At 40.5% G+C, this 113,290-nt stretch overlaps 11 protein-coding genes and 1 long non-coding RNA gene across 14 annotated transcripts; 7 read left to right on the forward strand and 5 right to left on the reverse strand.

The window, feature by feature from the left end:
* Window positions 1–5,787: 5,787 nt before the first annotated feature.
* cab39l1 (calcium binding protein 39, like 1) lies at window positions 5,788–11,669 on the reverse strand. The gene is made up of 9 exons (XM_049718732.2): window positions 11,305–11,669; window positions 10,810–10,949; window positions 10,566–10,730; window positions 10,331–10,449; window positions 9,575–9,743; window positions 9,424–9,483; window positions 9,284–9,349; window positions 9,058–9,201; window positions 5,788–8,409 (listed from the first exon to the last, which is right to left on the reverse strand). Exons 2-9 carry the CDS (start codon window positions 10,924–10,926, stop codon window positions 8,218–8,220), a joined length of 1,032 nt encoding a protein of 343 aa, XP_049574689.1. The 5' UTR covers window positions 10,927–10,949; window positions 11,305–11,669; the 3' UTR covers window positions 5,788–8,217.
* Window positions 11,670–13,753: 2,084 nt separating this feature from the next.
* Window positions 13,754–20,340, forward strand: phf6 (PHD finger protein 6). 2 transcript variants are annotated; one of them, XM_049718623.1, is made up of 11 exons: window positions 13,754–13,913; window positions 15,510–15,663; window positions 16,856–16,957; window positions 17,750–17,883; window positions 17,968–18,014; window positions 18,123–18,277; window positions 18,364–18,507; window positions 18,596–18,700; window positions 18,797–18,930; window positions 19,076–19,212; window positions 19,352–20,340. In XM_049718623.1, exons 2-10 carry the CDS (start codon window positions 15,532–15,534, stop codon window positions 19,203–19,205), a joined length of 1,083 nt encoding a protein of 360 aa, XP_049574580.1. In that variant the 5' UTR covers window positions 13,754–13,913; window positions 15,510–15,531; the 3' UTR covers window positions 19,206–19,212; window positions 19,352–20,340. The 2 variants fall into 2 exon arrangements, with proteins under 2 accessions (XP_049574580.1, XP_068506364.1); XM_068650263.1 differs by lacking the exon at window positions 13,754–13,913 and adding an exon at window positions 13,997–14,430.
* Window positions 20,341–21,741: 1,401 nt separating this feature from the next.
* Window positions 21,742–28,315, forward strand: hprt1 (hypoxanthine phosphoribosyltransferase 1). The gene is made up of 9 exons (XM_049718840.2): window positions 21,742–21,914; window positions 24,171–24,277; window positions 24,929–25,112; window positions 25,206–25,271; window positions 25,498–25,515; window positions 25,597–25,679; window positions 25,992–26,038; window positions 26,126–26,202; window positions 26,304–28,315. Exons 1-9 carry the CDS (start codon window positions 21,888–21,890, stop codon window positions 26,349–26,351), a joined length of 657 nt encoding a protein of 218 aa, XP_049574797.1. The 5' UTR covers window positions 21,742–21,887; the 3' UTR covers window positions 26,352–28,315.
* Window positions 28,316–29,847: 1,532 nt separating this feature from the next.
* pabir2 (PABIR family member 2) lies at window positions 29,848–38,620 on the forward strand. Of its 2 annotated transcripts, none has more exons than XM_049740496.2 (10): window positions 29,848–30,971; window positions 31,064–31,142; window positions 31,224–31,277; window positions 31,526–31,569; window positions 32,173–32,227; window positions 32,513–32,614; window positions 32,946–33,031; window positions 33,398–33,462; window positions 34,234–34,354; window positions 37,710–37,874. In XM_049740496.2, the coding sequence occupies exons 1-9, from the start codon at window positions 30,847–30,849 to the stop codon at window positions 34,332–34,334; spliced, it is 711 nt and encodes a 236-aa protein (XP_049596453.1). In that variant the 5' UTR covers window positions 29,848–30,846; the 3' UTR covers window positions 34,335–34,354; window positions 37,710–37,874. The 2 variants fall into 2 exon arrangements, with proteins under 2 accessions (XP_049596453.1, XP_049596373.1); XM_049740416.2 differs by having other exon boundaries at window positions 29,894–30,971; window positions 34,234–34,330; window positions 37,710–38,620.
* Window positions 38,621–39,207: 587 nt separating this feature from the next.
* mospd1 (motile sperm domain containing 1) lies at window positions 39,208–43,068 on the reverse strand. The gene is made up of 6 exons (XM_049740605.2): window positions 42,651–43,068; window positions 41,224–41,492; window positions 41,063–41,138; window positions 40,659–40,891; window positions 39,857–40,018; window positions 39,208–39,770 (listed from the first exon to the last, which is right to left on the reverse strand). Exons 2-6 carry the CDS (start codon window positions 41,375–41,377, stop codon window positions 39,739–39,741), a joined length of 657 nt encoding a protein of 218 aa, XP_049596562.1. The 5' UTR covers window positions 41,378–41,492; window positions 42,651–43,068; the 3' UTR covers window positions 39,208–39,738.
* A 189-nt stretch (window positions 43,069–43,257) lies between these two features.
* Window positions 43,258–56,187, forward strand: ints6l (integrator complex subunit 6 like). The gene is made up of 18 exons (XM_049740308.1): window positions 43,258–43,557; window positions 43,687–43,764; window positions 46,547–46,696; window positions 48,544–48,633; window positions 48,766–48,949; window positions 49,037–49,165; window positions 49,448–49,611; window positions 50,913–51,065; window positions 51,155–51,287; window positions 51,505–51,599; window positions 51,681–51,791; window positions 52,323–52,538; window positions 52,620–52,746; window positions 52,814–52,956; window positions 53,060–53,291; window positions 53,562–53,945; window positions 54,117–54,210; window positions 54,319–56,187. Exons 1-18 carry the CDS (start codon window positions 43,447–43,449, stop codon window positions 54,419–54,421), a joined length of 2,697 nt encoding a protein of 898 aa, XP_049596265.1. The 5' UTR covers window positions 43,258–43,446; the 3' UTR covers window positions 54,422–56,187.
* Window positions 56,188–57,573: 1,386 nt separating this feature from the next.
* Window positions 57,574–59,518, reverse strand: mmgt1 (membrane magnesium transporter 1). The gene is made up of 4 exons (XM_049740865.1): window positions 59,353–59,518; window positions 58,984–59,036; window positions 58,789–58,892; window positions 57,574–58,240 (listed from the first exon to the last, which is right to left on the reverse strand). The coding sequence occupies exons 1-4, from the start codon at window positions 59,513–59,515 to the stop codon at window positions 58,093–58,095; spliced, it is 468 nt and encodes a 155-aa protein (XP_049596822.1). The 5' UTR covers window positions 59,516–59,518; the 3' UTR covers window positions 57,574–58,092.
* Window positions 59,519–59,981: 463 nt separating this feature from the next.
* Window positions 59,982–62,239, forward strand: pfdn6 (prefoldin subunit 6). The gene is made up of 4 exons (XM_049740982.2): window positions 59,982–60,195; window positions 60,330–60,400; window positions 60,476–60,600; window positions 61,944–62,239. Exons 1-4 carry the CDS (start codon window positions 60,132–60,134, stop codon window positions 62,062–62,064), a joined length of 381 nt encoding a protein of 126 aa, XP_049596939.1. The 5' UTR covers window positions 59,982–60,131; the 3' UTR covers window positions 62,065–62,239.
* Window positions 62,240–63,075: 836 nt separating this feature from the next.
* On the forward strand, window positions 63,076–64,397 carry LOC125981172 (uncharacterized). The gene is made up of 2 exons (XR_007485856.2): window positions 63,076–63,851; window positions 64,070–64,397. It is a non-coding gene; the product is annotated as an uncharacterized lncRNA (long non-coding RNA).
* A 281-nt stretch (window positions 64,398–64,678) lies between these two features.
* Window positions 64,679–66,985, reverse strand: her5 (hairy-related 5). The gene is made up of 3 exons (XM_049740738.2): window positions 66,630–66,985; window positions 66,459–66,554; window positions 64,679–65,943 (listed from the first exon to the last, which is right to left on the reverse strand). Exons 1-3 carry the CDS (start codon window positions 66,675–66,677, stop codon window positions 65,500–65,502), a joined length of 588 nt encoding a protein of 195 aa, XP_049596695.1. The 5' UTR covers window positions 66,678–66,985; the 3' UTR covers window positions 64,679–65,499.
* Window positions 66,986–70,741: 3,756 nt separating this feature from the next.
* On the forward strand, window positions 70,742–75,917 carry LOC125979692 (transcription factor HES-7). The gene is made up of 5 exons (XM_049738188.2): window positions 70,742–70,867; window positions 72,567–72,662; window positions 72,752–72,845; window positions 73,112–74,656; window positions 74,795–75,917. Exons 1-4 carry the CDS (start codon window positions 70,775–70,777, stop codon window positions 73,729–73,731), a joined length of 903 nt encoding a protein of 300 aa, XP_049594145.1. The 5' UTR covers window positions 70,742–70,774; the 3' UTR covers window positions 73,732–74,656; window positions 74,795–75,917.
* Window positions 75,918–96,296: 20,379 nt separating this feature from the next.
* fgf20b (fibroblast growth factor 20b) lies at window positions 96,297–98,239 on the reverse strand. The gene is made up of 3 exons (XM_049749394.1): window positions 97,948–98,239; window positions 97,631–97,734; window positions 96,297–97,433 (listed from the first exon to the last, which is right to left on the reverse strand). Exons 1-3 carry the CDS (start codon window positions 98,237–98,239, stop codon window positions 97,188–97,190), a joined length of 642 nt encoding a protein of 213 aa, XP_049605351.1. The 3' UTR covers window positions 96,297–97,187.
* Window positions 98,240–113,290: the final 15,051 nt, after the last annotated feature.

Below are 113,290 nucleotides of genomic sequence, written 5' to 3' on the forward strand. Positions count from 1 at the left end.
GTTACAGCAATAATCTTCAGACTCGCGTGCATGTTTTAACATCAACAGGAGTGGACCTACAGTACATTCTGTGAAAGCCCATTTAGGCAAAGGGAGATCATGTACACAATAGAACTTCATTTATTGTACATAGCCCATTTCCCAACAGCTGCAGCAAAACACTTTACATATGACAACAAATAATGATAAGACACAGACAGTGAAACCAGTAAATGAAAAAGGAGAGTTGGAGCCTGTATTTGAACATTCTGCAATATTACCCATCTCTTCAGATAAATATTGCTGCAGCCTTATAAACATAGACATGATTTAATCATCTGGCGGATTACAGATGGATACTGTGCAATTCCTTTCAATTACTACGGTGTTGGAATTGCGAGGTCATCCACCCGAAAACCACGAGACAAAAGCGGCAGTGTTAAAAGTCTCAGTGCAACAGAGAGAATCAAATAGTTTGTCCTTGCCGCTGTGAACAATATTTAGAACTATAAAGGCCTGGGGACATCTTTAGTGGGTTTTGTGTGACAAACAGAGAGCTTTGCATGGATTTGCACAGCAGGAAGCGACAGAAGCTGGACGCAAACCAACAAAACTCGCCGTCAGCCCATAAGTCCACTCGTCCCTAACTGTATGATGATGTATGGTGGAAGGCCAAGTGACTGGCAACACCTGAAGTGCACAAATTGCAGTAGGTAAAGTAAACACTACCTGCACTGTGAGCACTTTGGAACAGCCAAGTCAATGACTGGAGATACACACAGCAATTATTACAAATAAACGTTTGTTTCTCATCTACAGTGGAACCTCTTAAGTCAATTTTAAAAAGCTTTGAGGTCATAAATGACGTCACCCAAATTGTTGAGGGGGGCGGGGGTAAATTGATGTCATGCATAAAGTCATGTGACGTTCGTCACTAAACCTCAATTAGCAAGCACTAAAAGGATTAACTGAGATCTAAGATCTGTGTTTACTTGAAAAAAAAAATTAAAACTAAACGTCAGCATCCTAAAATACACCTCTACATATTCACAAATCAGTGTTTTGTTTAAATTCACAGTTTGTACTTTAACACTTAAGATAAACATTACTTTTTTTTTCCATTTCAGTGGTTAACTTGTCACATATCAAAGTGACCTATTAAAATAAATTGGACAGTTAAAGTTTGTAACTGACATATTTTCAAATGTTGTGGTGTCCTTGAATTGCTTGTGAAGGTTCCACTGTAACTGTGCAAGTAATTTATTCGGATATCTGATTATGTGTGGCCCACTGAATGTCCGAATTACGACCTTAAGGTACGATTTGTTTGCCGGTAGAATCACGTGAACACTTTCTTTTCAAGTGTTTAACAGCATGCTATTTATGATTTTGCAGTTATTCAACGAATGTTAATGGTGTCAAAATGAGGTCATCCCTCCCGTGCGTTGCTTGCAAAGAACACCGCAGAAAGTGAGCTTGTAAAACCTCTCCAGCCAGAAGGAGCAACTAGGGCAGTAGATAATCAAGTGTTTCACTATACTACACTAGATGCACCTTAGCTGGAGGGCCTTGGGGTCAAGCGAATGATCGGAGGTGTGGCCAGAAGAGATTGTTGTGCTCTATCGCAGACATGTCAGATCAACCTGAAAAGGGAATAACAACAGTTGATTGCATCACAAAGATACAAACCAAAACTTCCTATAGGAATCATTGTTAAGTAACAAAAGCCATCGAGCTATTGTTTTTGTTCTGAAGGTGCAAATACAAATACAAAAAAAATACAACCTGTAATACTGCACTAATTTCTCAGTTTTAAAATGACCTAAAACCAAAAGTGTGTTTCTGCACTATCATCATTTTGGTTTGATGTTTCATTTTGTGGTCACTGTTCTGTGCTAAAGGCTGCACACTATCTGAGTCGTGTCCACACAAACATTCTCATCCAAGGTCTTGCCACAGATCTGCCCTGGAGTAAAAAATGACACGGGCTTCTTTCAAAATACTTAAGCGGGCTTCCAAGGAAGCCCACATGTGCAAATTAGGGCCCCTAATTGGTCCAAACCAACAACTTCTTCTGTGGATAGGGGTCACGACCTTTTTCCAGGTTGTTCTGGTGGTGGCCATGTTTTACAAGGAATTCATTCTTGTCCACCGCTCAGGAACTAATTTATTCTAGCTGGTGAAGCTTAGTTTTATTTCCGGTTTATCCTAGAGATGTTGATAGTCATTAGATCATTTGTGTTCATGTCATTTTTGTAATACTTAATTTGATGGCTTAGATTGATTGCTACTCTTTGGTTACATCTGATGTGGATATGAAGTCACATTCTAAGATCACGTGAGGCACATGGTGTAATAGTAACATTTGCTTTATTTTAATGTCTTTAATTTCTGTCAAATTGTAATGTCAAATTGAGCAACAGATGTTTCGTACACTGCAATGGGGTGCATTACGATCCATCGGTATCATATTATATCCTAGTCGATAAGATTACACTTTGTGCTAATCATACAAATATTACTTGAGCAAAAACGACATGTATTTATGACTTCCCAATTGCCATACACCCCCTTTTTCTACATTAATAAGTGTAAAGCGCTGTTTTTGTTTTATAAGATTATTAATGAACGTTTGTGTGAATTTTGCTGCTGTGTTCTCAACCTCTTTCTTTTTAATTCAACATAGCATTTAAAAGGCTTTATTCCGTGAGAGAAAATGCCTCCAATCTTTTTATTGGGGAGATATATGCCGGTAGCTACTGATTTTGTGCATTCACACAAAATAGGACAGACATTATTTGTTTCTTGTATGCATTCTGCAGGTTAATTGTCATAAAATACAGTATGTAATATGTTCAGAACTAGAATTAGGACCAATTTATGGCTGAAACAGTCTGGTTCACTGTGCATGTCAATCTAAAAATATTTCATTGGCCATAAAGGTACTTAATTATTCAAAATAATAAATTAAATAATTACATTTTGGTTGACTGCCTAATTCCTGATCCCACAAATCAGTGCAGTTCCAAAGCTCGGACAATAAATATAGTTTATTTAATTTACCGAATAAATACCTTAAATGCAGAATATTTGTATTTGGTTGTCAAACTGTGTATAAGGAAAGTATTCACAGCATTTCTTTCTTTTCCACATAATGTTACAACCTCATCCCAAAATGGAAGTTAAACACTCAATATTCCACACACAACATCAGTTAATGACATGGAAAAAGTAGCTGGGTTTTTTTTTGTTCAATTTTTTTTTTAAAAAGAAAACAAGAGACATCACACGTACATAAATATTCACAGCCCTTGCTCGATACTCAGAATTCCTTTCCACTTCATGATGCTACCAATACTCTGCTCCACTGTGGTAATGATATTGGTCAGGTGATGAGCCTGGTTTCCTTCAAACATGATGCCTAAGAGTTCAACCTTTGTCTCATCAGAGCAGATAGTTTTTCTTTCTTATGGTCTGAGAGCTATTCAGGTGCCTTTTGGCAGGCGAGCTGCTATGTGCCTTTGACTAAGGAGTGGCTTCCATTTGGCCACGCTACCATACAGGCCTGATTGGTTGAGTGCTGAAGGGATGGTTGTCTTTCTGGAATGTTCTCTCTTCACAGAGTGACTGAGTGACCATCGGTTTTTTAATCACCCCTTCTCCCCCGATTGCTCAGTTTAGACAGATGGCCAGCTCTAGGCAGAGTTTTGCTGATTCAGATCATTTTCCGTTTATGGATGAAGGAGACCACTGTGCTCATTGGAACGTTCAAAGCAGCAGAAATTTTCTGTGCCCCTCACGATATTTGGGCTTTTACACAATCCAGTCTCTGAGGTCTACAGACAATTTCTTTAACTTCTTGCTTGGTTTGTGCTCTGACCTGCACCGTCTGGGAACTGACTTTAGCACATGTGGAATCCAAATTGTAGCGACCTCAAAAGATTGATCAGTGGAAAGATGATGAGTCTTCAAAATTTAACATAGTAGCAAAAGCGGTTAATACTTATGTAGGTTTTGACTGAGCTTTTGATTTTTAATACATAGTACATTTTCAAAAACCCGTTTCTCCACATTTGTATAATGGGGGGGGGGGTAATTTTGTCTATCTTGCAGTGTGTCACTGTTTATTGTGACTGTTAATTTTGTATCGTTATTAACTTAATTAACTCAATAATTGTGAATGACTTGTCCAAAAGGACAGCGACAACAGAGACGGGAAAGAAATCATGTGTCCTCCTTTTACAAAGTGGCGCCAACTGCACCTCGTGATCAGCGCAGCGACGCTCAATTAATAAAATAAGTCCAAGTGACGCTCCCATCCGAGTTTATTCAATGATAGAACCAGCCAACACGTCATCTCTAACAAGATAAAGCATTTGTTTTGTCCACAAGCATTCCGAACTTAATATAGGGCTTCAACACATGCGTCACACCAATGAAGTTTTGTAATATAAATACTTTTTTTTTTTATTCTGTTAAACTTGAATGCAATCGCATGCCTTTGATGACGAGGTGGCTGTCGATTGTCCGGTGAAAGACAACATGGCTTCAATGAATGGGACACGCGTGAGAAAGAAAGAGCAAGCCTACCTTGAGTTAGTTGCACCGAGGGTGGAAAAGAAGGAAGGCAAGCCTGGTCATCCTTGGCCACAGATGTTGCATCCTTCACAGCCCTTTTTGGCACTAACAAAACGTTTTGTCATGCATGAAATCGTGAGAGCATCTTATAGTAGTTTTTCCTGTTTGTGGGGGTGGGGTGGACGCGTCGGGGACGCAATCTTCGAGGGTGTAAATCCCCACCGAAAGACTACTTCAAAACAAACTATGGTAATAAAGAGCATTTCTAAACAAGTATCCAACAGCAGGGCGAATTTGTTTTATTCCGCCAATGTGGCTGCATTGATTTGTGTGCCGGGTAAAGCAGCAGCCCAGGAGAGGCTTGTGACCTCTAACCCTTATAAACCCTGCCCCCACATACCCTTCTGCTTCATCTGCAGGAGCCCGCCTCATTTGCACACAAATGCCCCCCCCCCCCCCCCCCCCAAAAAAAAAAAAAAAAGTCTTCATTACTACTACTTCTTGTACCTCTATGAGCCGTTAGCAGCTCGATGCAACCCCCCCTTCCTTCCCCCTTCGCCCCTCTCATTATTGTGGGAACTAGCGTTGCCTAACTTGCCTTCTTTCCGGATCGAACTTTGACCTACATTCCCATCTTGTATGTTCCCTGCTTGTGCAGCGTGGAAGCGACGTAGCTTGTTGGACCGCTAGACTTCATATTTGTAATATTCAATGATTATGGTATTAGTCACGATTATTCAAGCCACGTGTTGAATTTACCTGCAGTTAGATCGGATGTGAGCATATGGTTCAATTAGCAGAGACTCTTTTAGTTGTAGAATCAATTACTCAAAATGAAGTTTTAAGTAGTCACAGCAACGATTTCACTTATGGTAAGTTATGTACTTATAAAACAACTTTTGTGTTGGTTCCCTCCTGGCAAAATAGAACAGGGCTGACACTAACTGAGGAGAAGGGTGTTACTTCCAACTCAAGTAAATACGCTGGCTAAACAAGCCGGACAGTTGATGCAAATGGCAGCACAGAACGAAATTCTGTTTAAAAAAAAAAATAATAAAAAACATCCCATAACACTTGAACCTACATTAGTTTTCCAAAAAGTGTTGATTTGGGCATTATTATATATATCATTAGGCATGCATCAAGTTAAAATTGAATCCACGGCAACATTGTTTCTCATTTGCAAATGTAACCCAGAAAGTTTGAAACAATCCAGAGATCACATGCCGCTAAATTGCCAGAAAGTTTATTTCATCAATGCTTTCACACTTTTCTTTATAAATGTATGTACAGAGAACTCCACCCAAAGTCAGCTCATGATCATGCATCAAATGCAACTAGATTAAAGGAAATATACAGTCAATTAGAAGACTATGTATACATTATTACTATTGCCTTGCTCTATAGTCTAAAAATTAAAGACTTTTTATCATTAGCTTGCCAGTGATGTACTGTCTATAGTTGCAATTAGAGGTAGGATTAAATAAACATGAAATATTTTTTTAGCACAATATAAACTAGGTGCCAAATAATACGAGGCGCTCCCTCTAGGTAAATAGCTGTAAAACACAGGGAGATACTAAGTGTGGATAGTACAGGTAAGTACTGTATAGTATATTGTGTCTTTGAAATTGTATATTGAAGCAGAAAATATATTCTGGTGAATTTGGGCAAATAGTTATGATTGATGTACATTAAACACAAATTAGTATGACAAGTATGTATATTACAAAGGCTTTGGCTTAAAATTGTAGGATTATTGAAATGAACATGACTGCTACAATCCATTTAACATGAGGCATCATTCATGCTAAGGTCCCACACTGTAATTCATTATGAAGTAACATCTATGTGGCATCACACCCAATAAAATAGTTTGAGAATGCTTTCCACAAAGAAAAACCCTGTTCAAGTTTGATCATGTAGAGAGATCCCATAATGCATGCATACAAACCACCAAAATTGAAATTTCAAGGAATAAAAAGGGGGGGGGGGTAATTTTTTGAGGTATTTTCTATAGGTAGAACTGTGCGCACAAAAAAAGCTCATCCCGAAATTTAAGATTTTCGTCCCAATGGCAAAAGTAAAGCCCATACACCAAATGAAATGATGACTGAGAGAAAAAGAATATATTCACCACTCATTATCGTAACATATGTGATGCTTCAAAAGTGCATCACAGTGAAACAAAAGCAATACTACAATCATACATTTAAAAAAAAAAAAAAGAATACCGCAGACATTTTGACCCTGTGAACATCGTGTGCCGTAGAATTTGCCCAAAGTTAAATATTTCCAACATAACATGATTTTATATTAAATTCACTAAAATCTCAGATTTTCTCAATCAAGTAAAATTTTTTAAAGCAAGGCAAGCCATCTTGGAAATGAAATCATAATGTTGACTGGTAAGAAAACAGACTTTGGTATGACTATTATGCGCGTATGTATAAATACGTACTTATGGGGCATCCTTGCAGACGCGTCGGATTAATGCCATCTTAACTTTACACAGTTGCCTGCCATTAGTCATGTCTGAAGCAATTGTCATCATTTGAATCATTATTTAAAACAGATTATAAAAGTATTAGGGCCACACGGTGAGAGAAAAAAAAGACATTGGTAAATTTCAAGGGAAAATGTAGCGAATTTTAAGATGGAATGTTACAGGAATAAAATTGGACAACTGAAATAATTTCAGGATTCAATCTGTAATTTCAACAAGTTGATGTAAAAATGTTCTCAAATTTAAGGTAGTAATGAGTACTGTAATTGTGAGAACATTTCTGGTTGATCAGAAATGATTTCCGAATGGATTCTCGAAATTCAATGGCTTTATTCTAAGAGCAATGGTATTTTTTCTGTTTCGTGCAGCCCTAATACTGTGTACATGACAATGCGAGGATGGAACAGGGTCCCTCCCAGTGAGATCAATTGGTACATTGTGTCGATGGCGCGGGAACGGCTGCTACCCCGCAGCACTATCCGATGCTTCAATTCTATTTCGGACTGCGAGCGGCGGCTAAAACCACCTCACAATCAATTCATTCCTCTGCCGTTTTGATTTGCTCTCGCTGTGCTTATAAATGCATTGCTAATCTTGTCGCTGACCTCTGTGAGTGCAAAATGCGGACAAAGGCCTAAACGTGACCTAGTAGGCACCAGGAATGACAACTTGGCTATTAAAATGATCCACGTAGGAAAGCTGTGCTACGACATTGTTTAAATACTCCAATGAAAGAGAAAATGAACAATAAGGCAACGAATCAGATTTGTCATGAAAGGGCTTGGATGAGGTCATATTGGAAAATGAACGACCCTCTCGGTTTTTCAGTCGATGCAGCCGGCACTCGAGCTTCCAAAAGAATGATGCTGTCATTCTAAGGTCTGTGCTGGCAAAAAAACGTGGAAAAGAAAACAAGTCCGACAATTCAAGAATGTACATTTCAATACATATCAAGCGCTATGGTTTGTGTAAGGAGGGTTCTTAGCCCCCTCAGGTTGCTGTCTGGAAATCCCATCACAACTAAAAATCAGACAAAGTCTTCTTTACTTTGTTCCTATATTTTGTACTGAATACTAAAGCCTATAGAAGCATGTCTTTAGACGCTGGCCGCCACTACTGCATCTACCACTCTTGGAGCTCTCCATTCCGTGGCCTTAAGCTTCCTCGGGGGCTGCGGGCTTCTTTAGGTCCCGGATCTGCTTGACCAGATAGTTTTTCTCGTCGCAAAACTGCTCATCCTCTGACCGGTCTGTCTGGAAGTGGCTCAGGAACTCGACCAGCTTGGTCTGGTTCTTCAGCAGGATGTCCAGGACTGGCTGAGTCTTGTTGGGGTTTGCAACAAATACCTGAGAGATCCAATGGGGAATGTTTCACATAGTGGAGCAGGTAATCAATTAGTTCAGAAGTGTAGGGGTGTTTGCGACTATACTATTCTAGGGATGGGCGATATGGGCATATATTTTTTAAGATTCTCACGATAACGATAGTTAGATAATATTTTCCCAAAAAAAGAACACTTTGTTTTACTACTGTATGTATCTCACCTTCATTCGTTCCGTGCTCCCGACAGACCTTGACTACATTGCCTCCGTGAGTGTGATTTGTAGAGACGACATATTTGTTTCAACACTTTTCACGTGTTTAGTACTCGTGAAAGGCTTGTCAATGGACGATTTTCTTTTAAACACTATTGTGTTGGATTTGTAACAAAAAGGATTAGGATTTTTTTTTTTTAAGGCTCGTGCTGTGGCGACTTACAACAAACTCAATATTGCATGCAAAATTACACATTGTCAAACAACACACTTTCACAAACGATACATATCGCCCACCCCTACAATATAGCGGATCACATATCACTAGCATTTTTTTTTCTCAGCACAAAACCAATAAACATCACTTCTCATCAGAATATGGAGAGAAATACCTACAAAGGAATTTCTCATACATGTTCAAAGATTGCACCAAACGACTATAAACAACCGCTCACTCACCTTGAAAACATGGAAGGCTTCAAACTGGATGTTACGACTGTTATCTCTTAGCATGTTCATCATCAGTTTCAAGTTCTCTGCTCGGCTGATGTACTTTGTCATCACTGTGAAGTTGTGTCGATCCAGCAAGAGTTCCCCCAGAAGCTGAAAATGCATTTGCAACCTTAATTGTGGATGGCAAATAGTGACATTACTTGAATTCACATTAAGGCTGCGAGGGCGATACCTTTAAAGACTGTCGTTTGGTGACGTAATTGTCCGAAAGCAGGAGCTTGTCATATTCTGTAAATACCTTACAGACATTTTTAAAGGGAATATTAGATTGAGTCACAACATGGTTTGTAGTCACGAAATGTGAGCATTTACCCGGTCATAATTGGTCTCCAAGAAATCAGCACACATAATCTTATGCCTTGTGAGGAGATCCTGCCAGAGCAAAATCAAGTTGTTTGAAAAAGTCCAACACAATGCTGAACTGACAGGATGAAACATTAAAGAAGAATTTGTCATAGCGTACCTTGAATGATGCAAAGGCATCTGATGCTATGTCAAAGGTGGAGAGCTCCACATATCGGAAGAAACAGTAGAACTCTTCAGAGAAAAGTACCGTCCTCGCTAACGGCTCATGGCGGAGACACTCTCTCAGCATCATCCCGCAGTTCAGAGCCACTTCAGCATTCTCATATCTGTACAGGTGAACACCATCCAAGTCAAGTTGGGTCTCTCTGTTACGGCAGCACAATTCCATACATGCACTCGCTTCGTTTATTCTGCAGTGTAACCTCTAAGATTGACTATCCCTGGACTTGTACAATTTCACTCTCAATTCCGATAAAACATCAGGGAATCAAACCGACGGAAGATGAATGACTGGATGGACAGCTGTCAATTTCATTTTACTATTGCATGACAGCACACAGCTTTTCTCTGTTCACAGGCATGCCAAGAGTGCACGGCAAAAATCTTTGAATTGCTGACTAACTCAAGCTAAACTGTACATCCACAATACACGACTGTTTTTACAAACAAGAAGGTCCCTTCTAAGAAGACTACAGAACTAACTTTCTGCAATAATTATTTTCATTTACATGTCAAACGCACAAGTAAATGCAACAAGTTCAAGCTCGCTCTCTGGGAGTTGTTGGAACATATTTCGGGTAGCTGTGAAATTTGCAAGGCACGTCAAGAGAAAGTCATCGTGTCAGAAACATTCTTAGGGTGTGAATATGAACATACTCTGGTTTCTGATGTGAATCAAACAAGCGGGCCTTACCCTTTTAACAACATGAAGAGGATCTGTTGGTGTGTAGAGATGTATTCTACCGTCGGAGTGCGTGTGCCAATCTGCCGTCTCACGATATTACTGAACAGATGAACCACATCCTTCTTCCCCTGTGTTAAAAAAAAAAAAAACTTGGTGGGTAAATGGCCTGGTTGTAATACCTAATACACTTCACAGAACAACACTTTTTGTGGCTACGGTAGAGCAATAGGGTGCATTATGCTACCTCAAAGTCAATCCTTTGCAAATTTGCAATGAGTGAAATGAGAAGGTTAGTGTTGTACAGTTCCTGTGCAAGCTGAGCCACCGCCTCGGTCTGAGGTTCCTTGTCACCTGTCCCACAAAGTACCTCCTTCAGGGAAGCTAGATTTTTTGAAGCTTCCTCTGCTACCTAAGAAGTGCACAGTTAAAGTAAGAAACATTCATTTCCAAGTTGAAAACAATTCTTTATGTTTCTTTCCAGTAGTTACCTTTTCACACTTTTTACTTTCCCCAGCGTCCAGCTTTTCCATATATGCCACATTCTCTTTCAAACTCCTCACTATTTCTGCCGGACTCTTCTGAGACTTTCCGAAAGGGAACGGCATGACTCAATGGGAGGATCCAGGCCCTGTTACAAAAGTAATACACGACTGTAATGTGCATCAGGAAATGGCTGCAAAACGCACACCTGAGGAAACAAGGCCACGGCTATAGTTGGGTTCTCTTATTCTAGTTGCAAATCGAAACTCAGCGCAACAAACTATACAAGGAAAAATCAACACACCGAGCAAACGACATCAACTTCCTATGGTAACTTTTCACTCAAGTTGTGTGACGATTCAAATGTCAGAGCTTCAGCAATGTTCATTGGCGAACTTTAGCTAGCTTGCGACCCAGTGACAAGAAAAGAGCAATCGCGGACATGGTACACGACGAACAACACACTAAACACGGATAGAAGATTCTCAAGTGTCAAAACTCACCGACTAAATGCGAGGATAAGTTTGAAATTTGTAGGAAGCTTGATGGCGAAAGCTTAGCTGGTAGGCTAGCAAGTTGTCTCTACTTTCCTTTTTTTTCCACTTGGTTAGGTTGCGTTTAAATGTAACCTTATCTCAGATCAGCAGTTTACACGCCCGACTCGTAACAAAATGTGGCTACAATATTCGCTGACGAACGACCATCGTAGCGGTGCTAAGTAATGTAAACCTCTCTACTCGCAAACGACTGTCATCTAACTAGCTAGCTGCCTCGTTTAAAGGAGACTGACAACTTCATTTCCCTGTTGTCTAGTGTGCCGTTGAAGCCTCCCTCTCTCGTCCTCTCTCCCCTTGCCTGGGACACCGGGTAGGCATGTTTTACCCCATGCGATGACTGACATCTATTTTAGCCAATCGTGTTGAGTGAAAGGCCCCTTCTTTTTCCTGTGACCGCCCGCTCTTAACGAAAGGTCGTTTATGGCTTTCTATGTTTTGCTTGGGAGGAGCAATTCATTCCGATGTATCTAGCAAGAACATTCTGTGTTTGCGTCGGAATATTTTTACTTCACCAAATGCACGAAATAGTCGACAGAAAACGAGGTCCTGTTCGGAAACTATCCGAATATTTTTTTTAAATCCCTTAATTCTATTTCATTTCATACAGTAATAACATACATAATTGTAATTAAACAGACTTCAAGAATTTTAGTTACGTTACATAAATCTTCTGTTGAATGGTATTCTTTTTGTTGTACCCGCTTTTGCCACACGAGGGCAGTTATAAGACGTCCCGCTGCACCATGCAGTAGCCAAGAATGACCGCTATGGCGCTACCAGGCAGCATTCAGCAGTTCAGTGAGGCATGTTTGCAAAACAACTAAAAATGGGTGCCTTGGAAGCATGGGATAATATCTTGATACTTCAAAACTTCCTCCAATTGTTTTTTTGATTAAGTCGATTTTTTACCCCCCCCCCCTCCTTATATCCTGTTTTCTATGGCCTTTTAATTGCTGCATTATGTACAAGTTTGAATGTGACAACAGACAGCACCAGCCAGTATGAAATACTACCCTGTTTAATTCAAAAGTGAGAATTTATCAAACAGTTGTAAATAATTTTCTGACTTGAGGTACATCTCGGGACAATTAGTTATCATGGGTGCCGCCACCAGTTCAGCAAGGGAGGTCCCGGTACACCACCTGGGCATTGAGGGAGGACAGTTAGACAGTGGTGAGGTTACTACAAGTCCCTCATGCAGCAGGTTGCTTCTGTTTAAAAAAACAACACTGCAATTTAATTTAATTTGGGACAGTTAACATGTAATCTGAAGCTATCTAGTCCTTTAATTTATTTGTGTAAACACGTTAAAAAAAGTTTAATATCACGTCATAATACAATGAATTTGGCTTCCTCCACACTCACAAGAAGTAGCAATTTCTACAGGTTCGATAAGTTGCAGAGACCTTTTCATGTCTTATAATTCAAATTTACAAATACAATCAAAAATAATGAGGTTAAATGTTTAAAATTATTTTGAAGGTTTAAAAAGAACACACACATAGTGTGCCCAAATTCAAAGGCTGCGTCCCTGAAGGCCACATTTTCGGCCGCATGACGTCGGTTCCAGCGTGACTTGCCCCGCAAGTGGTTTCCAAATTCTAGAAAGACAGTTGACAGAAGAAAGGTTCTCACAGCTCAACATGGCTGACTCCATCTACAGATGGATCACAGACTTCCTGAAGCAACATCTGTGGAAGACTGTCTCAGACACAAGGACCACCAGCACTAATGCCTCAAGGGCTGTGTACTTTCTCCCTGGCTCTTCTCCCTTAATGCCAACTGCTGCACCTCCAGGCATCAGCCAGTAAAACTGATAGCTCATGTCCTGGTACAACAACAACCTGGCCAGAAAACAGAAGAGGTGATCATGGACTTGAGGAAGTTCCCAACTCCATAGGCCACTCAACCGTACACACTCATCCTTCTCTATCATGGACTCTTTCAGCTTTCTGGGCACCATCGTCACCCACTACCTCAAGTCAGCTCCTTCATTAAAAAGCTCCAGCAGAAGATGTTCTTACTCAAACTTCCAGCCATTTTGGTACAGTTCTACACAGCGGACACCTGTTCAATCTTCTCTCTTTAGGAAGTAGGCTACGATTTATTCAGACCGCAGCCTTCCTGCTGCCACATGAACAGATGATTCATCTCAGCTATCACCAGGCTAAACAAACCGGTATCGCACGTGAAATCATTTTTTTCTTGGTAGAAGATTATGATTTCATCATGACGAACATAGACCTGCGTGAACCAGCAGCGACTCCGATTTCACGTACACACTATGTACTGTAAGATAGTTAAGTATCTTCCATCCGTGTGTACGAAATCTTATTTTCACATTTCCAATTGTCACATAGCAACTCGCCACTGATGCTTTTATTGTGAAAACCGCACCCGGAAGTAGCGAGTGGAAGGCCTCGGTAACTAGCTTAACTGTACTTGAGTGAGGGAAAGCACACGATCGCTTGTGAAGGACGGGGTGAAATTCAGTCGCCACTCGCCACACTTTCCCTGTTCTTAACCTCTTGGCGCCGTAAGATAGTAGTTAGCAGGTAAGACTTTTGTATCGGTGGATTGCGAGACAGCCAGCGTGTTCCGTGGCCTGCTGTGGTTCGAGGCCGTTGTGCTGGCGCTCAAGCCAAGCTGCTCTCTTCTCAGGGATACATCACGTATGGCGCTCTTTGCTTTCGAAGCGGTTTGCAAAGACCCGCGCCTGTCACGACTATATCCCTCATTTAAAGGGAAATATTCGCTGCTTTTCCGCTTCCCACAACCACCGAATCAAAAAGTGCTCTTATCAGACATTGGCCTTTTTGTTTCTTAAACCGGGGCCTTGTGAAACATTTCGAGGCGTGGAAGTGTACCCAGTTCCCCCCAAAATCACCAGTTTATAGCTAGTTTGTCCGAGAAAGAGATACACACCCCCTTTAATTCAAAACTTTGTGGGAAGAAACCTGGGGGAGTTTCCTCGTTGCATTTACAGCAGTCACATATTCCTCACATTGTTCGTCGTGCAATATGCCGAAATGTTCATTTGTGAGGATCGTTTGGCGAACACTTGACTTTGTAGTAAGACGCATTTTAAGTTTGCTTTACATGAGCTTATTGTGTGTTTGCACGCCGCTGTAGCCGCCGCAGTGAGGCGATGGTGGCTCTGCTATCATGGCAGTAATGGCTCGTTCTAGGCGTCGCAGTACATTGTTTGTTTTAAGTAGCAAAGAAAATTTCCACTTTGATGTTGACGTTAGCTGTTGAGTCTCATCTTGAAATGTTCCCGTGTATTTCATCCGTCCACACCACTTCGCAGCATTTTCAACGCACCAGCCCTGAAAAGAATGCACACATTTAGAGGTTGAACTGACCCCGGTTGACAGAACGCGTTTTAATTTTCACATAAATGTCTAATTAATATATATGTCAATTTCAAAATGTTATTTAATAAATCAGTATAATAAATTATTACACAATATTAGAAAGAAGATTCCAATGCATATCATAACAGACTCTGTGTTCTAAAATGGCTCATTTTTAATATAATTATGTTTTTTACTGGCAGAATGGATGCAGAAATGAGTCGGATTTGACACATACAGTAACACAGATACTGGACAACTAGTGTCAGGACATTGTATTGCATCAAGTATGTGCATGCAGTCATCGTGTACAATGTGTATTAGAATGATTAAAATAGAATTTGATTGGTCCTGATTTTGCCTAATCTAATTTAATTATACTTACAGTGACCGCTGGTGTTGCATCTACAGGCCTCTGCTGTGTTGATGTAATAAACTATCACCAGCATTATACAAAAACAATATGTCACGATTGGTCATTTCGGAAAACTTTAATTCAGACTTCATTTGTGTCACCACATCTGTTTCGCAAGAAGAGGTGATTCAGCATCTGAGTAGACCCCTCACAATTCTACAATCCATTTCTGTTGGATGTATTGGTCTTATTTTATGGTCAATAGTAGCTTTTTCGAAAATGGAAAGTTTGGTCTTCCGTTGTGCCTTTGGCTCTTTTCTTCTGACTTCAGTTCATCACTCATATTGTGGTTGAAGCAGTTCTACAGATGTGGATAAGGTTTGGTTCAACTTGTCTAATCCAGCTGGTCTTTTTCACTTTCACTCTTTGATTTTCATTAGGAAGTCATCAGCACTCCAGATCATGTCTGGGCAGAGGAAAGGTGCTGCAGCTCGCCTGCCTAAATGCGCCTTTTGTCGAACCAGCAGGGAAAAGGACTGCGGGCAGCTGCTTGTGTCTGACAGCCAGAAGGTGGCAGCCCACCACAAGTGCATGGTGAGCAGATCACTGTGGTCTTTTACTTGAAGCATGTGACTCAAGAAAACAAGTTAACCCTCTCTTGGCAACATTATTACATAATTCCTCCCAGAGGGAATCTTTTTTTTCTTTTTTGTATTTGAAGTTGCCGAGTTGTTTTAGGATGCCAAGGGTAAAACGGCTAAGGTAAACAATAAACATCAGAAACAATAATGGTAACGGATTCAAAGTTACATGGAGCTATTGTGCACCGACCATAGCTGAATGAGTTACCTACCAGTTACTAACTTACTAGTTATCTCTAGTAGCAAACACATGGCCTGTTTTCACTTGGAATTGAGAAAAATGTTGACCCTTTTCTACTCTGATTCGCACACCCATACACGCAAGAACTAGGCATATTGTTATTGTTTGAAACAATTAAAAAAAACATTAAAAAAAAAATCTTCCCATCCACACAATGTTTCAATGATGCGCGCACAGTTTTTGATGACGTTGGATGGAAAGAGGTCTGTCTGTAGTAGCAGATATAATTTTACGTTTCAATACGACTTGTAATGTAAATAAATACAATATTGTTACTGATGCTGCTATTTCTGATGGAATTTAAAACAAAACAAAAAAAGAAATGGACAATGTGCAAAGATACATCATTTAAGAAAAGGATAGGCTGGAACAATAAAGAGAGGAAATCGATAAGTGTTGGCAAGAATTCAATTATCAATTTGTTGTGTCACATGGTTATTACTTTAGTCACCCTGTGGTGTGCCTTGTTCACCTTGGGTGAGCCGTTCCCGTGTGTACCTTGCCCTCTTCAGGGCATCCTGCTGCACTTTGAACAAACAAAGTGGCAACAAGCAAGTATTCTGGATGCAAATTAAACTCAAACAAAACAACACCCACAGAACATTGGATCAAAACCAATTTATCAGTTTTATTATATATTTGTATTATTGATTAATATTATTCTCACTTGTCGTGTAGAATGTGGTTCAGCATTTATTGGTCTTCCTTGATCAGATGGAATCCTACTTTTGCATCTCCAGATTCCTTGATCACAAAACAAAAGTAATTGAGGGAAATGTCCCAATGTTGTCTTAACAACTTTTAATAATGTCACTGACAAGCTATGAAATGATAAATGTTTTACTTTTGTCAATGGATAAAGACTGCTCAAATGTTTTTTTGTTTTGTTTTGTTTATGGTATAGCTTTTCTCCTCTGCCCTGGTCTCATCGCACTCTGCTAATGAAAACATCGGAGGGTTTTCTGTTGAAGATGTAAAGAAGGAAATCAAAAGGGGGAACAAATTGGTGAGTTTTTTTTTTTTTTTAAACACCGCATAAACAAAAACAGTGGTAAAATCAGTACAGTCGACAAGCCAAATAAAGTGGAAAAGTCATAAGCAGAAAATAAATTAAGCCTGTTAAAATTCACTGGTCAGACCCTTACGAATACTGTTGGGTCCAAATGCAGCTTTACAGGTGATTGGTCCAAATGCAGCTTTACAGGTGATTGGTCCAAATGCAGCTTTACAGGTGATTGGCCCAAAGAAAAATAACATTGAGGGAAAATCCATTTATTTCAATAATGTGTTTAAAAAAATGAACGTTATAGTTAATGACAGACAAGGTGAAATATTTCAAGGCGGTGCTGACATATTCCCAATTAGAAACGATCTCAGCTGGAATATAGATGCTCCATTACAAAATCATAATGTGAATATTGTTTTAAATTGCTGTTGTTCTCACCTTCTCCATGTGGCCTGGTGGTTCTTAGAATTATGCTTGATGTTTTAACCACACTTTGCTAATATACAACGCAAAATGTCAGATCTGCTCTTTTTTTGTAGTAAGCCCCCAAGTTTCTTTCACTATGGCACTTTTTTATGTACATACTCATAAATTGAAGTTGAAATTCTGCAGCAATCTAGTCATGCCCACCGAGGGTGCTGTCCAGCCATTTCTACTTCCGGCAATTCATTCATTATCATGACTGTATGTCATTAAGCCCATGAGAATGACAATAATATCTCATTTGTGAAAATCAAAAACGTCTGTGGTTTTGTTTTGAAAATAACGAAAGTGCTCCACGTACCACTACAGATGTGCTCGTCATGTCACCGGCCGGGTGCTACCATTGGGTGTGATGTGAATACGTGCCGAAGGACTTATCACTATTACTGCGCTGTAAAGGACAAAGCCCAGGTTAAAGAGAATGCATCACAAGGAACTTACCTGTAAGTTACTTTCTTCCCCTTAGCCCTTCTGAAAAATACATGTTTTTAATTCATTGTTGAACCACGACTTGCTCTTAATTCTAGCGTTTACTGCCGCAAACATCGAGATGCTTCTCGAGATGGCATTGAAGGTAAATACACTTAAAATCTAATCCGTGCCCTCCCCCCCATACTTGTACGACATTCATAAGTAAAAAGATTGATGCTGTTTTTGAAAAGGTTGATGTTTTGTTTTTTAGATGAAGAGGAAAGTGTGGCCAATGACTCTGACTCCTCGCCACCGCAAAATAGGGGCAGAGGAAGATTTGAGAAGGGAAAAACCAAGGTTCGCGGCCAGGCAGAAGACGCACGCTCCACCTCCTCTCAGGCAGCAGATGAGGAGACTTCCTCACATGTAAGGCGACTTGCCATTCACAGTGTGCGAGACATTCACCTGCGTGCTGGGTTCATTTTATTTGGCCTCTCACTGATGTGTTATAGCGGGAGAGGTCGCCTCTTCGGGCCAGTCCGGCTGATAGCGGCCAGCGCTGCGGTTTTTGCCATGCCGGTGATGAAGAAAATGGAACAAGGGGCGTGCTTCACACCGATAATTCCAAAAAAGTGGCTGCTCACTACAAATGCATGGTAATATTAAGGGGGAAACCTGTTGCTGCAACAAACTTAAGCGTTGTGAATGTGCTGTGTTATGGCATCTACTGTTCCTACTTTTCAGCTTTTCTCATCTGGGACAGTTCAGCTGACCACCACATCACGGGCCGAGTTCGGGAACTTTGACGTGAAAACCGTAATCCAAGAGATTAAGAGAGGCAAAAGAATGGTTAAAAGATTTAGTCTTTATCCAATTTTTGATGAATTACTCCAAAATGTGCCTATTCTAATCTAATCAGAGTTTGTGGTTGTCTTGTATTTGAAGAAATGCACACTTTGCAGCCAGTTGGGTGCAACCATTGGGTGTGAGATCAAAGCTTGTGTGAAGACTTACCACTACCACTGCGGTTTGCAAGACAAAGCAAAGTACATTGAAAACATGGCACGCGGAATCTACAAGTGAGCACTCCTCTTACCAGCCTTATTTTAAGTCTAGTAAAATGCTTGTATAGTCAATCCTTTCCAGTGTTTTGAGACACAGCTTTGTGGGGTTTAGATAAAATCTTATTGCTCAGCGTTAGTTAACAAGTCCTCTTGATTTCAGGCTGTATTGTAAGAACCACAGTGGCAATGAGGAGCGAGATGAGGAAGATGAAGAACGAGAGAATCGCAGTAGAGAAAGAGCGGCAATCGACCACGGAGGAACACTGTCGATGCAAGTAAATGGCAACTAGCCACAATGTAAGTGTTTCAAGTCTATAAACAATATTTGTCAAATTCAGATAGTGGCTTTTTCTAGCCTCAACAATTCAACTGAAATAAATTCAGATTGAAAATGTTTTTTTATTTACCTGCTTGATTTATTTATTTTTTCAAACAGGTTTGGTGCCTGACAGCAAAATTTGTGGGGGAGCTATGCGTCTTTCTACAAAATCTCAGCCTACTCAACGTTGCGGTCTTTAGTTTCCCATGAGCTGTCTTCGACACGTCGCCTTCTCAAATAAATGGATGCACTGCATTGAGACTAGATGAGCTTTTCACGCATTGGTGATTCCTACAGAGCATGGACTCCTGCAGAATTGCGATGAAAAGCCAAAGATTAACTTTCAAAGGAAAGTTATGGACGTATCTTCAACTATTTGTGCTACTGTCATGCTCAAAAGCTGGATGGACTGAAGTTATACTCGTCACCTCGTAGACCACTTCACACGATGAAACAATATTTTTCCTTCACTGCAATATCTGTCGGCAGTCTCTACAAAGTTGTGCAGTTTTATCATTTTGTTGTGTCAATCATATCTTTCAAAATCTTTTTGTTAGCCTTTATTTCTTGCCATGTAATACATTTGCTACTGTGTAATCATCATGAGTAATTTTGAATGTGTGGATTTTTGAAGGTCACAAGTTTTACTGGCATGCACTTGCATTCAATGGTGGATTCTTGTTTTTCTCTTTAGCCGCTAAAGAGCTCAGTACACAGATTTTCAGGAAAGTTGGCTTGACTTTATTTGGTGTGATGTTACAACGTATCTCTACAAATGTATGCAATCATGTTTTTGCAAATAGATTTTTTTTTTGTATTTTACATGTTTACGGAATAATGTGGTCTTATTTGAGTGTTTAAAAAACAAAAAAAAATTAAGAATCTCTCGCATAGCCGGTAACTTGGTGTTCCGCGTCCATGAGAGGAATGTGACACCAGCCCAAGTATCATGAAGTCACTGTGTATCTTTGTGAATTTAGTTTTACATTCTTGAACCTGACTGAAGCTTATCATGCTCACCTGGAACATTCATTCTGCCTTTTTAGTATTTTCAATAAATTAATTTGTGCATTTAATTCATGTGAATGCACAGATTTCTCTTTTCATATTTGTTTCCATTATTTAGTTCAATACTTAAATGTTCTGTCAGTTCAATTCGATCTAGTGGTAGGTGAGTAAAGTTGTGAACCCCATCTAATACAGCAAGGGCATGTTCCCAAAACCTTCCTGCAATTCATAACCAAACAAAAAAAAAATTGCCAAACGGACTGTTGCTTTATCGATAAGAAATTATGCATGAAATAAAACCGATGAGAAATTTAACCATTTCCTAAATTAATGTTTACTGACTCTTATCTTGAACCTGCTTATTTTTAATCAGAGGAAAACTATCCCGTGGGTTGCTCATTATTCCTCACCTTGAGGGAATACTAAAAGTCGTTTGTGATGATGTTTTACATGCACCTTTGCTGAAGAAATTGATGTTTGGCTTGCAAAGGGTGATTTCTCTGAGGCACAGTCGTGGGTGTGTTTTGAAATTGCATATCGGTTCACCAATCACCACTAGATGGCATTGAAAAATGTATACACGCTGTGCCTTTAACGGAAACGACCAACCAAATTGATCTCCATATTTGTTAGTTATAATAGTTCTCCTAGATGGGTCGCCTACCGTGGCTGAGCCCCTCTGTCCACTATTTACCCATAGCTGGGACAATGGTTGAGAGGCGCCAGGGCATTGTCCATTGGGCATTGGTGGACCTGCACGTCTTCTCTCTGGGGCCCACTGTTGCTCCAAGATCCCCTACAGCACGGGTGTCAAACTCAAGGTCCGGGGGCCAGATACGGCCTGCCACATCATATTATGTGGCCGGTGAAGACAAATTGTGCATGAAATTTGTGTCATTACTAGAATTGCAAATTGTCTTCACTTTTAATATCTTTTTTATTTAAAAAATATTTGACCAGTGTTGTGTAGCTTTTACTGGATATAATATGAGGTGCTCATACAATTATTTGGGTTTACAGTCATAATGGCCCTCTGAAAGAAGCTATGACTACAATCCAGCCCACGAAAAAAATGAGTTTGACAAATCTGTAGGGCCTACAGATTTCGCCTGGAACCACAAAGAAAGAAAGAAAGAAAGAAAGAAAGAAAGAAAGAAAGAAAGAAAGAAAGAAAGAAAGAAAGAAAGAAAGAAAGAAAGAAAGAAAGAAAGAAAGAAAGAAAGAAAGGGGAGGGCATCTGGCGTAAAAAATGTGTCAAACAATTTCTGCAAATGACTCACTGTGGTGACTCCTGTTGAGACAAGCAGAAAGTCGCAAGAACAGAATTTTTTTTGTTTGTTTTACCACATTGGCATAAAATATTAATAATAATACGCCTCACAAATGAGTCCGTTGTAAAAGGGGGCGGGGCTCCCAAATCTCGTTCTTTGATTGCTCGCCTCCTTCTCACGTCATAGACAACGTTCTTGTTCCACTCGGGTAGCGTGGTGCAACGTCCTGCGAGAGAGCCGGAAGGGTACATGTACAGCGACGCAGATAGCTTATCCATGTGAGCAGTGACGGTGGGCAGTAATATTAACAATTGTTCTTTTTTTTTTTTTTTCTACGCACGATATACTAAAAGGGACCCCCGGTGGGAACAGACATGGCGACATCCAGCCAGTGTGTTGTGGTAGGTCCCCCCTCACCTTACAGTAAGCATGTCGGCATGCTCATGGCCATATGGGTGCAGTCCCGCGGCTCACCGCGCAGCTCACCGCGCAGCTCGTACGTGGTCGCAACTGTGTTTTATTAGTCGGTGTCTGTCGTCAACGCTCTGTTTGTAATACGCATCATTTTAATGTGTTTAGTGTTTGTCCTGGTTTCAAGCGTTGCCAGCGGCAACGACGGCATGCATGCGCTCACCATGCTTTGTATGCGTGACTCAGACTATGGATGATGACCAAACACGAATACGGAAAAATACTGACAAATTAAATTTTATATATACAACTTTGGTCTTCCATATCAAATGTCTTCTTGTTGTATCGCTACTTCTTTGCCACACTACCGTTTTGTGATGTGTGTGTTTTTTTTTTTCATTATAAATTAACACTGACGTTTTCATACTCCCAATTGCAAGAGCCAAACAAGTGACAAGCAAGACCGTTACTTGTACAAATAATACATTATTTGAGTGTCATAATTCAAATATAATTTGTGTTTCATGCTTTACCTGAGTTTTACAAGCATGTTGTTATAATTGTGGCTAGATAAAACTGACAAAATCAATAATACATAAGAAATACAAAAAAAATGGCCAATTAGAATCCGATATTGCCTTTGACCAACAGAATCATTTTTAAAAACCAAATTTGTGAAACAGACTTTGACACAAATGATGGGACCCTTTATGTTTTGTTGCACCAACCTATGCAGCAATTACTGGATTGAAAAAGATTTGATGGCAAGGGTGACAACTCCACTGGGGTGGCTTCGAGCAGAGCAGAGGAGAAGCTCCTCATTGTCTGACAGAAAAAATGTTTGCATATTGCTGGTCAAGCTGGTGACCAACCTGTTTGTGTTGGTTGCTAACTATATATTGGTTCCCATTCTCCAAGCCTTTTAATTCTAAGGTCATCCCGGTTATACGGTTCAACTTGCTTTGAGATTAACTGGCTCTAGTTTTCAGCAGTGACCATCAAGGCAATGTTAGTCCAGTAATTGAAATCGTAATAAAAAAAAATAAAAAAAAGAACAGTTTTGCAGTCAAGCAATTTTTGATGTAGCTAATGACAAAGCTGCAGACAGGAACCCTAACCCTAAATTATACTATATTAGGAATGAGTAGTGTAGCTTTGTCCATTAAAACATGTATTTACTTGCAGTTTTACTGACAAGCCCCCACAGTAGGCTGGGAAATTGCAAATACACAATTTTTTTTTCTTTATCCAATATATTTGAGCACTGCTATATTTGTTTTTCCATGCAGTTATAAGTCAGCTTTAAATGTCAAAATGTATGTTGTTTTATGTAAAGGGAGGAGTAGAAAGAAAGTAAATCAACTTGTTAAAAAGAGTACCGATACAAGTAAAATGATCATTTGAATTCAAACATGGGATTTTCCTGTGCTGACTTCAATGTTGTCCCAGACAAGAGTTCACCTCACATTATGTAAGTGGAAAAGTACACTCTCACAGGTCATGTGGTCGTGAAGGACATCTGCTGTGTATGTCACCGTTATCTGGATTTGCGAGTGTGTAGCCCGACAGATGGCACGTTTTTGGTTTCGTTCACACATGCTTTAATTGTACCTCTCAACCAACCGCGTTTTCCGTTAGAATGCACATAAGGACGCTACACTACTCGAACTCACAGCTTACTGTCAAAAGTCCAAAACGTTTAGTCTTCTTGTGATTACTCAGTCTTCCCGAGGCACCTCAAGTTCTGCACCAGCTTCTCAGCTTTCACATGACACCAGTTAAGTCAGGCAAACGGTTGTGCAGTGCTGGTGGATATTTAACAAAATACAGAAAACATTCATGGGGGCTTTAGTAAAATCTATCTATTGTATAGCTTTTGAGGTGTATCCACTTCAGTGGTTGCAATTAGGGTGGATTTTTTTTTTCCATAATGTAATTGTAAATCCCTTTCTGGTTTTGACAGCCAACTACAACTTTGTTGCGTAGTGAAGTGTCCAATATTTTCACAGTGACTATGATTTATTTGTTACCAGGATTACATTGAACAATGTAACATGTGATCGTCTATACAATATTGTTCTTTTTCAAATCATAATCAATTGGACTTGGTAAAAGTTATGTATTACGGGATTGAACCGTTTCATGGCAAAGTAAGGATCCAATGACCTTGTAATCTGATTTTGTACTGTCCTTTCATCAGATCAATCTAATGTTAAGGAACAACCTTTTCTCTTGCGCCCTTTCAGATCACCGATGAGGAGCAGGGGTACGATTTGGACCTGTTCTGCATACCGAAGCACTACGCATGTGACCTGGAGAGTGTTTACATCCCACATGGACTCATTTTGGACAGGTGATCTATCACATTTTTTACGCGCTTGCAAAAATACAATAGCTGATGTCAACCTCTGTTGCTAAGATTTGGGTTTGTTTAAATCAGTGGTTATTTTGCTCATCTTTGTGGTTCAAAACTGAGCACTCATTATTAAACGGGGAGGTCAACCTAAAAAAATTATCTACGATATGTATGTGCCCCCACAAGTCGATGCACAGTGTTGTTATTAATGTTTTGTTAGTGGAACAAAATTCATCCGTTTTCATCCATCTCAGGGAGCGGCCATTTTGCTGAAAATGACATCACAGTTGCCAGGTCTCAGGTCACAACCAGTCACAGCTTAGCTTCAGAAAACTAATGAGCCATGTTATACGTAACGTTTTGGCCCTTTTTTTTACTGCCAGCCATGGCAAAATGGCAAAGCCCGTCAGTAAGGCTCATTTATAAAACTGTGGTAGTTCGAAGAGGGAACGTGTCCAATGTGGCCAAACACCTCGCAATGAACATTGATATAGCTTGCGCAGTTTTTGTTTTGTGGACCAGACTTTTGCTTAGGTTTGAAAATGACACAATAAGTGCTGACATACACAAAAAAAGGAACCTCCTGATGACTAAAGCAGAAAAGTGAGTTGTCTGCCCTCTCTGCCCCTCTCTCCCATGCAATCCCAGGACAGAGCGACTGGCCAGGGAGATTATGAAGGAAATGGGAGGGCACCACATTATCGCCCTCTGTGTGCTGAAAGGAGGCTACAAGTTCTTTGCAGACCTGCTGGACTACATCAAGACCCTGAACCGAAACAGCGACCGCTCCATCCCTATGACCGTGGACTTCATTCGCCTCAAGAGCTACTGTGTAATCATTGTTCTAAAATGTTTTGTTTGACACAAATTGTATTCGGTTACGGTTTTCATCTGCAATGGGCCGGCTTGATTCGTGTTCACGCAGAATGACCAGTCAACAGGAGAAATCAAAGTCATTGGAGGAGATGACTTGTCTACTCTGACAGGCAAGGTGAGTAATACATCACATCATCATATTATAAGCACCACTCATTGTCACGCACAGCTGGAGTGAGCCTCCCCATGTTACTATGCAACAAACGGGCACAGCAAAAGAGTGAAGTCGGTACATTAAGATAAAATGTCCATTCAACTCCGAATCGCTTATCCTCACTAGGGTTGCAGGAAGATAAATTGTTTCCAATCCAATCCAACTCAACTCAATTTCTTTTTCACAGAACGTGCTCATTGTGGAGGTATGTATATGCACTCAACACTTTTGTCCGGTTTCTACTTGAGTACTATTTGATCTGAGCTTCTCTTGCGATGTCTCTAAGGATATTATCGACACCGGGAAGACGATGAAGACCTTATTGGAACTCCTGAAACAGTACAATCCTAAAATGGTTAAAGTGGCAAGGTAATGTAAATCCAAACTCTTCTTTTTATCCAAACCAATAAAATCAAGTCAATAACTTGATTGCAGGGTTTAATTCTATTTCTAGTCATTTAAATGAGGAAAAAATACTTCTCTGAAGGAATTCTGTTTGTCAACCTTGTGACTGCCTTTCGAATCAATTGTTGCAGTGTATAAGGAAAAAAAATCATACAAACTCTTGTCGATATTCAATTAAAATGATTTTTTCACTACTTTTCAATATTTATTGAAATATCCATTTTTTAATATCCTTATTATTAATTGAGGTCATTTGAATTTGGTTTCCGTCTTTAGTTTGTTGGTGAAAAGGACACCAAGAAGTGTTGGGTACCGACCAGACTGTGAGTTGAAACTTTTTGTTCTATTAACAACAAGCATGTGTTTTCTGTGAATTGATCGATCGGATATGTTTGGTGTCTGTGTTTCAGTTGTAGGCTTTGAGGTTCCCGACAAATTTGTAGTGGGATATGCGCTCGACTACAACGAGTACTTTCGAGATCTTAATGTGAGTATGTGTTTTCTGTAAATAAAATCTCCCCACTGTCTGATGATAACTCATCCCTTAACTACTACATTTCTTAACTTTTGGCTTCTTTTGTGTTTCAGCATATCTGCGTCATTAGCGAAACAGGGAAGGAGAAGTATAAAGCGTGAAGAGCACCTTTATTTTTTTATGGCAGATTTTTTTTATGAAACCGTCATATTAAAAAAAATGCTGCCTGCTCAGATTATCCAGGGGGTGGAACAGTATAGTGACGCTTGCCCGTTTTTGTTCCCCTCACTCCAATACTTAGAAGTTTCAGCATTTGCGACAAATTCTCTTATTTAGCTCAGATAAAGGCATGTCAGCAGCAGTCACTATGATTGTCCGCATCTGCTCACAGCTTGATAGCTGCTCTATAAAGACCCAGCAGGTCCAGCCCTCTGTGTCAGTTCATTCTTTTGCCCTACCGGTATGCTACCTGTCTGTTGCCCGTTCTGTAGCCCTATCTGCAATCCTCCGTAGCACGGTCTGTTGCTCTGCCTGTTACTCTTCCTGTTACTCTGCCTGTGACTCTGCCTGTCTGTTGATATACTTGTCGCTTCCTGTCATCCTGATCTCAACTGACCCTTTCCCTCCAATAAACCCCTATTTGGTCCAAGCTGTATTTGGCCTCCATGACAAATACAGTATGGATGTAAGGTCAATAGTTAAGCATGGTTAAATTCAAGAAGCTGTTTTTCTCTCTTTTTCTTCTCTTCTTACACCACGTCAAATTTTTGTGCAAACTTTAGAAACACAATAGGGCAACAACGTGGCTTTCTGCTTTTGACTCTTGCACTGGTTTTACTATTTTTTTTAAAAAACAGATTTTAGTTGGTTGATAGATTATGATTATTAGTTATCTCAATAATGGGCCAAAGAAATTCTATAAGATAGTTCTACATTTTAGGACAAATCACACGCTATTAAGTCAAATCAAATTTATTTGTATAGCCCTATCAACCCACATTGAACCTAGTGTGTTAGGATTTTAGTGGCAGCAAGCCAGCCCTGCATTTTTAGTTCTTGCCAAAGAGTAAGGGATTCCTCTTTCATCAATAGTCTCATCAGCACCTATCGACACCGTGAATAATTCTAAAGTAGCATCTTATTGGACCCAATATCTGCTGATGTGCATGATAATGCTGCTAAAGTTTCTTAGAACAACACTGAGGTATTTATTTCTCTATCATCAAAATTGTTACTTAATGTAAATGTCAATCCTTCTAATAACATAATTGTCGGTCATTTATTAACATTTTCCAAAAACGGAAGAGAATGCAACTAATGTGTTGGATTTGTGACAGTAGATTAAAAAGCCCACCTCAGCATACTCGTGGCTCCGCACACATGGATTTGTATATTGATGGATTTTCTTTTTCTATTTATAAAAAAAAAAGAACTTTTAACATTTTTTGGGAGGGAGGGTCCTCCATTTTCCCCAATTTTTGATTTAAATAGAATATTGAATGTTTATCACCTTTTTTATTTGGACAAGGTTAATATTTATTTTTTGTTCTGTCCCCAAATGCATTTTATCATATGCTTATTTCTGCTTAGCTCCTTTTGACGGCAAATATTGGGGGTCAACTGTATATTATTAAAAATAGTCCGTATATACTCCTAATACAATCTGCTTAAGAATTGTGGCCATGTGCTTTTGCCCCATCACTGAGTGATGTTTCAGCATTTAGCTTGTATGATATTCAAAGCAATGCTGCCTATTGGTGTACGGTACAGTATCACTGCTTCTTTAAATATTTGACAAAAAATGACTTGTTAGTCTGCTTTTACATAGATACATACAGTTGACCCTTGCATACTCGCTGTTCGCCACCTGCTGATTTGCATATTCACAGATTTTTTTTTCTTTTGTTTCTTCTGTGTCCATATACTAGTATGTAACCTGTTTAGTCTTTATTTGCCAGTAAATCACAAGGACGCAAAAAATAATAATCAATTGAAGTTTTATATTGTCTAAGTCAGCAGACCTGGCCAATGTGTTCACAATGTGTTTTCAACTGGACACAACCAGTGGTGCCATCCTTACGAATTATCTTATGCTGTGCTGCTCAATAAATACACATGTACACCAGGACGTGTATTTTAATACTTTGCTCAAACCATATGTGAGAATGGAATCAATTATGTTGCTCTCTGATGGCACACTAATGTCTTGTATGTTTGTATAATGCCATCAGGGAATATGCATGTTGGTTTTGTGTCATGCGTTCCAACATTATCCAATATATTCAGGTAAGGCCTTATAACGTGTTTATTATGCACTTATCTTGTTCACATATACTAATTCTGTGCTTACATTTACAGTTAAACTCAAGTCATAGAATTTGACTACACAAAAAGTTCGGAATTGGTGATTGGAATGGTATATGGCTTTTAGATATAATTTCAGGAAGAAACTAAATTGCACCCAACCTGTATAGGTAGACTTAGTTTGACCTCTAAACTTTTGAATGCACATGTCTAACTGTTCCATGTTTTAGTACTTTTTGCACAACTTGCTGTTTTATTAGTTATTAACATGAAACAGCAAGTGTTTGATTCATTTAAGAGACTACCACATTTCTGGTTCAACTAAAATTGGTTTTGATAATTCGTAAACAGTCCTCTTCATTGTTCACATTTTGACATCATAAGACAACACGGAGGACCATGCCATTGCAGGGCATTAAACGGGATTTGCTCGGAATGACCACTGAGCTAAGAGCTTTGAGGAGTCACAAATGCCATACAAGTAGATGTCCCGAGAAATTTGCTCATTGTTAGTCAGACCACAACAAAGGAAGAAAAAAGTGGAGGTCCATTCAAAAGTTCCAAAGGTTATTTTTGGGTCACTCTAAAATCCCATCCAAAAGCCAGATATCCCAAACGAGAATAACGTTTAAAAGGATGATTATAGTGTACCAGTAGCTACATGACAAAAAAGCAGTAATAATTTAAAAAAAGCACTACATGTAGAAATAGAGAATAAAAACCACCAAGTAAAAGGGTCAAGAAGCTGCCTGTCAGTCCAATCATCAGTTTGTGAGAATAAGCTAGGGGAATAATTGCTTCGCCCAAAAACTACAAAAGTTTTTACAGATAGCAAATATTTTGATAGCATTTTGATTAAGAGAAGATTTTATGTATATCATGTACTGCTTGACTTCAACGTGGAAAGCAATGAAAGTTTCAGCCTCCACTTATCAGTATCTGTTACACTACATTAGGAGATATAAGACTACCAAGAGATGCCACCCTGGAAGTAAATGCATTATACTGATTTTTTTTTTAAATTAATTATTATTTTGAGGCATTACATCAGATCTTCATGAAAGTGCCATACATGGCATGCTAAGATTGTCTCGTATCTCACAGTGGCGACCAGGGGATTTTTTTAAAATAAACTTTTGAAATTAATATTAGGGTTGTAATTACAGACATAGAGTGGGCATATTTGAAACTACTTTTATTTTGAAAAGTAACAGCAGGTCTTCTGATTGGGTTGCATTTTTAAATTCTGGAAGTGGTTGTGCGAATTTTTTTACTTAACTGCCGTCACGCAAATACGTTTCAATTTGAAACATAACATTCGAATGATTGCGTAAAATTTCCAGAATGATTTCAAATCAACACCATCGATATTTTTTTATTTTGTGAACCTTTACTTTGATTTTATCCCTTGCGGCTCATTGATGGCGCGTTACCGTAATGCAGAATAGCAACATAAAGTGGAGACTGGCCTGATGGCGATTCTCAAATGGGTGTGAAGTTTGCTTATTATGCTAACAAGCTGCTGCTTTGATTCCATACTGTGAGAATCCAATATTTCTTTGGCGGGGAGCTGCACAAGTGGAATAACTTAACTCTATGTTGTATATTTATTCCACCACTTAGCGTGCTTCACTCGTCATCAACACAGAGTGTTACAGCTAATGATGAGTGACCCGGCTGTCTGGACATGGCATTACGGTTATTGGCGCTAATGCTAACGCGGCTAGCTAGTTCGCCCATTTGGCTAAACTGCCGAGCTACTTGCGGCCGTTGAACCGGCTAATGTTGGCGAGCAACAAGCTAAGCCCAGCATCTCTATTTTAGGAGAAGGATAACCGCGCGTTATCAAAACCGATTCACGTCAAACTGCAGTTGACTTAAACGTTCATTGTCTACTTGGTCTCCAGTTTGGTAATTGTAGCCGCTCCGAGCTACTTCATTTAACGCGCTAGCTTTCAGTGGAACAGTTGTAGTCAATAGTCACGCTCCTGCAACTACCAGTTCCAGTTCGTGGTCATTGTGCTGCGTTTAGCCATTGCATGCTAATCATCCATCTGGAAAGTTGGTGAGCACGCGGAACATTATGAATAGCGTTAACTCGGATGATCCGTGGATGTCCTGATAATTGCGTTGTGAGGACATATAGTGACAACGTTATTTGATTTGACGGCGTTAAGTTTTCTGCACGGTAGAGTTGTTCAGAAGACGGGCCTCGTTGATTGTGGTCGGTTCCCTCTGAAATATTTTTTTATTTCGCGCCGTGCGAAGTTGACGCGTTCCTGGAGCAAACATGTAACGGCTCAGACTTGGCCTTTTGGAAAGCAAAAAGAATCGCCGTATTAACTAGGCACGATGCACAATTCTGGAGTCCTGTCACAAGAAAAGATGGAGCTAGACCTGGACAGCCCATCTTCCTTAGGTCAGATCGAGGGGCAGCTGAGGAGATCCAACAGTGCACCCATGATTAATGGCCTAAGGTTCTTTTGTTATTTGTCTCAGTGAACATATTTTTTTATAGCATATTTGTCATTGTCGTCGGTACTGTGCTAAAACAAGTTTGCCATTGCAGTGATAACTCCCAAGTGTTCCAGAGAGAGGTCTTACGATGCCGCAGAAATAGCACAACAGTTGTCAACAGGCCTAATATGGTACAAAACATCATTTCAACTGAATTTTATTTTTTGGGGGCAATTGCAGTTCTTTGAAAATGCTCTCACCTTTCATGGTAGGTGCCGTCGTCGCCCATCCGTGTTCCCAGCACCAGACTTCATCAGATCAAACAAGTAAGAAAAAGAACCTTTGCGACCAGTCGTGTAACATATGCATGGCAGACCACCATCTTCCCTCTCAAGCCATAGGGATTAATGGTGCTTTATAAACATGCTAAAGTAATATTTTGGGGTTAACAAGACCGTCGGTTTTTAAATGATCGATCGGTAGTACCAGACTCCAACAGACGTTGACGTGAAGTCGGTAATTGTGTTGTTGTGGTTATGTCAATAAGAATGAACATTTTAACGTGCCGTCGCAGGAAGAAGGCGTCGATCTGATGAACAGAGAAACTGCACATGAGCGGTAAGATAATTTATAGAAGCATCGGGAGGATTTCCTGTACTTGGGACTTCTTACAGTCATTTCCCCATGAAAACCCTCAAGAATCAGGTGGATAGTGCCTTTACCTATACCATAGGGTGCCCAAAGCTCTTTACCAAGCCACAAATTGTTAGTGCCAAAACATGAAATAATCTCCCGTTTTTGAAAGGCTGCAATTTAAACCTTTTTGTCCCCCAATTCATTTATTGATTAGTCAAGTCCTCATTAATTGCAGCCCAAGAGCAGATTGTGTTCAACTTTGAAGGTCTGACAATTAGCTTTGATGCAATATCACTTTTGAAACTTCTTTTCCACCCAGTTGAGTCCAGTATTCAGTAGAACGGTTCCCAACCGGTTACAGTAGCACGTATAATATGCTAGTGTAGGGTGACGTGCCCCTGTTCTTTGCTTGACATGCTTGACTGACACTAAAAAACTACAATTGATTGACAGAATGGATTGAGAATAGTTAACACTTGCGATGACGCAAGTTCATTTTACCCTTCGGAACCAAACTAGCAAACAAAGCTCACCTGTCATTTTTTTTCATAAAATTAAACTTGTTTTCTTATTTTGTCCAAACAGGGAAGTTCAAGCTGCTATGCAAATAAGTCAGTCCTGGGAAGAAAGTCTTAGCCTGGTAAGGAAGCTTCAGTGGCACATCAATATCATTTTTTGGCTGTACTTCCTCATGGCATGTTTGGGCCTCTGGCCATCGCTGCTCTTTTTGTGGAGTTAGCGTCAACTAACATGCTAGATTAAAGAAAAAATACAATTACTGTATTTGGGAGTTAACAGGGCCACCAGTCTTTCAAGGTCTGGCTGAGTTGGTAGTATAATACTCCCACATTATTTGGATAATTTCTGTCAGTTTTGTGTGATGACCAATGTTCGTTTTCAGTTTTGGTTTCTTTTTTTGTTGTAGAGCGACAATGATTTGGAAAAGTCTGCGTCGTCATCTCCTAAGCGCATTGACTTTGTGCCCGTGTCGCCGGCACCGTCACCAACCAGAGGCATAGGAAAAAAGGTACGTCTGACCTTTTAGTGTGTTGAAATGCACATTAACCGATTGTTCGGCCACTAAGTAGAGGACTATTGTACCCTAAACTAACATTTTCCCCCATAACCTTATTAATTTTTAAATGCGCGCTTCCATTTTTTAAAAATTGTAATTTAATGATGGACGTGTTTAGTCTAGCTTTTTTTAGACCACACTTTCCCAGTAGTTTGTATTTACAGTGGATATCTAAAAAAGAATATGGTTGTTGACCTTTAAAATCCAGCCTGTGCAGGAGTCTGAGATTGATTTTGTTTGTCTCATCTGTTGCGTGTCAATCGGTGTTCCTTGCTGGGAGCAGCAGTGCTTTTCTCCTTCCCTTCAAATCCTTGTGAGCAGCAATGGCCTCACTCCCAGTCCTATACCAAGTCCAACAAGGCGTTTTGGGTGAGTTCATAGGGATGTCACATTTTCCAACAACATTTGTGTGCTGTTGACTTTCTGTAGTCTGTTTGCTGGCTTCAGTTTGATAATGAAGTCACAGTGGGGTGAGAGGGAGATCATTTCACAACTGGGGTAAATGTGTAAGCGCTGACGGAATAGCAGCCTCACTTTGCATGTCTCCTGTAAACATTTTGTTAAATTTAGACACCATTATGGTCTTAATAGACACACTTGTCCTATTGCGGGCATGCGGTTTCTTTGGGATATAATATTTTAGGTGATTCATTTTCAATTATTTATTCATTATGGTAATTGAAGAAGACCCAAGTATCCAGATTCATTTTGTGAAGTTCATGTTTTTACCTACAGCCGACGTAGCCAGAGCCCTATCAACTGCATCAGAGCCAGCATACTTGGGCCGATAAAACGCAAAGGTAAGAATTACAATATTATCAACAATTTTCAATAAAACCTTCCGTAGCTTGAAAAATAATTTGTATCACATCAAACTTATTTTTGTATCTTCCAATAACAAACGTGAGTGTGTTTTGAGATTTTGTGCCATAGACCAGCACAAAGTAGAACATAATTGTTAATTGAACTGGAAATGACATACAGTTTTCAAAGTTAGAAATATAAAATTGATGAATGTGATATGCCTCTGATAGCCATAAATACTCACCACTGTAATTTGATCTAAGTAAACATACATCTGGTCTTTGAAGGCCTCAGCAGTTTGTCAGACAACACAGCATTATGAAGACCAAGGAACTCACCAGACAGGATTGGAGATGAATCTTGAGCCCTGGTTCTAAATTGGCCCCAGCCTGAAATATTCAAAACCGGACTATGGATAATCTTCATTTGTTAGCGGACCTGGAGAAATTACTCAAATTAGTTTTCCAGTTATTTATCTTATATGAGCATTCATTTTCATATTTTACCCTTGTAATCTCATCCTAACCAGAAATGAAATTGATATATATTCGTATAAGTGGCAATTTTCAATCAGGGACGAGCCACCTCGACCCATGCGCGAGAGGCATTAGATAACTCGTGCTCACTACACAGGCACAGAACATTTGTGCCATCGCATCACAATGTGATTTGTGTATAAACATCCGTCATGCCATATAATGCAGTACTTTTTATGCTGATATTTTCATATATGTTTGTTAATTTCGTTGTTGTCTTCTACCGTGCAGGAGAGATGGAGACAGAGAGTCAGCCGAAAAGGCTCTTTCAAGGCACCACCACAATGTTGTCGGCTGAAGTCTCCAATTTGACAGATCTCGGCTCCTGGTAAGACATCATCAACCGTGACCGGTAAATGAAGCGGTTCAAATTTCACTAAAATGTAACTGATATATATGCTCATATCTTTGGTAAAGCTCTGAACAATGGTGTTTAGAAATTCATCAAAATTGGCGCAAGAGCCCCTAGAGCTGTTCTAATCCAACACAAGTGCAACAAAATGTAAAGTAATGAGCATCTGAACATGTTTTCCATGTGGAATCTCAATTTCTGACAAATCCGATGCGGGTGCCCATTTCAGCTGTAATTGCTGCTATAATGGGCGTGCTCTCAAATTTACAAATCTTGAATCATAGAAATGATAAAGACCAAACCCCAAATTGGTCCAGTTTACGACAACCAAGCAGAAATTAACATTGAGCTTTCAAAAAGCGGTGTTGTTCTGTGCAACCTGAAGGCAAAAGATACAAAACATTGACGAGTGAAAACTATAGATTAGAGCAGAAGCGAAAGTAAGAGTAGCAAAAAGCGCAACTTGAAAATGAATGTGTAAGTAATAAAAATTTATTTGTATACGTATATACAAGCCCAGCAAATGGTATAAAAATATTTTCCTTTATTTCTCCCACCCAGGGAAATTCCAGAAATGCAAATGACATAGTGTGGCTTGTTTCACACCTTACTCACTGTTTTATCTTTAAATCATAAACCAGCGGTATGGTGTCTGAAAGGGACAAAAAGACCTCAATACTTTACAGGCTCTCTGGTTAGGGGGCCACACAACTTGACTTGGTGCTGGCAGCTTCCGGTCCCTGACAGAATCCATACTGTAAATTGCATCATTGCATTTAACTGTAGGAATGTCCTGGTAGCTTTTTGCCAACATGAACTACAGTGAACCCCACACTGATGTGGTTCATTGTTCACGCCCGTCCTATATAGCATATTTTCATGTTTTTTTTTTTTTTTTTTTTTTTTCTCTGGTACAGACAAGTCTGAATTTAGACTTGCACGCCTTCACTGTACAGTAGTAACATGTTGTACCGCAACATGCCAGGGCTGCACAAATGGATATCGAAAGAGACACAGACAGTGACAGAGAGGTAAAAAAGAGAGTGCAAGCAGGGTGGAGTGGTTGGAGAAAGGTGGCAGGAGTGATTTGTGAGCCAAGAAAGAGTGAAGCGGAAAGTCTACATATAAGGCCATGGTGCGGCTTAGAGACCAAGGGTGTATTCAGACCAGAAAAGTCCTTTCGTTTGGTGCGGCTCCTATTCAGACTGTACATTTTGTAATTGAAGTACATATACATATCCACGCTTATGACCATCTGTGCTCCCATTGGACAGCAATGACCAGGGCAGCGCACAGACCCGGAAATGAAGGAAAATGTGAGAGTCCTACACGCTGCGTTCCTGCTCTGCATATTTGTGCTGTTGTTTCGGATCTACGCTGTTTCTATTCACACCTGAAGCGAACCGAGACCACTTGAAAAAGCGGGTCTCGGTCCGTTCCTTTAATCTGCACCAGGATTCGTTTGCCTGCACAAAAGGTCCGAACCAGCGTTACAATCGAACCCTGGTCCGTTTAAAGTGGACCAAACAGTCAGGTGTGAATACACCCTTAGAAAAAGATAGGAGGTGGCAGAGATGAAAACGATGCGATTCTTTGTCACCGCTCAGGTGGGACAGTTTGGATACAGTCAGAGAGGTGAGATTTAGAAGGCTTGGACACGTGGAGGAGGAATCTGGGGTTCATCGGGAGAAGGATGGTGAGGTTGGAGCCACCAGGCAGAAGGAGAAGAGGAGCAAATTTATGGATGTGGTGAGGGAGGAAATGCAGGTTGTTGGTGTGCCAGAGGAAGATACAGGTGACTGAATGAGATGGAAACGATTGATCTGCTGTTGCGACCCCTAACGGGAGCAGCTGAAAGAAGAAGGAAGAGACAGAGGCTGCGTTTACATGCAGTCAATAACCCGTTTAAAACCCGAATACAGTCGTACCTCTACTTAGCAACTTCATTAGTTCGGTGATCGAGTTTGTAAGTAGAAATGTTTGTATTGTACAAGCAACGTTTCCCATGGTAATCAATGTAAAAGCAAATAATGCATACTCTGTGAAGAGCACACAGAAAAACAAAACAACATTTTTATTTTTGCTTTTTCAAAACTTTAGAACAAAAAATAAATCTCACTTTATTCTTAACCCCCTAACTTTGCTTGGGTGGACTGTTCTAATTTTCTGCACTTGCTAAAAATACCCCCGAAAAGACAGACTAATAAATGATTGTATTCATGTTTTTATTGAAAACAAGTTGCCGCACGGCAACGGCTTCCGTCTTTCACTCAATGCGTGCGTGCTCCTGCAGCAGGGATATCTACTTTGGCTTAACAAAGGCTGTAGAGATATCAATTGAAACAAAGGAGAAGATTCTCAAACTTTTAAATGAGGCTAAATCATCACACACTGTTGCAAAAGATGTTGGTTGTTGCAACCATGACTCACTTAGGTTTCGCCATGCATGATGTAATTTTGAGGTTGGACACTGAATTGTTTGCCAAGGTAAGGCACACTTAGAATACAAATGCCTTCTAGCAGCCAACAAAAAACACTACATGTTGGAAATTTCAACACTGGTGTTTAAATTTCTGAATAATGTATGTTTATACTGTTTCTACTTCGTGGAATTTTGTTTTTCGTTGGCGATGCGATTCACAACCACCCAGGGATCACATTTTTTTTTTTTTTAAACCATGTATAAATGCATGCAAAAACACGAATATGCTCTCATTCGGGGTTTTAGAATTCCGAATACATTCACCTGGTTACGCCATTTCTAACCTGAATATTGGATCATGTATATGACAATCAGATTAATAAGAGCTATTTGTTTGTGTTGTGCGCATGCTTCTGCTCTAGCCGCAAGTAATCTCGGTCTTTGTAGCAATGGAAGTACGTACTTGTATGCGCAGCTTTCTCATCATAGCGTCGCTGTTTCACTTATGATATTTAAATGTGTAAGTCTGTCCCTTTATACCAAATGCTTCAGAAACATCATTTTGACAGTAACCAGACTATTGAATACATGAAAAGGTCCTCTACAGAGCTACAGTAACACTGTAGATGTTGGTCCTACATTTCCATTTCCTGCCCAATGTTGCTTTTGTATCAATGTGGATTCCCCAGACGGAAGGTTTTTTTTGGTGATGTCAACATTTTGTAATGCTCCCACTTTCAGTTCTCTTCAGAAACACTAGGTAACAGCAGCACAAAATGTTTTTTCGCCTGAGATTTCTGCATCTGTGGCCCTGAAGATGGTATAGTGCGTGTGGTGCTGTATTGAGATTGTCGTAGCACACCACACAGACAATGTCATTTTTTAAAAAATCTTTTTGGGTAGGGTCTCACCTAATTCTGTGTTTTCATATAGCCACTCGCCAGATGGTTTGTTGGACGGCAGCCTCAGCAGCGTCTGCTCTTCCACTGACTCCCCAAGCAAAATGGAGGGAGTGTCACCGTCGTCGTCCAGCAACTCGCCCTTTGCTTCCCTCCAGGATTTGTCTCCCAAGTGAGAGCACGATGTCAATGAGGAACAACCCAAAACCAGTCTTCTCTGGCCAGGGCACTATTTTCCCCAAAGACCTTTCAGCTCAGCAATCCCTAGATGATTGTGTGCTTTTTAGTGTCCGGATACGTCTGAAGACGAGTTGAAAGCCATGTTGTGTCGTTCGTGTGAAAGGTTTGAGGATGCTGAGCACAAGCTGCTAGTCTTTGGGATGGATGGTGCTCAGCTTCACTGGCATTAGTTATACAATTACAGTAGCTAGCATTCATGTGTTTTCCCTTAACGATAAGACACAAAGCACTGGACAAAACAAAAAAGATTTGGATTTGTGTATTTCCCCCGTTGTGCTGGACCTCATTTTGTCCTACAAGCCTTGTACGTAAAGACTTCAGATCAGATTTGTAAAAAAAAAAGTTATTCTGTATTGTTTGCTATTCTGTACATATAATAATCTCATGAATAGCTTGTATAGTTTAAAGTTTATATGATGAGGTTAATTGTGACGCCATGCATCTGCGAAAGGAATAGAAGGTAACTGTTACTGTTATACTGTAAACAACTGTTCCCTTGGTTCAAAGGTGTAAACTGTGGTGTTTTTTTGTTTAGTTTTTTTCTTTTCCGCCAAGTGGCTTGATGCCTGTCACATGGCACGTTACCAGGAGGGGCAACCTGGTCTTTGTAGTGTTAAACACTAAAGGCCTCTCTAGTTGTACAGATTTGCTTTTTCTTCAGAATTTTTTTTATTTATAGTAAAGAAAAAATATATAAATATTCAACAGGATGGTGATCGTCTTCTATCCCAAGTAAAAGTGAACATTTGTGTTATTTTATTTGTGAGTGCTATCCAATGCAGTTAACATCCAAATGGCACCAGTGCTTTGTTTTATGAGGCTGCTGTTCCTGCTGTGGTTCATGTTGCACAAGGTGTCTTGTTTTATTCTCGCCCTGTGTTGAAGTCTTAAGTGAGGGTGAAGTTTGACTGGACCTCCCATCATTGGAAAAATCTAACAGTACGTTAAGGCTGTACTGTGACTTTTGCACCTAGATTTGTGATTAACAGTTCCTCCTGCCCCGCCTTTATTTACAAACAAGGATATGATTGTAATCATCCTAAAGGAGTTATGCCCTTTTTGTTTGCAGTTACACAATTGAATGTCATTTTACTTTATCCAAAATTACAACATGAAAAAATGTGTGCCTGTTTTGTTTGTCAATGCATGAGGTTTTCTTAGACACAAATTTAGTGAGGTCAAACTGACCTTAGCTTTTTGTTTGCGTTCGTATCAAAGACTAAATAAATTATTAATGTCTGTTGTGTCCGATGTCATACATTCTGCTGTCAACAACCAAATAAAATGATCAGTTATAACAGGCTGACATACTTTATTAAATGTTCAGAATATTGTAAGAGTACAATTATTTTGAGCAAAAGGCCTTTGTTGACATGACTGCTGGGGGGGAAGAATATGCATTCAGATAGGTACTGATCCATGCAGAAAACTGCATTGTCTTTGTTTCTCTACACTTACATGACTTGAAACATCAATGTCGGTTACTAGTAAATACAATATGAAAATTGCTATGGCTTTATATACATGTAGGATGCATCTTCTTTGACACGGCTGCTCACTTCAGTTTCATAGCATTAGGAAGCTCGAGGCTATCATGCTTCTTCACAGGTCCTGCTTAGGGACGGAGTCCCCTGAGGACCCACCACAGGTCTGTTTACATCAATGTGCCACAAACACAAACCTGCATTCGAAAGAGAAAACACTCGAATGTTTCAGGAGCGAAGACATGTTGGGAGAGAACATCTCCTCCTTTAGCCAGCTAATGAAACAGTAGTGGTGTGTGGCAATGTCTGAATAATTTGGCCCCCTCCGCTTCATGCCTTTCATGTGCGTAGGATGACCATTGTGAGAAGTCCTGAATGAAACAATTACAAGGATGAATAAAACTTAACTCCTAATTCAATTGATCTTGTGCATGTAAAAAAACGGTATTCATCTTACCAAGAACATAAGCAGCTACAAGTTTCTTGTTAACACTTAAGTGGAGGTAGACAGGCACAGTGGATTCTTGCTCCCCCAGAGTTGGGAGCATCAGGGCGGCCACACACACCAGCCCCAGTAGCACCGTCAACAAACTGGGCCCTCCGGCGGCAGGACGACTTTCTGAGGGACACGCATCATTGCACAAAACAGTTTCTTTTGTTTTGTTTTGTTTTTTTTAACAAACAGACTGTAAGTGAACAATTATGACATGAGGATAAAAACTGAGTAAATGCTACAGCGGAAGATGCCATTTTGGGATCAACTACAAAAGATGTTGAGAAAGACAAAATACACGAATAACAAAAGGTTTGGGCACTTTTTTTGTCGTTTTGTAACAGCACGGTGAATGGAAAAATCCACAACAGGTTTTGGGATCTACGAATAGACTGATAGAGTTCCCGGTTCAATTAACAATTGGTATTTAAACAGTCCTCTTAATCGGTTTGCTCAGATCTTGACATCGTGTGAATAGATCAAACAATTGATCAACAATGTTTTCAAAGGGAAGTAGCATTTGGCCTTTTGAGTGTCACGTCGTCACATCAGCTGTTATAAAAAAAAGAAAGTCAGGCGTACTGCTGGAAGTATACCTTCTTGGGAATGTAATAAGATCGTGGATCAAACACTTGTGGATTAGGAAATTTGTGAAAATGTGCACCTGCTTCTTAATCAATTAACGCATGTTACCCATTGGCAAAGGCTGCTCGGAGGAAGAGTCCCCAAATGTGAGCAATTGGCTCTCTCTAGTGGTCACCCTTACCTGTTTGAAAAACAGTCTGTTCAAAAAACTCGCTGTCCGCCATCTGATCTTTGGCCCTGCGCTCATCATCCTGAGAACGGAGGCCGCCGGGCTCCTGGGAGGCAGAGGGACGGAGTGTTGCCGTGACCTCCTTGCGGCCCAGAGCTTTGCGCTGACTTTGCTCTGACACCTGCAGGCGGAACTTGTCGTACACGCCGTAGTGGCATGGTCGCACGTCTCGGAGTCGGATTACGCTGCAACACGTACGTAGATTAGATAGGAGAGTTAATTCCTGGGAATCAGTGGTGTGCCATCAGAGCAAGCAAAACCTTCTCTGGTGGCCTCGATGCAATCAGAAAGACTGAATTACCCCGACATTTGTGAGTAGAATATTTTGCTTGTTCAAACAAGAATAAGAGGCTCACATGTCAACACAACAGTGCGGCTTGACAGCTCCGGTGGCGTCCACCACCGTGTACTTGTTTGGCGCTGTACACAGCACTGGGAAGAAGAGAAATAAAAATATACATCAATGACCAGTGAGAAAACATCAGGTCCATGCGCTGTCTCGTGTGTGCCCACTGACCTTTGAACTTGAGAGCAAACTCATAGGGGTTGTAGAGGGTGAGCACCTGCTTGTGAGACGTCTGCTCATCGGCGTAGAAGACGAGCTCAGTGGGGAACACGAACACGGGAAGGTTTCCTTCCACCAGCTCAGGCTGTCGATGCTGCTGCTGCATTGGCCCCCACTGAGCTGTTTTCCGTCCCCCGTCTGCCCTGCCGCCCTCGCTCCGCAAACTCAAGCAGGCTGTCCGTGTAGAAGAAAACGGTACTCCTGGCTTCTATGGCATGGCACTGTGAGGGCGACAGAGGTGGACGCCGGTATTAACAAGGCCTCCCGTCAAAACATTCATTACGTGAACACTGACGTGAAATATTGCCTCAGAGTATGTTTTAGTGGGAAACTTTTTATAAATCTAGTCAGTCGTGTTGATGGAATGCAGGAAGAAGAATGTTTAACTAGTCAAATTTAAATATTTAATCTTTGATTACATATCTTAAAATAAACAAAAAACTATAACCCGACTCGTCAGTTTGTGTTTAACAAACAAAATACAAGTGTATGTGAACATATTAAACACACACATTTATTTCGTAAATGTAAAAAAGACATTGTTTATTAGATATTTTATTTCATACAAATACATAAATAGAGAGTTTCTTGTAATATTTGTGGCAGTGAGCTGGTTAGCGATCCTTAAAGTGTTCATTAATAAAGTCGCGTTAAGAAACTATACATCTACTAAATATGTGAATGATTGTAGAATAAGTCAAGTAACAAAAAAAGGAAAATATATAAAGAGACCATGTTACTTCACTGACTAGTCTATAAAGCGCAAATATCTTGTTAGTGATGTTAGTTACACCGTTGAGTAACAGAATTGTAACTATTTGTACAGTTGTTCGACGAGTGTCTGTAAAGTTCGAATCCAATCATACATGGCAAGAACTTGTTCCACGCGGTCATTTGTTTACATGTTTTCATGTTCAGAGTCTGAACACGAGGGCGCGACGTGATGTCGCAACACTCAAGGCTCCATAAAAACACTCTGAAAATGTCACTAATTTACTCTTCTTCATTGTGTGGCCACCACCCACGCTCCCATTTTACACTTGAGTTGTCATGTAGGAAATGTTATGTTGTGACTCTTCATCGTCTGAAAAGAAAGCTTATCTACAATGCACATTAAGCTTTCATGTTATCGTTGAGATGTTCATTTAAACAGGTTATTTTACGGTGATTACAAATAACAATCACCAATTGACCCCAACTGTTTTAAATTTGCTGACATTTCATCCGAAGAGTTATGTTCTTGTATTCCTGCAACTAGCATGCTACGACAACACTATGCTAACCCAAATGCTAATCGCCAGTAAATTGTCCTGCCGCTATTGCCATACTTGAGAATTGAACCGTTTTAAAGACAGCATCAAAATTAAGAGAGAAATTACCTTTAGTCTCAGGTTATGTCACCACCGGGATTTTCTTGTGCCGAACCCAATTTACTGCTATTCCTTTCTAGCCTCTTTCCCTCCCTCTCCCCCCCTTTTTGGTCAAAATAGGCTGCAGAGTTCGCGCTGCATTCTGGGAAGGCTTCCGAGAACGTGCAGAGACGTCAACAAAACGACTTGACAGCAACCAAGTGTGTTTGCTGCTTACTTTCGTTGGAGCACCATACACTCGTGCTGTTGCATTAAATACATGTAGATGTAATGTTTAACCAATATCTTTGCGCTAATCAAGGGCATATTAACCATGTTAACTGTCAGGGACAGCTTTCAGAATTGGATAGTAAAAACGTAATCAGTGTATATTTAATGTTAGAATCATTACGCATTCACGACACAGAAAAGGAACCACCGGTCATCGTGTAGTACACAGTTGGAGTTGACAGGACGAACAAACGAAGCACGATCACGTCAATCGCGTTGCTGGTCCTTGTTTATATAGGTCTGGCGCACAGGGGGCGTGTCCATAGCAAGCCCGCTGAGCCAATGACGTCGGGGCGGAGGCAGGGGGTGTTCCTTTCGTTTGGGAACAGAAGTTGAACAGCGCGAGCCGAGCCAGAACACTGGAAAGGCGGACAGAGGGAGGGCAGAGGCAGCGGCCCTCTTCTGGAGGGGGGGGGCTTATTATAACAAAATATATACGCACATGTGTGACCTGCTTGGCCGTACTATAGGTCATATGTGGATAACTGTTAATTAAAAAAAGAAAAGAACATACAACCGCGACTTTCCATTTAAAATGCCTATTTTAGTTTTCCTGTTAGACACGTCCGCCTCTATGAATCAGCGCACTTATTTGGGTACGACGTATCTGGACATTGCTAAAGGCGCGGTTGAGGTCTTTATGAAGGTAACGAACGCTTCTACCCCGACTTTATTTTCCCAGCAATTGTGGACGTTTCTTTGGCGAGCGTCGGCTTCCTTGAGCGAAATCGGTCGAAATTAATATATGTTGTTTTGGTTTTCCTTTTTTTGACAGCTGCGTGCCCGAGACCCGGCTAGTAGAGGCGACAGGTACATGCTAGTTACATTCGATGATCCACCATACGGAGTGAAGGTAATTAGCAACTGATACAATTGTTACATTTGCCAGTCCAACTTGTTTTTTCTGTTCGTGAGCTTTTATTGTCCGTCTTGTGTGTTGCCAGCATTCGGTGGCCTTCCGGTAGCAAAAGAGCGGCAATTTATTTGTTCGCGCTATCCGCAGAAGCAGAGCGGCGCTACCTCCTTACATCCAGCGGACATTTTGCTTTTGTGTAGAGAAACTCTCGGGCGTTGAGATGGAGGCGTAGAAATTTATTATCGACTGAGACGTCACTTTCCCTTCACAGTTCACTATCCTCATTTGCCAACGAACCCGTCAGTCATCATTAACCCCGCCCCCTGCCCTATTGGCGAATAACCATTGGCCAAACATGGGCTGAAAGTTGATAAACCTCCTTCACTGGATGTGAGTGCAATGGAACAATATAGGATGATTATTTTTCATACCGATACTGTGAGCACTGTTTCAGCACACAATCACACCCACTCTTCCCTCCTCACTCTCCTCTCTCTCACTGCCCCTGTGTGATGGATTATCCTAGAGACTCATCATTGTTTACATATTGCATTCAAATGAATGTCTGGCCATCTCCCTAAAAGGATTCTGCCATTTACGCTTGTTGTGTAGACAACAACAACAACAACAACAATAATAATAATGTAATAAAACTCCCCCATCTCCAAAATACACACCCACTGTCTGTGGGCAAAAATTGATGCAACCTGTGATACACTCCATTTACTCAGAGCCCCTCATCATGTCATCTATTTGACATGTTTTATAACCTGGCAGCGGACTGTGGGTTTTTATGCGGATGAATTTACGTACATCCTATCGGTGTGTAGCACCAACCCAAAGAGGTTTACAAGCAAAGGACAAAACATGTTAAAATTGCAATGTAATCCAGTTAATTCAATGCATATTCAAATCAGGACATACACAAATGCAACATTTTATATTTGTTTAATTCATCCCAAAGTTTGATCATATAATTTGTTGGAACTGCATGCCATTTGCACCCCATCCTTTGAAGTCTAACAACTGTGTTGATATCCAAGTTGAGTTTGAAAGTTTTAGAAATACCAGCCATTTAGTTGTTGGGTTGCTCTTCTGCTTGCCACAGGTTACATGCTGTAGACACTCAATGGTGTCGGTTTTTGTGACATGGAGTTCTGTAGTTGCAGCATCAGTGCCACTGCAAGACACAAAGTTGCATTCTCTTTATCAAATGATTTCAAATAATTGACATGTCACATACAATGTGAAATTTATAGATTGTATTTGATTGGTTGAGAAATGCTAGGTGTTATTTTTCATTGATTTTACCCTCTGCCCTCATTCTTCTCTAATCAAATTCAAAAGAAATAAATACTAATAACATAATGTTGGTGTGCATTCGGATCCACGTGATCTCTGCAATATTCTTAGATTAATGACATGGAGCTGTTACTCCATGATTATTAAATGCGCACTGGATAATCATTCCCTATTCATATTGCGGCACAAAGTTTTGATCTTGATTTTCAATCAGTCTTCTCTTTCAATCTCAAAGAATTCTGTACTACCGTCAAAGTGGCACGGTGGTGTGATAAGAGAATGTGTTGATTTTAAACAGCCTTATTTAGTTTTGATAGCATTATCGCTGTGAATAGAAAAACACCTTCTGTTTTGCTAATAAATCCAGTTTGAACAACTAATTTGTTTATTTCACGGTTATGTTTACATATTTTCTCAGGTCTTAAATTTGCTAAGACATTGTCTGTCCCTTGATCCTGCCTCTCTTTGTTTTTTGTCACCTTGCCCGTATGTTGTGTCTGCCTGATGAGTGCAACGGAGGATTGTGATGGAAGGACATGATTTTACTGCATGGGACTACTCAATTGTGCCGTTGCACAGGCAATAAATTGTTGATAGAGAGGGAGAGAGAGGCTGGTGGATGGGAAGAAAATAAAAAGATTCCATAATCTGAATTATTGAGTGCAAGCAAGGCCTTATATGTCTACCAGCCTACATGAGGGTGGATTTGCTTTACTGTATAGCCTGGTTCAGTAGCTCAGAGTTGTGGCTCAAATGACCTAATATCATAAGTACATGCAGCCTCAATGAGATTCCATCTACATTCTGCTTTTCCACTCTTACTCTATTCTCACCTACCTACCTACCTACCTACCTACCTACCTACCTACCTACCTACCTACCTACCTACCTACCTACCTACCTACCTACCTACCTACCTACCTACCTACCTACCTACCTACCTACCTACCTACCTACCTACACTTTAAGCAAACACATTGCTCGCTCTCTTCTGCTCTCTTCTGCCCCTCCCTTTTCAACATGCCATGGTGGTAATCTTGCAGGTCATCCTTAGATTAAGCATGAAGCTGCAGCACTGAAGTACTTGACCTCACTGGTGAAAAAGTCCAAGAGCAGCTCCACACTCTCATCCTCTCCCGTAGGACTCTGTGTCTTCTGACAGAGAACAGGCAGCAGTGGGAGGTGTATTTCTGGAGCCTTCTGTAGGAAATTAGATTCTTCTCTGTGGATCTGTCTACGCGTGTTACTGCATATTTGAAGAGTTTGTCTGACCTAATGGTTTTTTTTTTCACATCTTGATAACTGAAAAGTGCTTAGACACAGTCTGTGGAGAATGCACAGTATTTGCCATTTTCACAGTCTGCAGAGAATGCACAGAATGCACAAAATTTTTGCCATTTTTCAGAAATTTGGGAGGGTTTAAATCACATAGCTATTCCGTTCTACTGTGTTCAACTTCATAATGTTTGTATTTCAGGCAGGTTGGAAGGAGAACCATGCCACCTTCATGTGTGAGCTGAAGAACCTGCAAGCGTCTGGGTTGACGACATTAGGCCACGCTCTTCGCACAGCCTTTGACCTGCTTAACCTCAACCGCCTCGTCTCAGGCATCGACAATTATGGACAGGTACAGTATGTGATGTTGTCGTCCTCCTCTGTGGTGTTATTTGTTGCTTCCAAAAAAAAAAAATAGAAGATGTGCATAGTCAAATCACTCACCTATGGAGAGGGCTTTATGAAACAAATTATGCAGTATGCTTGTACACTCACTGGCTAAAACAGTAAATATATCTACCTAACCTCACAAGACACAACACAAGATCTCTTCCCGTAATGATCTTTTTTTGATGGATTTTGTCAATTAGGTTCATAATAAAATAAGTATTTTGGTTGCAGTGGCGTAAAACCGTACCGCGGCAGACTGACAGCTATTTTTTAAAACATTATAGTATATTTTTATTAGCATTTGTTAAATGATAAGATTAATGTATTCTGGTTCCAGTAGCTCACACGGAAATAGTACAAACATTGCACATGAGTAACAAACAAAGATGAGAGGAATAAATAAAGCGCATAGAAATGTATAATAAAGTCTTTGCTCCGCCTGTAGCAAGGCATTTTTAGTTTTTACATTTTGCAATTCCTTTGCTTTAAAGACCACCGAGGAGTTGAGCTTTACAGATGCCATGTCTGCTGTGCAGGCAATGTGTGTTGTGGGAATGCCTTCCATGTGACTCCTGCAGATATCAGATGTCATACTAAATGTTATTAACTCAAACTAGTGGAAACACCCAGTTTTCCATAAAGAGAGTGTCTATTTGAGGTGTAGTAATTCCCTGGGTGGATGCCACTACAGGGGAAAATACTGTATCCTAATTATTATCTTATTAAAGTTTAATGTTTTAGCTCTTTTATTGGCATTTGATGTTTTAGGTGTGCTTATGCTGCTCGGTGAGTCTACAATTACAGTTTTGACCATCATAATAGTGCTTAAACAGTGAATTGAGAAGTAAATTCTAACACATTCGCATGAACTTTGACTGCTTGAGTGAAGGATTAGCGTAAAAACTTCTAGTTAGTTGGACTTTATTCATAGGAGACATCTGATTCTAATCCACCCCATCTGGCTTCATATTCTTCACTTCTCTCTCACGTCTCTTCATGACAAGGCTGGGTGGATTACAATGGTGAAGTAGTGACCCCAGTTCAGGAGTGTGTAAATCTCTTTAAGCACTCTGTCTGCGTTGCAGTAAGACAAGGCTGGCCTCTACAGGGCAGTCGTGATGGCATCTGTTTCGTGCGCGGAACAGCCACTCAAGCTGTTAACAGTGGCGCAAAGCTACAACAACAATCTTTTATGACCAGCATTTGCTGTCTATATAATGGTCATATATTTGTAAATATTGTTTGAGTAGTCCGTGTTAAATACTGTGACCAAAAAAAAAAATCACTGTGGCAAAACCTATTGAAGTGTCATTGACTGCAGTATTAACTTTCCACCAATAGAGGGGGCTAACAGACGACAAGGTCACAAGTAGTTTGGAGTAAGGCTGGGAGAAAGATTCGATTAAAATCACAAAACAAATGTTTAGAATATTTTTTAGGTGATTACTAGATGTAAGAGATGTTATGATAATTGATTCTAAAATGATTTGATAGTGACAGCCCTAGTTAGTGGAAGTTTTGAAATACACTGCAGTTGTCTCACGTTTACCTCTTTTATTGTTTCAACCTTCTTTTGCTGGCCCTTATGTCAAGTTTACACATTCAAAAAACATCATGTAGGTTAGGTTCATTGAAAACATTAATTGCTCCTGGGTGTGAATGTGAATGTTGTTTCTCTCATCATGTGTTTGACTGGTTATCATTTTGGCCCTGTTGTGACCCTCAACGTAATAAGCAAATTGCAAATGCATGGATCGTTGACTACTTTGTCTAAATTTTTTTGATGAATGTTGGATGTTTCCTTCTTAGGGCCGTAACCCTTTCTTCCTTGAGCCTTCTGTAATCATCACCATCACTGATGGCAACAAACTCACACACAGTTCCGGGGTCCCAGAGGAGGTGAATGAAAAAAACACGCACACACTCACACAAGCAACACTGCTGTGTTGCCATGGTGTTTTCTGTGCCACTGAAAACGGCAGGTGATCTGAGATGTGCATATGTAATAACCTTCATTTTGCCCCTGTGCAGCTTCAACTGCCTCTTAACTCACCACTGGCTGGCAGTGAGCTCACCAAAGAGCCCTTCCGTTGGGACCAGAGGTTGTTTGCGCTGGTGCTTCGGCTCCCTGGAGCTGCTACTGCAGACAATGAGCAGCTTGGCAGCGTCCCCACCGATGAGTCTGCCATCACCCAAATGTGTGAAGTCACAGGAGGTTGACATGCTCACTCACTCACTTCCTGTGGTATTTATTTATTTATGCGCTCGACAAACCTATGCACATATTCTGTTTTTGTCTCAGGGCGATCATACTGCGTGCGAACACAAAGAATGCTGAACCAGTGTCTAGAGTCTCTTGTCCAAAAAGTCCAAAGTGGCGTTGTCATTAATTTTGAGAAAAGTGGGCCAGATCCACCTCTTATTGGAGAAGGTGAGTTATCCACGTCATCCTGAGTTAAAGCTGTTCTTGTCTTGAAAATTTGACATTTTACTTCAAAAGAAGAATTTATACACGTAAAATCCGTAGAAATTAATCTTGAGCAGTGATGCACAACTAAAAATGTAGCTTAAGTGCCATAAAGAAACTGGGATTTTTTTTCCATTCTCAACGTCAAGAAGATCTGTTGTTTCAAAAAAACTCCATGTAAAACATCTGTAACCACTGATTAACATGCCATATTTTGACCAAACAATGGCCTCTTCTATTCTGTAGACAACTCAGTGGAGTCAAGCCGCTCCACTGTGTCCTTCAGTCCACAGTTGTGGCACAGTTGCCACAAACTCATCTATGTGCGCCCCAACCCCAAAACAGGGGTGCCAGTTGGGCATTGGCCCATACCGGAATCGTTCTGGCCGGACCAGAACTCTCCGACACTGGTGAGCAGACACTTAGGTTCAAACCCCCCCTTTGTTGGAATTGGCCTGCTGATCTTGCATCTGTCATGAACTAACTGCTGCGTCGAATCAAATGTACAACTCTGCTATTATGTCACTGTAAGCTGTGTATGTTGTTGTGGTTGTAGATTGCACTGCACTTTACATACAAACAATTCTTAAAAGATTTTGCTCCTTTGTTATGATGTCCAATGCATTTGTACATTACCGCTAATTATCTACTCACTTGTTCAGGGTCATAGGTGAGCTGGGGTACACCCTGGACTAGTTGCCAGCCAAGTTGTTAATATTATTAAATTGATTTATAATTTGTGTACTCGGATGAGATGTTGTGAGGTCACCGTAAGTGCCGTTTTGTTGTCACCACTAGTCCTCTGACAGTTATAGACCAGCGTGTAGGGGAAATGGCAGCTGGGGCAGAAATCTGCTTCCTATTAAGAAATCCCACTTCCTAGTTCCTACTAATTTAGCAAGGAGGAGGGTGACAAAGTGGCCAGCGACAACGTACAGTTTACATTCTTTTTGAACTTTGTTACTTCAGACACTGTCGCTATGACTGTATGAAGTCTGGCTAGATAGTGTATGTCATTGCCTTTGTCTTAGTTATACTTTAATGCTAGCCTATCACACACTTACGACAGCAATCAGAGGGAGTTTGATCACTTGTTGGATGCTGCCGGAGCGAGCGGGGACACAAGCTCGATTCAGGCAGGCAGCTGCTGGCATAGACATTAATACATAGAGTACTGTGACGGTTTCTTTGTTAAAGCCCCAATTGTAAAATGACACGAATGGTTTGTAGCACAGCTGCATGTTTGATGTTTTTAACAACTCGATCCGTATCACTGTTTAGCAACATTAACGTGTCCAATAACTGACCCAGATTCTACCGTTGGGCACAATACAATGTTAGATTTGACTTAAGGTAATCCATTTGGAAAAACAAAACAAACAATTTTCGTGACAAATGGAAATTATAGGAGGCGTGTTCAGGCCCTATCTACAAAGTACAAACAACGATTCACTTGAGTCATTTACAGTCTTCAGATCCACAAGACGCAGACATGCTAACCACACCCACTGCAAACTACAACCACAATAATAATTCTATTGTTACACGACTACTTCTGTAACAGTGTAAGTCAACATAGAACTATACTATCTTTGGATCAGCAGATTTTTGTGTGAAAGTGTACCTAATGCGTACCTGTGAATGTTTATTGGGATTACCCATGCCCTGACAACAGAAACAATTTTACTGAAAGTGAATTTCTATCTCCCAGCCCCCTCGTACTGCCCACCCTGTGGTGCGTTTCTCCTGTGTTGACTGTGAGCCAATGGTGATAGAAAAACTTCCGTTTGATAAATACGAACTAGAGCCCTCACCTCTCACCCAATACATTCTGGAAAGGAAGTCTCCCCACATGTGCTGGCAGGTAGATGTTCACACTCAGATCATGCTCCCAAACAAGGTTGCTCTCGTGATTTGATGCACAAAACAAATTTGTTCACCCTCTCCCCGCAGGTGTTTGTGAACAGCAGCGGGAAGCAAAGCGACCTGGGCCAGCCTTTTGGTTACCTTAAAGCCAGCACCACTCTAACTTGTGTCAACCTCTTTGTCATGCCTTATAACTACCCAGTGCTCCTTCCACTCCTTGGTGAGACACACTGTAGAACTTTTTCACAGTATCCAATCCCCTGGGTCAGTCAGTCTGTGCTGGTTTTAATCGTGTAAAGCTTACTGATCAAATTTCACCATGCAGCCATCATTTGCAGTCAGAATTGGTCATAGAGACTTGTAGCGGAGAGACATTAGCAATATTTTATCAGCGTCTGGCTGTTAATAAGGGGTCAATTGGGGATTTCTTGTTTCAGATGACTTGTTCAAAGTGCACAAATTAAAACCAAACCTCAAATGGCGACAAGCCTTGGAGATGTACCTAAAGACGATGCCTCCATACTACCTCTTGGTAAGTTAATCAGCTCACCCCTGCAGCTTTTGTGACATTTTATTGCGTTTGTTCATGCAAAATTGAATGTCTTTTTAACAGCCTTTGAAAAAAGCCCTGAGGATGATGGGGGCACCAAATTTAATTGCCGACAGCATGGACTGTGGTCTGAGTTACAGTGTCATCTCTTATCTGAAGAAGCTCAGCCAGCAGGTAAACATAGGATTCCTAAGTCTCATCTCTCAGTTGTTTGAAAGTTTACTTTTGAGGGCATGAAATTAGAAGATTTGGACAATCCTTAGTTAATGTCTCTAAATGTTTATTAACATTTGAAGCGATGAAATTGATAATCGATTTGTTGTCGATTAATTCATCAATTCTAACACTTATAAATTCTACTAGCGAACTTTTTCTAGTGATCGGTGGCCACGTAGGGGAATTTCTTTGGGAATCAACTACACTGGATAAAAAAAGTTTCGACACTCCATCGTTCAAAGTTCTGACTTTTATGATGTAAAAAAAAAAAAAAAAAGAAAAAGATCACACATTGCACACATGTCGGACTTGGGAATTGATCAGCCCTGGAGGCTCTCCGTATTAAAGGATTCATTGTACACCGTGTAGCTGCAGTGAGATCCCCGTTTGCCTGAAAATGTTTTCATGAGCATTTATAATCAGTAAAGGAGCACATTTGGTTTCTGAACACAGACCTGTCGAATGAAGCTTTTTTTGTCCTTCATCAAGGCAAAGATCGAGTCTGAGCGCTTGATCGTATCTGTGGGGAAGAAGGCTCCCCAGGAAACTGGCATGAGGGTGAAGAACCACTCCAGTTCATTGTCTCTGGCCCACCGCCAAGATTTTAAGCAGCTACTACATGGAATCACTGGCGAGGGTCCACTTCGCATGGTGGACATCAACTTAAAGGAGTTTTCCGGATTTCAGATCGCCCTGCTCAACAAGGTAGGTGGAGGTTAACATGTGGCTGTATTAAATATTTGTTTTACTTGTGTGGAATAATCAAACATGTCTTTTTTTTCCCAGGATGTGAAGCCTCAAGCTTATCGAAATGCCTACGACATTCCAAGACGGAATCTTCTGGATCAGCTGACTCGAATGCGCTCTAACTTACTGCGGACTTCACAGAAACTAATCAGAGGGCAGGATGAAGGTATGTCGGATCCCATTTTTCAACCATTTCACATGTAAAAAGAATCTTAAGGAACTGTGTTTGTTAGATTACCTGCATAGTATCCCGGTGGCACAGATGGGCAACTACCAGGAGTACCTGAAGATGATGCCGTCTCCTCTGAGAGAAATCGACCCCGATCAACCGAAACGATTACACACCTTCGGGAATCCTTTCAAGCAAGATAAGAAGGTAGTAAGTAATCTGTCTCTCGCCTAAAGTCAGCAGATCTATATTTTGTTTGTAGTTAATCATCATCAAGATGATGCTTGTGTTTGTCTGATGTATTTCCCAGGGAATGATGATTGATGAGGCCGATGAGTTTGTCTTGGGCCCTCAAAACAAGAAAAGGGCCAACTCCAGTGACTCAAATGTGGGTGCCACACTGAAGAGAAGGCGGAGTATGTCACCGTTGCTACGGCGGCCCCAGACCCCACCGGTCGGCACCAACCACATTCTGATTGGAAAGAGTCCAGCTGGGGTTCCGGGGCAACCGAATCTCCTGAAAGTCATACCGCAGCACAAAGGTAGGACTGTAGGGTCGATGGTTGTCGAAAAGATCAGGCGGAATTCAGAACGACGTGCTTACAGGCACATTTTTGTAAACTGGAAGATAACAAAAGATTGACGTGGTTGTGCACTTTCACAATTGAAGGGTGGGCAGGTAGGTCAGAGACCCAACTGCAAACAACATTAAAAAGGGAGATGATGGCCGATTACCATCAGGAAGTCACCTGTCATACAGACTTCATGGACTTCAAGAGAAGCTAAACACATTGTATCATTATTGTCTTCAGGGCTGGATGGCAATGTGGTGGTTCCTGAGCGTAATGGTGATGTTGCTCCTGGCCCTGAGTCAGGGGAGACTTGGCCCAGTGAGGTGGACCTTGTCACAGGAAGCCAACCTTCGCTCAACTTGGAGGGAAAAGCTCCATTAGAAGCAGTGGATCGGGGGGAGGAGGAGGTTAATATAACCAAGGAGAAAGCAATGATTCAAGACACTCAAGAGGAGCAGTCACTCGATGAGAGATACAACTGCGAGCGGCTGAGTCCACAGAGCCAGTTCGAGAGCGCAGATACGGATCCAGCAGTGCTGGAGACCATATTCATACCACCGCTAGATGGCAGTCAAGCAGAACTGCGGACACGGGTCATCAAGGAGGTCCGTAAACCTGGCAGAAGTGAGTAAAAAGCCTGTGAGGCATGTTTCCTTCTCCTCAACACAATGTAACAATAGTGTTTTCCAAAACTGCTTTTGTGATCAATTGGCACGTTTTGACTGATCATCACTGTGGCTTGAGACATATACTGAATGACTCAGCTTTGTTTCTTGTCTTTATTCCTGTCCACAGACTTCGAGGCAATCCTAGGACTACTGCAGCAGGTGAAAGGACCGGTCAATGTCCAGCGCTACTTTATCCAACACGCCATCAAAGAGGCCTCCAGGTAAGGACTGTTGAGCATCACGTCTTACAACAAGACGCTTGTGAATTCAAACCTGCATGCAGTAGTAGAATTTCATCCGTCTCCCTCCTTCTCAACAATCTCTTCCAGGTTCAAGAAGCGAATGCTGATCCAGCAGTTAGAGCTTACCCTTGTCAAATTGGACGAAAAGCATGGGAAACCATCACAGCTACACAGCGATCCTGGCAGTTAAGGAACATCAGTTGAACTTTGCGTCGTCATGGACAAGACAAAAATGAGAGGCCAAAAAAAGACACACATAGGGACAAAGGCACTTCTATGAGAACAGTCCACATGCTGTCACGTCACATCCTGTTAGCGGCCGAGGGAAAGCTTATCTGCACGACACATTCATTGAGGATAAGCAGAGCGACTTTATGAATATGCCGTAATCCTCTTGATACTGACTGACGACATCCATAATCATTCGGTAGACAAACACACAGACAATAAGCCATAAAACATCCTGAAATGGCAGCACACATCCTTCTTCAGCTGGTCTGAAACCTGTTCCAGAAGCTTAAATCACTGTTTTGAAAACAATAAGGCGTGACCTCCCGTTTCAACTGCCATGACTTCTCTTTTTCCATCTAGAATTCTACGTTGTGGAAAGCAATATACCATATACCAGAGGTACTGTTGAGGTCAGGATTATTATTATTAAGATCAATGCAAATAAGCAGAATTTTTACAATTGGAAGATTTATAAAATGTAAAAGACATCTCAGTATAAATCTATTATATTCTATCTATTCCAACCTATAGACATAATGACTCAACACATACTGTAGCCGTCTAATATCCTGTGGCACCTGCATGCAGGGAGTGTCATTGGGCCTATTTTGGGCGCACTTTCTAGCATGGCTGAGTTGAACTCACTCTGAAGGTTTTTAATGTGATTTGGGTCAGACAGGTTTGAAATAGTCCATCCTACCTGTGAGGTGTCCTCTAAAAATCACTTACTATGGGGACTACTGCAATCTGGGAACATTCAGTGCCAAAAGTAGCAAGTAGAATTGCTATTAAAATAGACTCGCCACAATTCCATACTAAGAATGGTTTTATTTTAATCCCCGGTTTCATTTGGTTGCCAAAAAATAAAACCAGAATCTCAACTGATTCACTTTTTGGCTTTTTACCCCTTGTTTTGCAAATATAGTATTTTATCCATGTAAATCCGGTAATAGCAGTATTTGTGCAGAAAACTTACTCACAAATTTGGTTTTGCATAGGGGGGTCAATCACCCTGAGATGCCTCCAAAAGTTCAAAAATGTGTTCTAAAAATGATTGGAAAATGATATAGAAAATACTACATGTTGGGATGGTTTTTGTCCCGATTTGAGAGCTGTATTGACATGCTGCAAACAAAGAACATGCAATAGTGTTTGAAAGGGATGGACACAGATGTTCTTAAGTGATACAGTATCAGTGTTAGAGGATGTATGTATGTTGATGCAATGCAGAGAGGTCACCCTCCTTTACAGCAACAGAATGTTTTCTTACTTGTGCGCAGCTGTCCGTGTCCGTTGAGAACACACACCCATTTTACAATGTCACTCTTTTGGCGATGACACAGATTTCTAGCAAATTGACCATAACCATAACCACTGATCTAAAAATTCCATCTCTCATTTTAAGTCCCGAAACGTATGCCAAGTCATGCGTGCACATTTCTTACCCCAATAGTGTGTCTTCACTGACTGGCAGTGTGTCAATTTCATTTGAAGGAATTTGTGCATCTGTGTGGCCTCGGCTGACAGTTACATCTGTTACATTGATGACGTAACCGTTGTTTTCATGACCAATGTACACTACTGTTTCACGTTCATAAGGCAGACTGATTATTTTTGTGAATTTGTTTATTTCAGAGGAAGACAACTATTTTGAAAGTCAATTTTGTAAACTTGAAGTTTTATTCGATTTTTGTACAAAACAAATAAACCACCTCTAAAATGGTATCAACTGTTTTAAAGACGTGTGCTTGCAAGATGTCTAAATTAAAAAAAAAATGATTGTAGGAACAGTATTTTAGACACGTATTTAGTTTTACATATATAACAAGTAAGGTGCTGGGGGAGCTACTTTTTGCACTCTACGTTTTGCTGTTGGGGCAACTGGATGATTCTGCTCTCTCACGAATGGTTTAGGCTACTAGCTAAAAGTGAGTTAGTATCACTGCAAACATTCCTGGCAAAAAAAAAAAAAAACATTGTCAACTTGCTCTTTGTCTCTGTAGTTGAATTCTTTACTGAAAATGCTCCGCCCTGCTTCTGGGTTTTTTCTGTAGGGAAATTGTCAAGAATGAACAAAGGTTTACAACTATTACAATAGCTTTGAAAGTTTTTTTTTACACAAAGAAGCCTTTAAACCTCATTAGAACAGAAAAACGTGACTCAAAGTGCACCTGTCGGTTTGTCACTTAAAATGTACGGCCTTTAAAATAAAACCTGCAAGCTTCAAGCATTACAGTTAGGCATACATCTATGTAGAACTAGCTAGGCCTCTCATGCAAAACTGCTCGTCGTTTGGTAGCCTTGTTTTACGCATGCGCAGGCGGGGTCTGCAACTCGCTTATTCAGGAAGTTGTCCAGAGAGTGGAGCACATCACTGTACAAAATCAGCTGGGATGGGGCAGCCAGGCTTGGGCTCGAATAGCCCATCCTGAGGTAAATCGATATGTGGATGCATGATTTTTGTATGCGTGTACATATACAATACAGTACGTACAAAAGATCAGTACAACAATCATACTTTCGGTCAGTCCATTCCCAAATTGTCTAGAGTCACTATAGCTTTAAATGTTGCAATGAAGGCTTTCTCCTGATATCTAGTGGACAACACAAGAAACACCCCGGGGTTCTTTTAAATCATTAGATTTTTATGACGCAAGAGGAAGAAGCTAAAAGTGAGACACTAAACTGAGGAGACCAGAATACAGTGGGAAATGCCTAATGTGTTGACTTGTGAGTGAGTGAGTGAGTGAGGAACGAAGGTGAGAAGGAGCTGCATAGTGCCGTTGTAAAAAGTCTTAAACAAGGTACCCAATGCAGAGAGGAACTGTGGTACCACATGACGTGGAGAGTGGCAGAGGACTAGATTGTTTGGACGCATCAAATTTTAAAGATGATCAAACTTGTAGAAGGAGCTGCCAGGCAAGTGAACTAGAAGAACTAAGCGATGTAGTGAGGTAAAACATGAGGGCAGTTGGTATTCGAGGAAAGCAAAAGTCTAGATTAGAACAAAATTTTGGGGGGGATGCACCAATGAGCAGGTTACTGCGATAGATCTTATTTGAAACGATCTAAATCCAAATGTAAAACCAGATTAAGTTCAAACATCAAAAGTAAAATCTGATTGTGTTTATTAAATAATATAACAAAATGTCAATGAAAACAGATGCACCGTCATTTCTCTTCCAAGTCTTGTCAACATTTGCTCTTCACCCCATGTCTTCAGGGAGCTAAATTTAAAAAAAGTTCAAACTAAATGCTGTCCTGACATGATGAATGAAATGAGTTTTTTTCTACCCTTCATACAGAGAATATTAAGTGCAAAGGAGAGAAATATCCAAAGTAGTGTCGGAAGGGACACAATGGCTAGATGCCTTGGTACGCAAGACTCCAAAGCATTTTCATATAGTAAATACAAAATAACTGAAGGGTTGGCACACTGGTGGAGATGACTACTTTAGTGAACAGGGGTGCATGTTTGTACAGCATGAGTGAATGATTATGTACAAATACATATAAAAAAAAAGAAAAAAAGATGGATAGTGAATGGTGACTCTGGCTCCTCTGTCTAACGACAACAACAAAAAATCCTATCTGACATTAGTAATTTTACAGGCAGGGAAAAGGCCAGTCTCAGTGCAAATGCTCCAGCTTGCGAAGCCGTAGCGGGTTAGGAAGAGCTTGCTGAGAGGACGGCTCTTCCTCGGCGGTGCGGAACAGCACTCGTCCTCGGTGGTTGAAAAGGTAAAAAGACGGATGATTCCTCAGCGTGTCAAACGTTCTGTTGAGGGTGGAAATCATTCATTCACATTAAAACAGGGAATTCGCAATTACACTCCTCAGGATAGAAAATTTGGAAGTGGAGGTAAAACTGCACCTCACTCAAAACTTTGGGGGTCACAACCAGCAACATCTAAGACTTCAACTCAGTGAGCATGACAACATGACAAACTTTGCAGGCATATTGGTTTTTTTTGTAGTCCAGAATTTATAGTTAGCAACCCCTGCAAAATTCTAGCTAAAATACATCTCGTTATCTAGTATTCAAAGTTGGGTGACAAAAATTTGGGCACCATATTATTTTCGTCTGCTTCATACAAATTTGATGTAACTTTGTCTGCATGTCCTCAAATGCCTCCAAATGATCCAAAGTGGTCGATAGAAATGTTTCAGATAGCTTCCAGCACTTTTTGGGCGGTCAAAGGTGAGCTGTTTATGTGATTTATAATTGATTTATTGTTTGTCATAATACAGTGCATTTCACGATCTTCACACTACAACAATTAACAGTCAAATGTTAGTGACACAATGACTATTGATGGAACCTACTTGTTCTTGAGCTCCGAGGAGGCGTCCATGTCTTTAAACTCCCCAGCAATATGGACAATGCCATAGCAGGTCATGACGAACGAGAGTAATGTCTGGAGCACAATCTGCGACACGAAAAAAATAAAGCCGTCGTGTCAAAACATCTCCTTGTGAGCGACGCTGATCTTAAAGGTAGGAAAAATGCACAAGACTCACGTCGATTGGCAGGGTTTCGTTTTCTTTCTCTGTAAGTCGCATGTAAGATCGATCTGATGGAGGAAGATGAGTTGAAATCAAGTCAATTGAACATCTAAATGTATTTTTACATACAATGAACTGCACATCCAAGTGTCGTTTAAAAGATTGTGACTTTCAAGGCATACAAGATGAATTGCACCATTAAGTTAAGACGCCAAGGGTGTCATCCCTACGTGAGCTCATCTGAGCTGAGTTAGCATCATGCAAGCTAACCGTCGCAGCACAAGGCCTCGCCAGCCTTTAAAATGCATCCCTGCCATCCGAGCCCCTCTCCACGGTGACAACTGGACCGACAACCATGCGCCCCCTCCACGCAAAGAAACTCACGTTGTGCCGCTGAGAAAGCTGCGTGTGCTAAGGAAAATAGTCCAATGCTGACGACACCTTTCCAAAACGAAGAAGCCATTTTCCACGGGACAACCCTGTGCAGTGCCGTAAAGTCAAACGGTGTCGCAAAAAAGTCCGCAAAGGAAAAATCATCGCGTCCCATGAAATATGAATAGTTATGCACAGTTTGAACTTAAACACTGCGCTGAACAACAGTGCATTTAAGCTAAATCTTCACCCAGAAAAACAATGATGCGGTCAGAACAAAGGTGAACAATAAAATTTACCAACATAACTATTTAAAAGCCAGCTCTTAAAACTTAAAAGCAGATCTAATTATTAAAAATTGCTTTAAACTACTTAAAAAGTGATTCTATTACTGACCACTGGCGGGACAGTACGTGTACCACACTTAATATCTATATTTGATCTATAATTGAAATATTTTGTTGAAGGGCTTTTTAATATGAAATTATGTAAAGGTATTATGTATGATGATTATGTATACAATTATCTATCCAAAGTTGAGCAAAACAACGAAATCTAACGAATGTAATTGACTTTTGTGTGAGCATATTTTCCTGCTCTATATTCCAGGTCAGTAGACGGCGGTAATGCACCTACCAACTACCAAATACTATCAACGAAGAAGAGAAATATCCGGCTACAGCCATCACCTTTTCCGGTGCTTGGGTCCACATTTAGCTAGCCAAGACGTTGTTTTGTGAAATATTGGCTGAACGAACTTGTCATTTGTAGCTACATAAGAAAAGATCAACATGACAGAGGCCATTCAAAAGAAATTAAACACCGAGTTAGAAAAATATACTCAGATGCAAAAAGGTAAGCAGTGTTTTAGGCCGTTGTGACTTGCTAGCTTTCCAAATAAGGACATCTACTTGAATTCTGTCCATCGTTGTTTACGATTAAAACGTCCTTACTTAACTGACTCACTACCGATTGTCTGTGCTGCTTAGATGTTAGCAAGAGCATGTCAGCCCGACAGAAGCTGGAAACGCAGCTAGCAGAGAACAATATCGTAAAAGAGGTAATGTTTGTCATATAGTCCACGTGGGTTATAAATGAGAATAATAACCTGGCTGATTGTTTTTCTTTTTCATAGGAGCTTGATATATTAGACAGTGCAAATACGGTGTACAAATTGATTGGCCCTGTTTTGGTAAAACAAGATTTGGACGAGGCCAAAGCAACTGTGACAAAAAGGCTGGAATACATCAATGGAGAAATGTAAGTTACCCTTATTGATTTGTGGGTGGGAGGTGGGTACACCCTGGTCTGATCGCCAGGCAAGTGCAGGGCACATCAGATGAGCATGCAATCACATTCACACTTAAGGACAATTTTGTATATTCAGTTAACCGAGCATGTATGTTTTTGTAATGTGGGACGAAGCCGTAGTACCCGTATTACACACCACACAAATGCAGCAATGCAAGAGGAGACGTCCCCATCCTTACGCAGTTCAGTGCCTTGCTCAAAGGCACTTTGGCAGTAGGTTGAACGCAGATTAGCATCTCTCCAATAAAGTCTTGGGCGAGGGGGTTCAAAGGGTGGGACTTTAGTCTCTGGCTTCCACCTATATATTCCAAAAACTCAACTCTTGTCACAACTTGATTTCTAGAGAACCTTAAACTCATGCATGTAGGGATAAATTGTCCATAGGAGTGAATGTGTGCATACATTGTTATTTGACTTAAATGTGCCCTGCAATAGATAGATAGATACTTTATTGATCCCTGGGGGAAATTCAGGAGCCAGCCAGTTAGATACAGATAGACAATATAGCTTAATATTAATAAATAATAGATAGATAGATAGATAGATAGATAGATAGATAGATAGATAGATAGATAGATAGATAGATAAACAATAAACAGTGTCACGACCGTGATATTTTGTCCCAGTTCTTTATCTTTAATGCTCGCTATGCTAATAGTAATAACCAGGAGGCTGCCTTCTCAGTTTAACTGTTTGATGTATGCCAGAAAAACCGGTACACAGCTATGGAGCCTTCTCTGCGAGATTGTGGAAGAAGGTCTAACCCCCACCTCCAAGATCCCTACTCTTATGCTACTTTTGGCCGGCATCCTGCAAGGGGGTGACTCTGCCTAGTCTGTGTGATAATGTGTGACCTTGCAGTCATAACTGAGATCAACTCATATGTGTGTGCAAAGAGTGTCATAGAGAAGGGTCAAGGATAGCGGCATAGCTCAAGCTACCTAGCTAATCACATGTGCCAAAGAGGCCTATTCTAACAAGGGTGTACCCCAGCTCCAACTCAAAGTCAGCCAGGATAGATTCCAGCTCGGAGGCACTGAACTAAATGACTCTTAACTCGCTTCAACATACGTCACTGACACCAAGATTCCACCAGGTGGCATCAAAACAAAACCGTTATTGCTTTGTCCTGGCACATAAATATTTGTCCAAAACACGTTTGTGAAATGTAAAGTGCTCCACCACAAAAGTGAGCAAGGTCCTCCTCTTGAAAGGTCTTAGAAATGCTTTCAGTCTAACTGGAAATAGACTTGCGATGTTGTTTATTTTTTATTTCTCTGTTTCTGTTACAGTCAGCGGTATGATACGCTCCTGAAAGACTTGGAGAAGAAGTCCGACCAGCACCGACAGCTTTTGTCCAGTTTACAGCAAGAGTTTCAGAAAGCGCAAGGCCTCTCTGTTGGTAAAGTCTGACCAAGTGAAGAAATGCAAATCATCAGTATGCGTGCATGCCCTTCACATAGACACACTTGTAGCCCGACAGCTCAGAAGATGGGATCGAAATCCACCTGCATCTCTGTCATTCAAATGCAACTTTACCGTTGCAACGCTTCTGTTTGTAATTAATAATAAACTTTTTTTCATGAAACTGTTTCACATTTTGTGTAAATGATGATGCTAAGCCACATTACCAATGCAGTGTTTAAAAATGAAAATGGTTTATTGACATACAGGATGACTAGACAGTGTGCACTGTATAAAAGCCCTGGTATCACTGCCCTTAGAGGTTGATCATTTAGATGTGTAATTTAGCAGTAGAAAAAATGCATCACGCATGTTCCCAAGAACATTTATGTAATTAATACAACCATTCACAAATTGAAAGAAATCAAACAAAACTTTATTGGATCAAATAGAGGATAAGGAATCCCCAATTGTGTGTGAAAAAAATAATTTCTTTACTGTTTGCAGTCTGACACATGAATTTACCCAGTGACAAACGGTATTTGTCATCAATCAGTTTGCTGTCAGCAGGTTTTGCAGACTCATTTTCTTGAACCGTATTTGCTTGGTAACGCAGTTTCCATTTTCAAGACCTGCTTGAGATTTTCCGTGTTGACACTTTGAGGTCTTCCTCGGTCTACCAGGACACTGCCCTTTTCCACAATCTTCCCAGTCTGTTTGATATGGTCCAAATGTTAGACACTGCTGACTAGGAAGAGCCAACATCTTTTACAACATTCTGTGACATTTCAACAGACATCTGTAAATGTTATTCAGTTACTGGCAAGTTACCAGAGTATGTAATGCAAAAGTGTATTTTAACTGAAAATGACAGATGACCTAACCCATAATTTTGTTCCTCTACTTGCTCTCAGGGAGACTCTGGATTTTCTTTCCTGCTTTTCGTGTGTTTTGTAAGGAGATGAGTGGCACTTTGAATAGAAAGGTTTTGTGGAGATCCATAATTTGCCCCCCCCCCCCCCCCCCCTCCTTCCTTGTCATATGAAGAAATAACGGAGAAACGTGGTCAGAGAATGTCATGTTTAATAGGCACAGCTGCCGCAATAGTAGCACCCGTAACGTGGTGGTATTCCAGTAAAACAAACGTAGTTTGGTCTTTACGGTGTGAAGTTGACACTTTAACTACTGGTGCGCACGAGCCTGAGAGGTCCCTGGCGCGTGGGTGTGAGGGATCCCACGCTGCCATTTGACACAAACAGAATGTTATGAAGAGCGACCGCGAGTGTTCTCACCTATACAATAACTACTTGCACGCATATGGCTGAAAGATATTTGATCAAATGTAATGCTGATATAATAATCATTAGCAATGTATTCAAACACAATACTTTGGTTAGTTTACGCACAGGTCAAGAATTAGTTCAACCCTAAGGGTGTGATGACGTTGTGGCCAAATTGCTGCGTCGCTTTTCCCAATAGCGGCCTTGTGGTGGCGCTAAAACACATGTGTCTTCCTCGTGGAAGTATCCTTCAATGCTCCTGTTCAACAGGTGCCCTCAAAATGAGCCAACTAATCCTGCTTTGCTGTTTTACACGCAGACAATAAATGATGTTTAATCTGCTTTTTGGGAGGCAGATGCTCCTCAATGAAAGACTAATCTCATTCTTCCCATTGATCCTCCTTCCTGCGGGAGGTTTAATCTGGAACTGAAAGAAAATCCTGGCCATGCGATCAACCCAGCGGGACTAACACCTCCATTCAGAGAGGCAGGCTGCAAGGAAATTGTGCTTTACAAGTTAGTTCCCTGCTACATAAACACATCACGCGGTTTGGAGAGTTCCCATTACATAAATCCAAATATCATTGTAATTTAAATGTGTTTACTTTGCTTACTCGATTATTGTATCGCCTTGGTTTAATAAATGACACAAATTAGTTTTTGTACTAGATTGACCATGCAGTGAATTGTAATTTATTAACAATATCATGTTCTCCCCACATTTTGTTTTCCAGCAGCTGCCCTCCATTCCCGTCGGATGCTCGAAGTCGTGCACACATTTCTGCAAGGTTGTTGGCACTCTTTTGTTTTCTGATGGCCGGTATTGAAGACCCATTAAGGTGCGCATTCAGATGCTGATTTCACCTAACTTTCATCTTTCTAACAGTCATCCGCCCCATCCACTCTTAAGTCCTTAAACTCGATCGTCTTTGAAAAGGTTTTAAAAATGTGCCTTAAAAGTATAGTCCACTACAATAAGTATATACTATTTGGTTATCCGATGGATTTCCAAACAGTTCGAAATCATTGACTAAAGATGAACAACAACAACAAAAAAAAGAATATTTTAAATGATATATAAAATATACATGAAACGCAAATAATCAATACTATATTTTAAATAGACACAAGATGAAATGACAAAGATTTTTTGTTTAAAGCCACAGTTGTATCTCTTTAACACACTGACATCAGTACTGTGTTGGGCAGCATATGCTACAAGCATGGGTATTTGATTTAAAAAAATAATCAATTATTTAATGGTCCTTTTAGTTATTCAATAATGGCCCTTCTACCCTGGGACCCCAATGATTTGAGAAACAAGCCTTCTGATGACTGTAATGTTTAAAAAAAATGCTTTATTTTGTTGATGTTGACATTTTGAATTGATGAAGGAATTATGGTATGATAATGTGAAATGAACGGCATGTCGGTTTGTATTAAGTTGGAATCAATTATTTCACTTCATCTGATTTACAATACAACTCTTTGATGAAGATTTGACCATGTGGTGGCAAACACGTTTCAAACCAAACAAATTATCCAATTGTGTTGAAGCGTTTGTAGATTAGGTGCAGTCTGGATTGGTGCACATTGTGTGAATGGCCACTCTTGTGTCCTTCTACATGTGAAAACCAACCCAACCCTTCATTAGCATGTCAGTGGGGTGTCCAATGTGCATCAAGTATGTGTGAACTTCAATGTCCCTTCACACCCCTGGAAAAAATAGAGAAAAAAAAGCAAAAATCCAAGACTTTTTGCATCTTGTTTTGAAAAAAGAAAACCCCTGAAAAAATAGGTTGGACAAAACTATCCGTGATTGTATATTTAGGCAGTCTACTGCAGGAGACATCAACATGGCTGCAAAGAAGTCAGCTGCTCTGTATATTTGAAAATGTAAACACTTGCAGAGATTTATAGAAAAAAAGTGTTGTCTTGATATACTATGTTGTATCTCTCTTACTTTGTAAAATCGTTGTTATAGGATTAATATTAAAAAAGTATAAATGGAGATCATCTTAGCAAAAGTGTTATTTCCGAAGTGTGTATGAAACTGGTAGCCCTTTTGTCAGTACGTAAGAGTGGTTCGCATTCTCAAAAATGTTGGTCTATTGGCATGCCACGTATGAAAAATAGAATCTCGCACTACTATACGTGAGGGAATTCATGACTGGGGCCAGGGCCTCCACACAGGGTCTAGACTCTGGGCGCAGGTTGTGGGTGGGGGAAGCAACTTCCTGATGTCACAGAACTGATACTCAGGACCCTGGCTTGGATAAGGATGGGGGGTGGTGTCCTGGAGCTGGTGCTGGCTCAGATGCGCAGGATACACAGAGTGGACGTGTGGGGATGGACTCACTGAAGCGGGCTCTCGAGACACTCGGTTGGACCCTGGTTCATCACTGGCTATGAAACGTCTGATCCTTAGGAGACACGACCTCATGCCCTCCTGGTAATCGTGTTGCTGTTGTGGGCCACTGGGTCGCTGCCCTTGGGACGACAAGCCGGGTGTAATTGCACGTTGACCCCTCTCTTCCTTTTCTGATTTCAAGAATTGCACCACGCTCTCCAGGATCTCAGCCTTCTCCACTTTGGGGTTCGTTAACTTCTAAAATGAAGAGGAAAAGGTCCAAAAGTCAATGTCAGAATTATCTGGAGTGCATGGGTACTTTTATGCATCACCTAAAAACTATTTTCACACATATGTACATATATTTACAGGCCTAAGAGTCTGGCCGACTGATGACAAACGGTACACTGACGGAATAAGGGCCAGAAGAAGCGATTTTCGTAAGTCCCTCAGAAACCCGAAAAGCAAAGACAAGTGGCAGAAGCAGGAGGAGGAGCAGTAATAGTATAATAATTTATTTTCATATATAAAATGGTCCAAATGTGCAGTTACCCTTGTAAACATTTTTTATGCACCTGTCTTAAAATAATGAAATATAATTCATCTGCTTATTATTACAGCAGCGTACTGTACATTGATATCAAACTTAATGTATTTATTATTTGTTTTAAACAAATTTATGAACACTATACAACCCGAGTTTTATACAAGTATTTACTACATAGTTTACTGGCGGATTAGGCTATAGAACAGCCAAATAAGGCAGCACGTACCTCATTGTGTGTGTTCTCCAACATTAAAACTCTTAACGTCTCCAAACTGCGGTTGATGCGGTCCCGTCTGCGTTTCTCCATCACAGGTTTCGACACCTTTGAAAAATATGAATATTGCTAGCATCACAAACACTTTTTGTTGTTTTTATCAGTTCCAAATCCGCATCTTACCCTCCTCATCCTGTGCCTGTGAGGCAGTGGTGAAGTCAACGCTTTCATGCTGACCCACCCGAATGCGTGCAGATCAATCTACACAAATCCAAACAGAATGTGAATGTTTTGCACCTGGTTTGCAAATATATCGACGTCCCTGCCGCGCCCACAAGCACCCATGAAAAGAAGAGAGGCCAATTTAATTTACATGTAATCCGTTGACGCATGCGCCGCATGACATTTAATTCACATGTAAAATAACGTCTCCCACGGGAAAAAAAAAAAGAAAAAAGTTTGGCTACGTTTACGCAGATGTTCAACTACACGCGAAAGATGAGGTATAGGTAATATATAAAATACGTAAATGATAATGATGGATGGATGGATGGATGGATGGATGGATGGATGGATGGATGGATGGATGGATGGATGGATGGATGGATGGATGGATGGATGGATGGATGGATGGATGGATGGATGGATTAAACGAATAAATATCTATGTGCTAATGTGGCATATGTGTACATCATCTATGGCAGCACTTTGAACGGGCAAAATATTTTTTTTGTCGAAGTTTTTATAGAGGAAAAAAAAATATAGCCAGCCCTGCCTCCATACACGCACGCACGTACGCACACGGACAGACTTACGGCGCAGACCAGATTGCTCGCTTCACACCCGAACGTCCGTGCGTGTTGTTTTTTTAGCCTCTAGGAGTAGAGTTGGTAAACAGTAGCACGAGCACACTTGTTCACCACAACACGTCTCGTGTGTTTGGATACCGGTATGTCGTATATTTATAACATGCATTTTATTACGATAGCAACATACATGCATGGTTGCACTGTTGGCAGTCTGTGCACACTGCATTTGTTGCCGCCCTGATCCCCATAATAGGCTCAAGTGTGGCGATAACACTAGGATGATCGGATAATGGCTATCCCGCGGAGATTAAACACCCTTTAAGACTCGCTGATACTTCCGTTTCAAATCAAAGAGGGGCGATTAATAGAGGCCCGTAGACCATGCTGGGAACCGTGGCAACCACCCTAATCTAATAGATAGATTGATTTTGGGTCTATCTAATAGATCTATCTATCTATCTATCTATCTATCTATCTATCTATCTATCTATCTATCTATCTATCTATCTATCTATCTATCTATCTATCTATCTATCTATCTATCTATCTATCTCACTGGTTAATCATTGCAACCAATGAAACCAATGTTTCAGACATTTCTTTGAGAAAAAAAAACAACAATAAAGTGTAATGGAAATTGATAGAAATAATTTTGACTTATGTATTCAACGTTTGCAACTATATGATGTGGGTATGTGAGATTTTAATGGAGACCCATTATAACACATTTTGATCATATTTTGATGAAGCAACTGATAATGTCGGAAACAGCAGACAATTGTACATAATCATCTGCATGGAAGCGAGAGAAATGACAAAGAAATGACAAACTGCTTTTTTGACAATGATGTGGAGTTTTGATCATTAGTTTTAATAAATTCAATTATATTCTGAGAAATGTACCAAAGCAACTGGGATAAGATGTAATTCAATCTCATGTTATTCTTTTTTTAAAGGCACACATGAAATTCTCACACATTCACCAGTTATTAAAACGTACAATGTGTAGAATGTAGTGCCATCTAGTGGTAAACAAACAACCTAAATTGGAATTGGGTGCATTTTGAAGCACGCGCACTATGGGGCCTCAGAAAGACCACATCGCAAGAAGCTCTTTAGCAGAGTTGCAGGCAAAATGTAATCACAAAAGATGTTTATTATTTCGTCAAACCATGAAGTAAGCACATTGCATTTGTTACACGTTTGCGGCGGATCCAGCAAATTTATAATTGGAGGATTGTTTTTATTTACATTCTACATAATTTCCCAACTTCAACCAAATCCGGTTTGTACAATTATATAAAGAAAATGTGCATTGATGTGATAGAACATATCTATATTTCGCATGTTATTGAAATTAACCGTGGTATTTTAAAATGATTGAGCATTGAAGTCAAAATTGTACACACCATCTTTTTAAAAAAATATTTATAAAATGCTGAGTAACCGATTAGCACATCTGCCTCACAGATGTGAGGTTGTGGGTTTGAATCCAGGCTAATTCAGGTTTACTGTTTTATTTCCATCCATCCATCCATCCATCCATCCATCCATCCATCCATCCATCCATCCATCCATCCATCCATCCATCCATCCATCCATCCATCCATCCATCCATCCATCCATCCATTTTCTATACCGCTTGTCCCCACGGGGGTCACGGGCGTGCTGGAGCCTGTCCTAGCAGTCAAGGGACACCCTGAACTGGTTGCCAGCCAATCGCAGGGCACACAGAGACGAATAACCATCCGCACTCACACTCAACACCTACAGGCAATTTGGAGTGCTCAATCGGCCTACCAAGTATGTTTTTGGGATGTGGGAGGAAACCGGAGTGCCCAGAGAAAACCCACGCGGGCACGGGGAGAACATGCAAACTCTACACAGGGAGGAATCCAACCCACACCCTCCTAACTGTGAGGCCGACGTGCTAACCACTGTTCCACTGAGCCGCCCTACTGTTTTATTTATTAAAAATAATAAATTAATTAACCAATCATTTTTTTGTATATTCAAATGTTAATATTTATGCAAATAAAGACAAAGGGTATAGGAAAGGTCGAATCATTTATTTCACTAAAATATAATAATGGATGGATGAATTTAACAATTTCTAAATTAGATAAACAAAATACAACTACGTATACCAATTTTAAAACATACTTTGTAACTACGCAGGTATTTTTGGAATTGGGGGCTGAACTGATGCAACAAATACAACAGTACTTTTGACGATATAGGTGATATAGGCCGGATTAAAGAATGGTGTCAATTGCATGTTGCCCACAGGCCATACTTTGCCCACCCCTGCTGAATGCTATTTAATTCTTAGGCACTGAACGTTGGATGCAATCTGCATTTCCTTGCCTTGTACTTGGACACATCAAGACATTAAATATAATCTGTCTAATTTTAATATCATTTAATCAATTCTGTCCTGGGGAAGGCATTAAACTAAAATTAAGCAGTACACCCTTAAGACTGCTCGGTTAAAACTTGGACCAACCCAGGAAGTTGGCTCAATTTTTATCCAACTTTGTTTTGCAAAAAAAAAAAAAAAACAGCACCATCACCCTAATTTGTTGTTCATTGTGCCTGCGTGCGTGCGGGTGTGCGTGCCGTGAGTGTGGGAACGTGTAGTGAAGGCAACAAGTGGTCGGTCTGGCTTGTGAAGTGCAAACGCGAGGTATGAAGTTGACCCCCGAGCAGCACACTTGACACTCGGGTGTAATCATCATCCTCACACTTCTTCATCAGTAGACAAACGTGTCCACCCGTCCTCCGTTCCCATGGAAACTATCTCCCTATAGGTAGCGATCACGTTCAACATAACGTTTGTGTGTGCACGTTTCTGCAAATATAGAGGCATGTAAATCATAAAATTGCATTTCGACCTGGGTAAATGTTAATTGATGTACGTACATATGTCGAAGCTCACAGCGCTCGTTTGGTCGTGTTCATCGCTTAATGCGAAGTCTCACACATCATAAAAAGCTGAGCAGTTTCTCACTTCATTTCTGTTCCCACGAGAAAGAAAGCCCTTTCCCAGCCTCGCACTTCTTTGAGGGCACGCGAAGATGAATACCAAGCATGACTTTAAAGTCTTCATGTATATTCAATACGAAGGTGATAAATTTTTCGTTTTGCATGTTTTTCGGATCGCAAAAAAATGCAGTGCAGCAATTCCTTTTGAAATAAATACAACTAAACAGGCCTACATTTTACTGACATAAAATTTTCACTTTTATAAATGCGTGAATTCTATTGTTAATTTTATTGTATTATTATTATTATTATTCCATAGTTATATTATTATAAGATATATAGCCCAATTAAGCTTTACTTGTGTGACATGATTTGGAGTTTCCCGTGTGTAGTTTTACTTATTTTATTGATGAGTGTGAACTTAGTCTTAATAAAACCACGGACTGAGTATGGAGGTGTGGTCACAGACACCTGCCAGCCAATCAATGGCGTCCTGTGGGCGCCTATTTAATCACCCCTCTCACCATCATCGCAATGTTCTTCACTGCACCAGCTCTCGTTGTTGGGACCAACATGACCAGGAACTTTGCAAAGACGCTCGAGGAGGATCACAAGGGTAGAAAAAGGGTGAGACTTACATGTAACCATTTGGTAAAATACACTTTTGAACGGGATTTACGCAGAAAGTAGCTCTAATATTGGGCAGGTTGGAAAAAGCATGCACGTTCTAACTTTTGGATAATTTTGTCCTATTTTCTGTTATTTTTTGCATAAACAGTCATGTTTGAAGCCAATCATTTTGATTTTGTTTTAATTTATCCAACTTTCCCTCCCTCCTCGTGGCTGTAAATCCAACATGGCAAGCTCTCAACCTAAGCTTCTTGTATATCAGGTTATACATCAGCATTACAATTCTAATGATAAGGTATTTACAATTGTGTAGGAAGGCTCATCACCACTTGTACAATGTTTGTGTGTGTGTGTGTGTGGTGGGGGTGGGGGGTCACATCTCCACAGATTTGGGGCCCCAGTTCAGCGATGCTTGCCCCAGTTTAAGAAAAGATGAGATAACACAAAAGTGGGATGAAATCTGTTTGTGGCCATATGCGTGCGTGTCATACGTTTTAGTTCAGGGATGAGCGGTTTAAATGCTGTAGGAATCTACAATTTTTCATCAGGGCTACTAGGAGGTCAATAAGACTATGCACTTCCGACACGCTATTTCATCAAATATGGACAAAATACGTGCATACATCCTTTAAAATGCTGGGTTAAAAAAACAAACCAATTTGGTTTAAAAAATTAACCATCAAATTGATACGGGTTAGTTTTTATTTTTATTTATTTATTTATTTATTTATTTATTTATTTATTTATTCATTTATTTATTTATTTATTTTACAAAAGAACACAAAGTTGGGTGAAATTGATCAAACTTGCTGGGTCAGTCAAATTTTTAATCGAGCAAGGTTAAGACTGTACGGGCAAATTATATGCTCCTAATATATTTCACGTTATATTGCACCTTCAAGCAAAAACAAAATAACCACTTATGATAGTCTAATTGCTCTTTTTTTTTCAGTACAAAAGGCTTTCTTGTCAAAAACATTTAAGCACAACACAAAACGGCTGAAAAAACTCACTCAAAATATCATTCCAAAAATAATTAGGCCTATCCGTTGTTATGCAGAGCGGTCAGTACAAGACCCCGGGATAGCACAACTAATACATGTCTGCCCTCTTGTGGGAATTGGTGATATTACAACTTACATACATATTCACAGTTTGATCATAGTATCTCCCCTGACACCTACGGATTTTCATTTTTCTGGATTTTCATCTTTTTGCCATAGTTCCACATTTTGGATTTTTCTTTTTTTTTTTTTTTTTTTACAAATTATTTCCCCCATTACCCATAGACCACCAGTTTCCCATCCCTGTATTAGTTAACCCATAGACAAGTCAAAATATTAAACTGCTAGATTCAGCAAAAACAAATTGGTAACCTCAACAAATACAGAGTAAAATATCCCACTTTTGAATGAAGCCAAGGTGAGATCTTTGTACAGACTCACTCAGGTCAATATTGAATATCATTTGATTCAGTTGCTTGGTTTGCATTTACCTCGGGCAAGTCATGATTAGAGTGTAAAAATGGTGCTGGATACAGGGTTGGTGTGTACTAGTGATACTAAATGAAGGTGGCTAATATTTTGGCATATAGGGCTAATAGGTCTTAAAGCAACCTCACATTGTGTTGCAATATTTGGTCATCCCAGTCAAACTTACATCATCTACTTATGTTGCTGTTGATACTTGCCTATAGATTCTGAAACCGGCTGTGGAAAAGAAGAGAAGAGATCGGATAAACAAAAGTCTTGCAGAGCTCAGAAGCTTGTTGTTGACTAACACGGCGGATCCGGTGAGTTGTCATTATTCTAAAAAAATGCAAACAGATCACATTGATCAATCGACCGGTAGGAACTGTATTGAAAACATTATCACCAACAGCGCTTGCAGAATCCTAAAATTGAGAAAGCAGAAATTTTGGACTTGACTGTGGAATATCTTCACAAGTGGACAGATGGCAAGAAAATGAGCAATGGTTAGTCACACAATGCGCGTTATCAACTAGGCCAGTGTTTCCCAAACTTGAAGTGAGCTAAAGAGCGTGATTTGAAAATTCTGAAATCTCCAAGCATAATTGTGTAAACAAAATGTAATTGTTCTGCCTTTCACCATATGTCGCTGGTATGGATGGATAATAATTTACCACGGCACTCAGGTTGGGGATTACTGGTCTAGTCATGTTCACGTCACCCTTTGCACCCTCTAATGAGGGGAACCAATCCCTCTGCATGTATCCGCCAGATGCTCCCGGTTCTGTGGTAAGTCTCCACCCGAGCGGCCCTCCTTGCTTTACCGTTGAGGGTGCAGGTTTTCAGCAGTGTGTGTGGCAAATGGCCAACTACATGCACAAGATGCCAGCCATGCAGCGAGCCGGTTTGATGGAGTGGCTGAAGCACCACGTGGAGATGCAGCGGGTCACACAGCCGCCATCGTTAAACTCCCTAACGAGACTGACGGATGCAGCGTCAGTGGAGGCCATTTGCACATCTGAGAGTCAAGACTTCCACAACTCTCTGGTTCTTGCGCATTCCCCACCTCAGCCTCTTGCTTGCTCCACTCCCCTCCACTCCCCTCCCACCTCCCCCTGGGTCTCAACATTTGCTTCCTCCTCTCCTCCTTTCCCCTCATTTGCCTGTCACTTCTCCTTCCCCCCCAGCTTGTCACCTCCGTCGACCAACACCTCTTTTCCCACGCTCCCACATTCCCTCCACACGCTTCCTGCCCACGTGACTTCCTCCTCACCCACGTTAGGTCACCAAGCGGGCCCCACGGTCTTCCACTACCCCTCCGTCACCCCCCTGAGGTCTCCTCCGCATCAGTCACACAAGTCATCCTCACTCACGTGGAGACCCTGGTTCTGAAGTGTGGTGCCCTCTAGTGGTGGGATTTTCACGCCTACAATGGACAGTGTAAATATGAAATGGCAACAATTTGGGAATTCCTCTTGTAAATAAAACGTGTTTGGGTTTTTTTTCATTACAATGATATGATAAAAGTTGCCTGTGAATAAGCATCTTCCATATTATCATGTGAGAGTTCCAGTGACGCTCATTAGATATGCTTAAAACTCAGCAAGGTTTTAAAGTTTTTCTTTCCTTCAAAGAGTTCATTTATTTTTTAATTAAATATGAAAATTAAAACTAATTAAAATTCAGTCTGATGACAAAAGAACTTTGACAATAAAAACTGCATCTGCGATTTTATAAAAAAGTACTGGTAAAATATTACATTTACCTCACACAGACACACGCACAAACATACTCACTGGCGACAACCACAACAAAACAACTCACAATATAGTAGCCGTGCAAGTAAAACTTAAAAGGTATGTGGATGACTGTGTCTTTTGAGTTTCATCACATCTTTTGAATCGCACAATGAAGCAGCCATTGATGACCGAGCATGATTGCATGATTTCTGCCCTTTGCCTCTGTCTGCCCTGTCACGATCCTTCTCCGTTCGTTTCCTTGTTTTAATGTTGCCATGGTTACTGTTCGCGTCGCCCCTCCCTTCCTGTCTAATCTCACTACCATGTACAAATCACAGTCACCTGCCTCTCGTTACCTGTCTTGTATTTAAGTCACACCCCGTTGGATTGTTCTCGTTTCATGTCTTCTTGTTTCTAGTCTCCAGTCTGGTCTGTTTTAGTCTTTCTGCTCAGTTATTTACGTCCCTAGTCGAGCATCTATAGTTTGTCTTTTGAGTTCTTCAATAAACCCTGGTCCAAGCTGCATTTGGTCGCCCTGCTCCATTCACTCCATGATACCACCATGACCACTCCTGCAGGTCGCTTTGAATTTCTTGAAATGAGCAACAATTGAAATCAAGAGTTTTCTGTCTTTTCCATGTTTTTAACCACTCTATTGAGATATTTTGTGCCACTCTTCCTTCCTAAATTGTTTTAATGGTTTCATTGATTTTCAGGTCAACCCAGTGTCTGAATTAGCAAAGCAGCCACCATCAGCTGTTTGACTTCTGGGATGATGTTCTTTTCCTGAAACGCCGTGTTACATTTATGCTTTATGTAACGAGACACACCTTCCAAAAATTTCAGCTTCCATCTAGGATATTCCCTTAAACCTTAAATATTTTGGTATTGGGATCCAATTATTTCTTTTCTTTTTTTTTTTTTATAAAACATAAAACGAGCCTTTATGTTTGATTTGATCCATTTGACTGCCATCGTGGTTCACTTGCGTGCTAAAACTTTAGGAATGGCTTTGCAACTCATTCCAGACCAGAAGATGTCGGTCACTTGAGTTCTCATCTGCTCTTGAATTTGTATCATGCTATTATGTTTTTGAAAGCTTTTAGACGGACCGACGGACGGACCTATACTGTATTTAGATGCAATTATATTACGTATAGGAAAAAAATAAACTTTGGGGAAGATATTTCATTGGACAGCAGAGAGCAGCACTGACACGCTTTAGTTGCATGGTAGAGGCGCTTCTTTCATTGGCCTCGCTTCCTTCCTTCCTTCCTTCCATCCATTCATCTTCATCAGTGCTTTTCCTCACAAGAGTCGCTCGTGTGCTGGAGCTCACTTTGGGTGAAAGGTTTTTAAATGGTTTTTAATATAATTAAAAATGCATGTTTCTGCAAAATGAGTATAAACTGCATTGTCCAGGAAAAACTGTAAGGAAGGCCGAAGTCTGGATTTGAACCCCCAACCTCCAAATAGTGAGGCAAATGTGCAAACTACTCAGATGTCACCTCTTCTTATTATAAGATTAAGAATGAAAGTGTTCAGTTTTGCTGTACTTACCATGTGTTGGAGTGGGTCTATGCTTGATTAGACCAGATCATTCATTCATTCATTCATTCATTCATTCATTCATTCATTCATTCATTCATTCATTCATTCATTCATTCATTCATTCATTCATTCATTCATTCATTCATCTTCCGGAACAGCTTATCCTCACGAAGGCCGCGGGATCATCATTCTTCTGTTTCTTTTAATTCCCAACTATGTGAATGCTCCGAACACTCTTATCTGGTGCTGATCAGGTTTCGAGAACAAACTTGAAAAATCGTATCATTAATGGACTAGTGGGTCTGACTGGGGAAAAATAGAGAATTAATCACATGACAGAACATGTACATTGGATAATGGTTACCCCCCCCCCCACACACACACACACACACACCACTTTGCACCGAAGAAGCTCCTCTGTGTGAGTCCCATTAGTTATGAGGCGGCCATTGTTCTTTGTCAGCCAAATGAGAGGGCATGCACATCATTGAGCAGCTTGACTCTCCACTGTGCCTCATCACATGTTTTGAGCATATGAAAGCAGAGAAGGTTGCCTACACCAAACGATGCGTTCCATGGCACGGCACACATAATTAATAGGGAAAAGGGGAAAAAGATCACTCTTTGGAATGACCTAACAAAGGTGGAAAAACTCCCTGGCATTTTCTCCTGACACACTGATTAGAGCTGATCCTGTTACCGCCTCTAATCGCCGTTTTGTTTGCTGTGAATGAGTCTCCTCATTCCTGATTGGGAGAAAACTTGAGATGCGGCGGTGCATGTTGAAGATGTGTAAATTCCATCGACTTGTCCCTTGTACAAATACACACACCAAAATGCAGTGGTGGGAAGTAACAAAGTACAAATAAAGTTTTTTCCCCAGGTGACTGTACTTTTATACTTTTATCGGAATTTACAAAATATATAGTGTACCAAGAACACTAAAAAAATGGTGTGTTGAATTTACTCAATTTTAATAAAATAAAAATAAGAACAAAACTGTCACAATCACTGGAACTCAACCAAGTGAATGACACACAAAAAAGTTAGATTAGAAAAAAACTTATCACATCAACAATCACATTTACATTCAATAATACAAAACGTCCTGGTGGGATTTTGCTTTGTAATTCCACAGCTCTTAAACAGTTTTGAAGTTAGTCCAAAAGCAGAGGATTATATTACACAGAAGACAGACCTAGTATTTTACCGCAAAAAAAGTGTACAATTCCCAGAATGTATTTGAGTTAAGTACTTTACCTGATCAGCTGCACAGACTGCAGTCGAATACTTTTGTCTTCAAAATACTTTTCTTACGATTGCTAATAAATATTTAATGATTGGGATCATAGCCTTCCACCTGCCAAATGTGAGCCTTACAATTACATTTGTCAAAACGACCAAGAAAACGAGCACCTAATGGTTTTATCAGTTGCCTATTCAAGAAGGCGTGACTTCACATTCTTTTGCAGTGGAGTCATTTCGTTTTACTCTGCTCCATTTTGGAAGAAGAGTCTACGGACAAACATCGGTCAAACAGATTTAAGATCTGCTGCGGACTCAGTCGGCATCGGTGCAGCGCAGCGGCAGATCGAGGAGGATCTCACTCCGATAGCGTGTCAATGCTCAAGAATGTAGATCTGTCAATGAGCAGAGCTAAATATCATTTTTCCTGCCTTTCATTTCTCTCTCTTTGCCAGGCTACTTTGAAGTAAATAGTGAAAGGATCCCAGACTGTAGCAAATTACCTGCAGACTGAAGCATTTTTGACATAAGCCCTGAAAGAAGGGGCGAGCCGCTTTTCTCTGCGGCCCCTTTGGCGTTTTTAATCTGGGACTGAGGGAGACAGCGGCGCTGACAGAATGATGGGACAGCTGGACATGCTTCCAGGCCGCCAGTAACGGGCCAGAGAGAAGCCAGGCGAAGGGCCACTGCAGACGTCTCAGCACCGAGCCAACAAGCAGACCGGAGGAGTGGCCACGGGGACGCACGTCTTCTCTGGGAGACCCAGTACAAACCTGGAAGAATCACTTCATATCCACCCCTACATTAACCACTGTTTGTTGTTTCCTCGTCAGATTTTAGTTTGAACCTGTGCTCCTGTGCCTCCTTCAGCATAACAAGCTGTGAGCAAATGTGGAGCAATGAGTTCCATTCTATTCTTGACAACAGTTGTACGTAAATTTCACATGAGCTTAAGAGAGAATGGCATATCTATTTTCCTGAAGATTTGAACACAACTTGTTCAAAAACTTCCTACTTGCTCTCGCTAGAGTGGCCCAAGTATCCCTCTCATGTTGGACTGGTTAGTTTTGTTGTAACTGCACATGCAGAGGGATGATGCTGATTGGTCACTACCTCTTTCCTGATTATGACCAGGCCCGGTTTACGTGTCCACAAAAAAAATAATGGAATGGCACTATTTAATCGAGTCACCTGACTTGCGTCCAGGCAGCGTGGGATCAATTCCCACTCAGTGATGGTGTGCATGTGGGCGTGGCTGGTTGTTCAGCTCTATATGTGCCCTGTGAATGGCTGGCGACCAGTTCAGCATATAGTTAGCCTTTTGCCTAATGTTAGCTGGGATGGGCTCCAGCACCCCCATGTGACCCTGAAGTGGTGATGAAAATAGATGAATGGAGGGATGGATGGATGGATGGACGGACGTTCTGAAACCAAAAAAGGGTGAAAAAACAAACACTGAATTATCAAAGAATACCTTGTCCCCATTTGATTTTGCAATGGGGGAGGTAATAATTACAGGCCTGGAACAATGGAATAAAATGGAATCAAAATATCATCCAAATGAACATGCATGATATTTCAAATGTACTACATGTATGTATGGTAGGTTTTGTTGTGTGTACGTGTGTTCTATGCCCACAGAGAAACTCTGCTCCTGTTAACATGCTTCACCCTAAGTGACCCAAGAACATAAATGCAACACGCAGGTGAAAAATGAAACCAGTCAGAGTTCTCACATGGGCCGATCTGTCATCCATTGGGGACATGGGGCTCTTCTGTTTTTGTTTCATGCACAAGAACACGTAAATAGTACCACATGATTTAGTTTTTTTTTTTGCTTCTCATCTTTTGTTGTTGAAGAGTGGATCTTTGTGGATACATGAATTCGAGCATGAAATGGAGCAAGATACGTACATTGCACTGCATTTTTGTCTCACATCTGGTTTGGAAGTGCCTGGTCCTAAGTACTGGCAAAAAATTCAATGTACAATGGTGGACGACTTTTCTTAAAAACAGCAACCGCGAGTCCAATTAAAGCCCAAAAGAACTTTACTGTCGCACACTCAGAATAGAAAGGATGTAACCTGAGGCGAAGAGGGAGAAATGAAATGAGACAATTAGGCTTGCTTGGACAATGATATTTGACATAAGGCGCTTTTGACTCACGCATCAGTGCTCTTCGCTATCAGGGGCTTCTATCGCGTTGGTCCAATGGTTTGTCATTCTCCCTCTCTATTTGACATCAGTCATTTTTTTGCTGGGAATGATGAACAATGACTGCCTGTTCAGAGATCCTATAACATTTTTCTCCGGAGGGAGTAGTGCCGCCGGCTTTGAACCATTCTAATCACTGGTCCCTTTTCAAATGAATTGGAATGATTCATTTCAAATTTGTGTCCATAGTCATCCTTTTGCCTGAGCAGATCTTTTCCTTGTTCTGCCTGTGGCGTGAGAGAGGGTTTAGGTTGTGGAGCTGTTCATTTTGGGAAAGTACTTCCTCCTCAGCCTCTGTGACCCTGTCCACCCTCCCCCAATGGGTGGGCTGTGACCCCACTAGCCTGCAGCCACTGCAGGTTGGAAGCACTCACCATGAAACGTTTGCAATCCAGGGCATGTACTTGCGCACACTTTGTGCACTTTGCCCTCCTCCAAAATCCAGTCAGAACCTACGGGCCACAGGTCAGTAGTCCAAACATAGGTGGGTGATAAAAATAGTGAGTGATTCACAGGTCATCTAAAAATACCAGCTTTTGCCCTGTTCTCATTTAGAAACAGCGTCATTTTGAGGGCAGCCTTATGGGAACGTCTGCCCGGATGCCATCAGAAACAAGAGTGCGTTTGCAGGAAAAAAAAAAAATAAAGAAGGAGGCTTAGTGATGTCGATGTCCCTTTCCTCACATGTAACCTCATACTGCTGAGAAAATGTCAGAGTGCACAAGAAAAAAGAGAGTGTGGCCATCAGATTCTCCAGGGCCTTAAAGGGGCCCCATGCCCTGACAAATAGAGCAGTCTGTCCTTATCTCTGCCATGGAAGAATTCCACCATGTAGCGGCAGCATCTTAAGACATGCGCTTTTTGAATAATGCAGCTCACACCTAGTCTAAAATTAGTGTCATTTAAAATGTGTTTTTTTCCCCCCGTCTTTGTGTGGCTCCTGTTACAATCGCACTATATTTAACAGTGCAGATGAACATGATCAAAGATGACAGGTACTTTAGCGTGCAATGCTCCAAAATATACCACCCCGTGCTCTGGAGACGTCAGCTAAGAATGACAAGACTGCAATTGAAGCTATTTGCGGAATTCAAGCTCAGTCATTACAAGCATGGAAAATAGATACACATTTTTTTCTTTTTTTTTATTGCTGTGTCAAAAGCGGCCACCTGTCATCGCTGCCGCAGATGAGCTGATTCTTGGCTAGCCGGGGTTTCCCACCATAACACCTGCATCCACACAGGAACAGGGGCTGCAGTAAAAGAGGAAATTACATACTGTCACTGCCAAATCCTTTCTACATAAACAGTTGTGCTACTACTAGCCCTTTTCGTCCAGCTATTTACATCGATTGATTGCAAAAAAAAAAAAAAAAAAAAATCTATCGGGGGCCCGAGAAGACAAATGCTTTGATTTAGCTTGTGTTTATAGTGATTGTAATTTTGTCTCAACAAAGTCATGATTTAATGCCATTATAAAAAAAAAAAATGGAAACGATCACAAATATAATCATCACAAGTCAATCTTGCCTCCAGGACATCAACTTGCAGTTGTAGGTTGTGACTCATTTTCACCTGCTGGTTTGGGTTTCTTCACTGCACTCACCTGCTTCCCACACAAGTTGCTCAGGTCGTGCGGCTTCCCTGGGATGACACACGCATACATGCCATGAGCAACTTTTCCAGTCGAATCTCAATGGTAAGGATTAACTGCACTGAAAATTTAGGAAATTATGACCAGGTTTTTGGTTAGCACATTTGCTTCACAAGTCTAAAGATGTGGGTTCAAATCCAGGCTGTCTTTCCGATGCGGTATTTGCATGTTTCGCTTGTGATTTTTGTTCCAGATACTCGGGCTTCCTCCGACATTGGCAAAACTTGCATTTAAGTTTCATTAAAGACTCCTTATGTATGAGTGAGTGTGAATAGTCATCTGCTTATATGTTGTCTGTCGATGGTGGCATTGAAACAGCTGGCCAAAATTGAATTTTTAGGACATCCAGATCTAAATTCATATTGCTCCAAATCCACAAATCTGTTTTGAGTTTGTTTTTTCTTTTTTTTTAAATTAGTTTTGTCCGTGACGTCATGGTATAAGACGCAATACCGAATGCGGTGGGGCAAAGAATGGAGCACATAGATAAATTAATAAAGTCAATGGTATAATGAGTCCATTGATGAAAGTATTTTTTGTGTTGCCACCGTCACAACTAAATGACGTCAAACACTTTGCGTGCTGGACAGTGCCTTTGCTTAACCTGTCAGATGGATCAACATTAATGTGGTCCAGTCTAAACTGGGCCGATCTGATTTGGACATTTGCTAAGTAAAAACCGTGTAGACAGTCAGCCTTAAAAATCGGATTTGAGAAGGAATTTGATTTAAATGCCTGCAGCCCTTATGGACCCTGGCATTTGCTCAAAGAAAGCTGGGATTTGTGAGTCATGTCTTCCCGGGATTTTTTACGCAAGTCATTTTATGTGTAAAGTTACAATCATGTCTTTTTTCCTCAAAAGGGTCCAACAATGAGCATCGGTTCTGTCAGTTTTGCACACACCCAAAAAATGGAGTATCCTGTTGCTCCTGCCCTGGAAATGTAATATTTTGATGCATAAAACACAAAAGAAGTTTTGTCTGAATGCCACAATGGTGAATGATTTCCACAAACAGCATTGCAGCAAATCCTGCAGAAGTATCTGGAGGTCAAGCTCCATTTGTCATTCTTGTTGCGTAATGCAAACGTATGAATTGCTATAAAACTGATTCATGCCCATGTATTTTCTGGAGGTGGACAATTCATCCATCGTTTGTCATTCGCCAGTGACCGACCCGCCAGTCTGAAAAAGTGACGGACTGACGAATGACGGGCTGGTGAGACGGCCACTGGCAAATGACGACCGATGGATAATTGCCCAATTGCCACGGCACAGCTATAGAGGCAACTATTCCATACGCTACACTGTTTGCATGTGGCTCATGGACTCATCCATTCATCCACCCACCCATTTGTTATCTTCTCCAGAATTGTGGGTGAGCTGGAGCTGAAATGTGGGAACCAGCCGGAGTGTGCAAAAAGAAAACCCATGCAAACACGTACGTGTCCCATGAAAAGCATTTGCTACTTGCAGGATTTAATCCCTCCTTGTCTGATCGCTGTCCTCTCCATTCATGTTGCCTCCATCCTGACGTTTCATCTTTGAAGCTTAGAACATTTGAGAGATGAGTGATCTATCTCCTCTTGAGAAGTGTTGCGTGAGACAGTGTGTGTTTGTGTGTGTGTGTGTTATCAGAGATGCACTCTCTCTTCTTCTTCTTCTCCTGTTTGTGTGTGTTTTTATTTTACAAAAGACAGATGCCCCCCCATTGGATCCAACAGAACTTATCTTGTCGTTCAGAGCATGGTACAACAGTGTAGACCACCAAGTGCTCATCTCCTCTCAGGAGTAAAGGCGGCGAGATATGATGAAACAGATGAAGTTCTGCTTAAAGCTACGGGACCTGGTGGTACTCTGTCTGGCACATCTAGATGCTTTTGATAGCACGTCATGATAAGTAACATGAAAGTGTCCTGTCATCAGCTTTTTTTCTTCTCTTGTCTGCCCCACAACAACACAGAGGCATCAATAAAAATGTTTGCACGTTAGGCTACTCTTTTTTTCAGAGGGGGAACTTGGCCCTGTCAATGGTTTTTCTACTGGGAAGTGTGTACACTTGCAATCTCATCATTTCTGGACTGCTCACAGCCGGAAACTACCTCAGATCAATCTTTGTAGATAGCATTTATCCTCAATAGGGTTACTGGTGAGCTGGAGCGGATCCTAACTGACTTTGGGGCGAGAGGCGAGGTACACCTTGGAGCTATTGCCAATCAGTCGCAAGGCACATGTAGACAATCAATAATGGATGTTTTTTTTCCCAATGTGAGAGGAAGCTGTACTTGGAGAGAGCCTCCAAACTCCACATAAGTAATGGAGATTGTAATGCTGAACTGCTCAAATTTGAGGCAGACATGAAAACCACTCTGACATACGTATGAACTAAGTCAGGGGTGTCAAAGTCATTTTTTTCGCGAGCCGCATTGTAGTCATAGCTTCTTTCGGAGGGCCATTATGACTGTCAACCCAAATAAATGTATGAGCATCTCATATTATATACAGTAAAAGCTACAAAACAAACTGACAAATAACTCGTTTTCAAATCAGACGAGTAAAATCTGGTCAAATATTTACAAAAAAAAAGATATTACTAAAAGTGAAGACAATTTGCAATTCTAGGGATGACACACGAATTTGATGCACAATTTGTCTTCGCGGGCCACATAAAATGATGTGGCAGGCCGTATCTGGCCCCCGGGCCTTGAGTTTGACACCAGTGAACTAAGTAATTATAATACTTTTACACGTCCAAAAAGCAACTCTGCTCTGATGAAGTCATGACTTTATTCCTGTTGCACTGTATAATGTATATATATTTTTCTCTTTTTAGTATGGCCTTAATGCACCTAAAAAAAAAAAAAGAAAAAGAGTGTGAGACATGTTTATTTATAGTGTCCGATGCGGTAATACAGAAAGTGAATCAGCAACCTTTACATAAAAAAAAATAATAATCAAAATAAATATATTGCAAAGATACAATACCTATATACATTTACTGGACAATTTATTAGGTACACCTCCTCCAACTACATTTGATAACAAGAGCTCGTTTAGCAAACTCAGTTTGAAAATCTGTCTATTGTATTTATACGGTTCATTTGAACCTAATAACAATAATGTTGGCAGCTGAATGTACAGTATGCTGAGGCAGCGCTGGAGTTAGAAACACATATTTTTCTTGGAAATGCAATGAGGCTGACATCATGGTCAAGGAATCTTCATAATTATCACTAGTTGTATTTATTGCGATATTTAAAGCTATGAAATGCTATAAACGTCTTCGAATGCAAGAGTTGTATGTGACACTGCTCACCTGGGAGTAAATTGCCAAAAAGTCATTTTTCTAAAACCGTTTATCTTGTTCAGTGTCAGGCTCAAGGCAGACTACACCCAAAACTGGATGCCAGTCCAATATATAGACACCGTCACAAGTCATGGGAGTGAACCAATAGTGACCAATTTATGTGGAAATATGCACAATTGTAAAGAGAGCTCAAAAATGTCTGCATTTATTTTGAATACAAGTGTGCAAAGAAAGTTGCTCTAAGTGTAAAATATAAAATGTAAGAAAAATATCAAATAAGCTTCAAAACAAAATGCATTCCCCATCACAAATTTGTGAATTGTGAGCGAATCAAGTCTAATCAGGTCTTGACTTGGAATAGATTTGAGACTTCACATGACTGCAGTTGCTTTTGTAAGTGAAATAAATAAAATGAGACAGGAAGCAGCCACCACTCCCTGTCTTCGGGAACTTGGCACTTCTGTTTTCTTTTGGCTGAACCTTCTGTCTCCAAAATTACACTGATCTTGTAAAAATAAAATCAAATAATAATAATAAAAAAAAAAAGGAGAAAGGACACCTGCAAAAAAGACAAAGACCCAATTAAAGAAAGGACTCGTGTGTGCAGTGTGTGTCATTGAATGAATCTATCACTAATGAAGACTTTTCGCAGGATGACAGCGTGCTTGTTGACATAGCGCATGCTGAATGAATGTGTAACGTCTGCTGCTGTGCAGACGTTTAAACGCGTCCCTATCAATGTTGTTATGATTACACGCCACATCTCTCCGGGTCAGACCAAAGGAATGAGCTGGTCCTAGTGAAAATAAACACGATCTGCGCCGTGTATTACGCCCAATTGTAAAGCATCCACCAATGACAGCATAAATCCTCACCTATCTCCCTTCAGGGCCTGGGATTGGAACGACCATTGTGATTGGTCCCCGCAGATGAGCCCTGTTGTGGAAATGCCGTGTGATTTGCCTCCCAGAAAACCATCTTTGTTTGCTTCTGACAGGGGGAATGTGCTAAGCATCTATGTGGCACTTGGAGCAGCTCAAATGAGACCTTGGATTTTTCTAACGTGCACACACAAGCGCTTTGATCCTGCAAAGCAGGTGGGCGTCAGCTGTCCAAAAGAATGGGCGCTCATTCCTTTTTAAAGAAAACGCATTTGTCATATTGGCTGCTACAATCCGTGCAACATACCTGTTGCCAACATCGAGGTACATTTGTTCCCTCTTAGCAATTAAACTATGCGTTCTGGTTTCATAACACAGAGAGGCCGACCTGCCCCGTTGGCAGCAGGTCTCTGATCATCTCACTGATAAGTTTGGCTCCAATAAAAACATACCAGGCCTAGTGCGGCACCCGAGCCAAGCCGACAGAGAAATACTATACTGAGAAATACGAAACCCCAATATAAAACATTCAAAACAACACGTTAAACTTGAATAAAAGCAGAATGGGATTGCAGCTGGAGTTTTGTGGAAAGTGAAAAGATCACTGTGAATATGACACCTGAACACATTGTCATTGGAAAAAAAAACACTGAGAATGAAAAACAGAAAGTTTTAACTTGAGTCATCTTTGAAGCTTTAAGAGGTATCCTCAATCATAAGCAAATATGGTTACGAGTTGTAACCATTGTGATCACAGCAAAACTTATTTTTTGATCAAAGGTGGGTATATTACTGCATTTTGACATTCATCAGCAGCTTGGGCATCCATCTATCATCTTCAGTGCACTGTTTATTCAAATTGCAAAGCAAACAAAACTGTAAGTCAGCCCATCGTCGGCAAAATGGGCGCCTGCCATCAGTTTGAGAGAATACACACCTCTGTTCTTTATATTGAGGTGTGTTTATCATTTCGCATTTTTCCTTGACACAGTCCCTGCAGTTCGACTCGGTAACAGGTTAATTTAATTTCTTCATTTTGGTAAGAAAGAGCCAAAGATATACTACTCACGGTCCAGCACTTAATGCCAAGCCAGACTGTAAATTTGTAAGATACTTAACAGCTATGGATGCTTAGGCATTGCCTCTGGTGAAAATCTAGACAGAGGTTTTACCCCACATACAGACAGACAAAAACTCTTTCTGGGAATTTGAAACTTTGCTGGTCCAAGTCTCTTATGTCATAAGTCTCTTTGTATGTCCAAAAAAACTGTTGAACATCATTGACGGGCATCGCTTATATGCACTTCTAACTATGCCATCTAACCTACACCCAATCTTGAAAACATTGAACATATAATTTAAAAAAAAGTTTTTTATGCCCAAAAACATTTGATCCTGCTCTTTGTCAGGGTCTGTCCAGATTTGTGAAAGCTAATTGACTCTAAGGAATAAGACAACATGGAGATCGTCCTGATCATGACATGGGAAATGAATTAGGGAGATTCAGGTGAAACCTGAGAGAACCTGACAAATGATAGTTCCTGTGACCATTGACTCTGTTCTTTGCCAGATCTGTGCCATGATTAGCTGCTGGGAAATGAATGGATACATGGCTTCCTAGACCAAAAAGGAGGACCAACTTGACAAGCTTGCTTATTACACATGCGGGGCTGATTACACCAGTTGTCTGATACAGACAGAGAGAGTGCGTCATCAGTGACAGACTGACAGGTTGACAGACCTTCCGTCAATATTGACGATGCAAAATTGCAAGAATAACTCAGATTTGTTAGAATCAGGTGTTTTCTCCTGGCCATCTGGACCCCGTGGACATCCCATGGCAGGCAGCAGGATTTGTTTCTTCTTTTCTTGTACGGTGGGTTGTTAAGGTCACCTCGTCATTTAAAAAACAGCAACAATATACTGTAAGCGGGGTCTTTAATTTTAGACCCTGTCTCTGAATGTTGAGTGTGAGTCTGCTATTCACACGCATTTGGACAGAAGAGGTGAGAATCTCTAAGCAGATGTGTCTTTTTGCATAAATACGCCCTTGCAGTTGTCGTTCTTGTTTTCACCTGAATAAACCCAAATTAAAATTCTGAATCGCATAATAACTTGCACTGAATCATGTTGGACGTTGTGTGATTTAACAAACGTTCTCTGGCTCTGACATGAGGTCAGCACTCTTCCATGTTGTTTTTTCAAGGTGGTGTCTGGATATTGGCTGTTTTCAACCACCCAGCTTGTTGCCTCTATCCAGATGATGCACTGATGTGTCTTCCAGCCAGGGGATTTCCTTCTTCCAGAAGTGCTCAAAGTTGTTGGTGTGGAGGAGGATCACAGTTCTGTTGCCATAATGCTGTTCTGAAGTTCCATATAATATTCACTGCTCTGCTAAAAAAACAAAAAGGTCAAGGATACTAGAATGTTTGCTTTTACCTAACTATAAAACCAGTTCAAATGACATTTTACATTTGTTTAACTGAAAAATAATCCCCAAATCTTTCATTGTACCCATATCCATGCAAATAATGTAATTAGATATTGAAAAGCGTTTTTTAGTGATTACAAATTTATTGATTCAAATGCACTTGACTGAAGTATTTTCCTCAGGCTCGCTTTTGTTCTATAAAGCGTGCATGGATGGATCACTTGCTACTTGCTGGGACTTGTCCAGGTTCGGTCCCATGATTTACATTGTAAATCGTAGTGGGCCGCAATGTGAGAGCAGCAGATTAATGTACTTTATGACAAAGCCCTGTTTCAACTCTATTGGAAACATGGCAAATGGATTCAAAAGCAAAACGAATTTGGTCTGTTAGTTTAAGGATTGAGTAACAAGTAGTGGGACTGCAGGACTTTAAAATGAGACTTTTGAGAAAGACAATGATGGGAAGCAAAAGTCTTACTGTGGAAAAAAAAAAAAAAGCACACGCCTACCCACCCATATGCTTACACACATTTTGATACATTTCTGCAACTAGGAATCTGGATGTGTGCGAAACAGCGATGATTCTGAAAGACACTCAAGAATGAAATGCTGAATATTTGTACATAGGTCCAAATTTGCCTGCATTTTGCATAACAATCTACTGACAGTACTTCAGAACGATAATTTCTTTTGTAATAATATACAAAACAATATAGAAAAGGATTATTCCTTTTCGATATACCTACGTCGTTACAGCGGATTTTTCTTTATTTTTGTTGTTGTTGCTTATAACAAACTCTTCCAAATTGCACACTGAGTAATGTGTAATGTGTGTGTGAACTTCACTTGTACACATTTGAGTGTTTTTTTTTTTTTTGAGTGTAGGTTAGAAATGGTCAACTCCAGCAAGTAGGCTGACCCTTAGTAACAACCTAGCAACAGAGACATGATCTAGTCTACATTGAGTCATCCAGCCCACTTTTTCTTGAGATCGTGGGAACCCCTAAACAGAAAAAGATACCACACATGTAAACACCAACCTGCCTCGCTTGCTCACACAGCTTTTTTTCCATGGAAATCCAACATTTATTAAATCTACACAAAGATGGCAGATGTACAGCATAACAAATATGCTTAAAGTATTTCTGAGTAGATCATCTTATGTCTACACACTCTATGGTTTGGTCATGCACTTCAAAATTGACCTTTGAACTATACTATTTTTTAAATTGATATTGTCTCTCAAATTTACACAGATGTAAGTGTAAGTGTGAGATTTTAAAAGTGTAATAAGTGTCTTAAAAAATAGAACAGCAAAAAAAAAAAAATCATATCTCACCGGTGAGCTATTTTTAGGCCCACATGCAACTCACGTTCACCTCAGGAGCAAACGGGTGCCTGCAGGCACTTTGTTTGTGACCCCTGTTCTCGATCATGCTTGAAGATTGAGTTCATTCAATATTTTCTGACATCAAAAGAATGATCAAAAGTTGAAAAACAATGGCTAGATATTTTCCAGGATTCTCTTTGCATCGTCAGTCTTATCTCACTTAAGTCCTTTTCAATCAAAAGATAAGCATTTTACAAATGTAAAATGCGCCTTCTCCCCACTCCAACTTCAAGCAAGCAATTGAAGATATAGAGCATTTTGTCGAAAAGAACCCAATGGACTCAATCAATTTTCTTACTTCTCATATAAAACACGGTTTGCACTGACTTCATAGCTATTTACTGATAGTGGAAAGGAGAAGGCATTTTGTGTCATAATTTTCAAAGCAGTAACCAGACAGACCAATCAGAAATGGCATGAAACATTTACGGAGGAGTGGTGTTTGGAAAAGAACCGAGCGTGTGTGTGTGTGTGTGTGTGTGTGTGTGTGTGCGTGTGCGTGTGTGTGTGTGTGTGTGTGCGTGTGCGTGCGTGCTTATGGCTCAGGTGCCAGCTCTTAAGTTGTCTCACCCTCTCTTTCTTTCTCTCTCTGTCCTTCGTTCCCTACCTTTCTATGAGCCCGAGCAATGTCCAATGTTAATGACGTAGAGTAGACAGATATGTAACACACAAACAATTGTTATCATGGCAAACTTGAAGTAACAGGCTGCTGCAGCGCTGCCGTTTGTTTGCTTTTGAATACTTTCTCCGGTGATTAGACAAAAGACTTGATCAATGGAAAGTGTGTGGAGTTCAATTTACAGATGCAAAGACGACAACCTAACTTCGTCAGTTATTTGAAAACGGACCTGGATAGGTAAGTCATGGTGCTAGCACTAGCAAGGGCAGACTAAATTGGTGCAGCTTAACTTTTTTTTTTTTTTTGCACTCATGGTCAGCGACTTGACACTTGACTTGGATTTGGCCTCCGAGACTAGCGCCCATCTCTGGCACATATGGACAAACAAAAACACTCATGCATTCCATCCTGTTCTAAAAATAGCTCACCACCGATCGATCATGAGACATTGTGATTTGCTAGGCATGTTACAGAAATGATCATCATAAAATGTAAAAACCAGCAGAGATTTGTAGAAATAAAATATTATTGTGAGAAATCATTAACGTGATCAATGTTATTCATAATATCATACATAATATCATAGGTAGTTTGAGCAAAATGGTTACTTCAGAAGTGTTTATCCAACTGGTCTCTATTCACGTTCATCAGTGGACTACAAAAGTCGCCCTCGGCTTTAAAAATGTTGGTGACATCTGATTTAGCATCTTCGATGATCAAACAGGTTTTGGGAATGTGGGAGGGTGTCAGGCCAAAAAAAACTCACCCAAGCATAGGGAGAACATGCAACTTCCACAAAGGAAGGATTTGAACCCACGACCTCAGAAATGTGAGGCGGATGTACTAACCACATGGTTTACCAAATTTTTTTTTTTGCCAGGTGTTTTGTGCTTACTGAATGGCATTGACCAATCAATACTATAATGATTGATGTGCAAAAATGCATCAACCATCATCAAAAAGGTGAATCACTAATACAAGATCCTGATCTTAAAGGTTTTAGAATCAATTTCCATTATTTTCCAATTTGTTGGAAGTAAACATCAGGACAAATCGCAGGTCAACAAAGATTGCTTTGACCTCGGACGTTCTGCTGTAGAAGACCTGGGATGAAAGGTCATTGTGGTATATGTTTTTGCAAGCCCTCTACCAGTTGACATTTCTGCTGCACTCAATGAAAAATACTTCAGCCAGTAGCCTCTGACCAGGCAATAAATCAAGCGTTGGAAGAGTTTTATTGCACGTGTCATTTATTGCCTCAAATCATCAGCTGCTGTTTTGACCAAGAGAGGGAAAAAAAACAACACTGTTTGCCAGTTTGGTCACAAACAAGCGTAATTGGCAGAATTCACGGTTTGGGATGACAGCCAAATCCAAGCAGTTCTTCTGCCACCGTGAGCGCCGCTGCATGTGCATTTATACTGGGCTCGAGTGCAGTGGCCAATAAACATGCAGGATTTCATGGTAAATTCTTCTCACATATCCGTTTTCTCTGCCCTGTCTTTAACGTGCTGCCTCTAAGCCCTCTTTTCTCTGCCCCCCCCCCCCCCCCCCCTTGTTTTGTTATTTTACCTGGAGGTGCAGGTGTGAAAGGGTGAGGCTGTGGAAAAACATAAGAGCTTGTCATGAAGGAATCCACTGACCGACCTCTGCGTCTTGGCACACAATGACAAATGGCTTTGCAATTTTCCACCTGAATGAGGAGCAACAAAACACATTTCCACTTCCACTGTTCAGTCCGGCCAGTGAGAGTACAGTCCTTCTCTATCATCACGCCTAACCAGCAGCACGGCAAGCAGGCAAAAATACACTAGCTACAAAATGTACCTTTTTAAGAGTGACGTCACACAATCAGCTGAATGAGGTTAGATTGTAAAAACATGTGTTTGCAAAGATAGATAAAACAATAAAAAATAAAGATTGAGAAGTCACTGGTGTGAAAGTGTGTATGCCTCTTGTCTCCTTACTGGTAGCAGCGGCTGTCCCGCCAAGCGCCCTGTTTAGTTTGGCAGTGTTGCGAGAACACCACGTGCATGTTTTATCTTTTAATTTATGGTTTCACCAATAACTCCCTTCAAATTTGTGTTTATCCTTCAAGCTCCACGGCATTGCAGCAAAACCAGACAGACAGCTGGTAGATGTGCAAGAAACTGTATACTCTTTAATGGACTTTGCATCTGTATTGCATCATGCACAAAAGCCATTAAACACGAACCACACATTATCTGTCAAAAGGCTTGTGTGGGAATTCCTAGAACATGATTATTTGCTCCTGACCAACTGCAGCACATGTGATTACCTTCAATACCAGATCATCATTACATTGTAGATTCAAAGACAGTGGGGATAAACACATTGATAAATTATTGAATGCTTGTTGATATTCTCATTCATCTGGGTCATTTCTTTCTCAGAGCACTGGTCCGGTTCAGTAAACAATTCGGAAAATAGATGTCTTGATGGGTAAGGAATGAATAAGGTGGACCCACTGGTTACCACATCCACCTTGCACTTCAGAGGTCCTGCATGGGTTCAAATCTGGGATCTGGCCTTCCTGTGTGGACTTCAAATATCCTCTTTGTGCCTGTGTGTGGGATTTCTCCAGGTACTCCCATCTTTTTTCAAATTACAAATTATGCATGCTAGTTTAGATGGATTTGTCTTCCATTATGTTATGACATAGACAACAAAACAGCTATCAACATAGGAAGGGCTGCAGATGAAATCAGAAAACGGTTTACAAGATCGACCTTATTATACCATCTTCATATAAATACAGACAAAAGCAAAAATAAACTGAGTACACTGAGGGTACTCAAGAAAATAATTTATTTTACGTATATCAACAGAAATCAAAATAAATGTGATGTGATTGTTTCATTACAATACCACCATCTGAAGTGAAGTAATGGTAAATAAAAAAAAAAAAACAATGATTAAAGAGACACATAGTCACAATAAATGGATATGTACACAGGCGGACAGATGGACAAGATCAATCGATAGCTAGATAGATATTTAAATGCAAATACAGAGGTGCGTATGATAGTTACTCTCCAGTAGAAATGATGTGTAAAAGTCATTAGAATCATCTCCCTACCCTCGTCAGATGCACATGATATTTCTCAGGGGAATCCATCCATCTTTTAGAGAATGCTGCGGCTGGTAATTCCTGCTAACCAGTGTTTTCACTGCTGATTGAATTGCTTCCAAAGCAGAGAGGAATGTTTCATGTGGAAGCTATGGAAATGAACCAATTGACCTTTTGCCTGACCCCAAAGATCTCTACGCCCTGTGGGAGAACAAACTGTCAGGCGGCACCAGAGTCGGGAAATCAAAGGGAGAGCGCTACACTGTTATTAGAGTAATGGCACTGTGAAACAAGCTGACACTCCTCCTGCAAGACTTGAGTTCACATAAGATAACCAGATTCTAATCATGCAAGGTGTCGTATACAATCAATGATGGTATAAATGCATGGATTAATAACATGATGAAAAAAGATGAATGCAAATTTAGCATGGGTGTGTTTGTGTGTGCGTGCGGGCATGTGTGTGTGCGTGCGTGTGTGTGTCCTGGCAGGCAGGGCAGTCCAGCCGGGTGATTATTTCCTATAGGGGATAACCTGTCACAGTGCTGAGAGCCTAATTGATGCCTCATGCTTTTCGGTGGGCAATTATGGCGCCCAAATGTCAAGCCCTAATTTGTGACTGTGTAATGTGGACACACACATGGGCCAGCGGAAGGGGTGACATGGCTTCTCCACAGGGATTCACTCACAGGTTTGTTGAGCAGATGTGAGAGTTTTCACCATGGCAGCTCAAATGCTGTCATGGTTTATCATTAATCAGTTACACAACACATTTTGCCTCGTTTAATTTTGTGAGCAGAAATAATTCAAGATAATATTCAAATCCGACCTGTGTCAAAAACATGGAAATGTGCACGCAATTTGAATCGGTCGGTCGGTTATTAATGACAACATTGGTTATTAATGACCTCGTGTATAAATACAAAGATATTTAGGTTGTGGTCAAAATGAGAGAACTGACTAAATATCGAAAACAGAATGTATGCATATAAATAAAGAAAAATTGGGGTACAAAATTAGTTTTGTCACTTATGTTATGATTATCACTGTCCCTTGAACACATTAGGCCTAGTTAGATGTTAGGTTAATATTTAGGTTGGTAAACCCTCATAATGTTTATGAACAAAAGGCACAAAGGTTATGAACTACTGCCGACCTATGATAAAAACTTGCTGTCTTTTACGTGAGGATTCAGGACCTTTTTTCACTGAAATCTATTGGATGATTGTTGTATGTTTGTGAACGTAGCTTATCATTGGACATTTAAAATATAATTTGGTCTGCCTGCACAACTTGTGTGACAATAAAGGTCAAGTCTGGCTCAAATTTTGTGCTCCAGTGGTTAACATCTCTGCCTTACAGTTTGGAGGTACTCATATGCATGTGTTTTCTGTAGTACTTCTACATTCCCAGAAACATGAACATCAAATTAAGACTTTAACTTATCCATCGGTATGGATGGAAGTGTGAATCTTTATTGTTTACTGTATTCTGTCAGCTGTGAGTTTTAAAGTTGAATACTAAAAAAACATAAGTGCTTCTGTCACTCTCTCCGTACTTGCCAATGCACCCAAATTTGGGGATTTGATTGTCGAGGATTTGCTCGCCATCATATCTAACGATAGCTTCTTTCAACTGTTTCCACGGAGATAGAGATGCAAACAGAGAAGGATATTTTCCACCGGAGCTGACTGCTTGAAAGGTTGAGTGTAAGTAAATCAGGTATGCTGCTCTAATTGCTCTTTGCCGATGTCAAACCGCAAAGTCCTGTCAGCCACAACACAGTACAATGCAGCAATAAATGAATGACGGATGGGTGTTGGGGAATGGATAACGGGATCATACAATAGTTGACACCTGATGTCAAATTGATAATCACTTCAACTGCTGGTGTCCTCCATAGAAACACACACAAGGCAATTAACTTAGAAATGTGCAAACTTCAAAGATACCTTCATCAATAGTCACAGGATTCATCTGACATAAAACTCAGGAGGTGCTACAGGTGAGCTTCTTCGGACCTCCCTGTCCTCCCGAAAAACTTCAATCCAAATATAGAAGTGATGCCCTGGGATCATCAGGGCTAGACAACAAAGCAGGCTATATTATTTCTTCACACCTCTGCGTGTCTCAACAGCAGGTCTGAGATCAGAGACTCGGAGAGGAGTGGCCGATCACTGATTTCCACACCTGCTTGACTGTGGACTCACTACAAACACACGCACATACACACACACCCATATGCGCGACTTGATTGGGTTTCCAAGAGCCCTTCAAGACCAGCGTTGAGGAGGTGATGAAAGTCAGGGAGCATCCATTAGGCTTGGGAGAGAGTGTTTTCAGCAAGTCGTTGCACACCACCTGGAAGAGCTGAAGCTCAGGAGGCAGGTAAATTCCAAAACATGCTCTGATAATATGAATAATGAGTAAGAATGGGGGGATAACGCAAAAGTCTTATTTAACTCAAATGTGGAACAGACGACCAAGATCAAACTGTCAACAAAAGTGCAGAGAAATTTAAATCAGTGAGCCTGCATGTGTAGGTCCAGCTGTTTGATAGTTGAAACGGGTCCATGGGATAACAGATGTGTGATGTGCTCCAGTGTAATTCTTGGTTTTGCTGCTGTTGTTGTTTGCTTTGTTTTTTCAATCAAGCAGTTGCCAAAGAACTCATTAAAACAACAAAGCAGCATCAAGACTTTTTGCACGATACATACTGTGTTCTTTGGATCTCATGGAGAGATGGGACTGGAAAGGAATGATGACCACACCCCTTCCATCACTTCTATTGTGTGAAGTTAAAGAAAGATGAGTCGTGACATTGGCACATCAGAGTTGTGTATCACGATAGGCATGCGTGTGTTTACACAGCGGAGGTCCACACGCACGCAGGTGATAATTCCGGTTGCATGTTGCTGACATTAATCGATGACAGAGGCGTGTTGATGTTCAAGGTGTGCAAGTGGGAAAGTCCCAGAGGATCACACAGTAGAGAGAGAGAACGAGAGAGAGAGAGAGAGAGAGAGAGAGAGAGAGAGAGAGAGAGAGAGAGAGAGAGAGAGAGCGACAGAGAGAGAGAGCGACAGAGAGAGAGACAGAGAGAGAGAGAGCTGGCAGTAAGCTTGTCTCCCACTAACTCACCATCAACTGCACGCACGCACATCACAGACTGAGCTTTCAGCTTTCAAGCTTCAGTACAGATCTGCTCTCATCCGAGGAGAAAACAGTGCGCAGATATGACATAATAATGTGTCATCCTAAAAATATAGTACTGAGACATTCATCTTTTTTTTCCTTACTGCTTACAAATTCATGCAGCAACCTTCTATAACCATTTTGGTTAACTCTTATCTACATGAGTCAAATATTAGAAACTACAAACACAAAAGTACCTATATTGTTCAATTAATATTTCTCCGACAGTGTCAGTTACGGTAAAGATACATTTAATCAAAAAGGAGCATCTATCTTTGCAGAGGAAGACTTTTTTTGATACAGCTCTTACACTGGAACTCAAGTGGTCTGTTGTATATTTTCTTAATGATTGTTATAATGACGACAACGACACATATTGGAAGAGATATATTGGTCTTATTTTTTTGAAAGAAAAAAAAAAAGAAAACATTTAACTTCCATCTAAAAAATAAGCTGGCGGCAGAGGTCACGTAATCTTTATCACTCTGACCTCCGTTTTTATTTAGCCACTAACTTGTCAGGCCTGGAGGTCACAGTTGTTATTGGCCCATTCAGCGTATTATAGACTTTGATATTTTTATGTGCGTATCAACTCTATATGAACTGCCTCTAAGCTTGATGGAGCCCATGAAGAAAGACAACATTGATCTTGTAAGCAGGTTTATATGTTGAAACTGTGGCTGATAAAGGCAACCAGTCAAAGTGCGCTTCTTGGCTTTCCAAAGTAACCTTGAACATAAATTAGCTCTGATTCTCACATCGATCACATTTGTATTTTGTGTTTGACATTTGTAAAGGATGTTCTTGATGACACACATGGTTTGTGCCAGATGTGTTATTTCAATTGTGGTTTGTAGTGAAATGCATTGAGAAGGTCCATGAGAGGGTCCATTACAAATGTCACCGATATTGATCAGATTCCTGGTGGCATTACAGTATCGTGGAGCTTTTCTCTGGATATAAGTCATAATAATAGTACAGTGTTTCAGTCTTTACATAATTCATACAATTTCTAGTGGTTTCTCTATATTGCAGGTATCTAAATGTAAAAATATATTCTGAAAATAAATAAATATATAACATAAATATACGTATCTAAAAGGAATAAATAAATCGGTACACTTTAGCTCTTCTTTTTCCTTTTTTTTAAAAAAAAAAGTCTCGGTTTTCCTTCAAAGTCCTCTCAAGCAGACGAAGCACCTAAATAAACACGTTCCCAGAGGCTCATTGGCCGAGAAGGCCCTTTCCGCTTGGACTCCTATTCCTCACAGGTACTTTGTGGCTCTTCCGTCCACACGGACAAAATGACCCTCTCTTGCTGAGCGTGCAGACTGACAGAGTCAGACAGTTTCATCTCTCTGTTGCTGCTGAGAGATGCCCGTGCATTCCTAGATGGGGCCCCGGTGCCTTTATCCCTGCCGGTTGCTCCGCTGTCCTCCAGCCTGCACTGGCTGTGTCCGTCCCCCGTCGCTCACTGTCTGCGTGTGAAGGGCGCTAGCAGCTATTCCCGCTCCAGGCCAGACCTTGGTAGGTCTCAGCTGTGACCCAGGATGTCCCTGTATAGCTCTGGCACGCGATCAGGGTCAACAGGCCTGGGCAAGAAGTGTGTGAATTTTTGATGTCGCCTGGATTTAGTCCCATCCCTTGGTGTCCCATCTTTATTTAAAGCCACAAAGTAACGTGCCCCTTTGTCTCCGTGTTTGTAGAGGTTGGACGAGTATGTGTTATACCAGTTCTCCTCAAACTGCTCCCTGAAGACGCATTCAGCTGACAGCTTCTCCTGACAACAAAGGGAAAAGCATTTTTAAACATTTCTTTAAAACACAAAATCTCAAAGAGAGTGCATCCACTACGTGTTAAATATAGTGTAAAATTGTGCAACATCTGTACACACATATGCACCTTAAACTATCTGTCTGTCTGTCTGTCTGTCTGTCTGTCTATCTATCCATCTGTCTATCAAAATAAGGTACTTACAGAGCCATACAGTTCCCCTTTGTCATTCATTCCCAGATAGAGTCCACTGTCCACTCCTCGGATGCTTATTAGGCCAACAGCGAGGCTTATGAATTCCAAAATACCTGGAAATTTCACAGCATAGCATGCAGTGTAAGAGTGTATTAGTCATACTGTAAACAACTTGACAACTATGCATTTTTTTTAATGACACACAAGACAAGCAGCCTATGTTTGATTTTTTTTTTTTTTTTTTCGTGGGGCGGTGGTTAGGGTTAGGTCAATTTCACATTTCTAATTGCTGTACTCTCATCTCTTTAAGATAAAGGACAATGTACCGAAACGACTGTGGTCCTTTCTGGTCCCTTGCACAGAGCCATCCGGAAGTATCTCCAGATGGAAACCAGTCCTGCAGTACAACTGTCTCCTCCTCAGGATCCCTTTGAGGTGCGTTAAATCCGTGGCCGAGCTGCGGGACAGTCTGTCCCCCGGTAAGAGTTGCTCTCCCAGCAGAGTCGGCGGACTGTCCACGATTGGGGTCAGGAGGAAATGGGATCCGACGTGCGCAATACCGTCGATGCCGTGCAAGCCACCAAATTCCCCGAGAGAAGCAGCAGCAGAAGCAGCCATCGCGAAGTTCACCGAGGAGCACACTTGGCGTCGAACCTGGCCGCCACGATCACTTATTCCATGTTGTCCGTTACAGACCCACGCTGTGCAATGTTTTCTCTCCACTGTCCTCACTCTGCAAATACAGGCTTCTTCCTGTCTCTCTCTCTCTCTCTCTCTCGCTCGCTCGCTCGCTGCCCTTGCTCGCTCGCTCGCTTTTACCACTCCTCACGCTGCATACCTGCGGGTCATTGCGGTTGTTGCCTCTGTGGGTCCGTGGCGGGGAGATTAAAGGATGCGTACAAGCTGCAGTGCGGGCAGGTAAGTAAGATCGTGGGAGGTTTGCGCTCAAAGTGGCAAGCAAGGTAAAGCAGGTGCAAAGGCAGAGACGTAGTGGGCGGGGCTGTCACACTTGAGACAAGTCCTGGCGGGGCTGCCCCCCCCCCCCCTTCTCTGCCACAGGGATTCACGCCTTCATGAGGACCTAAGCAAAGTTTGAGTTTGCGCCCTCTATTTCTGCCAATAATATTGATTAATGGATGATACATAATATATATATGTATACCAACCCTAGCAACATCCCTCATTACATTAAAATCAGGGAGGTCGGAGTGCAGAATGCCTGTGTACATTGTGCTTGACATTGCAGAAACAGAAATAGAATTGCTGGAGACTGTGCAGTATATTGGCTTGAAAACCGCACGATCTCCCCTTGTGGAAGATGTAGTTGTCCGCGCATGTGACATGGCAATTAGAGACCGCCTTGCACCCCCGACCAGGCATCTGTGTGTTGTCTGTGCTACAGAGGCACCATGTTGATGATCCCTGATCTAGGCTTATTAAAGGTAATACAAATAAGACAGTCAACTATACACGTAGTGTAAAAGGGTCATTGTTTATTTAAACACCGTAAAAACTATTTGTTTACATAACAACAATCACGTACACAATACTCAATCAAGCAAACAGTGATACCTTGACTTAATAGTTTAATTTTTTTCCGTGACCAAGCTTGAAACTCAATTTCTTAATTACAAACTATTGTTGTTTATTAAAATAAATTGAAAGACCATTAATCAATTCCAGCCCTTACAACACCACTATCTTTTGTTATGTATTTTTAATACAGAAAATAGCATTGGAATGTATTGTATTGTATGAAAAATTTTTTTTAAAAACATAAAGAAATAAGTAGGTTTTATAAAGTGTAATTACTGCACTTTTGGGCTTGTCACAAACAGTTGCAGTATTGTGCTTTCTCATGTTGTCTATTTCTAACTGTGTGTACCATTCAATGAATGGCTAAAAGTGCATTGGTGATTTTTGTTTCACGAAAGTAAGCATCTTGTACCACTCCACAAAAAAAGCAAAGTGTGTGTGTGTGTGTGTGCGTGTGTGTGTGTGTGTGTGTGTGTGTGCGTGTGTGTGCGTGTGTGTGTGGTGGTGGTTGGGGGGGCGGGGGGTGCACCTAGTGCTCGCTAGTTCAGGCACCTGTGCTACCACATCCCCCCCACCCACCAAACAATAATGAATACTACTTCAGGCTGCGTTGATTGTGAATTGCTTTTGGGTGCCCCCTAGTGATTGTAGTGCCCAGTGCTGGTAGTTTGCATGTGTCTTGGGCAGACTCTGATCTATCAAAGACATACAACAAGTGTGAATCTACACCCTTAAAAATCCAGGTTAAAAACAACCTACTGTGGGTTAAAGACTCGACCGACCCAACTTCCTGCGTTGTTTTGCAGAAAACTCATATTTTTTTGTATAAAATAGCCCAACAAATTCAGTTGTATTTTCAAAACAACTCAAAGTAGTCTCAAACTAACCAAACTTCATGGCTTGGTCCAATTTTTAATCCAGCAGTCAATGCTTGAAAAAAAAAACCCAAAAGTACTCCAGGGTCTATTTTAATACATTAGCATCATGCTGACTCTCCACTCCAGCTCAGTTCAAGGTATAATCTTGATACGCCATCCAGATCGGCTTTATGATGACATCATCGAGTGCATGTGAATGTACAGTTGTCTACTCCCTTTAATGTTGCCACTATCAGACGCTGTCCATTGCCCTTTGGTGCTGAAACAGCGCAGTGACCACATGACCTAAAAGATGTCCAACCCAAATTCTTTTCAAGAATATAGAAAGATTTATATCATAGGATGGATACTTGAATAACGATGTGGTCGCAAAGGCAGCTTCATGTCGTAGGATGGATACTTGGACAACGATGTGGTTGCAAAGGCAGCTTCCAGAGCAAACAGATGTTTTTCATGCACCATATATAGTTGACCGAAGGGGGCGGGGAAGGTGGTTTCCAACATCATATGACCAAAACCAGAAAACTGGTGAGCCAATACCTGAGCCCTTAGGCACTGTGATGTCGACAGCAAGTGGCAAAATGGCCGCCCCCTGTGAAGTTTTCTGCTGAATTGTTGTTCCACAAACATCATATTTATCAGAAGGCCGTGTTTAGACTATGTGAGCGCATAGAGAATATTGTAAAGACAATTTTTTAAACTTGACTCCCCCTCTACAAAACAGAGAAAATAGTTTTTTGAAAAGCACAAGTGACAAAATGTTATAAAGATTGAACAAGTACTTTTGAGAGTTTTGATTCTGATGTAAAAGTTGTATCAAAGCAAATAGTAAAGATTGTATGACATTTAGCAATTGTTTTGAATTGTTAAAACAAAATAGTAGGTATCTTTTGCAGACACTAAATTGGTCATAAATGCGAATTAGAGTTAATTTCACTAAAAGGTAAACTGGGATTAGCACTATAATAGCCACCAAGAGAGAAATGTACCACACCTGTCATTGCTGTCATAGCTGTATCAGAAATAAGATATTATTTTTCAGTTTTATACAACACTTTCAGAGAAGTATTTATTGAACAATATGCCCATTACCGTAATTTCCAGACTATAAACCGCACCGGACTATAAACCGCACCAGCTAAAATTCAGGGATATTTTAGTTTTTTTCTTACATAAGCCGCACCGGACTATAAGCCGCACGTGCACATGAGTTTTTTTACAAAGAAAGACAGTACACAGAAAGCCGTAAAAATCCATAAATACGCCGCGCCGCCATTTAAGCCTCAGGGTTCAAAGTAACCTTCTGAATAAAATGCATTAAAAGTTCACATTCATTACAACTTGTTTTTGGTGAGCAAAATGTCAGAAGAATTGAATGTAAATGTTGATTGATTGGGTTTTAACACAATGCAGATGGTCCAAACAGCGCCACTGCTTTGTGTAATCTCTGAGTCACATGGCAGAGTATGAAAAAGGGTTTAGAGCCCTTTGACGCAGGTCACCTAGCGTGCATTCCTACTAAAGCTCATAATAGTCACAAGCAACACAGCCAGAATAAGCAGCAGCCATAGTAGTGTTTCAAAATAGTATTTTTGTTGTTGTTTTGTTCTCCAAGATACCGCACAACAGTGGTCCACAGCCTTTCTGCGAGTGTATAAAAGTGATCAAGTCATCACAAAAATCACGAAAAAATCGTATATAAGCCGCACCTGACTATAAGCCGCAGGGTTCAAAATTTTGGAAAAAAGTCGCGGCTTATAGTCCAGAAATTACGGTAATGTGTTGATTTTTTTTTGCCAGTGATGTCAAACTACACTGAATGCTACTGACATTTTGATACCTCTCAAATTATGCCGTGTGGGTTTTCGCCACACATCACAATAATAAACACATTATTAAATGAATCTGAATAGGTTGCAGCCATAGTATTGTTGCTAATTGGTTTATTATGTCGGAAACTAGGTCACTGTTGCTGTTGTGGACACAATGCTGACTTTTGAGCTGCCAGCGAGGGATCAATTCCATAGTGTTTGAAAGGTGAATGGCGTGTGAATGGTTGCCCGTCCCGAGTGTGATGAACTGGTGGTCACTTTGGGGTGTCGTCTGCTGCGATAGCCTCCAGCTTCCCCACAAGCTTAAACAGCCGTAGAAAATGATTTGCTGTTGGAGGATGGTAACTTCCCTGGTACGCAGGGCTGACATTCGATGATTGGTGGGGTCAGTTAGTGGGGGGGGGGGGTTAATGGTTAAGCGGTGGGGAAACACATTCTCTGTACCCATTAGAACTGGCACAGTGCCACCTGACTGAGAGATCCACTCTGTCCTCACCAGACCAGCCGCTCTGATCTGGCTGGGACTGGACAATTATCTTGTGCACAAGGATGAAAAGTAGGGCCCGAAACATCATGCACCCTGTTTTAACATTCAAGCAAGGCTCCTGTTTCGTTTCATTTTGTCTTTATGTCACAGAAATCTTACATCCTTTAAAAAAAAGAAAATAAATGTATCTGTTCAATAATTCATGAATGTGTATGAGCGTTTGCAGGCTCTGACTTATGGTCAGGAACGGAGACGTGAGCACGTGCCTAGTCATTACTCAACTCCAGCAAATGAACCAAAAGTGAGGACACTGTCAAGGAAAAAAATAATTGGTACTGATGCCAAGATAGCTATTAAAAAAAAAAAGCAGAGAACAGACTGGTGCTATCTGTAACTACAGATTTATTCCTGCAAATGTAAACGACCCACTGCCTCTGATTCTCACCCCGTGAACAACCTGTATATTTATTTGCACAAAAACACAGCATGATTGACAAATACACATACCCCAAAATATTGACCATTGATATAAATTCTCAAGACCAAAAAGAGATATGAGATTTTATAGGAAATCCGTCACACCACTCCGTGTTGAGTCCACTAAGGTGGCGATATATGTGTTTTTTAACTTGATGTGTTTATACCAACACTGTGTGAGCTGATTTTCATCTGAGTGGTTGGTGATGGGAGTTTCCAAAGTTGGTTAGATCAGGACTCTGGATGTTTCTGGGAACTGCAGTAGGTGCATTCCAATTCAAAACCCCCTGATGTCAGGATGACTGGAAATTTGGTCCTATCTTTGCTACTCGGTTGATAAACTGACCATGTGCTCAGTCACGATTTGCCTGATCACACCCCAGTCCAGTTATCAAATAAATACCTCCAACTTTGCTTTCCATCTGCAAAGATTTATGGCCCTGATGGCGCTTACCAACCCTTTAAAGTAGATTTTGGAAGTTTGATTTCGTTGGCTCTTATTTGAAAGGTCGGCCGCACAAGTTGAAGGAAAAGCACAGAATGTTCTGTTTTGTGTTTTACATGATCAATCTTATTGCGGTCAGATTTATATATGATGATATCAATTTAAGGGTTATAAGAACAATATATATATATGCCCAAAACATTTTTATTTTTTCTCATAACAGATAACTTTGTCAAACTGTCGAAATTGGAACCCTCCAAGAGAGCAATTCGTTGAAAAGCACATTGGATGCGTCATCAGACAACATGTGCAGGTTTGATGTGCTTCAGTCATAACACCTGCATAAAGATAGACATCTTTACCAGCAACCCCACTTTTATGGCTCACTTATGTGGCAACAAACTTGAGATCCACAGTGACCAAGCAAGGCTTGTCATAAATGTAATGACGAGACATTTTGATTGCTATGATTGATTGGCATTTGAGGTTTCTGACCTGCTGTCCTTATTCTCTTGTCGCGTTTGTTAAAAAATGTTAATTGATGTCTTTGACAGTTTTACTGTGGTTTTTAACATGCAATGCAATATGATGGTGAGCATTATTATTGGAGTTGTTGGAGACTTCACTTATTGTAAGTGCAACTTTCCTCTGCTTCTTAATGAATCAATAATCATTGTCATGCATGTTATTCTTATAAGCACATTGAGCATTTGATGATCACATAGCAACTATCATCCCATACTTCCATGCAGGCTCTAAAATGTGTCAATGCAAGGTTATTGGCAGTGTTATCAATGTCATTATATCCACCATGTGTTTTTACGACACCCTTCCCTTATCTGCTCCTTTATTGGCCATTGGAATGCATGGGCAGCAATACACAGGGCACAAAGCTGTCCACATAAACATGGTTTTCACTTTTCGTTTCCTGGTTTTGTATTCACTGAAAGTTGATGTTTGGACTCTGCACCAACTGGCCCGGGACAAGATCTGAGGTGGACCACCTCCTCGCAGGCGCTGGCTTGATGATTGAAGGTGTCTTCTTGATTGAATGGACTTCTACACTACTTTATTTCATTTTGGGGTTTTTTACGACAGACATCCCAAAATAGGCTTACTGAAACAGCATTTGTGGAGTGTTTGACATGTCATGCCACATGTTTGAAGCCATTTTACCACATTTACCTTGAAAAATGTGATTCATATTGTACTATACCTCATTGGGCAGCAGGTGGCCCATGACAACACTCTGATTGACCCCTTATGAAGTCGTTAAACGAATAAATTAATTAAAAATGAAATGGTACAGTATGGACGCCCTAAAGCATCATAGTCATATTTTCCTTCGGAGGGCCATTACGACCGTCAACAAACTGATGAATAACTAAGTTTGAAACTGGAGACGAGTTAAAAATTGTTCAAATATTTTTAAAAGATCAATGGTAACAAAAATTGCTAGCGATATCCGTATTTTTTAAAAGTGAAGACCATCTGTAACTTTAGTATTGACACATGAAGTTGATGCACAATTTATCTTTGGGGGCCACATAAAATGATGTGGCGAGCCGTATCTGGCCCCCGGGCTTTGACTTTGACACCTATGCCCTAAAGTGACAAGCAGAAAAAAAACTAATTAAATGTGTTCCTTGTTAGAACAAGAAACTTTCCCGTCCCAAAAAGAGAGTTTCTCATCCTAAAGAAAAAGTTTATCGTCTAACGAGAAACTTTCTTGTTGTAATGAGAAAGTATCTTGTCCTTACGAGAAACGTTCTTATCCTAAAGTAACATGGCTACATGGCAGACCCAATAATTACATTTTGTTTGGATTTTTTTTGTGTGAAATTGACAGTGGCAGTGCTATACATATTTATTAATCTAGAAATTGTCAGCAATATTGAAAATAACACTCACCAGCAAGATATAGAATTTTCTACCATATCATTTGGACAAAGCTGATTGTATTTGATTATTTGATTTAATGTAGTTAGCAAAACTTTTAATATTTTGATAGAAACAGCACAACTCTATATGAGATCCATTTCAACTAGATTCATCAGGGGCTCATGATTCAAGTGGAGAGGGAAAAAACAAACACAACGTTATTGTCAAAGCATGTTCTGACAAACAATGAGAATTATGTCTTGTTGTTTTCTTTTTAAAATATGTGACATCAACCCTCTGGCAGAGTTATCATGTTGTGTGCCTTACCTTAAGTGTGTAGTTTTATATTCATACAAGCTTTAACTTGTAAGAAGGGTGTCATTAACTTGTTACCGGTAGTTGTTAAATAACATCCTTAATATCAAACCAGTGTGTGGACAAATAGGTTTTCACCTTTCGCTCAGTGGGTGAGGTGAGCCAGTCAAGCGTCAGCTCTCCCAACTCTGCTCTCTCCTGTGTTGCTTTAACTAAGTGCCAGTATTGGGATTCGGGGCTTTTAATCCTGCTGTTAAACGCTGTGGCTTTGTCAGAGGGAGGAAAAAAAAAAAGCACTGGATTGATCTGGGAACAAAGCGTTGCTTTTGAGAATGAGGGAGCCGTTTGAACCCAGCTAAGTTGAGACTTGCCCCGCTGGCCACCCCCTGATCGCTGCGGACATTATGAAGCATTGGATTACATCTCCGGGACTGCCACTCTGTATGAAGTGTTTCTGTGGAATTCTCTGTATTGTCTAACAACATCTACTTGAGCTCAGAGGCTGAGCTGGTGGGAGGGAAGGGGGGTTCCCTTTAAGAGTGAAGGTGTGTGGTATTGGTGAGCCATGGCTGGAATCTTAAAAGTATTTTTTTTTTCCTCTCTTCAACCCATTTAAGCTTTAAAGGCTTTGAAGGCAAAGATATCTTGTCATTATAGGGCCATACCTGCCAAAGTGAAAGAGCCGGAGCACTTTGGTGTGCCGAAGTTTCAGGCGAACTTCGGCATGTGCATATCTTCCTCTGACTTCTATATCAACAGGTATACTCCGCTCTGGGATTATAGAAGCAAAAAAAAAGCCTTACCTTTTTTACCTTCAAGCATTCTATTTCCTAGATGTCTCTTTGCAGCAAATCAAAAGCCTGAATTTTGCCCCCATAACACTCCAAGCAGTCACCCAGAACTATCTTTGCTCGATTCTGTATCTTCCCAAGCAAACAAAAGCTTGGGAATGCTTTCAGAGGCAGAGGAGACAAGTCTTCCGAGATGGCTTGTGACACTTCCCATCTTCGTGTCACACAACAAAGGGAGTTGAAGGACGCGACACAAAAACTGAATCGGCCATTCTCAATCAGTGACAGATCACTTGAGAATGTATTACACCTTGTTACCCAAACACGATCAGAGGCCGTAGGCTTTAAATTTGTTTGGGTTTGTGTCGAGATAGGTCAGCTCAGTTCAGTAAAGCTTGTGTTTGTGTGAGGGGAACACCAAGCATGAAGGAAAAAGGCACCTTTTAAGATGTTATCAGGCAGCGTGAGAAGATTACGCTTGTCTGAAGGCGTGCTCTCTTTCTTTGGATGGCTTATTCATCTAGGATGCGTGACTTTGAACATTTGTAAACACCTTAAGCAAACTTAGTGATGCTATTTGATGCCGCATTTGGGGAGAAAAAGGAACATCTTGTTTTTTGTTTCTTGACTAATTGTACTTGCTGTTCTAGCTGTCATCCACTAAACAGGATACCTCTTTCTCAACAAGTCAGTGCAAAACTGAGTAAGCTTTTGTTGCATTCTCTGTTATGTTTTAATTGTTGGAATGCACAAACCCATGAAGCCTTCAGATTTTTCTTTTGCATGTTAAATGCAAATGGGAATAAATGGATGGAAATAAAAAATACATTTTTAAGAATTATATTATAAAAGTTAGAAACTTTGTAAAGGATGTTTTTAAAAAAAAAAACTCTACTAGCATCATTTTGGTTCAAATACACAGATTTTCCAACTGCAATTGAAATAGGAAAAAATTGTGCTTTCTATTCTACTATTGTGTTTTTCAATGAATTAATATGATTTGTCTTCACACATGCAGTACAATAAATTAATTAATTAATTAATTAATTAATTAAACGAGCGAACTAACAAACGAATAAATAAATAAATACATTTCAATGAAATGTGTCCAATTTATATTTTGTATATAGGAATTATATATCGTAATATAACATGTATACTGCGCAGGTACAGTTATATATTTTGTAAAATTCCTTAAATTTAGATGAATGTTTTGCTGTTTTCAACCAGTGATTTGATTGATTATAGAAACTACTGATTTCACGGATTTTGAGAGAAAGGAAAGAAGCATGCTTCTGAAGGCATATAAGACTGAAATTTCCATGACTTTCTTCTAAACAGATATTATGAGAAGGGACGTTCAACAAAGAAGAAATACAAATGAAAAAATACAAATAAAAAACGTAGATGTTGCAAATTATGCTAATAAAGATCTACCTATAAACCTGTACCTGTGAACTAATATACAGCCTATCACATAATCCTGACAGTTCTTTAAGTTGATAATACAGGCAATGCAAGGATCAAAGGTTAAAGGGGTGCTACGGACCGAGGAGGTGTGGGGGTAGGTCAGCAGGGGTATGACAGAAAGGTTCAAACAGCTTCAGGCAAATCATGCTTTGCTGGCGCTGGCCACTCGCAAGCATGGGTGGGATAGGTGGGATGGATCAAACCATTTTAAAGCAAAGGGGGTGTACTGTATTTTTGTTGGGGAAAATATTATATTTATACCAAATTCTGATTGTTTTGACATTTTTCTAGCTTGTTAAACATAATATACTCAAAAAATAATCTAAAGAACTCTAAAATTTTGGGGGTGCACGGATTGTCTTGAGATGTGTGCTTTCGATATTCACATTCATCCGGGTATTATTGGTAATGAATGAATGAATGAATGAATGAATGAATGAATGAATGAATGAATGAATGAATGAATGAATGAAGGATGAATGAATCTATGCTTGCACCTCTTAAAGTATGAAATTGTTCATACGGGGTAAAACATGTCTGAGGCTTTCATCTCCTGCGCTACATGCAGGTGGATGTAAACATGCATAGCTGTATAGAGATAAGAGCTTCGCTTTGAGGTTTTATCACTCACACGTGGCATAGGGTAGCTTTGCTGGGCCTAACCTTAGCATCTCTAGAAGATCTTTCATTAATCTGAAACCTGCACAACCTTCAAAAAGATCATTAAAATGGGCACTCCAGATTTGAAAACATCATTACGCTTTGCAGGTAAAAAAAAAAACTTTTCATGCATTCATGGCGCTCAAAAAGACAATGCAGGATCACTAAAACACTAATTGTATAAACCAAATGGCTATGACTAAAAAAATCAATTGAAAGCTTTTTCTAACTGTCTTCCAGTTCGAAAATACTAAATGAATTATGTATGGAATTTCTCTTAATGCTCTATTTCATCCATGCACCATTCCTTTTTTTCTTTTACAGCCTGCACCTCCAGTCAAGCCAGATCCTTCCCTCACAACATATGCATACATTTTTTTTAAGTGTCTTACGTGCTGTGTTTCAAAAATGCATTGACTGATAGGAATTTCCTCATGCAAGATTACTTTACTGAAATCCTCCTCAATGCCTTGTGCAATTATCTTAGCTATTGCTGTCGTCTTTGTCTTGTGCATGTAAGCGTGTGTGGTATTGCTGTGCGCATGATTTATGTACTTGTCAGGATTGGCCGAGAGGCTGTACTTCAAAAACCTCTTAACTGAAGATTGACACTGTTTCTGTCCAGACCCACATGTTTTATTTTTACAGTTTCTTGCGAAGTGGTATTTGGGCTCAGGTTGCCTTTTGTGATGGGATTGTCCATGACGATACCAGTCAGAAAAGGCGAAGCGTCACCGTGGAAAGCACTCACTCTCCTTCTTTCTCTCTCTCTCTTTCTCTCGTTCTCTTTCTCGCTCCCTCACACACACACACACACACACACACACACACACACACACACACACACACACACACACACACACACACGCACGCACACACGCACGCACGCACACACACACACACGCACACACCTTCTGATAGACAGCTCCATCCTTTCAGAATGCGGCCAAATGACTTGAACCTTAGGTGTGTCTTTTTTGTTTTGATTTCCTCTGCATTACTGTTGGTACCTTTCCAGCTAAAGTTCAAAAGTGAAATGGTTGCAAAACACATAACAGACATGTCTTCAGGCCTGCGGTTGGGCTTTCCCCAGTGTCTTCTAATTACAAGTATATCAGGATCTTTTCATGGGACGAGATGGCAACAGTAAGGCGCATTCAGGGGTTGTTCGGTAATTAGCTGTGAGATCATGTTGTAAATCTCCTTTTCTGGTGAAAAGAAGCGAAGCACAACGGAGGTGGTATTTGGTCAGCTGTCTCATATAACAAAAATTACAGACAAATAAACTTTTTGAACAGTTGTAAGCCATTCTCAAGAACATGAATTGAGGTTGCTCTTGGGAAAGAGGATGTCAAGTGTTGTTCCTGTGATCATTTGTTGCACATAACACATAAAAATAAATGTAATTGATGTAGATCAGCAATTATTGAAGTGGTTCGACACCACAAAGAAAGCACCTGTGTAAAGTGCTCCAGTCATAACCATTTTGTAATCCCATATGGCATTACAGCCACCATCAAACAATCTGCACCCCGCTGCTTTACATCTGAGCCAACAGAAGGAAGGGACTCAATAACCTGCATTTACTTAATGAAATAGCACCAAAACGATGAGGCTTCAGTTACAGCGGCAACGTTGCATGAATCACCTGTCAGGTTTTCACCCTGCATGCTGCACCTTGTGCATGTGATTCATTGCTTCAATGTCCCGTCAAGAGACTGCATGCATGGCTGCAGTCAGTCTCATGTCAGACATGAAGGGCCTCCCAGACAGAACACAGTACAACATGCCTGCCATACTCCTTTTTGGCCTGTTTGAACATATCGTGGAACTCTAGATTCAAACAATCTCACAATGCTATTCTTATTTCATCACTAAATCAGCTGAACCGATTGCACCTATTCTTTTTCTTGTCCATTGGCTTTTTCCTAATCTACAAGTAGATCACATAAATGCCAAAAGTACAATATTTCGGCTACTAAGAGCTGACATTCAGTGCCTGTTGCAGGACTTGAAAAAGAGGGAGCCAGCATGTGGAAGCCCGGAGCATGTGAGATGGCACCAGGCATGCTCTGTTTTTTGATCTCACCAAGGTAGCTATGCCATGTTTATTTATTTGCTTATATGGGTATTCAATACAATGTTTGATCTTTTTTCTCTTTAGTTCTCCCACAATCTCCACACACTTTTGTGTTTATGGAATAAAGTCGAAACTTTGTTGTTAATTAAAACTCTCTTGTGAATTTCCTTTCAGTAGAATACTTGCTATGACGCCAGTAGCATGAGGAAGGACTGCGTAGCAGAGCTTGTGTTTGTACTGTGCAGGATTAACGGCCGTTTGCTCGGATCCAGTCACAATGAGATATTAAACATTAACTTTGAGTAATTATTCAATGGTTGGATCTCTGTACAGCTATTAACTAACATATTTACAGCTTTGGACACAGTTAAGTAGTAAATGTCAGTGTTAATATTTAGCTGGCAGCTGCATCACAGTGTAATTTCACTAGAAGCAGTGTGAAACAGATCCAGTTGATACGCTCATCAGTCGTGTGTATTGGTGCACTTGACAAAACAATCCAGGGAATGTGACAAATGATGTGATCGCATTTTCTTCTTGAGCACTGACCAAAACATTTTCAGGGCAAAGTATTGATGGTCCGCTTTTTTGGGGGGTAAGTTTTAAGAAAGGTGTGCTTGTTTTTCCTGAGGTAAATATGGTCTCACGTGTTAATATCCCCTCAATGGCTTGCATACTACATTGAAGCTGTTGTGGTTTGCTAGTGCCCAGGTTAAGTGTTGCTTTGTATGTGCAACTGTGCTGGTGACGTTTCCTGTCAACAGCTTTTCTCACCCAAGTTCACATTCAGTGAAATGTATGTGTAAGGTTTTTCTATCAGTTTCTTCAGGTTGTAAATCTAAATGATAGTGGGAAATGTAAATTTATTAATTAATCTACGCACTCCTGTTCAAATGCCAGGTTTTTGAGAAAATATTTTAAACTTTTCGAGAGGGGAAATAAAAATACACAAATGACTTAATGCTGTGCTCATACAAGTGCGCCCACACTCATATAAATAGTACTATGTGGCTGGGGTCAGAATTAACCAATAACGTGCAAATTCATGTTAAATGGGAGTTAACATAGATCAGCTACAATTTAAAGGGCCCCTGATAAACCCCCAATAGTGCTTTGGAGCAGAAACCTGGAAGTTTGGTGCTATCACTGACTGCTAATTAGAATTTGCACCAACTTGACTCACACCTTAAGACTCCAGTTTCAGCTGAAGGAAAAGATCCACAAAGGATAATGCTACCATCAAAATGCTTTACTGTAGGTAATATATATATATATATATATATAAATATATATACTATGTTACATTAATCATATGAAAACGTGAAATGATTGAACTTTCTCTATTTCAAAAAGCCTTTTAACAGGAGTGCTTAAACTTTTTCTATCCAATATAGGTTTCATTGATTGGGCTAAACCTTGGCAAGTAAAAATTATGGCTGCATAAAAATTCATACCCCTGAAAATTGCCGAAAAAATTCATGTGCACAGCCCTACTCATCTCCGCTACAACTTGTGAAAATATAGAAGTGATCTGCACAATATTTTGGAAGTCTTTGAGATTACATGTGCACTCCTATGAGGAAAAACACCCACTATCACCTCCACAAAATCGAAAATATTGTGCTAGGTTTTACAAGTTGGACAAGAGTACGAATGTGCATATGAATATTGATGGTGATTGGCTTAGTGCTGCATATCCATTCAAACGTTGACCAAGAATAAATGATGATTTTCCTTTTTTTACAAGGAGGAAGTGATCGAATAGATTACCATATCTTCATTGTGGTTTCATTCTGACCTGCACGATAAGAGACCCATAGCCCTCAGCAGCCTCAAGTAGCATGTTGCTAGATCTCTATTGATAACCAAGTGGGCCTCATCATTAGGCTAAGAGATATTTTATGGCCCACACCTTGTTAAAACAGCTAACCGTCACAGAGAAGTCATTACGCCATTTGTTAGGCTGTGTGTGTTGCCCGTTTGGAGGGGCCCTTGGTGAGAGAAGTAACTAGTCCCGTTGAATGCTTGAGTGGAGATCAATAGGCCCAATGTTTGAGTCACCAGCCAAGCCTGAGATGTTTGGGGATTCATCACTTTTGTTTTTGTTTATTCAAGTATCAGGTTAATCTGCTTTAGAAAAGTCTGCAAGAGGCCTGACCTCTTCCCAAAAGCTATAGCTGACCCCCCCTTCTCCGCTGTTGACAGCTCAGCGTGTCCATACTGCACGGGGAAAATCCAGCGATGTATGCTTTATCTTTGGATGTGTTATCTACCTGATGACTTCAAGGTTCCGTTCACACTAAAGAAATCACCTTTGGGATGAAAAGAAGAAGATTATGTTTTGTGTCAACTAGAGCACTGCCCTTTGTTGACACTTGCATCTGCCTGCTTTATGTGGCACTTATAATTTGACGATTTGCATTTCACAATGCTCAAGTTTATCTCTTGATTGTCTTTGAACACTTCGGGTCTTTGTGAGCAACCTGGAGGATTGTGCCTTTTCTAACTGGTCAACGGGGCCAGTGGGAATCATTTTCAGTTCTGGAGTTTCATGGCTCAGACTGGCCCATATTTGGTGATAGTTAGCTGATAATGCTCATAGGACCTCACATGTGACATAAACCCACAATATTGTGCAGAACACTTTTGTATTTTCACAGGTTGAAGTGAACAAGAGTAGGAATGTGCATATTATTTTTGGTGGCATTTAATTGCCATTTCAGACACTAGGTGGCAACATAACGTGGCACAATATGCATTGCAATGCTTGCCTCGCTCCTGTGATGTAGACAGGCTGAGATGAAAAAAAAAAAAAAG

This window comes from Syngnathus scovelli, chromosome 1 (genome assembly GCF_024217435.2).
Source record: "Syngnathus scovelli strain Florida chromosome 1, RoL_Ssco_1.2, whole genome shotgun sequence".
Lineage (NCBI taxonomy): Eukaryota > Metazoa > Chordata > Actinopteri > Syngnathiformes > Syngnathidae > Syngnathus > Syngnathus scovelli.

Bases quoted from the DNA above. Each gene is read 5' to 3' on its own strand.
- mmgt1 (XM_049740865.1), bottom strand. From the start codon at position 59,515: ATGGGACGCGATGATTTTTCCTTTGCGGACTTTTTTGCGACACCGTTT. The intron at 59,037-59,352 runs GTGAGTTTCTTT...TTCCTCCATCAG, and splicing joins AGCTTTCTCAGCGGCACAAC to ATCGATCTTACATGCGACTT. The intron at 58,893-58,983 runs GTGAGTCTTGTG...TTCGTGTCGCAG, and splicing joins ACGAAACCCTGCCAATCGAC to ATTGTGCTCCAGACATTACT.
- ints6l (XM_049740308.1), top strand. From the start codon at position 43,447: ATGCCTATTTTAGTTTTCCTGTTAGACACGTCCGCCTCTATGAATCAG. The intron at 43,765-46,546 runs GTAATTAGCAAC...TTTGTATTTCAG, and splicing joins ATCCACCATACGGAGTGAAG to GCAGGTTGGAAGGAGAACCA. The intron at 52,957-53,059 runs GTAGTAAGTAAT...TGTATTTCCCAG, and splicing joins CTTTCAAGCAAGATAAGAAG to GGAATGATGATTGATGAGGC.
- hprt1 (XM_049718840.2), top strand. From the start codon at position 21,888: ATGGCGACATCCAGCCAGTGTGTTGTG. The intron at 24,278-24,928 runs GTGATCTATCAC...ATGCAATCCCAG, and splicing joins CATGGACTCATTTTGGACAG to GACAGAGCGACTGGCCAGGG. The intron at 26,203-26,303 runs GTGAGTATGTGT...TTTGTGTTTCAG, and splicing joins AGTACTTTCGAGATCTTAAT to CATATCTGCGTCATTAGCGA.
- phf6 (XM_049718623.1), top strand. From the start codon at position 15,532: ATGTCTGGGCAGAGGAAAGGTGCTGCAGCTCGCCTGCCTAAATGCGCC. The intron at 16,958-17,749 runs GTGAGTTTTTTT...GTACCACTACAG, and splicing joins TCAAAAGGGGGAACAAATTG to ATGTGCTCGTCATGTCACCG. The intron at 17,884-17,967 runs GTAAGTTACTTT...TCTTAATTCTAG, and splicing joins GCATCACAAGGAACTTACCT to CGTTTACTGCCGCAAACATC.
- mospd1 (XM_049740605.2), bottom strand. From the start codon at position 41,377: ATGCAGCAGCAGCATCGACAGCCTGAGCTGGTGGAAGGAAACCTTCCC. The intron at 41,139-41,223 runs GTCAGTGGGCAC...TCTTCTTCCCAG, and splicing joins GTTTGCTCTCAAGTTCAAAG to TGCTGTGTACAGCGCCAAAC. The intron at 40,019-40,658 runs GTAAGGGTGACC...CGTGTCCCTCAG, and splicing joins ACAGACTGTTTTTCAAACAG to AAAGTCGTCCTGCCGCCGGA.
- fgf20b (XM_049749394.1), bottom strand. From the start codon at position 98,239: ATGGCTGCTTCTGCTGCTGCTTCTCTCGGGGAATTTGGTGGCTTGCAC. The intron at 97,735-97,947 runs GTACATTGTCCT...TGAAATTTCCAG, and splicing joins AAAGGACCACAGTCGTTTCG to GTATTTTGGAATTCATAAGC. The intron at 97,434-97,630 runs GTAAGTACCTTA...CTTTGTTGTCAG, and splicing joins AAGGGGAACTGTATGGCTCT to GAGAAGCTGTCAGCTGAATG.
- pfdn6 (XM_049740982.2), top strand. From the start codon at position 60,132: ATGACAGAGGCCATTCAAAAGAAATTAAACACCGAGTTAGAAAAATAT. The intron at 60,401-60,475 runs GTAATGTTTGTC...TCTTTTTCATAG, and splicing joins AGAACAATATCGTAAAAGAG to GAGCTTGATATATTAGACAG. The intron at 60,601-61,943 runs GTAAGTTACCCT...TTTCTGTTACAG, and splicing joins GAATACATCAATGGAGAAAT to TCAGCGGTATGATACGCTCC.
- pabir2 (XM_049740416.2), top strand. From the start codon at position 30,847: ATGCACAATTCTGGAGTCCTGTCACAAGAAAAGATGGAGCTAGACCTG. The intron at 31,143-31,223 runs GTACAAAACATC...CTTTCATGGTAG, and splicing joins TTGTCAACAGGCCTAATATG to GTGCCGTCGTCGCCCATCCG. The intron at 32,615-32,945 runs GTACGTCTGACC...TGCTGGGAGCAG, and splicing joins CCAGAGGCATAGGAAAAAAG to CAGTGCTTTTCTCCTTCCCT.
- LOC125979692 (XM_049738188.2), top strand. From the start codon at position 70,775: ATGTTCTTCACTGCACCAGCTCTCGTTGTTGGGACCAACATGACCAGG. The intron at 70,868-72,566 runs GTGAGACTTACA...ACTTGCCTATAG, and splicing joins ATCACAAGGGTAGAAAAAGG to ATTCTGAAACCGGCTGTGGA. The intron at 72,663-72,751 runs GTGAGTTGTCAT...TATCACCAACAG, and splicing joins TGACTAACACGGCGGATCCG to CGCTTGCAGAATCCTAAAAT.
- her5 (XM_049740738.2), bottom strand. From the start codon at position 66,677: ATGAAAGCGTTGACTTCACCACTGCCTCACAGGCACAGGATGAGGAGG. The intron at 66,555-66,629 runs GTAAGATGCGGA...TATTTTTCAAAG, and splicing joins ACAGGCACAGGATGAGGAGG to GTGTCGAAACCTGTGATGGA. The intron at 65,944-66,458 runs GTACGTGCTGCC...TCTTCATTTTAG, and splicing joins TGGAGAACACACACAATGAG to AAGTTAACGAACCCCAAAGT.
- cab39l1 (XM_049718732.2), bottom strand. From the start codon at position 10,926: ATGCCGTTCCCTTTCGGAAAGTCTCAGAAGAGTCCGGCAGAAATAGTG. The intron at 9,484-9,574 runs GTACGCTATGAC...TTGCTCTGGCAG, and splicing joins ATGCCTTTGCATCATTCAAG to GATCTCCTCACAAGGCATAA. The intron at 8,410-9,057 runs GTGAGTGAGCGG...TGGATCTCTCAG, and splicing joins AAGCCTTCCATGTTTTCAAG to GTATTTGTTGCAAACCCCAA.